The sequence below is a fragment of the Accipiter gentilis genome, chromosome 9, assembly GCF_929443795.1.
Source record: "Accipiter gentilis chromosome 9, bAccGen1.1, whole genome shotgun sequence".
In the NCBI taxonomy this organism is placed as follows: Eukaryota; Metazoa; Chordata; class Aves; order Accipitriformes; family Accipitridae; genus Astur; species Astur gentilis.
This window is the reverse complement of record NC_064888.1, coordinates 40,028,081-40,132,160: the sequence shown is the minus strand read 5'-3', so window position 1 is coordinate 40,132,160 and position 104,080 is coordinate 40,028,081. Positions and strand designations below refer to the sequence as shown.

The window sequence follows — 104,080 nt, the reverse complement described above, 5'->3', positions numbered from 1 at the left end:
AAACTGATGCGGCGGCTGCTCGGCAGGCAAGTGGTGCTGGCTCTGGCACAGGATCAGTCCCGGGGGATGTTCAGTGAGCAAACTGGGTTCGTCCCATTCAGGTGGCTACAGCCATCAGGCAGTAACGTATGCCTGTGTGGTTTTGGTACCCAGGAAAATTGGAGGAAAGTTTAGCAATGACTAGTGAGGAGGAAAGAAAGCGGCTGAACGTTTCCACGTAGTATTTACAAAGCAGAATTTATAGTCGTGGCAGGAGGACTGATGGAGCTGGGGCTTTACTGAGACTGGTTCCCAGTTGGGACTGGAAACTTAAAGCCAGGAGAGCCAGCATTGGCTGGAGCCGAGCTGCCCGTGCTGGCTTTCACGGCAGGGATTTTGCTGGGAAAGGGTAGGAAACCCACGTTACCCTCCTCGGCCATGTCTGCCTGCGAGACCCGCAATGGAGAGAAGGAAAAGCCGGTCGGTCCCATGGCCCTCGCCAGCTTATTCCAGCCAGGGAAAAGCATTGCGGATCCTCTACGCATCCCTGCCAGTGCTGATGAGACTGAACACAATAAACGGGCCAGATCCACAGGACGAGGTTTATTCCCGACAGGACAGCGCGGTTATTCTGTAATGTGTCACACTGTTACTGGATTCCCAAGCCCTAACCCGAGGCAGTGCCGGACAGGGGCTAATTGTGGCAGAAACGCGGTTACCAGCTTGCCAAGGGTGCAGGGGCTGTCCCCCTCCCCAGGGTTTTTGTGCCACCCATAACGAGAGGCACACACAGGACCCTGCAGAATGGGGCTGGGCCGGCGGCGCGCTCCAGGGCTTGGTGGCCTCCATCGCTCCTCAAGGACATCCCCCATCCCATCACAGCCACCCCAAAAGGCACAGTATGGGCAAGTTAAACAGAAAAGCCTGTTCATGAAGGGGTGCTGGGTCCCCCGTTTCCCACCCGGGCACCTCCAGGCTGGGTCCCTGGCGTAAGCGAAGAGTTAAAGGGGGGTACAGCCCCCCGAGCATCGCCCGGAGGAGGCAGAGGCTCCTCACCCACCACCCTCAGGGCTTCCCTCGGGCAGACAAGGCTCAGCCCCAGCTGGGGAAGAGCCTGGCGCTTTTGGGAGAGCTGATTTTGCCTTCACTGGCATGGGCATGGCACCAAGGGGAAGACATTCAAGACGTGCTGGAGGACAGCAGGTTTGGCGTTCCCTTTGATGAGGTCAGTAGATCATTTTAGTACCGTTACGTAGGAAAACGCAGGCGTTGACCGCCGTGGGCGAGGCTGGGTCTGGGTCCGTTAACGTTGGATGGAGGTGGGAGAGGACGAAGCGGCCTCGTGGAGGGGCTGCGTGCGAGGCCTCGTCCCCATTCCTTCCGATCGCCCACGGCACCGTTTTACAGCTGCTGGAGGATAATGTCAACCGCTTCGGCGAGGTTGTTCACGTACGCATCGGGCTTCACGTCGGGGTGGTTTTCATCGCAAGGCCTGCAAAGTAGAGAGAAGGGCACGGCTGAGCACGGACGGGTTCCCGACCAGGTCCCACGTCCCCGGCAGTCCTGCTGCTGCTGCGCCCACAGAGCCCAGGGCAGTGCCGAGGTGGCCCCAGATGGAGCACCCTCGGGTGAGCCGGGGCTTCGCATTCCTCCCTCTTCTGGTTTTTTTCCCCCCTTTTCCTCCTTCTCTCCCTACCTCTCCCATACCCAGGTCTTTCCTGCATGTCCTTGTGCAGCTGGGCTGGGCAAAACTTCGCAAAGCCTTGTATGAAAGACAATCTACACGGTTAACTAACTAATCCAAATTAATGCACTGCGTTTTACATGGCATTTCTTCATTCAGGCAATAGCAGTATCAGACAGGGATCGCCGGGAGGACACTTCGCTGCAAGCCTAGGATCCTACTAAACTTCAAATAATTATTTTCCCATAGTTTTTCTCTAGAAATAGGTAAAGAAAAGAACTCGCTTCTGACCCAGAGACATGAAAGGTCTGTACAAAGCTTCAGCGAATGGGAGGGCTCTGTCAGGGTTTAATTTTGCAGGATGACAGTCGTCTTGTAAATCTAACAGTGGGGGTTTCAGACACTACCACGAAAAGGGTCAGACTCACCCTCCACTGCAAGTCACCAGCCCAAAGCAGAGCGGCTTGAAGCCATTTTTTGCCAATAATTTAATTAGAGGTACTGGCCTAACGAGGCACAGATGCACAATCCTATTTTACTGATTCAGCAGCATTGCTGGGAGGGGGGGGGGCAGATGTGGGAGGCAGAAATTTTCCAGACCTCGTGGTCCTGTTATGGCTCTTAGGCTGAGAAACCCAACAGCTGCTGAAGAGAAAACATATGTATTTTATACGCTTAATGGCTTTCCTTTGGGAAAGAGATGAGAGCCCTAATGTCCACCTCCCATCTCTCTCGCTCCCTGTAAAGGGCAAACCTTTATTTAGCACAGACCGATTTCTCAGTGGGGAAGATGCATTTCCCATCGGATGCATGGGAGTCAGAGAGATTATTATTACTATTATTATTATTATTATTTATGATGTGCAGAATTTGGAGAACACTTGTCTGTACAAGTACCAAATTATTTCTTCACTCCCAGCACTGAAGCTCCGCAGGGCTATTTCCTTTCTGGTCATTTTTCAGCCATGATCTTCACGTCCAAGCACACAAGCTCCTTGCAGAGGCACGGACTCTTTCAGGAGCTCACGCTGCTTGAGATCTTACTTGCTGCAAAGGTACAGTATGCAACAAGGAAAGACAAGACACCGATATTCAGCTTTCCTTGCGTCACCTGCAAAGCTGTGTCTGGCACAAGGACAATGGCTCCAGGAAACGGACTCTACGTTGGTGCTGGCTGTCATAAAAGCATCTTATTTAAAAGGTGGAAAGTTATTCCATGGGTCTTTTTATTTAATTATCCAAGTTCTATCATCTCGTTACAGGGCTAGGGTGCAATAAGAACAGAAATTATGATGGTTTTTAGGTTTTCCTCAACTGAAGAAGAATTTAGATTGCTGAAGGCAGAGCAAGTTATAATACACAATGGAGTAAAGCAAGTAAAACTCCAGTATGTATCCACCCCTTAGGTGGTGATTATTGCTCACCCCCTGATTTAACCAAGTAGCTTTTATGAATACAGAAATACCTTTGGGAGGATGTGGTAAAATACTAATTTCTTGGCAATAACCCTTAATTTGAGTGCAGATTTTTGAAAAGGAATGAACAAAACTTCTTTCTAGTCTACACCCTGAATAATGTTTCTTTCCTAGCTTGTACATTAGGAGAAAAGTTTAAGAACTCCTTGAAACAAACGCTTCTACAAGAAATTTTCAATTACACAGCACTCTGATCTATTAAAAGAATTTTGTGATTGATATCTGTGCTGACTATACAGAAATCCACCTGTAACGCAGCTGCTAAATGCCAGTCATGAAGAAAATGCCCTGTATACACTAAATGTGTGCTGCAGAAGGGCTGGCTGTATAGATATATATACTGCAGTAAAGCAAATTAGGAAATAAGGAATTTTTACCCGTTTGTCCAAATAACGTGTGAAGACAACACACAGGCTGGCCAGCCATCAACTCCTGGCTCCAACGAGGTTAAAACCCCCCTTAGCTCCCGGGGAGTTATGAGTTCACCCCTGCGCGTTGCCCAACCGCCCCCTGCCCCATGGGACCGCTGGGGTGGACATGGGCTTCATTTTTTTTATCTGCTAACCCCCATTATTCATCCGAGCCCGATTATTTCTCTTCTGCTTTGCAGTCTGATACCCTACAGACTTACAGCCGGGAACCCTAAAATACCCTTCTGCTACCGATGCTGCAGCCAGCCTCGCTCACAACGCAAGGGTTCCGATAGTTTTAATAATACTTCACTGCTGTTATCCAGAAGAAAAAACGGGAGGAATATGCAGCCCTTACGCAGCAGATGTGTCCCCTTAAAGCAGATGGGGTGCGGCAGAGCCCAGTGGTTCAGCAGGTGCCTCCCTTGCCTAGCCCGGCTCCAGCCAGGACCCCACTTCTCCGCCGTGGTGGGGACCAGCCTGGGGACACCGCGCCATCCCCACGCCGGTCATCCCTACCCCCGGGCTGGAAAGTGTACTTCATTTCAGCCTGTGGTATATTTTGGAGTTATACTTTTGAGGCATGTCATATGTCTGAGATGATTACCTATACGTTCATCGCTGCTAAGTGTGTGTGTGTGGGAAATGCAATAAATAAAATTATCTGAACTCTGTAGGAAAGCAGAGAACTGGAATAAAACACACTTCCCTGCTCTCTTGCCTTCTCCTACGGCCATGCCAAGGAGCTTTTCCTCCTGTCAGTGCCACCCCAAGAGCTGTTTCATGTGGCCTTTTCCTTTGTCTCGCAGAACGCTTTGTAGCTCACACAACTGCACACAAATAGCCAAGTGATGGCTTTTTTTCCCCTCTTTAGCTCAGTACTGCTCTTCTAAGCATCTGTCGAAAGGAAACTGCAAGCAATAATCCCCCAACGCTAATGCCAAGAAGCAACACTCCAAATGTAGCAGAACAATTCAGGAGCCCGAGTCTGGGTGCCAGAAGCGAGGCAGAAAAGAGAGCTCTGCCATAAAACCTCCGGGCAAACCCAAGATGCTGGAGGATGAGCCCTTCTTCTGCCGTCCGAAGGGAGCGGAGACCGCGGCTCTATGCCAGCCTCTCCCCTGGGGCATTCGGGCTGTTTCCCAGGAGAAACCCCCAGTTACTGAGAGTTTTAAAATACCCTTCAGTGGAGCACTGCTCTGGAGCTCAGCCCCGACGTCCTGGGGGTTGCTTTGGTGCGTCAGAGCCTCCCTGGACAGGACCACCGGGTGCAGGTGGAAACTTCAGCCAAGAGCAGATCTTGCTCTCAGGGTTTTAGCTTGGCTTCTCTTCCAGTCACAGTGACCCTTTTTGCATTGCACGATGGCAGACATCACAGCAGCAGGTCACAAAACTGACAGTGGAGGTTACTTTTTAGAACTTTTCTCTTTCATGTTCCAGAAATAAATAAAAAAAAAAATCTAAAAATATCTTTAATTTGCTAGGTCAGTTGAAGAATAAACTTGCATTGAGCTAACTTTAAGATAAACTCCTTCCGATTTTTTTTTCACGTGGGACGCTGGTTGCAGAGAAGAACATAAATCAAAATGACAGAAAATTATATTCTGTAGCTGAATATTGAGCTGTCAGCAGTCTTGGCCAGTGCACAAACTCACTTGTGAAAAATCAACCACAGCCTTGGGAAACACTCTCTTCGGTAAAGCAGGACTCCTTGGAGGGTCTGAGCACCACAGCCCGGATGCGTACACAAGGAACATTTTCCAGCCCACGTTGGCCATGACGGCTGTGAAATGTGGCCCTTCATTTCTGCATCGCCTCTCCATGGCCACCTTGCTGGTATATGAAGTGGTCAGGGAAAGAAGTGGCTTAGCACAGGGACCCTCTGAAATCCAGGGTGGTCCTTCTTGGTCCCTACAGGGACACATGATCTGTGCCTGCCCTTCTGCACACAGGGCAATGTTAGGAGAATATATTCTTCAAAAGAAAAAAGTCATCCAAAATGATCTGTACTTTGTAACACATTAAAGATATGAAGTGTCTTTAGCATGATGCAACATGGACAGAGGTCTTGAGACTTGGTAGTTACTCACGTCCATCAAATCATCCTCAGGAGATGACTAAACATCCTCCTCTCCCAGGGACCATTTATCACTGTCAGTGCCGCAGAAGCTGAGCAGCTATCTATAGCCCCATGTGTTCTGAGCCAGATCCTCCGCCCATACTAAACTGGTTAGTTCAGATCAATGCTTCAGTCTGAGACATCAAGGAAGCAGCAGGGTGCTGCAGAAAACTGGCTCTGCAATTTTAACTCTTCACTCGGTCACTTGGTAAGAGAAGCTCCAGCATGATATCAGGGCTACCGACTAGCAGAAAGCGATGGCTTCCTCCTGGTGAAGCATAAAACCAAATCCTAGATCATAAGGGGCAGTGAAAAATCAACTTCTGCAAGAATGAGAAGGTTCACTTACTGTCTAGGTCAGATTTCCACTCGGATAGGTCTGTTCTGACAAGCTAAATTCCCTACCTAGACTCAGCTATCAGGAATGGTCTTGAATTGCCCTGACCTGCTATGTAATTTTCTGCGATGGTTCACCCGGATGCAGCTGAATATCCGTGAGGGATGAAGGGATCTACTAGGAGTCTTTAAAGTGAATGAAGCAAATACATGCAGAAGAGACCATTGCTAGGGACAGCGTAAAAAGATGCCTCGAAAAACACAGACTTCGAGTTAACCCTTTTCTTTCCCATACCAGTTGGGATTCGGGGTTTAGTCTGTGGGTCGAGGTGGGCATCGGGAACTTGCTGGCAGTCAGGTCGGAATGGCAGTCTCCTGGGGGACCATTTCTGCAGAGGGAATTGAAGCTGCAGAACGTCTGTGAAGCAAAGCATGTGGCTGGGTGCTGGAGGTGTCCGGCCAAGCTGGGAGCCAGTCGTCCCACTGGGAGCAAGGAGGGGGTGCCTGACCACCAAAACCTCATATCACGCTGTCCTAGGAAACTTCACGTACCACGTGGAATGCCTTTCTCAGCACCTCGCTTGTGCTTATTTCCAATAAAACATATGGAGAACAAAAAGAAACAGCTGGATTACTGCGTGGACAAAATATTGAGTAGATAAAAGTCTAAGTGGAGGTAGCTGACATGGATAGTCATGGCCACAGGAATGGAAACAGCCCCAGAAACCAGATCAACCTGAGACCTGCCGAAACTTGACTTCAGAGAACAAGAGCAGATGGGGATTGATCAACACATGATCAGTATCACGGGTTAAAATTAGCTTTTACATAGTTCTTTAAAAATAGGGGCGGGTAGGAAAAACACCACACAGGGCCAAAGTAAGGCACCGAAGTTAATTTGAAAAAGACAAACGATCTCGCATTCCAGCGTACAGAGCTGCAGTCATTTGGCAAACCTGATCTGTAACGCTGTGTGTCCCACGATCGCTGACCTTTCCAGCAGCACAGCTTTCTGTGAGACAGCAAACCCCATCCCACAAACTCTCCCTTTGTTTGTTCAAGGGATCTCTCTGTGTCACCACACAGACTTCCCACTAACTCCCCAATTAAACAGCATATACTCCTGCTGCATAGAAGTAGATAAAATAGCTTGAAACCATTTCTCCTGACAGTGTATTCTTCGGGGGCTCTTACCACGGCTGTAAAATATGTGAGACAGAGTTTAACAAGATTTTCTTTATGAGGAATGTAAACAGACATTGTGACCTTTGCTAGTTTCTTCGGGCAGATGCAGTAATTTTACTTGGTGCCATGAGTGAAACTCTCTTTTTTGTGAAAGGTGCAATTTAATCAGTTTGGCACCAAAAACCCAAATAAATCACAATGACTGACAGCGCATTGATGGGTAGCTGATGAACAGCTGTAGAACACATTTCCTGACATTACGATGAGAGACAAACCTGCACCAAAGCCACTAGATGCGCCCAGTGTTGGAGCAGGTTCCAGAACTTCCTATACCTGGGCCCCGTATCTTGTGTTACAGACAGATCTCCCTGGAATAGGAAGAGAGACTTTTGTGGTTAAAAAACCAGATTTTGGAGAGCTGCTGTGATGGTGTGTGTGACCAGAGCAGAAGGTTGTCCTCACGGAGCAGCTAGCACCTTCCTTTGCTTTGCTGCCATCATTTGGGAAGTTGTTTTTGCTCGGAGAGGTGGGCACCATCCACAGAAACTCCTCACCACAAGCCACGCAGCCAAGGATGCCTTCTACGTTGCTGCAGAAGTCGGGGGCCTCTAGAGACAACCTTGCCATGCCAATTCCTCCTGGCCAACACACCTGCAAGAGCTCCAGGAAAGCAAACCCGTGACAGAGCAAACCAGCATCCTCCACTGCTCTTCTCTTGCCTCCCAGAACTGCACACACAGCTAATTGTGTTTAATTGCGACTCATTTAAATTCAAGCATCCACAAACAGGTAGAAATTAACAGCCAAATTGTTTGCTAACACCTGAAGGAAGTCTGTGGGCTTGCCTCTTAATCGTTCCCGTTTATGTTAAACTGCTACAGTTTTAACTGAGCGGAATAAACCGGCTTAGGTACAACACTTCTCCAGGCAATATACCTCAACATACAGGAAAATACTAAGATTGAGGGGATAGGGAGTTATCTTCCCGCATAAATTACCTAAAAAAACCAAACAACCTTGGCAAATGCTAGCAAACATTCCCTAGATCTTTGCTTTTCTGCATTTCAAGGTACTTCCTGGGGTGAACACTCGTACTTTTTAAATGTACATGTGCTGAAAATTTAATTTGCAGTGTTGTAGTAATTTGTTCGTTTCTAATCAGTTGGCTGCACGGTGATGCTCTAACTAATGAGCTCAGAGACCCAATTCCAGAAATAACTGCTTAGAAGATGCTGAGAGTGCTGGTAGGGCTAAAATAGGTGTATGGGGGAGTGCTTGGTGTCCCTGCTGCAGTTTGCTCTCCCAGGTCTTCCACCAGATCTTCTACCAGGTCTTTTTAAACTGGCACTTGCGGCACCGAGATCTGATTGAGGACATCACATCAAGGAGCAAGGAGGAGATCAGAAATGGTGATCATAACTGCAGGTTCGGAAAGAGCAAGTGGGGCTTCATCAATATACAGAAGTAAAAGGAGTGGAGGTGACCAGGACAGATCAGAGACTGGAGGCTGGCAGTGGCAAACTTCGGTGGATATTACATGTGAAGCTTGGGAGAGGATCAACACAAGCGTTTGCAATACTTCTCTTCACGGGCATGACCTTTACTCACGCCGGTTGTAAATTATCCCTTGAATAATCCCAATTCCTGCCATTTCTGCAGGATACACCACACCAACCAGCCGTTGAACATACAACGCTGAGGAAGCGGATGACGCAGGCAGTTGTTTTCCTCCACCCATCCCTATTTATTTTCTCTCTCAGGAAATACAGCACATGTGAACACGCCAGATTAAGAGCTTTGGAGATTAAAGGTCCTGAAAGTCTTTGTATGGGCTGTGGATAGGACATATACAGATTCATCTTAAGTAAGAAACGGGCATGAAGAAATGCAGGACAGTGATGGGGAGACATGATGCAAAGAGCTGCCATTGGGACAGAGGGTACTGTTGGCTAAATACTCTCATCATGAGATTTTACCAGAACTAACTTACTTCTACCACCTCCAACACCCCTCATGCAAAAATGCACTGGAAAGTCAAGCTGGTTTGAACAAATATTTAAACAAGCAGAGCACTGGTGTTCAGGCATCTGGGCAGCAATTTTCCTTGTCAAAACTGCAGATCTTGCTCGTCTTGTAAAAAAGCAGTTCACCAGGGGCCAGGCATTAAAAGCGTTTGTACCAGCGTTACAGTGGAGGAGAGGGAGCAGCACGCATGCCTGTTCTGGTTTTGGACGGGTTCCCAGCCGGCTTGTCCCTGAACACACGTGGCCTGGGAACAGCTGGTGTTGCAGGGAGAGCTGGAACCCGGTGGCCATCAGGATGGTGAGACCCTCAACCGGCCCCTTCTGCCACACAGAGCTCTGGTCCTTTCTTCTCTGCCCACGCTGAAGGCATCGTATGGGCGCTGAGCTGGGACCTACTGCGGTCCCATCCACCCCTGAATCCAAAGGTTAAGCCATCACGGCTCAAAAGCCAGTCTTGCTCCGTGCTTGGGATGATGGATACTTGATCGGACTCCTCAGAGAAGCCTCAGGTGGAAGGGGGTTACTGCATTCGTGACTGCCATCCTCAGCCTCGTGGGAACCACTTTAATTCATCTCATGCTGTGAGGGTGTGTACTGGTAATATCTGCGCAACATAACTCTGTTAGGCCAACCGATAAAGCTAGAGGAAACAGATAAACTTTTGAGAATACAAAATGCTTCTGCCTCCGCAGAGGTGCATATTCACCCCTCGGTCACCTGGGTTTCCCCTGTCATGCCGGCCCAGACCCATTTCACCAGCGTTGTCTATCCAGAAGCGAGATGCTGTCCCCAGGCTGGTCACCTGAATCTCTTCAGGAGCCTCCTCCTCAGGACAGACAGATCCCTCTGAGGCGAAAGGGAAGAGTATTCATCCCATGTTCATTCTATCTTCTTAGATAACAAGTCTGGATAGGAAATATCCTCTGGAAGAGATGGTTTTTTTCCTAGCGACTATTTAAAACAGATGATGAGCTCATAGCCCAGAACCAGTTCTTCGACAGCCAGGGTTAGGCATAAAGAATCTGGTCTAACTTTTAGATAAAACGTAGATAAAGTTAACCTAGATAAATGCTACCTCTTGCGTTACTGCAGACAGCGAGCACATGGTAGAAACAAACCATATACGCCAGGCGTGTTTGTGTAAGTGCAACAGCCCCCAGGCTGGATGGGGGTGGACTGGGGGATCAGAAGCTCTGCACCGTACATATGGATGCACCTAGTGCTGCAATGCAAGTAGAGCACAGCTGTTTTCAATAAAAGCAAGTCTCCCTCTCCCCCTCAAAAGTTAAATGCACATTCGCTGTTTGCTGAGAAAACCTGAGAACTGCCCCTGCTTTGCCAAACTATCCAGTCTAACAGGGTGTTTGCAAGCACTGTGAGACCCAACTCTGCCTGCTTGGATTAATTACTGATGACCTGCATGGCTTTGCCAAATGACCTTACTCAATTCAGTAGAAAATAATTTTAAATGCCCCTGAGAAAGAATTTGGACGTAAATATTTTCTTTGTGCATATATACAAACAGATGTGCATCTTAGAAGCAACTGATGCATTAGCTATTAATGGGACTTAATATTACACGAGAGTGGGAAAGATTAATTTCAAGGGCTGAATTTGAAGCTCAGTGGCGCTCAAGCATTTTACTCTGATAGGCACTTTTAAAGACCTTAACCTAAGAGAATATTTCATTGCTTTCCTTTAATACATTGCTTACAAAATCCATATGTGTAAAATGAATGCTGGCTTCTGCATTTGCAAAGCATCACACGGAGATTTAAGTTGCAGAACTCTGGCAGATCCAGATACTAGCAAGAAAGGAGCTTTGCAGATTATAAAAGAAAGAAGGCTTAATTTAAGATTTCAAATGCTGTTTGGAGAAGTTTAATTTAAAAAGTATTAGGCCAAATTTGCACTGATAATGTAACCCTCTAAACAAGACACTCAAAGATACAGTATTAAAAGACTCATTCTCACCAAACAAGAATTGGAGCTGTCCTAAGGAGAATAATAATTGTCTTCCAATGGTGCTCGCTAAATCAGTCTTAATTTTAAATGAGAATGAAACTATGAGATACCTGTGCCACTCCCAGGAAACCCAAGCAGACAGACACGCATGCACCCACCTCTCCTTCCAAAGGGCAGGAACAGCCAATTCATGCACGTGTTGGGAACCAGTACCTCCCTGCTCCAAAACCTTTCTCATGTGAGAAGCCAAAAAAGCACCTACACTGGAAAATTAAGGCACGCTCTACAACTTTGGCTGCAAAGTTGCCCGGCCCAGACAAGGCAATGCCGTGGTCCCACAGCAACCCTGGCACAGCAGGACCCCTCCACGGTGTCTCTGTCTGACTTCTCCTCCCAGACCAGATAGGAATATTAGATCTGACCTCATTACACTCAAGGATGTCAGGAACCCACCTGTTTCTAAACATCCTCATGCTGTTAACTGATACAAGGAAAGGGAATGATGTTGAAGTTCTACTATAACATCATTTTCTTCTTTTAAATAATACATTTCCATGGATTATTCTGAACTCTTTCCAGCCTCTGCCACCGGCTGTTATAAAAGCAGGGATTACAAGAGTAAGGAAAATGGCTCCATGCACATCACCCAGACAGCAGCTCCTTCTGGTCCTCTGGCATATGACTCCCCAAAGGTGGCAGCCCACAGAGCTATTTATTTTTCAGAGCCTGCATCAGCTGCCCGAAGTGATGGAGCTGATCAGCAGCTTTGCTTTTTGTTTTGTTTCAGCGATGAGAAAACCAGGCCTGCCTGGCAGCTGAGCGGGTAATGAAGTAAGCCTTGTGCCAGTGCCTGCAGCCTCTGGGCTACTCTACGGGGCTGCTGGGGAGCGAGCTCCTAAATCCAACAGAAAACAATACAATCTTGTACAGATCAGCAATAGGAAGCCCACATTTGATCCCTTTTCTTTTTTAACTGGCAACGGAGATCTGAGGCTAGGCTACCTCCCTCCAGAGAAATGCAGGATGTCCTCTCTTGGTTACGTTCACAAAGATGGGAAGCTGTTCAAAGAATGATGACATGCTGCATTTATGGACCGTGCTTCATCCAAGTATCTCAAGCTCTTCAGAAGCGTAGCAGGAAATGTGCAGCACCGCTGCCCTGGAAACACGCTTACTGCAGCTGCGCAGGGAGGCAGCAGGGACGGCCGCAGCATCTTCCTTCTCCTCCTGGCTCTCTTCCACCTGGTCCTCTCATCAGGCAGGACACGGGAGGAAGCGCTGGGCTGAGGAAAGCTAGCTAGCACATTTTTCAAGGTGTCAAACCACGTCTATGTTTGTGCTTAAGAACGGATTACGGAAAGTATGCTAAACTAACATTGTTAGTGTAAGGATTAAATCCCCAGCGCTCCTGGCGCTCAGCCCTCTGCTTGGACCAGGAGAATAGCCCAAGGTTTATACCCACTTCCTTCCAGCTTTGAGTTACAGCTCCTCGGATGAAGGTTGCTGGTGTGTCCGACTTGCTGTGTGCTGTACAGCACACGCTTAGTGCAGACTCAGCATGAACCCCTGGCCCTGCTGAAGTCTTCCAAGAGTTTTGTCAAATACCTAGTGCCAGTCAAGTCAACAGGGATTTTGCTCTACGTTGTCAAATAAATAATCCTGAATTTGAAACAACTGACTAATGAATACTGGCGTTTGAGCAGTAAAGCATTCGGGACGCTTGGTTTCAGCTCAGGGTGTTGCACCTCGTAAGCTCTGCACAGTAAGGTCTGCATCCCGTGCTGAACTTGCACGGCCTCCTGCACCATCTTCTCCATTGGTCCCTGGCCGCCACTTTCATAAATGTAGTGGTTAATAAATACTGGGGTCACCTCTAAATAGCTTCTTTCACTTAGGTTGTGTGTGACTGACTAGATACTTCCCATAGCAGTTTATTGCTGACCGGTATTCACACGTGCAAACCACAGCCTAAAACCACAACATCATCCAGACTCCGACATTACGGGTTTGGTACCGCACCTCGCGCGCTCAGAACAACAGCACCAGGCACCACCATCTCTTTGTTTTCAGACCCTGCCACATTCATCCCCGTAAGGCTAAGATGGTTTCCGAGTCAGTTCTTCACGAGCTCCAAGACCTAGAAGCCAACAATCAGGCTGTGCAAGGTGCCCAGAAGAGCTGTGAACAAAAAGGGGGTCCAGGGGGAATGATACCTTCACTTCCAGTGCAACGCAGGATGCAGGATTTTTCCATTGCAGGTATTCGACCTCTCCCAAGGGAACTCTGAAAGAGTCTGCAAGTCATGGGAGAGCACACAACTGCATTTCTAATGATGGTCTCAAAGCACCAGTAAGGCGATTGCAGCAGCTCAGTTTCCACTGCTGTATTACTTGCTTAGGGACAGTACGTAGTATTTCTTAGGATCAGACTGAACTTGGTACATTTCTTAAATATTAAATCGATAAAAAAGACTTAGAGTTTTAAAGCAGAGGAGGAGAACACGCAAATAAACAGGAACAGTAGCATGGAGACTGCTTTACCTTCTTGGTATCTGTAGTATTTGCTTTTATCTGAGCATTTCCATGCAGACTAGTTTCCTCCCTTTGCATCAGCTTCAAGTGAAGAGTAAACCTTTAGACAATGAAAGGCCCATAATACTGGTTTTAGCTGTGGACCAGCTGCTTCTATAACCCAACCTGGCTTGAAATGAAGTTTATTTACATAGCATGCTTGATACCTTTGAGAAAATCTACCACTTAAAATACTTCAAAGGATCACTTTGTACTGGAGGTGGAACAGCCAAGAAGACTGTATTCTCTGCACATATTGCTCAATTTTTGCAAGGCATCTTAAGGTGAAGATATTTGTCTATGAAATTAAAAATAAGCCAACAAACCCAATCCCTTTCAAACTGCATGCAGGACAGCACAGAGCAATCTGTGGAGGGCTAATCAATCCTTTCTGCTGTTTTTTCCCAGCCTACAATGAAGCAGTAGCTTGAAATGTAGGCTTGGTGTGTTTGTGCTATGTGGGTATGTAACCAAGAAATTTTTGAAACAAACCACTCAAGCCTTGTGTGGAAAGGACTTCACTAGATCATAAAGAGAGAGACTTCATCTTCATTAAGTAAAACATTAAAGGAAATGTTCTAACTTACAGCACCATACATTAATGCTCAGCAATGTAAGGGGTTTAATTGCCTGTTGCTTTCCCACCATAAATTACTACCTGCAGCTAGTGGAAAACCTTCCTCCAGACCTGTTTATGCAACTCACTCCCATTTCATACATCAACGCTGGATGAAAATAGCAGGGCAGCCTGGAGTTGTCCAAAGTCCATACAAATGGCCATGTCTTGAGAAAGCAATGAACATTTAAGAATATCGCACATGTTTGGTGTAAGCTGTTCCGAGTTGCTGACTATATATGCAATACTCTGCAGGTTTTATGACTGCGTATATCTGAATTTAATAATTAGCCAGTACAGGTTAAAGATGTCCTGTAGTGACCTAATACATAGTGGGACAGGACGTATCCATCAACCCTCCCCGTTTGCAGCTGAACAATATACACGTCCAAATACACGCACAAAAATTTTTCACTCCCAAACACAAGGCGGTGTCCGCCTTCTACATCCTCTAGGATTTTATAACATCGCTTGAAAAAAATGCCCGAGAAGATGCGCGTGTGCCCCCAGAACAGCTAGAACCTGGTGCCTGTGGGGAGGCACTGGTGGGAGCACGCTTTCCTCCACGTCCCCTCAAAGTCTGAGCCCTGACTCCTAACAAAGTCCAGTGGCCAGCTTCGCTGCTCTGTAAAGTCAGGTGTGAAATCCTCTTATGGGTCACAAGAGCAGGTAAATCCCGAGGAAGAGTGCTAACTCCAACCCAGGCTGAAGAATCTCAGCATGAAGAAAAAGCACTGAAAAAAAGCTACCTAGGCGTCCTTCTCCTGCAAAACCTAACAAAATATTGATTTAGCTTCCAAAGAGGAGGCTAAAACCCGCAGGCTGTGCAAATCCTAAAACCCACAGGTCTGGCAGCTGCCACCCGCATGACCCCTCACTTTGGTTACGCTTCAAGAAGTCATTTTCCAACCTTCCCTTATGGCGATCTACAACACTGAGGAAAAAACAAAGTATAAACATTTGTATCTTAAAATAGCCTTCTGAAGTTACCAGAAGGATAAGCTGAGTTTTCTCCAACATTTAGGAGGTCTCTTGGTTACTTTGGGTATTCTGGTGTAGGAATATTTTCCTGTGGTCTGCATCCGCCTTCATTCTTCTGCTACCAAATCCCCTTTTTTATACTTCTACTTTTTGCCCAATTTAACATCACTAAAACCATCTAGGCGGATGTGCACTTCAGGCTTCCACAAGTACATCGCTTTTAGCGTGGAGACGATATTTGCTTGACACTTCTCCCTTGGGCAGTACTGGGTTGCCATTCTTGGGTGCCCCATGGGTGTGTATTTGCCACATGCCTGCACTCAGAGCCCTGGATTTCTAGATAACGTGCTTTTGATACGGACTCTGATACGGTTTGGTTGGTAGTTACCTATACTTGATGATCCATTAATATTAAGTAAGGTCAGACAAGCTCCCGAGGTACCGCAGGCAAGGACACCCGGGCAGGCACACGCTGTCTCCCACCTGATGGGACCCACAGGATGTAACACCCACAAGGTGAAGAGAGGTTATTTACAGGAGAAAAATTTGGGTGAATGGCAACCAGGTTAGGATGAGCCAGCCCTAAAATCTTACACGAAAAACAAGCAAACAAAAAAAACCAAAGGAAAAAACAAGCATGTGGCTTGGGAGGGCAGCTATCTCTGTTGTGCCGCTGGTTTTAACTCTAGTTACAAACAATGTGGGACATTCTGCAAAATTAAAATTACAAAACATAACTGCAGATAACTGCTAGAGGCAATCCGCAAACTCTGACTTTGAATGGCATCTGCCTGAGTCCTGGCTCCAGCAACTGCACTATATTCCCTAACTCTGGAAGTCACTTGTCCAGCCTTTAGAAGTAAAATGATGTGTTAGTGATGCTCCAGCCAGGTTTGCTGGAAGACTTTTATCTTCTGCCTAGGACTAAGAACTTTGGAAAAGCTTTCCATCCAGCCTGCGACCACTTACAGTTTCTGAAGCTAACTCTGACTACATCACTGTAATCTGATTTCAACTCATTAGCCTTTATGGTAGCTTGTATCCTATAGCAGTCTTTCACATGTCAGCATACTGACTCCAGACAAAGACTTTTTGTGCTTTTGCAGCTAACCCAGCAAATACAGTTCAGAGAATACTGAAGCTCTGGAAACGACAAGAAACCAACTAATATGAAAAAAGGGCATGAAAAATGTTTAATTAAGAATTAAACTGGGGTTCTCAGGTAATTATCAGCAGATCATAGTAAATACTATGGTGAAATCATGCTCTACTGAAAATTATTTGCTGCTGAAGACGAGCCTTAAGTTAATGCCAAACCATGCTGCCATTCACACACATGATTTTAATAACAGCTGTGTCCTCCCCAAGAAAGGACACTGCCTTCTTGGGGGGGGCGGCTGGAAATCAATGGAGCGACCTCTCCATTGCTGTGTAGCTAAAGCAACCCATCCCATTCGCTCTCCAAACCTGGTAGGCTTCCAGAAGACAACGCAAGGGAAACCCACCCACGGGATAAGCCCTAAACGAGGCTGTAAAACGCAAACACGGCTGCGAGCTGGAACCATTGGCGAGCCAGCCCCCAGCCCAAACTCCAGCAGCGTCGCTGCCGGGGTCCCTCCGGAGCGGGGCACCAGGAGGGCTGAGCACCGCAGGGTTGCTGGCACCCGGGTCCCCAACCGCAGCCCCTCAGCAGCCCACCTGCACCCGCTGCCTGCGGGGACTGTGCTACGCAGCGAGCATCTCACTTTCCTGAAGGCTGTCCTCCAGATGCCTGCTGGATCGAGACTGGCAGCGTGATTAAAAACAGGCAGAAAAATGAACGTTTGGTACCTTCCTAAGCTAAATTCAATAGCCCCTGCCAAAAGCAGCCAACACGTGTACAGAGACCTTCTCTTTTCAGTTTACTATAATCTCTTGAGACTTTTATACCAACTACCCGGTAGTCATTACCATGCATTACTTCACAGGAGGAATAAAATTTTGTTTCAGCCGGCCCGCAGATATTCGTAGACTGCTGATGCCCTGGCATACTGGCAGAGGCTTCAGGGGCTGGCCACAAGAACTTCACTTGGGATAATGGCGCAGTTCTCTTGAAGGAGCAAGAAAAATTACCCATCGGAGAGACGCAGAAATGCAAGGTGCCATATGGACCCGAGTGTCGCTACTCTGAATCTGGGAGATGCTATTTAGATACAAACCCAAAACAAGAAGCCAGAATCCCAACCACTTTCCCAAAGGATTAATTAAGGCATCCTCCTCCCAGCCCCCATTCAGAAAAATCTGGCTGGAAGCTACGTAACAGCAACTGTTTACCCCATTAAAGCTATGCAGTAAGAAAGGACAGCCTCCTAGAGCTTCCCACAAATTTGGGCAAGATAAACATCTTTGTTATAAAGCGTGAGCCTCTCGAGTTTTATTGACAGAAAGTGTCAGAGAATGGGAGCTGCTGAATCCAGCCTCCGAGTAGCAATTAAACACTTCGAGAGGGGCAAGCCTCTGGGCAGCAGTGCCCTCCCCATTGATTCATAGAAAACCTTCTCACATAAATTAGCCATCCCCGTGATTTTAATGCTTGGGTATGCCCTTGACAAAAGAGCCCTCGCAGGCTTCTGCGCAGCCATCGGCTCCAGCCTCGCCAGCTTGGAAATCTTGGCGGGGGTCCAGAGGGCTGTAGATATAGATCTGTGCCCCCTCCCTTGCCACGCTCGTCGTGCCCTCCCGTGGGGACAAGCCCTGGGGGTCCTCCGTGCAGCCCCAAACCTCCAGGGAGCCTCCAGGATGCCACATTGCATCGGGTTCCGTCCGTTCGGCTCAAAGTCGCTTAAGGCAAATAGCTAACGGGTCCCGTTTCTGCAAGCACGGGGGGAGACGGGGAAGGCCCGTGCGTGGATGCCGTGGAGCTTCCCGGCTTCCCCGTGCGCTGCGGGCTGGGGTCCAGCCTCGGGCACCCCCCGGGAGAGACACCCACCTCAGCCGGCAACGCCGTGATTTACGCCGGCGGACGGAGGCGAGATCGGAATCGGGTATTTTCTACGTGAAGGGTATAACATAAAACCGAAGGGCTATTCACGTCACCGGCCCATCTCCCTAATTAAAAGCCGCAAGACTCCGAGCTCGGTCTGAGCGAGCGATCAATCCTCCCGACACAATGTGCCCGCAGAGGCGTTTGCAGAACACGTCTGACGCTGCCGAGGGCTTTGTTTCCCCCACACCTCCTTCCCTGAGCATAAAAAGCTGCGATTGAAAAGTCCTGGTCCTCGGAGGGAGCGCTGGTTTTTATCAGATGGTAACGATGAGTACATCATGAAATCATTTAATAGTTCTCATTAAATGCGTTGCTGGAGAGCAGGCCTGATTTATGAACGGCATGCCGTGGGTATAAATAAGCTGCACTTTGCTTGTAACACAGCTGGTCAAGAAAATTAATGTTTTGTTTTCCATAACCTTTGTACTCTCCCTTCCTCTGCTACTATGGCAAAGCTCAAGGCGTGTAACTTGATCGTTCTCGGGAAGAGGACACACGTCCAAATGCCTCACACGGGCTCAACCCAACAGCGGAGAGGCAGGCTCCCCAAACACAGCCCTGCGCTCCAGCTTTCCCAAAGCCACCACCCTTACACGTGGATATACCTCCCTATTTCAAAACAAAACCCCAAAGTGCTTAAAAGCAGACTTGCCTCTTTTGCATTTGTGCTGGAAGTGCTGCTGGAACAGCGTATCCTGGTAAGTCCAGGTCCAAGAAATACTGATATATTTAGCACTACCGCATAACTTTCCATCTTTAAAAGCCTAGTATTCCTTTTTCTTTTTTTTTTTTTTTGTGCCCAGTGAATAGGACAAAAGCCACTCAAACCAGATGAACATCCGTCTTCAGAAGAGAGGAAATACGGGGCCGTTGAGACAGGACAGTGGCCAGAGACACTTTTTAATGCTTATATTAACCACGGCACCTAATCCTGAGCAAACACTTCATCAGCTGCATAATGTTTTTTTCAAAAGACCTTTTAGTCCCAGCACAAGGTGTACACTGTGCATGTGATTGAGCACAGGGAAAACTGCACTTTCGGGGCAGACAGATGTGGAGGAGGCTTAGCAGAAAGTCAATTTAAACAAGGACAGAGAGAAGGGCTTTGCAATCATATGGTTCACATCTGGAATTTACAGGCATGATAATTTTATAACCCTCTCCTTACGGTTTTGAAGCAATGCAATATTCTCCTTCACTTTCCAGTCTAAGCAATGTGTCATCGCCGCTGCAGGGACAGGGCTGCAAGAAACACCCTCGTGCATCTGACAACTTTATGCAACCCCGAGACTACACACCGTGCTGTAAAAAAGGTAGTGGGAAGCTTGCAGAGCCAGTGAGGTGCATACGGGCACTTGTATTTCACAGGTATTAAAACGTGAAGTTTTAAAATCAAAGAGGAAGACCCAGTTTCGGTTTACTTCTGCTCACAGCAAGTCCCTTTATATCTCATTCAGAGACCCTTCTGGTTGCTTTCATGGTTTATATGAGCCTTTCTTCATAAAAGCCACTTTCTAGTGACTTTATATACTTCTCTTCTGGTTGAAACCAAGAAACCTCTTACTCAACCAACCATTTTTCATGTGTACATAATAAATGAGGCTGTAAAATCACTGCAAGGAGAGATTCTCAGGCAGGAGGACTCAAAGCACTGAGACAGCCAAGAACAAAACAATGTGAAAATCACCTCCAACCATAGCAGGAAATGTGAAAAAGATTAATCTCTTTTAAGACTAATATTTTTACATTTCCGCAGACATAGCTCCAGTATGGTCACAGCTGCGTGCGTATTCCAGGCACTAACTTTGTGCGGGGACTCACAATCTGCCTAAAACCAAACCTTAGCTATCATCAAGCTTAGTTTAGCCACATATTTGGAACCTAAACCCAAAGAAATTAGGAGCATTTCCTTGGGAGGCAACACAGATTTTGGCAACTGCTGTTGTGTTTTAAACATTTGAAAGTAATTGCTAACGCACAAAGAAACTGGAATTGAGGAGAATTTTCCCCAGGTTGGAGAGCAGGATTGGTCTCCAGTCCAACGGCTATTGAGAAGTCAATCAGTCTCAGTCTAACACGCCCTACACAGATGACGGCACCGTCCCCAAAATACGGAAACACACTGACACATATATGCATTAGCATTAATGTTACTCATTTTGAATGTCTGTTTCTCTGTAGATGAAGAAAATTCATATTCAATTATCTTCCTTTAAAATGATACATAAAGCAGGAAGACAACTTATTTCAATAGGAACAATTTATTGGACCAATTTATAGGGTATATTTATTCATAAGACAAATTTTTGCTAGGCCTGGTGATGGATTAAGATGAATCTGACCTAAAGACTCTGGCTCTCCTCTCCTACTGGTTTCTGTCTCGATAATTAAGAGGGATTTAATTATTTCTTGGAATTTAGTTATGCAAAAATGTATCAATTTTGCAGAGGTCATTAACTCCAGGGTTTCCACTGAGCCACAGTGATTCCATGGTTGATCCCGAGTTGATGCAGCTCCAAATCTCATTTTTCCTGGTATGAACCTCTGTTTCATTTTATTGCTGTTTGGCTTTATGAGAGAGGCTGGGAGGGAATGAAGGAAATGGAGAACCTGCTCTTGCCTCTGACACTGGCCTGGTGCGTGACCTCGGGTACATCACTTTGCCTTTCCGTGTATTGGTTTCCCCAGCTGAAACATGAGAGTAACGATACTTTGCTCCTTTGTGTGAGCACTTTGAAACTTCATTATGAAAAAGTCAGATATAGAAGAGTGAGGTGGTTCCAGCCCCTTCAAGATTAAGTGGGGATAAGATTCACAGTGATGGATGAATATGCGGCCAAGCCATAAAGCAGGGGCCGGAGGATGGATCAGTCACAAACCGTTTGGGACGATGCCCTGGCCAGCTAGGAGTCATAAATGGGTTTTGGCACCAACTTCAAGAACATCAGAGCTTCATCTTCTATGTCACAAGGCCTCATCTGTAAACCAGAAATAGCAGGATTTCTGTCTTTCCATTCCCTCTCCCCAATACAGATTTTGTGTTCTTCAAGCACAGACTATGTCTTGTCTAAACTGTTAAACTCAGTTTTGGTAGGAGCCTGGAGGAATTACTGAAGGGCAATGAAATAATCCTACAAGTGACAAGACCAGAAATCAGAGGAAGAAGAGTGAGAGAGCAGGAAGAAGCTGTTTGTGAATCAGCACTGAGCCCTTCTGGGCTGGAGCAGTCGTCTGTGGGGCACACAGTGTGGTCACAGCAATTTCAGTGATAAATTTGTCCATAAAATATGGGCCAAATTCTGCTCTCTACCACCCGTGAGCAGCTTCCTTTGACTTGAGCAGGAAACTGTCCCACACAGCCGAGAGCAGGATCTGCCTCTTTGTGTGTAACGTCTTGTATGTAAACAAAAGAAGGAGGAAGAGACCTCTTAGATAATCATCACAGAAATGATCTCGGCCTTTCTAACACCAATACCAAGAATACAACTGATGACAAACCCTAGAGCTGACCTCTGCCTCATGATTGGATTTCTGCCAGCACCAATTTGGAAAATTGGGTTGCTTGCTTGTATGCAAGGATGTCCCCTGCGCAAAGTTTCTACTAAACCTATACAAGAGAGCAATGGCCCTGCCTTCCTTCCAGTGCACCAAGTCTTGGGGCTGCAAAGCCATATCCCACGCAGTAACTGCGTGGCTCCATGCAGCAGTCGTGGCAGCCCTACAATAGACACCAAAGATTTATGTTTGGCACCCACATTCAATGATATCTTTGTGAGCTTGCACAAACCAATTACTCTATATTGCAATTTCAACATGTATAAAGCAGAGCAAAAATACCCAGCCTTCAACCACGGGAGACCTGGGCATGAAAAGCAATGTGCTGAGGAAAGCATGAGTATGACCTAAGCATACTCCAAGTCGCCTTTTCTCACCTAGACATCATTTGCATGTACTCTCAAGGCTCCAACGTGCTTTAGAGACGTCTGAAGTGTTAGGATTACAATCACACAAACGGCTCTTCTTCCTTCTGGTTCACCTACTTCTGTGCAAACCCCTGGACCAGCAACAAATCGGTTAGTCCCCCCTGGACAAGGGGATGGGAGCAGCTACTCCTGAGAGCAAGTACTTGCAGTCCTTGCCTCCAAGGAACTGAGCTGCTGCCAGGAATTTAAGGTAGCCAGCCGTTCCTTGCTTACTGTAAATGTTTTGCAGCCAGTAATTACAGCCTTTTTCAATTCTCCACCCTGGAAAAAGCTGGCTGTTCCTAAGGCAGGGGCAATCAAACTGTTAGTGACTGCTTCTTCCAACACCTCCAGCTTCCCAGCGGAGTCCTTCTGGAGATCTCCTTCCTCCAGCCTCCAGAGGACCATGACCAACAGTTTGACAATCCCTGAGGGAGGTGGTGGCTTTGGCTGACAAGAGATGTCCGACCCATGCTCGCACAGGCCAAGCCTCTTCTTCTGCAGACAAGTGAATCACAACAAGCAGCCGCCTCATAAAGAGTTAAAATGAAGAGTTCTGCTAACACTTAAGCGTTACAAATCTTTTCAGTTAAAATAAATTATTCAGGAGATGTCATCCTCCCATCAGCACCATCTGAGCTACATTTTTAATAGTTCTGTGCGCTGAACACGTTCTGTCATAGTATCAGTGATACCAAGGCTGCGAGATGAAGAAGGGGGAAATGCAAGCGCATTACAGAACATGAAAGACTGAGCTGCTTTCTCTTACTGGCCATGAAACACGTGCCGCCCAAGGCAGTGGTGTCGGTTACGCTGCAGAGGAGTAAATGAAACAGAAATAACGCACTGACTTCAGGAATCGCAGGAGCCTCTTTATTTTCCCTCAAAAACACTATCCTGCCCGACGGATAATTCACCCACCACGTTCCACTGTCTTAGGTCTCATTTCCTGTGAATGAATCCATGCTGACTGCACCAGGTTTTTCCAGACATAAGCTGGAATCAGGATCTAGCCTCAAGGTTGCACAGATACATAACTAAACAACGAAGATTCTTCTGCTCCACGTCTCTAGGAATAATAATAAAAGAAAGGAACATTTCTCTTTGCACCAGATGTTAAAATAATCACCTATCTGCCCACTGACCCATGTATTCATTTATTTGTCCAAATCACATACCACATGCAGAAAACAAATGTAACCATGCACGTTTACAAGCAACTACAGGGAAACGGATCTGAGCAAAACGTATAGGAGAATGTTGCGTCAGTTCAGTGCCTGCGATGCCCAAATTGCCCGCGTGCCTACAGCATGGATAATGACTATGCTGATACCCCATGATGATGAAAGCCTTGCTTGTACTTGTAAATACACTGTCTACTTTGAAAGGCACGCAATACAGGGGATGAGACTGCTTCATCCCCATGGCTTAAATTGTCTTGCACTGTCAAACTTCTCTCCCCTCCCAGTGTTGGTGGAGAAGAGTAGAGGGTCCCTGATGGAGACAACTCGTGATCTTTCCTTCTGACTCTACAGAGCTCCTACACACCCCAGGCACGTCCACCTGGCCAAACCCTCCTGTCCCTCTTTCTGTCCCAGAAGACGGAGGAGAAGAAGAGGACCAGGTTTCCCACAGGGAAGCCGTTTGGTACAAGGTAATCCCAAGAGGAGGGCCTCTCGTCCTACCAGGCAGGGGAGACCGGCCATTGTGGAGTGACCCCAGATTTCCACGCTTCGTGCTTCCGAGTAGGAAAACAATTTTGCCCCTAGTGTTTTCTGCCTGCAGCTTCACCTGGTTTAGGTTTTAACTGAGTGAGAAGGAGACATAATGAGGAACTGCAAGGCTTTTTGCAACCTGAGAGGAAATAAAAGGATAGAAAAGGGATGGGGAGATGGGAGATCCTCAGCCTCCTCCAGCAGCATCGATGTCAGACCTACAAAGGGGCACATCAAAACCCAGCTGCTGAGGAGGAAACTTCGCATGCGTCTTTTCTTGTCTCACAAATGGGAACAGCTGCCGACACAAGGGTAGCGGCAGCTCAGTAGCTCTGTTTTGCTCTTAGGCATAACTCGATAAGATTAATTGAGGGTGTTTTTCTAACTGGTGGTTCTCCTAAAACAGACTAAGAAGTAAGAGATGGCTGTTCGGACCAATAAGGCAGCATATGGAGGACGGAAGAAAGGACCAAGATTTGGCAGGGGTTATGGAAAAAATGCAGGCTCTTGTTCATCGCTCAGAGGTACAGATGAGCACAAGGCGTGAAAGCGCTCTGGATGCCCGCAAACACTCCCACTATTCACCCTGGCATCTCCTCAGGACTCGAAAGAATTCTGTAAAGCAAAAAAATGCTGCGGTCAGTTATGAGTGGGCTCAACGACTGAATAGCTAGCAAAGAAAACCCATACATGCCCAGGCTGGAATGAAGAAAAGTCAAATGCAAATATGCTGAAGTATCACTTTGCAGAAGTCAAGTCCCCTGGGGAGTGGCAGAATGAATGTTTGCCAACACGGTGATTTCTGGGAGTTAAGCATGTGCCCAAAGGAGAACCGAGTGACACCACCAACCCCAGGGAGTGCAGTAAGGGCACCAAAGCCTGAATGTACAATTGAACTAGAAGCTCGGAGACGACAACGCTCTCTACCATGTAAAAAACAGAACAGCAGCACCCTGCAATAAAGCCAGAACTCCATCACTTTTTCCATTTTGCTTTATGCCTGCTTCCTCAGCTGTAAAATAGCTTAACTCCACTCACCTATGGCAGATAGGTTTCACCTGCCACGGATTTGTGTGTCATAAACTTGGATGGAAGGAGGACGAGCTGGCCCTGTGGTCAGCGACACCACACTTTGTAAAGGATGATCAGCATCCTGGAGAGACGCCGTCCAACAGCAATCAATCATCTGGACCGGACCGCAGAGGATACAAGTGTAGGCTGAAAGTCAGCTATTGTGTGGATGCACCTACAGGGGAACATTTGGTAGAATAAGGGTAATGAGGAAAACAGGAAGCCTGAGCTTATTTGCCCAAGGACAGTGATTATAACAGCGCCTATCTTTACAGCATACAATGGACGTTCCTGCAAGACTGTCACGTGCCACGAGGAGGAACATCTGGAGAAATATCTTTCTTTGGATACCTGGGAGAATGAGGAACCCTCATCCCATCAAGTGTGAGGTGAGTGGAGCACCAGGATGGAGAAGCAGAGCAAGGGTGAGGACGGGAGGGAGCGGGGAGAGCCAGCTGCCGGTTTTGGCAGTGGTGCTGCTTGAGGTATTGGGGAGGTCACTTCCCTTCCATGCCTCCCACTCACCCCGTGGAAAAATAGTTTGTTATCTGACATTCAAGAAACAAACACTGATCTTTTCCAGAAGTGCTGAGCGGTGGATCAGTACCGAGATCTACCGTGAAGTATTAATTCTGTGCAGGACCCGGTATTGGTTATGGTTATGATACCTCCAACAGCAGGAGCTGTGCTCTTTTAAATGAATTTTTTTGCTAGGGATAAAGCTAAGCCCGTCCCTGCAGTACTGATCTCCTCGGAAAAAGCACATTTCTGGGTCTCCTCCAGAAAGTTGCTCCTTTGCCTTGTCATATTGTCACCCATCTACTCCAGCAGTCCCACTCCTTCCCTGGAAGGTGGAAGACGGTTCTAGGTATTTTCAGACCTGGTCTGTGTTAACTTGGGCACTGGAACAAAAAAGAAACCCGACCATAGCGCAGCAGCCAGAGGTCCAAAAATGCAGTGACCTTGTGAATACTGAAGGCAGGCCCAACCCAGAGCAATTTGTTTTGTTTAGAGACGCCCTGACAGTGGCTGCATTAAGAATGCATGGCCTCTAATGCGGAACATGTGTTTGGTGAGAATAATAAAGCACCTGAGCAGGAAAGTCGGGCCTGTTGAGCCTTCTTCCCTCTCCCGGCAGCCTCCAAATTGCTTTCTGGTTTATGACTTTGAGGGTAAGAGCACGATCAAACAGGTGGGCTGGGAGGTGTGGGGTTTTTTTTATCTGTCCCCAGAAAGCACATGTCAAAAATAAAAAGGATGGGTGGGAAAATGACTGTCAGCGATGGAAGCAGCAAGATTTGGAAACATCGGCAAAGCTGGGACCAGGTCCAAGCTGGTGCCCGCTCTGGCCAAGAGCTGTTTTTGATTTAAACCCCCACAATCAGTCACTGCTAGCCCCCTGGGTACTCTCTCAGGGCAGCTTTTTGGGTTCTATGGAATGCTTGGATCCACTTCAAGCATCCCGTGTTATGGCTGCAGCGGTGGCTGGGAGCGTCCCCAGCGGAGAGGGCTCCCCACACTCTGCCCAGGGACACCCAGACCTGGGTGACTGCTCTGCAATCCCAGGAGATTTTGGGGTAAAGCCAGCCTGCCTACGCTCCCCTTCTGTCCCTGCCTGGGGAACTAACCTCACACAAAACCCTTCTGCTGGGGAGCAGGAAAAGCAATTCTGCAGTTCAGGTGCCTGCCCTGCGTGTGAGCTACCGACGTGGGAAGGGTTAAGGTAACTGCAGCCGTAGGCTTGTTTACCCTGCGCATTAGAGAGGGATAGTTTGCTGTGAACACGCTGATCAATATCTCCCAGCTGCCAGTTTAATCAGGATTAAGTGAGCAGCTATTAATTTTGCTCTTTTTCCAACAACATTTAGCCACCGTGTGAAAACGTTTCCTCTATCACAAACAAATTAACCTCGATATCATCTATCCAGACATTTTAAAGGGACTTAAAAAAAGAAAACCCCAAACCAAAACACTAACAAGAAGGGCCAAGACGAATAATCTGGCTTTAATTAGAAGTTTTCCAGCGAGCTGCTCACAGGAGAAGGATGAAGCAGCGGCGGGGGTGTTTGCTCAGAGCCAAGGCGTGCTTGCCTGGTGTACAGAGCCGGCTGTCGAGACGAAGGCTAAATGGACACCTCCAAAGCCACCTTCGAAGTCTTCAGGTGTGCAAACACAGCACCGTGCGGGAGCAGGGAGCAGCAACCACGTCCCCAATGTCCCCTTCCCAGCCCACAGAGGCTCCAAGGCCCATGTCAGAGCAGTGCCCGAGAGCAGAGACGCTTCCCCGGTCTGCAAGGATGTGGCCAGACTGCAGAGGTGACACCACGGCAGGAGAGGTTTGACTCCTCAGGCATGCTGATTTACTGCTAACGAGGCAAATCCTGCAGCCCTAGAGCATCCACCCCTCCCAGCAAATTTTGGGAAATATTTTAACATGCCGACTGGCGCAGTTTGCGGCTCACCCACAGGCACCGAATATTTACATACGTGCAAACTGCTTCACTTCTGAAACGCATCCACCTTTGGCGAGGGGTGGCAGGCAGCCACCCGGCACAGCGTGCAGCTACGCATACAAACATGCTGAAGTAATTCAGTTTGGACTGCGCCGGAGCTCTTTGGGATTGAACTCCCCAGGCTAGAGATGACAGATGCTTGCAGATCCACGAACAAATGACCACAGCACAACAGCTCTGAAGAGCCAGCTTCTGCTTTTTTGTCCTCTTTGCCCTAAACAGTCTTTTCTTCTCATCCGTGGGGTGACTCATGGAGGAAGAGGACACATCCTAGGAAGAAGGAAAGCAGGACATACAGAAGCCCAGCTCTGAGCTTTGTAAAAGCCCTTTCTTTCGGCTATTCTGCCTATCGCAAAGGCACCAGAAGTTCTCCAAAGAAAGGACGACAGACGGGGCTGGACTTTCTTTCCAAGCTTCCTCTGAAATCACACTTGGCAGAGCTGCCCCAGCCTGTTGAAAGAGCATGGGAACGTGCGTGGCAAGAACTGCTCTCAGGTTGGAGCTCTCTGGGTTTTTCTAAGCCATCTGGGCTCTGATTTAGCTTGCAGAATAAGGCCCTGTAAGTCCCAAATGAAAAGTCAGCTCCTAACCCAAGGGTTCAGCTTGGGGTCGACGGCAGAGGAGCGGCTGAAGAACTCACTCGTTAAATCCTCCCAGTTCACGGCAGTAGGCAAAGGCCTTTGTCACTGCAAAGGAAAACTCACCTGATCCTTTCCCACTCCCCAGACCCCCCGACTCCACTGCCTCATCTAGCTGGAAAATTCCTGTTACTATTTCCCATCTGCTGGAAAAGGAGTGAGACACCCAGCGCAGGCAGAGCTCAGGCAGCTGATGAGTTTCCCAGCGCTGGGTTATACAACCTTTCTTCTAGCCAGCACAGCAAGGTAGTGTTTGAAACGCTGGTGCCCTCCATCCGACCCTGAACCTGCAATCCCACCTGGATTAAGTTTCCCACCACCATGTCCAAGTGAAAACCACCATGCCCCCCACCATGTCCAAGTGCCACTGGTGAGCAGCCTCAGACCAAACGAGCCCAGTGCAAACACCATCTGCTGAGAATCCCTCATCCTTTACGCAGCTCCAAAGCTTTGTGAGATGCACGAACACCTCTCTCCTTTCTCCCTGTGGATCCAGAGAGGTCCTTGAAAGAGGGAAAAATTTGGACCACGACTCGCCAGCTGGTGCGAATTCTGTCCTCTCCGTTAGGCTATGCAAGCCACAAAGACATGGCCATAGGGTGGGGGAGCACGTCCTGCTCGGTGACAAGCCTTTTCAGAGGAAACCTCAAAAGTCTTTCAGCACAGAGCTCTGCTTCCTTCCACTCCAGTCTGCACAAACCATCTATGAATCGCAAAGCGACATCCGGCTCTGATTAATAGATATGTGGCACTGGGCCTCCACCCTCCCCACTTATGTCAGGAACTATGTTGATATAAATTAAACTGAAGAGCTATTGTTCAAATTGGGCCAAATTAAGCCATATTTAGGCCAGAAGAGCAGTCATTCAAGGGAGGTTGCCATGTAGCAGAGCAGGTTCAGATAGCACTGAAGGCCAAGCCAACTCCACCGTGGAGGTATAAAAGCTTTCGGTGCCAGGTAGAATTGTGGATACAATAATGCTCTCCCAAGACTGGACATAACCCAGGTGCCAGCCGTTACCCACTGCTGCCTCTGGGAATGTTAAAATAAGACTTTGCACTCTTTCTTGAAAGATCTTAAGAGAGTTTTACAAACATTAGGGAACTAAATCTCTTGGCACTCCCAGGGTGCGATATAAGCTGGCTGGGATATCCACTGAGGCAGGTTTAAAAGTCCCAACGACTCTTTCATTTGTTTTACTGAAAGGGAAACTGAGGCCCTGAGGGAGTCGAGCCAACGTTTCCTAATTTGAATGCCTGATGTTAGGCAACTCATCCGCATGAAGAAACCATTTACAATTTTTACTTTTTTTTTTTTTTTTTTATCAGATTAAAGTATTACAAGGTTGATCCCCTTCCAGACAGCTTGGTTGGCTGCATTGTTTCAACACTTGGATTTTTCCCACAAAAAACACCACCAGTATATTGCAGAAATTCAACCATACGCCTGCATATGCTTACACACACAGAGCCTTGAAAATGGCAACCCCAAATAAGTATTTCCCACAAAAACAAAAATTCCCTTTGAATCATTAAAGCTGTTATGTAAAATATATACTTACTACTGCATAATTAAAAAAGCCTCTGCAACTTTAATGCATATTGCCCTTGATCATGTGGTAGCAAGGAAGAACAAAATCATTAGGAGCTAAATTATTCTAGTAGCCTATTATCATAGTGTAATCTTATTAAAGAAAATTCATGCTGGTATAGCCTCTTATCTTCTCCACTTACAGAAGAGCCATGTGGTGTATTTCTGAGTGCACAGAGATAATAAAATTATAGTGAATTATGCAGCCTGCATATGGAAAAAGGAGCATAATTCTGTCCCTTCGAGGAGGGATGCTGATTTTTCTCAGGGAGGCGAAACCAGCACTACCCAGTTACTAAGCATAAAGGGACTATTCATTATTATCTGCAGACAAGCAATTTTGGAGAAGATCTAGGGGCTGCCAGTGCAAAAAGGCACAGCTTGCTGCCATGGCTCGGCCAACAGCCAGTGCCGCTCGCTGGCTTCATCGGCTTCCATCGCATCACTCGGTGTGGGTGTCTGTACCCGCGTGGAGCCCTGCGTCACCGACCCCGGGGCACCGCCGGTATGTCCCCCGATACAGCCACACAGGCTGGCACTCGTGGTGTCCTCCCTCTGCTGATCCCTTCCCGCGCGGCCGGGTCTCAAGCCGATGAAACATTTTGGTGCATCGCTCGGAGAGCTCCCTCTCTGTGAACATCCCTGCAACAGATCTTGGCTTGGCTGACAGCACTAACTGAATTCAGAGCTGTTGTGAACTCACGCTAATTGGCAGGGAGGATAGTGTCCACTGCTCCGGCTTCCCCGTGGCGCTAGCCATGACTGTCCCTGCGAGCTTTGGCTGTGCTACACCAGGATGCTGCACCGAAGCGGGACACAGAAATCCCACCCAGGTCGGCGTAATGATGAGGGCAAAGGATGCCACAAGAGCCCAGGCATAACAGAAGGCCAAAGCAAGCTGTCGGCAGATGGTGGAGGAGCAGACCTGGCCCTACAGCTCCACTTTCCCCCAAAAAACCACTGTGCACATCTGGCCAGAGCTGACCATGCCATCATGGTCTGGACCAGCCCACCACGATCCTCGTACGGTCCCATCCAGTTCAGCCAGCTGTCTGGGGAGAGGATGGGCCACACCATGAAGCCCTCTGAGTTTTGGTGTCTTTGGGCCAGCTGCTGCCTTTCCTAACCAACCTCTACAAATGGAGTTTAGCTAGTCATGAGTTAGGGACACGCAATGCAGAGCTTGTAACCTGATTTAAACAGCAGCGGCGTAAGGGAGAAAGGCCTCTCTTCCCTCATCACCTGCTGTGAAGGACAGGCATGCAATTAAAAGTTTTCTGTAAATGTTAATTACAGTGGACTTACTTAGCTAATGACCAATTGATCTTTTGATTGTATTAAGTTTATAAGTGTAATGAACTTAACTGAAGTATGGATTACAATCTTGTTCTAATTAAAACAAAAAGGTGTAACATACACTAGCCATCGGAAAGAGTTTTAATGGCTGTTTGGGGTCAAATTGTTGAAAATATTAATGTGTTGTCTAAAGCCTGCAGCACTTAATTAGATTCTTCATCCAAGTGGAATTCATGTTACTTCAAACGATGCATCCAGATAAGATTTTCTTGTGCACTCAGAAATAGCTGGAATATAGATCTTGCCCATTACTTCCATGCCACCCCCCTCTGCCCTCCAGTTATAAATCCTGACTTCCTCAGTCCCTCCGATCCAGTGGCTTGGGGTAGAGATGAGAAAGCTTGTATTTCTGAACCACTCGGTGCAAATACATTTTGCATATCACTGCAGTTAGGAGCTGTACCATTTGTTACCCTGCTCTTGGGCACAAAGTGTAGAACAGGGAGGTCATCATTCTTGCAAGAGATTGATAGAGAACAAACAACACATATTGCTACCAGCAGCCATGGGGAAAAGGTGTTTGCATTTGTACGTCAATAGTGGCCAAGCAAAGCTCTGATCAGAAAAGTAAAGCAGGGCTCAAGAGACCACAGGGTTGAAATGCCAGGAGTCCTGGAGGTCAGGACCGAGAGGGGAAGGGCTTGCATCTCTTGTCTGCACCATGCTACAGCTCTGCCTCTCGCCTTTGCAGCCCTGGGAGGAACTGACCTACTTTAATCCAAGTTTTTAACGCCAAATGAAGAGGTGATTGGAAACAGGACGTTCTCCCTGGAAAGCGTTGGATTTAATTTCTTCCACTCCTTTGGCAGCACCTGTTTCTGCAGTTCTTTAAGACAAAACACATAGCGCTCTCCTTTTTTCTGGAGTCCGCCTGAGGCAGAAGAAAGCCATTTGCTGTAGGTGATGTCTCCACCCAGCTCCTACCAGAAGCGACATGTTTGCAAAGTCAAAAAGTCACCGCTCCTGATGCCTCACCAACCACCAAAAAAATATTGTAAAGTAACTGTGATCCCTTTTCTCCCAGTTGTGACCATTGCCTGTCTTCAGTAACCCTTCCCGCAAGAGCTTGTTTCTAAACCACCTGGAGATGCTTGGAAGGGCACAGTGGAAATGCAAACTTACCTCCAAAGGGGAGCAAGGTCCCAAAACCACTGGGCATACTTTGACAGGCTGATGCATCATTTATTTAAATTCGGTGCCAGGGCTTGCTTTATAAGAAACAGCCCAGCTGGTGTCATTGCTCCACGTGCCCCCAGCATCATCAAGCCAGACGCGCTGCCGGACACCCAGTCGCTCGCTCCAGCAGGAGCACGCCGGGCTGGAGAGCAGCTGGTGGAAGGAATCCGCTCTCTAACCTGGCTTCCCCTGGACAGACAGACAAGAGCTGCAGGGAGAATTGGAAATGTGCAGCTCGATTCTGGTCTCCTGGCCGTGAGGAGCGGTGGAGAGGCTCTGTAAGAGCAGCAGTTGCTCAAAGGCAAGGCTGGGGAGGAACACCTGTGAGCTCAGGAAGAGCTTGTGGTTATGAGTCAAGGTGTCACAAAGCAGCATGGGAGGTGACACTTAGACCAGTATGAACCAAAGGCTTCCTGCCGCCAAAATATCGCATTTGGGTCGCACTTGAAGCAAACCGTGCTCAGCACAGCCACGCATCAACACCTCGCCTCCAACACACGACTGAGATGTGCGACTTGTTGCAACAAGTCTGACGGTGCAAACCCTTCTGATCTCGGTGCCACAGCACCTATACCACCACACCCATAACCCTGCCCAGACATCTTCCCCCAGACCGTGATAAAGAAGCTTATTAGTGTTTTTACGGCCACTCTGGTCACCTCTCAAGCCAAACAACTGCCTGAATGGGGAGTCTGAGATCAGCAGAGCCCTGCTCAACCCCTGCTGCCACCACTCTACCGCTGCTGAGCCCTGCCATAGCAGTGTCACAGCATCTGTGAGTTTTTCAGTTCCAGGATAATCTCATTTTAGACGGCCTTAACTGGTCATGTTAACCCAGTTAGTAACTGGTGTTTACCCAGTATATCAAGTCCTCAACTGTGCGCACCTGGGTGTGCCCTGCATTAATAGAGGGAGGAGACTTTGCACTAGAATTTGGAAATTGATTTAAAAATCCTGCTGGCCTGATGTACAAGTCCACGGTACGAGTTTACGAACAAGGCAGAGAAGGTTTGAGCCCAGTGAGGGCTGCATTGCAACCATCGCCTCTGAGAAGAGAGATATCCAACCAACCGAGCAGAGAGGAGATAGCACGGAGGGGAATACTGCAGGGAGTAAATCTAATTACGTGCCTATTAGGTTGCCAAGAGCGGGAGGGACAGAAGATGCTATAAGGTGAACACATTAGCATAAGATAACATCACTCATGCTGGCAGCTCCAGAAAGGAGAGGGCCTGCAGCCAGAAGTAGCCATGTCCAAACAACTGAACACCCTGCAAATTCATTGTGAAATAAAGACGAGGTTAAGGAGAGGATGATTCAATCTAATTCAAGGACAAAGACAGGACTTCAGGACAGCAATGGTCAGAAAGAGAAGTGCCCAGCATCTGTCAGGAAGAACAGACAAAAAATCCAGCTGCTCCATCAGAGGCACAGGTCCCAAGCACCCCATGCAGAGGTGCTTTGACTTTGAAATGCAATCGCCAGGAGCAGAGGGAGAGGCATGGTGGGAAGAAAGCTGTCAACTGGATGCACATCTGGGGACAGGCTGGGAACACCATCGCTGCAGGGATGGGAGGAAGGCTGTGAGTGAGGGTACAAAGCAGAGACCACTCAGCCTTGCCGCGGAGAAAAGAAACACACCAAAGATTTCAAGCAAGAGAAAGCTGCCAGGAGCTTCTACCCAGTAGCTACCACTGTTGCCACCAAAATCAGCCAAACCCAGCAAGGCAGCCCCAAAGCCAGTGGCTGCGTTGAGAAGCTGTACTCATCTACCTGGACTTGTGCAAAGCAGTTGACGCTGTCCCACACGACATCCTTGTCGCTAAATTGGAGAGACATGGATCTGACGGATGGACCGCTCGGTGGATAAGGAATTGGCTGGATGGTCGCACTCAAAGAGTCGCGGTCAATGGCTCAATGTCCAAGGGGAGAGCAGTGATGAGTGGCATTCCTCAGGGGTTGGTACTGGGACCAGCGCTGCTTAACATCTTTGTCGGGGACATGGAGGGTGGGAGTGGGAGCACCCTCAGCAAGTTTGCCGATGACACCAAGCTGTGTGGTGCGGTCGACACGCTGGAGGGGAGGGATGCCGTCCAGAGGGACCCGGACAGGCTTGAGAGGTGGGCTCGTGCCAACCTCATGAAGTGCAACAAGGCCAAGCGCAAGGTCCTGCACGTGTGTTGGGGTAATCCCAAGCACAAATACAGCAGGCACACGATTGCAGGAGCACGCTAAACAACCTGATACGATTTACTGAGAAAACTAAGCTATACGTTCCTCCAAAAGCTGCAGATTTTGCTCCTGAGGTTTCTGTGCAATAAATCCCATTAGCGATAGGATTTACATGTTGAGATGAGGAGAGGTAAAGCAGGGTTAAGAAAAAGATAACATGGATGCTACTTCACCAGCCTCAGCTAATTTTCATGCAATTCTAGTTTTAGATAAAGAGCCTTCCATCGCTTTTTGTATGAGAAGAGTAATGCAGGCTATTCAAAGGGCAGTCATACACCACTGTGTGGCTAAAGCCGCCTGCTTTCTGAACATGCATCCTCAAGGAGCACAGCAGGGGGTGGGGGATGTGTGTTCAACAACTCTGCTACCAGACTCAATCTCTTCCCTCTTTCTCGGATGCAGCTTTGGGGGAGACAATAGGACAAAATGATTTTGAGTGAAGCCCTTACTTGCTAATTGCATTTTGTACTATCAATGGATTATCCTGAGAACGAAGCAGGAGCAGACAAATTTATTCTGCATTATGGCTATTTCAGGGAGTTATGGTGAACACTGAACCCTGCACAGATTCGGTAAGGGACAAGATTAAGGCTTTGTTAAAGCTGAGCAAATGCTTAAGAGCTTCACCGAAAACAGATGAGCTGAAAAATATCTTAAAGTGTTTAACAGAACTGCAGCAACCATGGATGGCTGTTTTCACAGCCCCATAAACCAGATATTTAAAAAAAGGAAAAGAAAAACAAAACAAAGAAAAGGAAATCCACTTTAGCTGAGATAAACTGAACCTGGGCACATGCGCATACCCCAAAAAAGCAACTACAGACCTTGCACAGGCAAAAACGAGCTCCTCTTTCCCAAGAGCATCAAGTGTCTGTGAAACAGGAACGGGAGTTGATGTTTCTTTTATTAAAATTATGAAATTAAATGTTATTTTTGAAAAGTTTATAAAAAGCTAAGTAATAAGGATAATCCCAGCCCCTTACAACAAACCTCTGACTTCTTATAATGCATGCGAGAAGGAAGGTGTAACTTCTCTGAGCATAACTCTGGCATAGCTCTGTCCTTAAGCGTCCTTGTGCTCTTGATGCCCCATCATGAACCGCCTGGCTCTGAACTACTGCCTGCCCCTCACTGCACTGCCCTGGCACAGCTACAGAGGAAACTTTTGTCTAAATCTCTGCAAAACCTGAAACGCAAATGAGGTTGCTCAAATTAGCTTGTAAAGGAGCATCCTCTCAGGCCCCAGTTCTCCAGCCAGGCAATGTGCTGCCTTCACTGAAACAAGTAGGTGAATTTTCTTCCCCAAAACCAACAGCCAAACTTATGAAACACGAGAGGTGAGCCCTGTCAGTCCACGGGATAGCAGCTGAATCTTTTTGTGAGCCAAGTAACAGACTCCCTTGCTGCCCTTACGTAGCCTCAGCACAAAACCAAGCCCTTCTGGCCTTTCTGTTCGTATATATACGAACGATGTGGAAACTAGACAAGGGTAACTCAAAATGGAGCTGCTGTTGGACGGCTTCCCTGTGAGTTTTGCAGAGCACAGGCTCCTTTTAGCTTTTCCCATCAGACAGACTTTGCCCCATGCCTGGGACAAGGCTTCTCCCCCCAGTGATGGAGAGGATCCCCCTCTCCCTGCCCCCAGCCAGCCCCCAGCTCTCTGAAAACCAGAATGCAGGATTTTGTTGCATGACTATAAATGGTGAATTGCATAGGCCGGGAAGGATTATTTATTTATTCGTTCATTCCTCAGCGCATGCAAAGCCAAATTCTGCCTGTCTCCTGGGACTGCATGCGAGAGCTAAGGGCTGCAGACTGGTCACTGGGGTGAAGTCCCCAGGTATTGTTGAGTGGGTTGTTTTATTGTGCACATAAACCTTCCTGAAGCTACAAATGAAGGATACGTTTGGGACAAAGCGTTTACCATTGCACAGCAGCATTCTGAAAGCATGCCCACCCGCCCCTTCTCAACAAAAAATACTAATAGTGACACTTCAGGTGCCTGCCAAATCTTTATGCATCATGTTATAAAATGTCATTTGGAGAGGTCCCTCTTATCTCCCATTTCAAGCACTCTTCTAAACTTTTCAGCTCACGTAACCAAGGTAACAACACCTGAATGGTCCCAGGCACTCTGATCTGTTCTTGGAAAGCATCAGGTTGGTTTTCTTTCAACTTCACTCCTCTATTCCCCCTTCTTCCCACAATGCCTGTTCCTCAAGCTCTGCTCACCTCATTCCCAGGGAACAGGATAACTGCTAACGAAGTGATGGCACCTTTCATCATTTTTCCCTGGGAAGGCAACTCCTCCCCGACACTGCAGCACTGTGTGACACTGGGCAGCACTGTGGTACTATCACACCTGGAGAACACAGTCCAGCTTCACCCTTGTGAAAGGGCTTTAGTTGCTGGTGTTGGTGGACTTGCACCCACTTACATCCTGGGCTAAGTTTGTGCCTTAAAAGTCATGTGCTAAATTTGTAATGATTCTCTCCCTCACCCCTCTGCAGCATGGATGTTTTAAGAGGAGCATCACTGGACTGCTCATCCTGGAGGATGCTGTTTGCTCCCCATACGAGTTGGAGGCCAGGGGCACATCTGGAGGCTCCCAGGTGGTCCTGGTCTTGGTGGGCATCAGCCTGACAGCCCCTTGCAGCCTCGAAGGTCCCCCAAGGCACCAGTACCCACTGAAAGGTGCCACCAGTGCCAAGACCATTTCTAGGAGTGCAGTGTGACCACACCACAGGAGCACCCACTGGCCTGGCTGAGCTTTCTGTCTGCCATCTCAAAGCCCTCAGGAAGGCTTAATCCTGTTTTCAGATCTAATCCATTAAACAAATGCATTATCCCCATGCAGATTTGCTTTTTTTCTGAGCTCCAGCAAAGCTCTGTGTCAAGTCTCTCTGTTAGACAAGATTTTTGCAGTTGCCGTGCTCTGAGCACAGATCCTGGCAAAAAAACAGCCTGGGACAGACAAGCCCTCTCTCCTCCAGCATGCCTGTATGTAAGCTTGGCAACTCACCCCAGGAAACACACCAAAAAATGACATTTTGTGCTTCTCCTGAACCATACAACCATGTTCTCCAAGCCCTGAACGGTGCAGGACACTACGAGCTGCTGCCATGCAGAAGCCTGCTCTCCTGCACAGCCACCAGACCCTCTCGAGGATATGTAGCCCTACCACTTGACTTTCTGTCCTGGAGTGCCTTCTTATCTCCCCAGGGTGAGAAACTCCAACAGAACTCATGGCTATGCAATAGCCTGCTCTTTACCTGTGGCCTGATCAAAATGAAAAGGGAAGACAGTCCACGGAGAGTCTTTTTGTATTTTCTCATAGCAGAAGTCTCCAGGACCCTTGCAAACTAAGGAGTCACCCCAGTCCCTTCCCCGCTGTGCTTCCAGCTCGTGTTCAGCCCTGACTGGAAATGCCCAGTTAGGCCAGGAACAGGCAAGAGTTCGGCAACAGGCAACAGCATCCTCAGCTTCACACCCATTAATGCTGGAACACGTCATGTCATGGTATGAGCGTGATTCCAGCCCCACCGGGCTGAGGGGTATGGCCCCACTTAGGGTGCAGGGGCACCAGGGCTGTGCCTGGGTCACGGGAGGTGCAGGCAGAGGCAGCAAGCCCCCTGCCCACTGCCTTTTCTGGGTGCTGAACCCTTGTGCTATAACTCTCCCCGCTCTCCTTGTGTCTTTCTTGAGAGAGTCAACCAAACTTGTGCACCCTTCCCTGGCAGGTGATGCCTGCCTTTAGCCAAACCGCTATTCTCACCCAGTAACCCATTAAGTATTTCCTTGCCTTCACCTTGGTCCAGGTTCAAATCAGTTGTCAAAATACTGAAGCTTTGGTTCCAGTTCAAGGATGGAAGCCTCAAAGCCCTGGCACCACTTTCCAGACCAAGCTCTGGACCATTCTGCTGTCGGTCCAAGACAAGGTCCTGCACGAAGCTGCTCACTCCCTTCTCCAGTAGCCCGCTTGCAAGAGTTTTTAATAACCTGAGAAAACTGAAATAACACAGAGATGGAGTGACTCTGCACTCAGCAGGATGACAATCCAACACTTCTTAAATAAAAGTCCTCAAGTTAGAAAAGCATCCTGCAGTTTCACAGACTTTTAGAGCAAGACCTCCAGCCACAGAGCAGAATCCCCAATTTCACCTAGAGATCAGACGTAGGCATGGACAGAACCTTTTCTTCCCCTCTGTGCTACTCAACTGAACGGTGCAACTCCCCTGTTTGAGGACTTGGCTGGACATTTATCCTGGCCATCTAGCTGCCACAGGCACTGTAAATTAAATTTCAGTTTCACTAGGCATAGGCTTTGTGCACAAGAGGTAAGGGCACCTTTACTGGGCTGCAGAAAAAAAACCCAAACCTGCATAGGGCTTATTTCATATTTTTTTTTCACGTCATGACCTCAGCTGGGTATATACCAACTTCATGTTAATGGGAACAACATAAAAGCAGCCAGCCAGCGTGTTGAATTGCCATCGTCCCATTCAGTGCGCTCAAGCCAAAGAGCTCCAGTGTTGGATTCAAGGCGCTGGTACAGTTCCTAGTCTCTCCGCACCTGAGCATCTGAGTGACCAACACGGAGGCCTCGGGCAGCGATCCGCAGATAACAGCTATCCTAAATCAGCTCAACTTCTGGAACAGGCCATCTGGCAAAGGAGAACAGAGCTCCACTGCCTCACCCCCACCCTCCTACCACATTTTCAGGTCCCCCAAGCCCCTTCAATATTAAAGAACAAGCTGCACGCTTCTTCCATCTATACTAAACAACTATCTGTGTGACACAGAGACAACCCATCAGGCCTCAGGGCTGTTCAGGGAGCTGTTTCTGGTTTGCAGCTTTATTATATGCATTATATCTTTGTGGACATTTCTACAATCACGTTCAGGATCTTTCCTCTCCGTACATGCACACTCCTGCTGTGAAAGGCAGGCAGGACCTCTGCTGCCTCTGCGCTTGCTCACCAGGCATTCAGTACTGAAGAATGTGATTCTCTGATATTCACTTCCAAAGTAATTGGAACAAAATAATTACAAGAAAGATTTCTTCCGGGGCTATGCAATTCTTCAAAGCCAGGAGCATATGAATAGTCAAGATGAAATTGAGCATGCAGCAGTTTAAACCACCTGAAAGTTAATTTTTCCATATGGCATCAAAGGAAACTTGCTCTCCCTCTCCAATCTTGACTGCTTTTGCAAGGGAATTTCTTGTCCAGGTGAAGGAAGTAACCCTGGCCTGGGCTGTGCACCACAGGAGCCGGGCGCTCAGGGCAGCCACGCTGCCAGGATGGCCGAGCTGCTGGTTGGCCAGGGACCGTGTCCCTCACATGTCACACAACCGGCCAAATCCTGCCTGCCACCAGCTGAAGCCAAGGTTACCTTGAGCCAGTGAGGACTGAAGGGTGAGGCCCAAGGTATATATGGTATCTATGGCCTAGCAAAGAAGGGAAGGCAACTTTTTTTTCTTTGAACTTACAAATAGAGCAGAAGATGAACCCAGCAGGAAGAAATTCCAGCTCTTTCCTTTTAGTTGAAAATAGATCCATAAAATCCTGCTAAGTCTATTGGCTAATGCAAGCACTGGGACGCAGCTTAAATACACTTCCCAAGGGCAGGCTATGTTACAACCATTACATTTAAAAGTCACTGGGGTCTAAGTTTAAAAATAAAAACTATACATACTTTCCCTCCTCCCAAACTTCATCGCGTGCCCACCCGCTCCTCCTGACCTTCTGCTAACGAAGGGAACCCAATTTTGGAGATACTTCAAAAGAGAACAGAAATAATGGTGAGTCAGTGATCCAATTTTGAAATGTGATGTGTCAGTAATCAGATTTTCAAATATGATGTGTCAACGCCAGCGCAGTGGACTCTCCTGGTGTGCTAAACCTGCTGATAGTGGGAATTCCCACAGGTGGGAGTCGAGAAGAGGGATTTCTTCACATCCAGTAGATCAATGACCTCCAACAACTATCAGGACTGTTCACGGTTTATAAAGAAAGAAAGAAAAAGAAGATGAAATGCCTTTAATCTTCCTACTACACAGGGCACTGCATATGCAAAAATTATATATACGTATAAAAAGTAAATAAATTCAGACATCAAAAACTGCACTTGAAGGTCTACAATGATTTTTCATCAACGCATTTTCAATGCATTTTTCAGGTGAGATTACAGCTGAATGGTCAAACGCGAGTGAAAGGCAGGGAGCAGCCGTCACCCGGTCCCCACTGCCAGGTGGAAAACCACGCCCCACATTGGCATATGCCATGGGTCATGTCACTTCACGCTGAAGCAAAAGAAAAGCAACGCGCAGCTTGCTTTTTTTAAGGTTCAGCTGCTTTAAGGAGCTTGCTTTTTTAAAGGAACGTCTGCTCCAGAGCTGTTGGGAAATGGGACTGCAGAGAAACAGCCCTCCCCAGCCGGAGATGGGGAGCCGGATCGGGCAGAGGAACTCGCTGTCTTTGATGCCACCTACTGGAATGGTGGCCTCACGACCTGGGACCTGCTGCTCTGCTGGAGACCAAAAAATGATGGCTTTCTCCGATGGGGAATTGGACTCCTGCAAGTGGGATGCAGTTGCAGAAAGGCTGCGCTGCCCAAGTGATGCTCCGCAGGATCCACGGATGCAGCGGGACTTCCAACAGCACAACCGAGCTTTCCAGAAATGTGGTGTGCTGGTCCTGCGAGCACGCAGATGTCTGGAAAAACCAGGCAGGAAGGCAGAGCCCAAGGAATGAGCACTGCCATGGAAAGGAGGGCAAGAAAGGGAGTTCCTGGCTCTAAGGTTCAATCCACGGGGGATTAGGGTCCTCTTAGGAGCAGAGAGGAGGGACAGAGCAGCCGTTTAAGGGAGGAAAGGCTTCCTTGGCTTCCAGCTACAGCCCAGTGCGGGTACTAGTCTCTGAAATCAAAGCTGGGCTGTTGCCTGTAAATGACAAGAGAAGCAAGATTTGGATGGTATGTCTGAAAGCCCTGAGATCTTCCCATGAGGACGGACCAAACTTTGTCAAGTGACTCCACAGCACCGACTAGGTTTTCCTCCCCACCCACTTGCTTTTCAGTGCACCAGACAGGTTTATCACAGTAAAAGCAAGGGTCATTTATCTGCTTATTTCACATTTCAATTTTTCTGATGCTGATGCTGTTTCTCCCTTAACATGCTAGTCAGATGCCACACTCTACAACGGCTCCGGCACTGTCTGCAGTACCCGAATTATTGGAGGATGCTTTATGGAAAACACTCTGCAAGACAGAGAAACAACACTGGGGTGCTTTTTTGAGTCCTAGCTATTTTAGGAAGGTGTTAAATACCATATTTAAACTCCGGGGTGGGGGGTGGGGGGGGGAAGGGGGGAGGGGAGGGATTATTTGGGGTTTTTGGTGCCTTTTCTTTAAGAATTCCAGCAGATAAGACCAAGACTGGTCCAGGGTTGTTTTTTTTTCTGTCCCAGTAATTACGATTTGCAGATAGGAAATCCCTGCCAAGTGTCCCAACTACATGGCATGTTCTGGCTCTGGATGTGGAGCCAGCATTGACTTGGAAAGCAAGCACAGCAATCTCAATATAAAGGACACTTCTCCCACACTGTCTTCTGAAAAGAGCCTGACAACGTAGCGACAGCCACGTGGCTTTCTGCAGGCAGCGGCCCGTCTTCTCCGTAAGAGTCTGGCCACTCTAGGGAGTATATACCCTGCCCCGAGTTGTCCTGCAGTTTTACAGTCACATAGTGCTGTGCCTTTGGAAAGGTCCTCTTTCCTCTTGCTGGACAAAAGATCCAGAAAATAAAGAGAGGAAAAGAATTAGCTACCCAGAGGAAGCAGTAAAAGCGATGGCAAACAACATGCGGTTGGTTTGCAAACTGCAAACTCACAACAGATAAACCGAGGGAATAAACTTTTGTCACATCTCCTGTAATTACGCAGAACTTCCCTATTATTTGTAAGGACAGCAGGCCGAACAAGACAGAGGAGAAGCCTAAGCTGCCAGCATATCTTCCTATTTCCATGTTGCCTGTATCTTCAGACCAATAAACACACAGTCCAACCAGCTGGCCTGTGCATTACGGTGCCAATAGGTTGTTCTTTTATCACTGTTGCTTGTGCACAGCTTGCACCTATAGCAGAACCAAGAGTTTTCAAAGGGAATAATAAACATGCCTGAGAAAGTCACTTATTTGGAAATAAAAATGCTTAAACCAACACAGATCATTAGGAAGTCATTTGGGATTTGTGTGACTGGTGTACCTCCAAAGCCAGGACCCACCTCCACAGAGGACACCCATTGCTGGTGGGGGGCTCATTCTGCAGCCTGCAGGGGATCTCTCTGCCACGTGCTCCCGAAGGGACATTGCAGGGCACAGCATCCCCGGGGCAGCAGCAGGAGCCCACCAGCATCCCCAGCACGTTCCTCCTGTTCCTGCCCAGTCCAAGGCTTCCGCAGGGACCCACAACGAGCAGGGCTGCAGAACAGCCCTGTCACCTGCAATTGCCTCTTCTTGCCTCCCAGCACAGAATGAAACATAAGAAGCAAGCAAGGCAGACACATAAATAAAGAAACAAATAAATAAAGACAGGAATCTGGGGCAAAGAGACAGAGAAAGAAAAAAAAAATGAGAAAAATGAAAGGATGAGCAAAGACTGAGTGCAGTAAGGGAAGGGTTGACCGAGGGAAAAAAAGGCAAATTTGGTGTATTCTCTTCACAGGGCCACACGTATCTCAGTTTAACAGGTTATGCTGCCTCTGGGCGTCTGCCACAGAGATCTGGGCTGACTCTCCATACAAACAAATGGGATTGATTAAATTCTACCGCACTCTCAAGGGTTTCTATAGGCCTACATCCTATACATTTGCAACGCAGAGATCTGGCCAAATTCCCTGCAGAGTAATTGCTATAGAAAACTGTTGTTTTACTGCCTAGTCAATCTTCTAGGAGTTTCCTATAAAGATAGCAGCTCCTGGATTTACTTGGCAATCAGCCACTTTCCAGATGATGGCCACCTGGGATCAAGTTAGTTTGCTAACCCACCGAGACAGCACTGAATACGGATGCAGTTTGCGCTCGATCCAGTCCCAGCCAAATACGTACCGCAGCCCTCACATCCAATACAGAAATACTCAGGCAAGACAGTAACATTCTCAGTTGCTTTTTGTTTCTTGCCACCTCCTGCCATTTTAGTGGCTGGTCCTGTTAACGTCACCTGCCAGGCTGCCTCGGAGGAGAAGAGGAACGGCTGTTAAACAAGTCAGAGAGCACAGAAGTGAGAAGGACGCTGCCAATTACTCTCGTACATCAGTTGTTTCATGTCTCCACTGTTCACAGTGCCCTTGCAGAGGGCTGCAAGAGAGCGTTTCTCTCCAGCCAGTCTCACAGGATCGTGGACTTTTCCATTCAGAAAACACAGATGCACGTGAGCTGGAACAAGCCCCACAGCTTTTCTGTATGTTTTCCCTTGAGCACGGCTCTCTTGGATAAAACCCACCTGGCCGTGTGTGTGGGTTTTGCTGGGAGTGTGGCGGGGCCCTGGAACACAGGCTGGGCTGGTCCGGCACTCTGCTTTCAGCCCCAAATCCCTCTTCACCCACAGAGCCCAGTGATGATTTGGTTTGCTTTTCCCCCAAAACTTTCCCTACACCTCAAGCTTGCAACACAGCCTCATTCCTTGGATAAAGCCAGGAGGGCCAACACAGCCCATCACCAAGGCACTGGGGGTTACAGCATCCTGCTCAGAAGTGCCTGTCTTTTCCTGGGAAAGGATGCCTGCGAGATGTCCCCACACCATCCGACGGGGACTGCGCGGGAACGGCTCAGCCATCAGCAGCAACGAGGTCCCTGCTCAGCAACTTCAACCCGTGCAGCAGATGATCCAGGAAGGAGGGCAGAAGAAGTGCATGAGTGGGGAGAGTGCCAGCATCAGAGAGGGGACCGAGGGAAGTTTTCAATTGCCCTGGTTTTCCCAGAGCCACCCAGAGGTGATTTCTGCCCCCCGGGACAAGGGTGTAGGATGTTGGGTGCTGCCTAAGAGCAGGCAGCCAGCAGCACGCCGGCGTTGGGAGGCAGCTGGAGCTGCTGGCACTGGCGACGTGCTTGTGTGCACCCTTACTGAACCTGGCAGGAGGAGCACCCACGCTGGGGTAGGGACAGAGGTCTCCGTCTAGACCCCTCAACAACCAGGATTTGGGCTGCTGATGAAACCCCCTCCTTGAGCCTCCTGACAGAGAGTCACCCTGCATGACAGCAGTGACCCACGGCCAGACAGAGACAGTCGCTGGGACAACACCAGGGACCTGAGCTGCAGGAACTGGGAGCTGCAAAGCTGTTTATCCATTCCCATCAGATTCAGTCGCTCCTTTCGATCCAGGAAGCATCTGTCTGGATGAAACGATGCTCTGCATTATTATTCAGCGTGGGTAAGTTTTAAACGTTTATATGGCAAACTCCACTGCTTCCTCTTAATTGTCTTTTTCTTTTGGTAACAGGCTGTGCTTTGGCAGGGACAAAGCCCTTGAGAATGGCCATATTAGTACACAAGTGTGTGGGAGGAGGGTGCCAGAAGAAGCAATTTTGAGCTAAATAATGTACACTGCAGCTGTAACGGAGGGTCCAAGGCACTGACGGAAGACAAGGAGGTTACTCCATCCCCCCCTCTGTGACCATCCTATTTAACATCTCCTGTAACACGCTTTCCAAAACTTTCTAAGAGCCTCTTAGAGCAACTTCTGAGAAACACAACATGAAAACGCTCTCCCGAGACACGGTGCGGAGAATATTGCCGCAGCTTTTTTTGCAGCTGAAAGCAATCCCAGATCGGGATTTCAAGAACGCCTCTGCCTCTTGTGACTGGGGTGTGCAATGTTTTAAAAGTAATAAAAAAAAAACCAAGAAGAAAGCAATACACGTGGGAGTTGCAAGACCTTTTTCAGCTCTTCAGGAGCGATGGGAAAGGCTCCCACCAGCTTCAGCTGGAGAGGAACCAGACCTGCCCATGGCTCTCCAGCCCATCAAGGCTGCCACATACAGATGGCACGCTCCCTACTCCACGGCTGCACCGGAGCTGCTGCACAGCTGGCAGCATGAGCCAGAAGCCACTCCTAAACCTGCTTCCCACTGTCAGATAACCCACTTGTATAATTTTTGCCCACGCTGCAGCAGGAAAGCGGTGAGATACAAAGACCTCAGGAAGTCGCTTTGATTTCCTAACACTTGGAGCGGCTGTTGGCTCTCACGTTCAACAGCCTGCCTACAAAAGGTTGACCGTGGAGCAGAGCTGGCACTAAGGATACTAGCTCTGTTCTGGGGGAGGGTTCATTTTGTGTTGCTGTCCCACCATTTTCTCAAGCACATGCGAAGATTTCTTCCTTTGTTTCGCTTAGGCCAACCGTTTTGCAGCTCCCAGGCTAAAAAGCACTGATGTTCCCTAATAAACCACCAATCCCACACCATTCAACACTTCACCCGAACTCTTCAGGACTTGCGTGTATGCAAAAATGTGAGTCAGCCACCAAGGTAAGGGGCAGGTGGGGATGGCAGCATGGGAGCTGGGAGCATGGGACTGCAAAGATACTGCTTTGGCAACCAGGGCACTGAGGATTCCCCGATACACCCCCAAAAAAATGTTCAAACCCTCTTCCCCTCCTGCTTCCCTGATCACCCAACCCATCTGAAGCTTGTAGCCCTCCCAGTGACGAAGCAGCAGTACCGGTGACAACACACCCCTCCTGCGTGTTCATAGAGGAAGGCGAAGCATGCGAGAGCCACCACACCAGTTCAGACAGGCAGACTGATCTAATTGTGTATTCCACTTTCAACAGTGGCCAGTTTCTGACAGTGGTTTAGGAAAATGTAGGCGATTTTATATTAGAATTTGTGCCCTGAAGGAAAATTGCCTTTTGAATTTTATTAGTGAGAACTTGGCTTGTGTCTTGAAGCACAAAGGCTTACAGTGCTACCAAACCCCTTAGACTAAAACCCTGACTCGGAAGGAGTCAAAGAAAATTTTCCTTCTGTCTTCTTTGTACCATTATTTTCATCTTTCAAGGTTTGTTGTTTGGGGTTTTGTGTGTGCTTATAGCAACTCTACAATCCCACAGTGCTTTAGAATTGAAGGGGAAATCAAGGCTATGTGTTTCAACTCCTGCAAGGCATGCTGGACTGAAAAAGACACTTACTTTCATGGTAAGAAAAGAGTAAATATTCAGCCAAAAGGCAGCACAGCTCATAAACCCACAAATGCAGACAGGCCTTGTAATTACAAACTCGCTACAAAAAAGACCAGCAACAATTATTAAACCCCAGTCCAGGCATTTTCCTCTAATATTAAATGACGGTAGCAAAAGGACTTCCAGGCCCATAGCTCTGCTCCTTTGCCTGCCTCCGTTTTGTCAGAATCTGGATAACCTCTCTTTTTTAACAAAGCCTGTATTGTCCCAAAGGGATTTTCCTTCTTGTGCTGCTATTCCTGCTTCTAACAGAGGTTTTCAGTTTCGATAAGGCTCTAGGATGGATAGATGATAGCCATGGCTTGTCAAAGAGAAACTGCAGTCAGCTCTCCAATTCAAACATAGACTCGCTACTAGGACCTTCCCTGCACGGGGAATTTCTGAATACATATTGCCTCTCTTTACAAGCAGGAAAAAATACACAGATAATGCTGGAAAGAAAAAAAATATGCGGCTCCTGAAGAGGAGATGGAAGGAGCTTTGTTCCTTTCCCTTCCCAACAGCACCGACAGCTAAAGCTGCCTCCAAAGGCCAGGTACTTCTCGCCTGCAAAGCAAGTGGAAGAAGAGTGTTTCGACTGACTCCAGCTGATTTTTGGTCTGTGCCTCCCTGTGCTTCCATCTGCATTCCCGGTTCCCACGGCCTCCAAGCAGTGACAGTGAAAATAACCAGAGCAGCCCACGGGCCATGCAGATGAACTCGTAAGTATAAGTATTTAGATTACCAAACTGCACCTTCATAAATCTATCCGATCCTCTGCCACAGGAAAGGGCCCAGGGTGTTAAATAAATAGACAGTAAATTTCAGAGGATTTGGTAAAATTAGGATTGTCGTTACTTCTCCATTCCAAGAAGACTGATCTTGGTTACAATTATCCAGGCTACATCCAGTCTTTTCAATAGCTCATACACTGATAAATGAAGCGTTCGCTCTCACAAATGCCTCTCCTTCCCCTGATGTATGCAATGTGTTCCAGATGGATGGAGAAACCATTTTTTTCTTTTACACTTGCTAAGCTATTTCCAGGCACCCAGTGGGCCAGAGTACCAGCAGGTGTAAATCAGCAGAGCTCTGCCGATTTACTCCACTCCTTATGTCAGGTGAGAATACAGCCCCCTATTTCTAAACTTAAAATAACATATTACACATAGGTGTTCTTCCCTGAGCAATGTCCCATAAACGAGCGCAGTAAGAAAAAACCCCACCAAACACAAAAGGCGGTAATTGCACAAATCACTTTGGGCAGGCAACTGCAGCCTGCCTGCCAGCTCCTGGAAAAAGCCACTTTAATTAGGCTGATTTAAATGCAGACAGGTTTTTTTTTTTTCCTTTCAGCTGAGGTCTTTGTACCCGCTTTGTACGGATAGGAGTTGGCCCGAGTCCTCAGCCAAAACCTGTCCTTTCACTCCACTAACCACTAACAGGAACCAGGACAGAGGGAAGAGCAACCTCAGCAGAGCCTGTGTGAGCCAGCCCAAAGGAGACCGGCACCTCTAACGCCTGATGAAGGGAGACAGAGATGCTTTTGAGATGAAAGAGGTCAATGCCGCCCTGCGGAGGAGCGTATTTTCCCTCTGCCCAGCCGTGCCGTTCCTCCGTGATGCCCAAGCTTTCCTCTGGGCACTGTGATTTTCTGAGCGCCTGCCCGGGGCCAGCTGGGAGCCCATCTGCAGAAGGGCTGAGCCCACACAGATGCCCCCGCGGCGGCCGCAAACGGCGTTTCCAACATATGTTTACATGTAATGCTCAAGTACTTTCAAACTAAGCATGCGAGCAATTGACCCTTTGGCCAGCGTTAGTTTTAACCTCTCTGCCTCTCTCGTCCCTGCATGCACAGTTAAGGCAGGATCTCAAAGCTCTGCTCCAGAAATAAATGCATTAATGCTTGTATTTAACTGCCAGAAAGACACAATAGAAAAAGCCATGCGGAAACCAGTGACTGGTGAGGGGAAGAAGTTGCTCTGTAAGTCCCGGCACTTTCAAGGCTGTGTCTGCTCTGTGCAATGGGGAGATGAGGATTCGGGACGGGGAGGGGGATGTGAGCACTTCATTAAGGATTGCTTCTCAGAGCAAATGTACAATATCGTTGAATTCATGCTGTAACGGTCTTTTAACAGGTAGTATTTTTATCTGAATGTTATTTGACAACCTGTGCTACGTGCAGCAGCGCTGGTCATCACTGTGTGTCCGCCAGCGCCTCTGGCCACGTCTCACAGCCTCTGAGCCCGCTAGGGACGTGTTTTCAAAGAGATGCAGCTTTAAAAACTTACGTGCATAAAAATACAGCTTTGTGCAAAACTACTGTATCGTGCAGCTCAGGGACTGTTGAGAGAAGGGTGATCAGTCATGCCAAAAACTGCAGGAAGGGACTTTTCAAAGCAAAATCCATTTGCTTTGGTAAAAGCCAACTCCCCACCTCTCTACATAGTTTAAAGATGACAAGGAAGTCGAGTGTTTGCTAGAACATCTCAACCGGCAAGGAAAAATAAAGAGCTCCGTCTGCAAGAATAAAAGCCAGCTCTTCTAGTGTGTGCCTCGCTTTCATTTATGTCAGCTCCATTAATGCTGCGCGAAACGACGGGTCTGTAATGGAAGAGCTGACCTACAGCAGGACTGGCATTCACCGCTGGTGTACATGAGATTTATTCCAGCTGTTTAGGTTTAGGTCACTGCCTTTCACACGGTTAGGCTGTACTTAATAAAAAGTATCAGGAATCAAAAGCTAAGAAGTTTCACAGTCTAGTTGCAAATAGAGATCCATCTCTCAGTCACAAAGGCTGCAAGCTTTCACATAAAAAACGGGTAAAACGTGGGAAAACTGTCCAAGCCCCCTCTGGGCCAAATACTTAACCCTAGTACGGGAAGTCAATTACTGACCCTGCCTTCCATGGGCTCAGTCGATGCCAATGAAACACCTTTGTGACCGCAGCCTGGTCATTTCCCAGCAGACAACCAGAAATATCCTCATGCTTAGTCACACAAATCCTACCCAAAGGCTGATGAAGTGAAAAGCGGCTCGTCTGTGCCTGTTGCTGTGGCAGATGTCTATAAAGCTGCTTGTCTGTAGGAAGAGTTTCACTGCTGTGATGATCTAAGAGCATGAAAACCCCAAGAAGGGCTGGCATGCCCAAACACTCTTCTCAGTCTCCAACCAAATCAATTGGTTTCATATTAGATTAGACATTGATATGGTAAAACTCTTCTCCTCTTTTCACTATCATTGTTGGCTAAAAATGCCCAGCAGTATGCATGAAATCAGCTCTTGACATAGTGTTTACATAGCAACAGCAGTTTTTTCAGCTTCATTTGGGACTCAAAGACCAAACACTGCCCACGGTTGTGCTTTAGGCATGTTTGCTATAACAGCATTATAAATATGTAATGAGAATTTAAAAGGCAGAAAGAAAATAGATAATGGAGACACCCTGTCTAAATATCACACTTAGCTCTCACCATCTGAAAAGAGCTACGAATTCCAGCGTGCACTCATCAACACCAAGGTAAAGGTGTCCTCGTTAGAGGATGAGCACAGGAGTCGCCTGGCAGCATCCAGAGACAAAAGGATGTCAAGTTTCAGAGGAAAACTGCCTACTGCATTTTTTACACACTATCATTTTTAAAGAAGACAAAGAAGCTTAGCACAGAAATACGAGGAACTGGGTTCAAGCAATTTGGATTTAGAACAACAGCAAGGTCATCCATGCTACTCGAGCACAGACTTGGATCAAATCTCTGAAGGTTAGCGTGGGCAAAACTGCTTTCAAGTATCAGAGAGCTGAAACCAGGGGAGGTCATTCAGTACCTGGCCATCTGGGATGCTTCCATGGCCACCATGAGCAGCATCCATGCATTTGCAAATCTAAATCACGCAGACTCAAACCACAACCGTGACTAATATCACCAGATATCACTGGGTGGGCTGATGGTCAGAACTTTGACTGTAGCTTTTAGCACACCTAAAAGGAAACAAAACTGTCATATTTATGGGACAGGCTCTGCCTGAATGGGACCTTTTTTGCTCCTATCATCTCCCCTCGAGTTATACACAGACAACGCTCCCAAACCTCTTTCCCAACATGCAGTGCCAATCCTTCTCCTCTGTCTTCAGGTCTTTTCTTCCCCATTCCCTCCTTCCCCTAATTCACGGCCACAGCGAACGTGCTGCCTGATTATCCGTTGACACACACATTTAGCACTCCTGTGTGGAAAGCTGTGTCTTTGGAAGCTTTTCCAACTTCCCCTCCAGATGATGTCAGCCTGGGCGGGCGCCAGGCTGGGTTACGAGTGAAAATCCTTCACTTCAGGGTCAGACATCCTCCTATTTTTAGGCCTTATTTCAGTGTCATGCAGCCAACAGCCGAGCTGAACAGTTCATGTTATTCAGCTGCAAACGCCTGCTGAGGTTTGAACAAAGCTTGGCTTTGTGGCAGGTGAAGGGGCTCTGCAGCACAGGAGCCCCTTTTAAAGGCAGGCGGCAGCTGCTTTGCTCGGCACGGTGCTCCAGCAGTTCACGCCAAGATGAAAACCACTTCAAGCTCCCTCCCACCCTCCACAAACTGCAACTGTACATCCAAAACCAGGGTCTGAATTCGATCTGGCACTGCGGAGCACTGCTGGCTGCGTCCTCCCCCATGTAGCCCGCTGGAAATTTGCATGGTGAGAAACACGTTCCCTCCAGTACAAACTGGGAACTGGCAGCGTCCCAGGGGATGGGGAGGGGGACGAGGAAGAAGGGCCCAGAGGCTGCAGCACGCAAAGCACAGGGTATTGTGCAGCCCACAGCCTGTGAGCTAACACCCAGCTCTGCTAACTCCATCACCCGGCCGTGCCTCCCCACTCGTCCCCAAATTCTCGTTCACGACGAAATAACTCTTTGCATTAATTCCCTACTCGCAACACACTGATCAGCCAATGCCTATTTTGTGCCTCGGTCATTTAAGCGAGTGATGTGTTGCTGTGGGTAGAGCTGGTCCTAACCAAGCCCAGCCTGGGCAGGGGGCAGAGGAGGCTTCCCAAAGCACATCTAGCCACCCGCGCCCCAGCGAGCTGTCCTTACAGGCCATGCAGAGCAACAGATGCTTCTGGCACATAATCCACCTGACCTGCTTTAGGACAAGAGGACTTAGACCTACAGGTGCCCAGCTCTCTCTGCAAAGGCAACCTGGGGGACGAGCTCGGGTGTTTGCTCTGCTGCTGTCAGAAACAGGGCAGGATGTCTCACAGCCCTTCTTTCTGCAGGAGCGCAGCAACGCTACAGTGACATGCATTGCACGGCCAAGCTTTCCACCTAGGGACAGACTGCGTAACTCTGCTCACGTGTAGACTGACAGCGGTTACCATGGGTTGGGAGTGAGTGGAAGCTGGAAGGGCAAACCTGACACCCTCTCCTCCCCGCACACCTCAGAAGGCACTCAGAGCACGACTGGGAACGGAAAAGCAACCGGAGCTGTGAAATAAAAGCATACGCTGGCATAAGTAACATGCAAGAAACACGGCCAAGATCACGCTCCAGAATGACCGCAGCGAGCCCATGATGTGCCACAGAAATTATATTCACACGGGAATGGGCCTATGGACCGGGAGCAGCATTTAGAAGAGAATTAGACCCAGCTGATCATGCGGGGCCATTTTAGACTCGGTCAGAGGGGAGTTCAGAAGAAAAGGAAAAAGCTTTTGAGATGAGCTGCAGGTTGATACGAAGAGCGACAGCGTGCACAGCGGCTGCAGCTGGTGACCAGCCAGGGCTCCCCAGCCCTGCTCCCCATGGCCCCGAGGCCCACCACTGTTTTTAGGGAGGTCGACGGCTCGAGTTTAAAGACTCGACACAGGACACAGACCCCATGCAACAGCACCGGCCCCGCGTGCTGAATGAGCTCATCTTTCGGCAACCTGTGAGCGCGCAGGGCTGAGGTGTAACCGTATACGGTGTTGACAATGACTGAAAACCACAGGCAAGTAAGAATCGTAATCGTTTCAGGGCAAAGTGTGAACGTGAGTCACGTCCCAGCGCCAGCTGCAAGCCGTCTTCATCCCCAGAGAAGAGCGCTGCCCAGCACTGGCGGCGGCAGGGGAGCACTCCTCTTCACCCAAACCCCTTTTCTCACATTACGCTCTTACTCCTGCTTCAGTACATGAGCACTCACGTATTGAGCCATCAGTTTCCCAGCACTTGCAGAAGACCTAAAGCTGGCACTGCCGGGTACTTTATTTTTAACACCGGGCAAGTCTCATCACGCCTCCCGAAGGGGATGAAAACCAGCCACCAGCCCGCGCCCAGCAGAAGCAGCTGGAAGGGCAGCAGTCCCCGTGTCTTGTGGCTGCTCCCTTGGCCTGAGCAGGCTGGCAGCCCCTCTCCCGTGCACCTCAACAAACACCCATCTCTGTCACCCCTGCAGCTGCTGGAAAAGCCACACGACTACAGCAGGGACCCCAGCATGGCTCTGGGACCAGCCGCAACGGCTGGCGGTCCTCTGAGCACACCCCACCTCTGAGCACCCGGCTCACCCTACAACTGTACGGCTGCGTGCCCAAGCAGACGGCGATACAAACCTAAGGCCCTGCTCTGCATCTTAAGAGCAGAAAACACTGGGGACTAGGCAGCCACTCCGGGTTTGTTGGTTAAACCCATTCTTGGAGGAAAAACCGAATGTCACTAGATAAGTGCTGGAGGTGACCCTCCAGCATCTGCTGGCCACACAGAACAGTGTTGAAGCATGAATACTCGGTTGTTTTGTGCTTGCAGGGTGCCGGCACAAGGTACTGCTCCGGCACCGCAGCTCCCAAGCATGTTTACACTGCGAGCAAGAGCCCAAGCCAGATTAAATTTCAGATACTGAACCATTTGCTCCAAGGGAGTTACATCAGCAGCTGACTTGGCCTGCCTCTCTCTTGTTTGCTTCTCTCTACCTTTGAAAACAACGCCCGGCTTTGGTTTTATCAATCAGAGCAGTCTCCACTTCTGCCACGCTCCCTGTGCTGCTCGCTGAGAGGACTCCACACACCAAGTGAGCTGGGATGACATTTAACTAGGGGAAAAAAAAATGCAGAGAAGAGGAACCTGTGTTTTTAAAAAAAGAAATCTCTAGTGAAACCACAATTGTGCAGCTGTCCCAGCTCTGCCATTTCTGCAGCACATTTCAACATGCTCATTAGCATTTTTACGGAAATAAAGTAGTTAGCAATTGGTATGGTATTCATCATTGCTGTCAAATGTTGAACAAGCTAATACAGCTCAGCATTCTGCAAGTGACAAGTGTTGAGAAACACTGCTGCGCTCGGCCAGCTCCCAGGACTGCTTCGCTGTGGAATTTTTCTACTGCAGCCTTACGCTGGTGCTGAGAAAAGGCCCCTAAAGATAAAAATAAGCACGGACCTGCTCCCTGTCCTGTCTCGTAGACTGCTCATAACAGGGAGGGAGGCTGGGGGTCCCCTCAGACGGCAGCTTGGGGGAGGCCACGGGTGTCTGCAGGGACAGTGGGTGCTGTGCAGGGGTGAACACACTCTATAGAAACCTTGGAAAGTCCCCGAGCTGCCTCCTTTCAGGCAGTCCTGCCGCCACCACCTCAGCTCATGAATTATGTATCTGCGGGAAGGAAAGAAGCGCAAATGCATTAGACAAGCAGCTGCCAAGGGCTCTGGTGTTACTCACACAGATGCGTAAGCGTACATGGCCACGTTGGGTAGAGGATAGCTGCCAGCCCAGGCTGACAGAGCGTGTGCTACCAAGACATGGAGGCACCAGAGCAAAAGAGAATGAAAGCAAAGTGGCCATTATCTTTGGATGCTTTTCTGAGAGGGTCTGGGAGTGGTTTAGCCCCATACATCAAGCCCACCCGAGCCACGTGCCCTCCCAGGTCCCACTGCCTCTTGCTTCTAGTAGCAGATGCTGGTACCGCCTCCTTCTCTTTCAGGCCTTTATTTATCAACTTCAGAAGAGGAGAAATAGAAACCTTTAAGGCAGCTGTCTCTGCTACTGCATGCGTTGTGTGGATGTGAAGCAAGAGGGGAAGCAAAACTGCAGCACAGGCCGATGTGGTCACTACCATCTTGATTTGCAAAATGCTAATCGCTTCCTTTCATAAGAGTTTGAGATGTAACAGCTGATTAGAGTAGGACTGCTAAGGAAAAGTCAGTCATTAGACAGGTAGAAAGCAGAGCTGGCAAGACTGCTGTGTAATATCGCATTTCCTCACTGACCTGATACATTCCTCCCTTATGTATCCTTGCCCCTACTCTCATCACAGACTGATCTCTTTTCTGATATTCAGACTAATTTTTTCAGAACAGCACATGAGCATACATACAACACCTAGCATGGCTACATCCTGAGCACGCTCTGCTTCCTTGAGTTTTATTATGGTACCAACGAATAAATTAACCTGCTAATAAAAAAACCCCCCAAACTCCCATTTCTCTTTTAGACCAAAGATAATTGAATTACACATTAGCTACAATGTAGCAGAACTTTCTGTTCCGCCTTGCTCTTTTCAGGTGTGTTTTAGCTTAGGTATAATCTGCATTTGGAATAGACTAGACTAGAATAGTTCAGTTGAAAGGAACCAACTGGTATTTCTAATATCAAACAGTAACTTTACTGGAAAGTAAACACTTGGCTATGTTCAGTTAAGGAAACAGAAATACTCAACATATACAAAAGATGATTTTTTTATTTTTTTTTCCAGAGGGTAAAATCTTCTGCTTCCCAAGTTCACCACTCGTAATTCAACAATGAAGTATTTCCAATGCAATTTGTTATTTTGCACTGTGATTGGCTATATGCTATGCTGAAAATTGGATATCTAGATAATAACACCATACTACAGTAGCAAGAACTTAAACCTTCTCATAGGCCACTCATTCCTAAAGCCTCAGATACTAAAACTGTAATTTCTGTGTCTGGACACTTGAATGTACTGGGAAAATTTAAGGCTGTCATCAGATGAGTATGCATATGCTGAGGCACTGCAGTATTTACTCTGAACTTCCTCTACAAAGCTTACAGTAACAAAATCGTGGTCAAGAAATTGATAAACACATGTGAAGATCCTCACGTGGACAGAGCAAGCTGTGATTTGAATGTGCAATAAATGGTCAATAGGACTATGCCTTAGGATTGACTGCAATCAGCTATCCTGATAAAACGAAAAATGACTTGCTGACACTAGGTTTTCATAAACATTGCTTAAGACGTTAACTAACATGAATTATAATACAACTTTTTACAGTGTAAATATGGGTTGGAAGTCTTTCCATTTAATACTTGAAACAGACTTAATTATTAGGAGTGTGAGGCCATCAAAACGCCTCTGGTTCTGTTTCAGCACAAAGGGAGTGCCTCTGTCTGTTCGTTCTCATTACGCACTTCTGGTATGCTCCATCAAGACCCAGGAGATGTGAACAAACTAATAAAATTGTTCATCTTGGCTGTGGTTAGTAATGCAGTGAGCAAGCGAGGGTGGAGGGATGCTGCTTCTCTGCAGAGCAGTAAGATGTGACTATTTCTTTGCAAAAGGTGTCATGAGCTTTCATTTACTAATACAGTGACAGCTGTGAATTTATCTATGGGTGGAAATCTTTTTTTTAAGAATAATTTTATAACTTCACTTAGGAGGTTATTGTAATGACCCACCCTGTTTTTCTCAACCCTTAATCAGCTGACAATGGCAGCCTAAAAGACTTTTCCTCTGTTACAACTTTTGTCTTGATCATGTCTGGATTTTTCTTCTGGCAAGCTGATTTCCTACAAATCTGTACAAATTCTGTATGTTTTCTTCCATCTGATAAGAGGAACAGATCACAAGCCACTTTCTTAAGAAAGTCAGGATAATTATTCTCAGAGGATAATTATAAAGTGGGGAAACTGAAGAAGAGCAACATGAAGTAACTTGACCCAGTTCTCCTGGAGAACAGTGGCAGAGCTGGAGAGAGGTGATAGCTCTCACGGGCCTCGATCCTTTCATCCTCCATCCCTGGGGTATCCCTTATGTGTGTAATGAGGCAGCTCAGGTATGTTGCAGTATCAGCCGTGGCCGTGAGATAAATCCCGAATCAAATGAAGAAAACCTCATGTGGGCACTGGGAGGGGATGAACCCATACTGCCAGACTCTGAAACCATTTTGGAGCCCACGGGTGAGCAGGGGCAGTGGGTACCACTGCCATGAATATTCCTGGCTACCACCGTACGCCAGCGATGTAAAGTTCTTTACTTACAAATCCAGACCTGTAAATAACAACAAGGAGAAAGAGATAAGTAATTCTTCCACCCTGCCAAGAACCACCTGCAATTTGACGCATTGACGCACCTGAAAGCTGTTTCCGATTTTACAGGGAAACAGTTGGAAAAGCCTCAAAGTAATCTTTCTCTGCTCTAACTTGCACGCTACAAAGAGGAACGAGGATATTACGCAGCATTGCAGAATCAATAGTTATTGTGGAAATTATTGGTTTGATGTCAAGGCCAATTAGCTGCAAGTGAAATTAGCACATACGCTGTGCGGGAAGACACAAGCACATGTTCTTCCCCAGATGGGAGAGATGTTGGCTATGAAGGGCCTCCATGCAGGTGTGCACAGAAACTTTGTAATTAGCGTCAGATTTCCCAATGCTGAAAAACCTAACACCAGCTTCTTCTCTCAGCACACGAGAGTCTGCAGCAATGACCTCATCTGTCCTGTAGATGGAACAAACTGAGAGTGGACAAACCTGAAGACCGGACTGACCCTTTGCATTTGGATTTTACACCTGAAAAGGCTATACTTGGCCAACTACTCTCCCCATGTCAGAGAACCATGTTGGCTGAGGTCAACTCAAAACACCATCTTATCCCTAAGCCTTCCCACTGTTGCCCAGACTTGCACCAACAGAAATTTTACGCCATGTCGCAGCTAGAATTTACTGCATTTCATAGACTAATCTATGCCATGCCTGGTTTGGCTACTGAGAAAGAGCTCAACACCTAAGACTAAGCCCTACCGGAGGATTAAGTGCTTTAGAGGAGAAGATAACTATAGATGCAGGAGTAAGTAACATGCAAAGCTTGTCATACTAAAGGAAATTGGCTGCACAAATTTTATTAAACTTTAAAGATCCAAAAGAAGCAAGACAAAGGAGCTAGCTTTCAGGACCTCCATTCAAGGTGGTGTAAAACTAAATGTTTTCGCAGCACCGTAATCCACACTTTGAATCTCACCCTGGGAGCAGCCAACACTGAAGAAGACCTTGCAGAGGCCAGGAGGGCAGGAGCCCAGGCAGGAAGGCAGCCCCCGGGCTACGCCGGCTCTCCCCGCGTACCCCTTCCGCTCCTCCTCCGGACTTCGACTCGCCTGCCGAGCCAACCACCCCCACCACCCCACATTCACAAAACCAGTTCCTCAGTTCAGCAGGGAGCTGGCACCCGTCACCACCGTCACTGAGCAACACGGCACAAACACCACCACGGAGAAAGGCTCCTGCAACGCTGCAGGCTGAAGTCAGCTTCCTGCACCCGGCTGGAGGCTGCCCGCCCCGCGGAAAACCCGTCCACCCCTATCTACGGCTGAGACCTCTGCACAGCAGCAGCTCAACCCATTCTTTCCACGAAAGGCTTTCAGGGCCAAAGGGGACTTTTTCTTCTGGCTTATTAAAGCAAGTAAGATGCACCGAGTTGCTCTGCAGCCTGCGATCTGCGTGTGATCGCTGTAGTCCCTTCGAAATACAATAAAATACAGTCGAGCAAGCCTTGGTTCACATGTCGTCTTCTCTGCTACGGTGCGTTACCTTTTGGTGGGCAACAGATCTCAAAGATGTTCACGTGAACTGCATTGACCCCTGAAATAAGGAGAGCTGCCCCGATGCACATTCGTGCACCGGAGGTGACAATGTCTGCCAGTCGGGGACAGCGTTTAGGTGAGGATGGAGGGGTACAACAGAATCCCCTGGACCTCCCGAACATCATGCAAAATGCCTTCACTGGGATAACTTGTGCAAATAATGTAATTTCCATGTATCCAGCAGTATGCTGTGAAATGCACCTGCAACAATTCCTCGGGATAGTTCCTCTGTTATTTTTTATTTTATTCTCGAATCAGCTCTGCTTCCGTTTTGCTGAAGTGAGGCACCACTGTGGTGGTGGAAATGGAAAAAAATACTCACAGCTGTAGAAACACAGAGACAACTCAGCTGGGGTGATCACTTATGTCCTGAGCTGCAAGACTCTCATAACTGAGATCTGTGGAAATCCCACCACGCCAACACTCAGCAGCTACAGCAAAACCCTGATGCCTTTGTGCTTTACACTTTTGCAGAAACAGCCTTAGATTCTGGGGAGGTTCTGAAGCTGTGGCTAATACTGAAGTGAATGTACTAACGGTGCCATCCAGAGGTACTTGGGTGTAGCACACAGCTCTGTGTCAGCAAGGACTACTATACAAGTGAAAGAGAGGACCTACGCCTATCCTTATATATAAGACTTTAAACTAAACCCACCGTAAAATAATTACATTTTCTGTTCTTTTTTATTTATCTTGCCCATCAGCTTTCATGCACTTGTTTTTTTCCATCTCTCTCAATACTCACCATGTGTTTTGATTTTCCATGTATACTAAATCAGTCACTCTTAAAAATATATACATCTCTGACCTCTCTTGGCAAACAAGAGCTATGTCATTTTGTTCGCAATTGCTAACAACAGGACTGGCATCACATGCTCAATTTAGAAAGACACTCATCTGTATTTCACTGCCATACAATAGTACGTGATTTCAGACAACAGCAACCATGCATCAAAACAGGAAATGTAACAATGGAAAACAATCTTTTTTCCCCTATCTAGAACAGCTGATGACTCCCTTTCAGCTGTGAAATCATGACTCAAACTTGATACAAGAAAATGTTTTCCCAGCATAGGATTATACATATTTATGTGTGTGTATATACAGTTTATGTCAGTTGCCTGAACAGTTTGGATGCAGCATCACCTGTGGCATATTTTATGATGGGCAAAGTACGTCACAGGACATACTTGTCAGTAGCAAAGGTACCTCCTTCACTGACACCTGTATCTGTGTGACAATGAAATGTGGATTCACAAAGTGATCCCGTTAATATCAGGGTAAAATCAATCGTTGAATCCTCATTTTCTCCTTTAGGAAATTAATGGGATTAGACAGATTACAGACAAATAATCCCAACAGTATGAACTATATACTTACTTTTTTAATCTTTTGGATTTTTTGAGCTTTATTCTGATAGATAACTGATTTTGAGGTGTACTACCTTAGAGATGCAAAAATACACAAAATACAATACACTTGTCTTTTTTTTCTCAGAAACCATCACTTACTGGTCCATTAGAATTAAGGCACTGGGTATTACTTTCTCACCTTACACAAACTAAAAGGAAAATTGCGAAACAGATTGACTAGAAAACTAACAAAATAACTTTTCAGATAGTTTATGGCAAGAACCATTCTCACTTGCTGCATCCCTCCCAAAGTGGATCCTTCTTTTACAGTCTCAGTATTTGATAAGCAAGAAAAACTGTAAAAATATAAACTATGTCAAATGACAGATGGTCATACTACGAAGAGGCATGGTTATGGTTAAGAGGAGATTTTGAGTGTTATGGAATCCAAACTTTAAATGTAGGGACTGATGTCTGCACTGCATTTGGAGAGTCACCCTGAGCTGACCTCAAACCCAACCTGGCCTGAGCATCACATGATGGCTTCATTTTCTACCAGTCAACCCTGGACCATGCCCTGTTTATAACTCCACTCAGGTCTCCTATCAGCAGCTGCAGGGAGGTAGCTCTTGGGTCAATGAAAGCACAGGATCATGGAGACACCTGCCTGGAGAAGGACTTGAGGGGTCATTTGAAAGACAAGAGTGAGCCTGCAGAAGCCTGCTCTCCGGTAAAACAAGTAGAGAAACAGCTCTTGCATTTCAGACATCTCAGTGCTGAATACATGTCTGGAGGAAATAGCAGACATATGGAGTCCTTCATAAAGCTGTGAGATATGACCCACGGAGATCACGGAGTCGTCAGTCTAATTTTATAATCTTAACCCTGCTAGAAGTTTCAGACACGTCTTATATCAAGTGTACAACACTTTCACGCAGCAGCAAAAAAAATAAGCAAAACCCAAGAAACGCACCAGTTCTATGTACTGTGATGAAAAAATGATAGCAGTAATTTAACAGAAAATATTTCTTTAAAAGATGAAAGACAACACGTCTTCCCCTTCCTGCCACTTTCATACACACAGTGTTTTCCAAAATTGTGTTTTCCAAAATTGTGTTTTGCAAATGAAAATGTCGTCATCCACCCAAGCCTAACTGCTGTACAAGGAGGTGTTTGTTCAGACAACAAATGCAAGTGTATCCTGACAGCAAATTTGTGCCACCAACGGAAAAAGATCTGGGAAAGGCATGGAAAAAATCTGGTCTTGTGCATTCGCTCTGAATGTGTACCAGGTTCCAAACTGTAACTCCTTTTCTTTCAGAAATTAATGTGTTGTAAGGAAATCAGAGTGCAGTGCCATTTGGCAGAAAGGTAAATACAAAACTCATTACCTACAGTTACTTCCCCTCTTTCCATGATTGCCCCCATGGAGCGCAGGGCGTAGAGCGTCCACTGACCTGTACTTCCCTGTCCGCACTTGCAGAGCTCTCATACCGCACCGCTGGGCACCTCCTACATCATTCACAATATCATCTCCAATCATGATGGCCTGTCAAAGCAATGAAATACAGAAAAACTGGCGTCAGGTGAATTTTATTTCCGCCATACGTCACACTCCTTTGACATAACAAACAGCTTGATTTGATGTTTAATACTACCATCAGACAAATTAAACAAGATAATATTGTCATCGTATTGATTAAAAGTCATCCTACCTTGAATGTAATTCATGCTATAGCTCGTCGAGCAATGTACTAGTGCAGTACACATCTCTCCAATTTGTAATCAATCACAAAAATCAAAGTGATTTGGCACAGTTCAAAGAAAATGCTGAATTTTATTGTTAGTCCTATTCTGTTCCTATTGCTGCACTTATGTTATGCTCTATGCCGTTTAAATTAAGCTTAACTTTTTAAGCACTTCCTTAAAATTGGTATTCTAAAAGCCAGTCAAAAGCTTAAGCTTGTGATTGCTGAGATGTGTAACTTCGCAGAGCTTGGTCCCAATCCCTGCTCAGAAATTTGGAAAATCACTGTAAAATCTAATTTATTATTTTTGCACAACTTGATATGATATGTATAGGCCTTGCACAGTTTGCGTTACAGTCAGCTTAAGTACATGCAAATACCAATAAACTCAATTGAGTAGATTACCAAAAAAAAATGTAACTGAGAAAAGACCTTCTGGCTGTGTCTGATGAAAACATGTAGCATACATGCTCACTTCAGAGCTCCTATCTTTAACAAATAAAGATCTTTGTTAAATTGAAGCTTATCAACCAAGGGGTCTTTCTCATTAACAACTGCATCTTCAAAATTTCAAGTGCTTATTACCATCCTGCATTAACAATTATTACATTTATTTTATTCTTCAAATTTAAAACTAGTTGGGGGGGGCTCATTCTATAGTTTCAACAAAACCCAGCATATACACAAACCAGTAATCTTCAATTAATACGCAAAAAATCAGCTTTCAACCTTACAAAGGCATTCTGGATTACTCTGAAGAGAAGAGAGGCAGCACCTAATACTGGAGAAACACACCAGCTTTGAAAATACGTAATCTAGTTTATCTTTCCAATTTTAAAGTGTGCTTTTGCACCTTCTGCATCAAAGTTGAATTTTATCTAAAATACATTAATTAGTTGCATCTTTAGCCACTTGCTCTTCATCTTGTTGACTTAGCCTCCTGCTTCGTAAACATAACTGCCAGGCTTTCCCAAAAGTGGCACCTTGCAACTCTAGAACTTCCTGCCTGAATTCCCATTCCTTCCAAGTACTTTTGATTATTTTCACATCTGCACATCAGATACATGGAGTCCCTATGCAAAGTGTTTCTTTTCTTACTAAAGAAATTGCCCTTATATTTTGTGCGGTTTGAGCTTTTTCTAGGGCCTGTCACGACAGGTCCTTGTCCCACGTGTGGGCTTGGGAGGTTTAAGGCGTATTTGCAAGGGCACCAGGATTGCCTTACATGGTGGCTGGGTTACTGAGAGCAGCACCAAGGGACACTCTGCTGGGCACGGACAGAAAGCCAACCCAGCATTTTTCCATCTGTGGACAACTGATAAATAGGCCCTTATCAGAGAGGTCATGGGAATGAGGTGCACACAGCAGAAGCAGGGATCGGCTTCTCCAGAAGCAGCGATCTACAGGAATGCTGAGTCTTTTCATACAGCTGGCTGCAGCTTTAAGGTCAAAACCATACAGAAAGTCTGTGTTGCAGGAGCCATTCCAGTTACCAGTTCTGCCTAATATAAAATCCTCTTCTTCCTTTGCCTTCACATGGAAGCATGTCTTCTCTACATAGCATGCAACGCTACAAGAGCCAGTTCATCTTCTGCGTCACCCACACTTCGGTTCCCACTCTGTAAGCAGTCTGCTGGGCAGGACTAAATCACACGTATTGAAGAAGTCTAAAAATACTAAAGCTCCAGAGCTATTTTTATTAATAATCTAATTAAAACAGAATATTCTCCCACTTATTACATAGCATGTAAAGGAAATCTCAGGATATACCTAAAGCTGCAAATGAACAGAAGATTTTCCGAGAGCATTCAAAAACCAAACTGAGCTATCAACACGTATATCTGGAACAGCTTCAGCTGATAAAAACTAAATCCTCTTTCAAGTAACACATCAGGTGCGGTGTGCAAGATTATATAGACTAGTTACCAGCCCAGTCTATCTTCCATGTTGTTTTTTAATACTGTTCACGTGAGGGATGATCATCTTCCCTCAGGTGATGGGATGTAATAGGATGCCCTCTCAAGTCAAGGCTCATTTGTCTGGTACCACACTGAAGTAGTTTATTTTGAAACAGTTTAAACATGCCCACCCGTGCTTCATTCTGCCTAGAAGAATCACCGCTGTGGCTAGGCTTTGAGAGCTCCTTTAAGGAGCAGAAAGACATAAGGACTTGCGACAAAAGGGTCAGAGCTGGGGAGAACATGCCCACAGGGAAGGAGCAGCAGCAGGCTTTGGGACAGGTAGCTCTGCCTTTCCAGCTCTCTGCTCACAAACCGCTTCAAAGCCACCAGACGATGGAGGGCTCAGTCTTTTCTACCCCTTCATTATTGGACCGTTTACCTTATCCGCTCTGCTCATGGAAACGCGTGCGATCTTAATAAGATGCCTTTCCTTGTAGATAGTTCACCTTTCCTTACCACTCCTCCAAACAAGCGATCCAGTATGAAATGGGGAGAAAATGATGGGCTAATTTTAAGTAATTAATAAATAAAGCATGTATACACAGATAAGAAAACACAATAATCCCACTGTTAACCTGCAGAGCTCCAAAGAACCTGGCAACACTGCTCCCAGCCAACTACCATTACCAATTTCCTCCCAGGCTGCTTTGAGATATTGAATCATTCTCAACCACTGGCTTTAATAGTTTATAATCCCCTCTTCTTATAAAATTCCTTTCAACGCCTCCCCAAGGCAGACAGGGAACAGCTGCAGGGGGGACCCCAGGAGCAGACCTGCCCTCTGCCACCTGCACACCCTTGCTCAGCCTGAACCCAGACATTCAGGATGAGATTTCTGAATTAAAGCAAATTTCAGTCCTGGGTTCTCAAAACCCTAAAAATGAATTTCCTCTGAAAACAGGAAAGGGCAGAGCAGAACAGCCCAGCAAGCACTCGCTTGTTCTCCAGGGCTGTATTTTCCCCCATCCAGGTAAGTTTTCCTGCAAGATGCCCAGCAGCTCTGCAAGTGCAGCTGCAGATGAGCAGCGATGCCTGTCCGGGCCAGCTTGTAGCATACGCATACAAAAATGTACTCCGGCCCCTGGGGATTTCACAGATTTACTATCGGTGAAGGGCAATAATCACTAAAGGAGGAGCAATTATTCCCAAATCATTTAGGATTTAAAAAATCATTGGCAAGAAGATAGAGGTCAAAAGGTGCACTGTCAAGGGAAATAAAAAAACTCTACCTGTCAAACCTGGGTTTAACTTCCTCTCTGACTGCAATATGGTAAGAACAGAGAGAAAGATATAAAACTGAAAGGTCACATACCCACTGAAAGCAAGAATTAAAAGATCCCCATTCGTGTTCACATTTTACACAGGGATCGCACCATTAATCTGTTCAATAATTCTGCGGAAGTTACTTTTCTTAGATTGGCTAAATATTTACTAAAAAGAAGGGCAAAAATGCAGTGAGTCAGTCTCTCTGGTTTTAAGACAAATCATCAAAGAATTAAGATGGGAGTCATTTATATTTTCTTAAACCATATGGCTGGTGAGAGATGGCGTGTGTGGTTGTACACATGCAGTAAATAAAGCACACGTGTGCCAAAGCAGAGTGAAACCACTGCTCTTGAAGAGCCCCCATCAAACTCAACCCAGATGGGCAGTGATAACGGAGGAGATGAACATGACCTCCACGAATATGGGGGTGGGAAGGCACAATATAATCCCCACTGGACAAATGTCTGTGGCACAGAGATCACCATCACGGTCAGCAATCCTACTGGTGTTGTCGGGGCCACAGACCCAGAGCTGAATGGAGGTGGGGACTGACTCCTCTTACCCACAGAAGCAGCCAACACTAATAAGCTTTCAGAGATGCTGGTAGAGGTGAGAACCTTGTGTGTCTTTTGCCTGCAAACAGAGTTTTAATATTCACTAAAATCACAGAAAAATGTTTTATCAGAAAAAGAATCATGGAGTAAGGAAATGAATGAGGCAGAAAGACAACAATTTCTGTACTGCCTAGCCATGCTTGTGTTGCAATGCAGTGTTTACTAGGACAAGCTCAGGTACAATATTTCAGAGGCTAAAGCCTACGGAAGATGCAGAGAGATGCACAGAAGGAAGCGTGCTAACTTCAACAGAATATTTAACACCATGAATGCTTCTACAGTCAAACATATTTATGCCTAAACAGATTTTTGCTACAGGCTTAATAACCTTAATCAAGCTAAATGTGCCAGGGACAAGAGGAAATAAAGCTTACATACAAAATCTTGATTAATGCATTAAACTTCTTTACACAAGAAATACGATGCATTTACTTTTCTCCCTATTCTCCTTGGCCCATATTATTGTTAATATGATATATTATACGATCCCATATTATCGTTAATTATGTTTCTATCTCGGAACTACTGGCTGTGCAAACATCAAACACACAAAGGGCGTCACATGTGGCCTCTGATCTGGGAGAAAGTGTACAACAAGGCAGGTGAAACAAAGAAATACATTAAACCTCCAGGGGAGATTTCCAAAGGCTGCAGGGCCAGCCAGGTTTCCATAAGCTTTCAGCAGGACTTGAAGCTTCACTTGGGCACTTAACTCTATCTGACACGGAAAACCTTCCCCCGTCGTGGCCGGTGAGCAGGGAGGGGATGCCAGCACGGCACATGGCACTCTCGGGGTGACCTCCCGCTGCTCTCATGCGCCACTAACTCCCACCTGAGACTTGCAGGTGGCAGAAATGGGAATTGGTTAACTACCAGTAGTTTATGCACTCCAGTATGACCTGTCATAACTCCCATTAAAGCAGGACAATTTGCTACAGAGAGAACTTTTTATGATTATATAAAACTACCGGAACCTTAACATTATTTAGGTTTTATTGTAAAGCTGTAAAAATCATCCACTGTTACAGCTGCCTTAAAACACATGAATTAGGCATTTCAGTAACCTTTAAGATGTGTTATTCTTTGTCATATTACTGAATCGTAAGATAGGTCTGGTTACCTCTAAGAGGTTTAAATTTCCAATCTATTAAAGTAATACCGGCAATCTGTTATTTCTAGGCCATTGAGGAAAGGTTAAAATGAAAATTGGACTTTGGGGAGTTCCTCCTTTTCTAAGTGCAGGTTGAAAACATCTCGGCAGCAGAAGGCAAAGTCAGGGTCTCGGTAAGAAGCAGTTATCAAGGGAAACTACTGGTGATAACTTTATTGATTAAAGCAGCCTGAGAAATTTAAGATTTGCCACTGTCTAGAATTACTGTGGTGAGACAGCTTTATTAAAAAGGTATTTTTCATTAAAAGTCAGGTGAAAGAAAATTGTAGTATGTTTTCAAAGGCACAGCTCATCTAAAATGGTTTAATGATGGTATGGATTAAATGCATTCCACAGGTGGAATAAATTATTGGCAAACATTTTATAAAAGTAAAGGCAAGTAAAACCAGTCCTTTTCATGTCATTACAAATGCAGAGAAGTATAGCTCATTCAGGAGGCAGATTAAAATGTAATACAGTGCATTACTAAGGAACTCACTGAACTGCATATAGTGAGTTAATATTATGTATGATGAACTAAAATAACCTACAAATTCTTCTCAAAAGAACATTAAAGTCACAAGGTCAAGCACTCAAAAGTTAAGAAAATATGTCAGAATTAAGGTAGTTTGCTTTGCTGTAATTTGTTCCTCCTACGCATGTGCATCATGATCCAGGTTTTAACTCCAGCAGCATGGACTATTTTTTCCAATCATCGTAGAATCATAGAATGGTTTGGATTGGAAGGGACCTTAAAGATCATCTGGTTCCAGTCCCCCTGCCATGGGCAGGGACACCTTCCACTAGACCAGGTTGCTCAAAGTCCCGTCCAACCTGGCCTAGTCAAAGCACGGAGTGACTGGTGCCATTATGCGGAGGTGTCTACTGTGCTCCTCCTTGGTTAGGCACATACTGCCTTCATCTCGGATATCTCTGAATACAAAAAATTACACCTACAGACTAGACATACGACTACAACAAATCGATGGCATTTAACACTAGAAACTATACAGAAAAAAATCTGTGTCAAAATATAAAGTTAGTCACTAGTAGCACTATGAGTATCTGGCAAACAGCAGAGAGTGAATAAATAGTAGTCTTTGCTGGGGACTGTCACTGCTTTTCCACCCCCAAAACAAATCCTCTTGAAGTCGATTGAAACCACTCACCGAGGCTCACCCTATGCAACCATTTTTGCCAGCTTGGTGATGCTTTATATCAAATTTTGTTCCCTGGAGCAAAGTTTGAGACAGAAGTTCCGGTGTGCTGTCACGTCCCTGTAACGATACACTCCTTTGGTGCCAGGGGCTGACACGGTCTCAGCAGACCGTGAGCTGGGCAAAACAGTGTCTGAGGACAACCGCGCCATCCTGCCTATGGAAAAGGGCAAGCAATGCCACTACACGGGGCCACAAGGATAAAAAAAAACAAAACCCCCTCCTCCCTCCAACTTCTATGTGTCGATCATTTATGACATAAGCAGAAAGGAAACACAAACCATCCCTCTGATTAGACAAACAGTATCCAAGGGCTGAGCTCTGCGGTGTTTTGGGGTTTTTTGCTTTGTTCTTTTTTTCCAGCCACTTCTTCAAATGTCACTCTGTGTCTCAAATGGATTTTTTTGGTTTGTTGGTTGGATGAATGGATTGAATAATTGCCATGGCTGTACCTGGGATATTATGTTCAGGCTGAGCCATCTTGTTACTAGGAAGATATTGACAAACTGAAGGGAGTACAGAAAAGAGCACCACAGCGGGTTAGCATGCAGAGGGACCAAATCACAAGGGAAGCTGCTGAGAACTAAACACAGTTTTAGTAAGAGACAACTACTGCAATGATAACAAGTCTGGAGGTAATTGGAGGGAGAAAATATCCAGGAAGGCAAGCAGTTATTTTGGTTGTTACCTGGAATAAAACTAGAAATAAGGAGATGCAGTTTAAAAAGGAAGTATCCCGATGAATCTCAGAAAAAGCTGCCTGCCCACAAGACCTACTCGCCTGTGAGCGCTGTCCCTAGTGTACTTACAGAAGCCCAGTTGTTTGGCTCACTGAAAACTACTCTGGACAAAACATTAATAAATGTGGAGCAGGGAACACTCCTGCACAGGGAAGGAGATAGATTAGATGGCCTACTAGGTCTTTTCCATCTCTCCACTCTATAATAAAGTAAAACCCAAGCACATACTGAATTACAGGGCCATAATTTCATCTCCAGGCTCTAGGGAACTACAAGCCACCCAAACTTCACTCCTGTTGTTTATAATGTCACCAGAACCTCCTGATGGAATTATTACGTTGTAATTCACTGCTGTCTGTGAGTCATCTCATACTCATCCTTATGTCCTGTGTGACATAACAACAAATCAATAAAGAGGATCTGGCCACAATTACAGAGCAGGGAAAAAAAATGGGCTGTACTAAGTAAGCAGGGAGCATCACACATTCAGCGTGTTTCTGGAAAGCTTGATGAATCCAATAACACAGGAGGAAATTTTGGGATCAGTCAGTGCTTCCCATTCACCTAAATTAGAAAATATTTTATTTCTGCCCTTCCCTTTTATTAAAAAAAGGTAGTCAGTGTGACACCAAAGGAAATAAATAACATTTTGGCTGCAATTCCACCATGCTGCAGCCTCCAGTCACCAAGCAGACTACTATGCATTGGGGCACCTCTCACCTTGTGAGGCATATCATCTTCCATAACTCCTTGGGAAACCTAACTTTTATTCTTTTGTATTGTTTTCTTTAGCCTCAAAGTAAAGGAATTTCACAACAGAAGTGCATGTTCTTTTGAACTATATGGTTTGGGAGGAAGGTGAACAAGAAAGCACAACACAAGAGTACAAGCAGAAGGAGAAACCACAGTAGAGAATGGAGAGATGGAAGACTCTAAATTGGGTAGAGGTATGGAGGGCACAAGTCAGAACAAAGAGGGACACATGGAATGAAAAGGGAAATAGCAGGCAATCAAAAAGAACCCTCAAAAAAGCACAGAAAATAATGTCATGCCTTTCAGGAGGGTAGGAAGTAAGAACAAGGCAGAAGAAATTCAACAAGTCCCCACCTGCTAGCATTTACCCTTTTGGCTGTCAGTTCTCTTTTGTCTACTTCACATTATTTGACAGAATGGGCAAACATGGGTCATCTTCCTTCTAAAGCATTTTTTCAACAATTTTTCTTTTCCTTTTTGAGTAATTCATAGGAAGATCCTGAATACAAATATTTCTCTACACCACGTATAACACACTGGGTTTGGAAAAAATGTTTGTGTATCCACTCCAAGTTTACCATGTCCCCCTGGCCACATTCCCTTCAACCTCTTCTACAACTTTCTGTGAAAGACAGCAAACCAGAAAAAATGCATCAGTGGGCATAACTATATGGCACAGCCAGTGGTCACGGCATCAGAAACCTTACCTGCTGTGGTGGAACTCCCATTTCTGCTAAGGCTGACTCAAAAAACATTTTTGCTGGTTTTCCCACTACCTCAGCTTGAACATCACAAGCATACTGGAAAAAAAAGAAAAGAGACACACACACAAAAAATGCTGATCAGAAAAGCATTTGTTCATCTCCAAGTCCAGTCAATTGTATAAAAAGTATGTGACTATTGATTTTTGCCCTTAAATAACACAATGGATTAGCAGGTGAAGGTGAATATCAGAGCATTTGGATAACAGAAGTGTTTTCTGTCCTCTGGCAGGAGAGAAAGTCCTCCTGAAACATGTCAGGGTACAAATCTCTTACTTTCCCTATCACGAGAGCAGTCTTCAGACTCAGTTCCAGTATTGCTCGTTTTTGTCAGGGCATCACTCTCAAAGAAGTAGCAAATATCCTTCATATGAAATGATGAAAAGTACTGAAATGCCTTAAGAGATGTAGAGGGTTTCTTCAACCATCTGGCATATTTTAATGGTTCAGGTGACCAGCCTGAGCTGAAAAGCTTTATCCTTCTGCAACTAAATACCAGTAGCATGCTGAAAAAAACTGAATAAATAAGGTCTTTCTAGCTTGTTCCTATACAATTAGAAGCCTGAACTTATTTTGGGAGGCAAAAGCTCTCCCCAAAACTCACATGGATACAAACGAACATGCGGCAAGCATACATTATATCTGCTATCTTCTGTGCTTGTATACTCCCCTACTTTGCTTTAGTCTCTGCATTCATTCTGCGTTTTTTTTTTTATATCTCTGCAAGCCTCTAAAAGGGAACATAACGGTTCTCTCCTTCTCTCACCTTTAGGTTGGCTTATCTGTGGGTTCCAGTTCTGCACTGATTTAATCAGGCTTAAAAACAGGATTGCACTTAAGTGTCTTGCTGAATAAAGGCCTTTTGCTGTAAACTGTAAAGGGCAAGGGCTACGTTAACAACGCTACACCAAACATAAAACGGACCTTCAGTTTTTCTTGGATTTCTTGCAGACAACATTCCGTATTTTTCTTTTCTGACTCCTTCTTGCAAGGACCTCACTTCCAATAAAGGTACCACAATGGTAAAAGTACACATTTTAAATAAAATTAAAAAAATGAACGAAGCCAGAAAACAAATGAATCCACCCGTCTTTAGAATGCAGCAAATGAGTTTCAATCTGTGGAAACTTCCTCCACCAAGGTGAGTAATTACAGAAGACGACCCATATTTATACCAGTTACTCTTTTAACAAGGTGCACAGAGCAAGTAAGCATAATGCAAGCTATAAAATACCTCTAATGCCTTCATATACGCTCCAACATCAAGTTTCAGACCATCGGTTTCTTTATAGTAGCGTCTGGAAATGAAAGTGATAAAGTTCCAATGAAATGGCAGTTAAATACAAAGAAACCACATTTTATTATTTCTGTGCCTATATAGATGTCCATATGGCTGCAACAAAAAGTCAAGTCATCATAAACTCTGGAGCCTTAATTTAACACCAGGAATTAAGTAAAAGACAGGCTCAGTATTGTGCAATGCTGGGGAAAAGACCTCAGACCGGATGCCCATCTGGCATCTGGGACGCAACTTCACTGGTTCAAAGGGATTTCAACTAGCTTATATCAAGGATGAACTTAGCCTGTATTTTATTGCACAGAGTACTAGCTGCTTGCAAAGGACAGCAGTTACATTGCTCTTCCTTTAATCAGTGACGGAGACCCCTTGGCAGATACAAGATGAGCGCTGGCACCAACCAGCAGCTGTAACACCTTCTTCAGTACATCTGGAAAGGGACCCCAAACAGTTGACCATCATTGCTTGTCACCAGCCTCCCGCATGAGGAAAGCCAGGGCACTGCTTATCGGGACTAAGAAAGCCGTCCAAGCTAAATTTTGTTCCTTCTAGAAATGTTGCTATTGCCATGAAGCTCATAAGATTAGTTAGGATCTTTACAGTGATTTTCTGGAATAGCAATTCACATTAACGCAGGTCTTCCAAGCTCTCCTGATCAGAGCAAAGACAGGTTTCTATATGACAGGAAAAAAAGGTAGGATGAGCAGCCAGTTAAGATTTTATGCCTTATCCTTCTGCCATTTTCGATTATTCAGCACAGCCTCCCTTTAAAATGACCACTTGACCTTTGCTAGAACAGCCATTAACCTTCTATAGTCTAGCGTAAACAGCTTAATTTTCTGACAGTGGCATGACAGAAGAAATTACAAAGCCAATTCCCACTCTCAGCCCAAAACAGATGCTAAATGTAAATCACTCCATTTTCAGGAGGAGGGCATTCTGCTTCAGTGACTCTGACACTTTCGTTTTCTATGGAATAAACTAAAACTTCAACGAAAATCAACCTACTTGCCCAAGGTAGGCACCTTGTTAAGGTCCACCCAATTACACTGATTCTGCATGTTAAAAACAAAGCGGGCTTGTGGCTGGTTTTTGTATATGGCCCTTTGCGTCAACAAGGCTTTTCTAGTTAGGTAAACAATTAATCCAATTTATAATCTCCCTTCCTCAAGTCAGAGGAACTTACCTACCAGAGCAACTCATTCAGAACTCACGTTCACATTACCTAAATGATCAATCATTAAAAAAAAATATGCTCGTGGTGAAAACTGAGCTCAGAATATCCAAAAAAAAATCTGTATTTTCAATGAAAAACAGCATTTAAAAAACAAAACCAAACCAAACCAGCAAGTCAGTTTTAGAGCTGTCTACATCAATGAACGACCAAATAAATAAATACTTTTATATGCACAGGGTACAAAGGCATTTTTGCATTCATCACGCTGCAAATCTTAAACAAAGGTTGATTCTGTATTTCATTTTGAAAGATGGTATTACATAACACAGAACTTGGTTATTTTACGTACATTAGCCATTCTGCTGTTGGTTCAACATTTCCTCCTTGTCCTTCTAACTGAGAAGCAGTAAGGATTTTTTGCCCATGTTGTAGGATCAGAGCGTGAGTGTCAGGTAAGGCAACACAATGGATTTAACTGCTCCTTCCTGCTGATAAGTTCTACTCAACTGGATCAATAACCAGAAACTAAGAAGGGTTTTCATGCCCATTATGGTCTATTGAACCACTGAAAAAATGTTGTCACTACAGTTTCCTCAAGCTAAACATGCATAGTCTTTTTTAAGCCCATACATCACACAACAGATAAGAATAACTCCTTCAAGGCCGTTGGGATTTGTCATTACTCAGTGCTGGCATTAATAACCTCCTGTTTAAAAACTCAGACTACATCTAACTGAATTGTTTTTAGGAAAACATTCAAAATCCCTGACTGGATTTTACCTGCATGTGAAAGCAGGAGGTTAGAATTTACCTTTAATGTTCAGAAAACAATTAAAAATGTCTTTTGATGTTCAAACTATCAAAAGAATTGATCTGTCACTTCAAAAGCACAGCTGTATTTGCAGGTCTTCGCCATACACACCAGCCCAGCCACTTCTCAGTGTACCCTTGGGTTCTCCCCTTCCGTCTTTTTGGCCACCTCACTTTACTCGCAGCCAGAGGAACATCTACCCCCATCTCCAACATAGTTCGAGTGGAGCTTGTGCATCGCAGCTACTTTGATAAATTGGTGGCGTTTCTATAGTAGCAAATAAAAACTCTCCTGGCTTCTTATTCCTCATGTATAGCAATTCTCAAGCCACCAGCATGAAAGCGTTCCCTTACGTATAACAGTTTCACACATATGAATCAACCTGCAGAGATGCTAATGCCAACTTTCAGAGACGGGATCTTTAAGTACCACTCAAATAGCAAGGAGTCATTTACGTCACACGGGCCATTAGCCACATCCAGTATCGCACCTCAGCCACTACAAATGTGGGCAGGATTCAAACCTGGAAGAAGAAACCTGGCTGACCGTTGGCCGAAACAGGGAATTTTTGGACCACCTGAACCTCCTCACCTTTGGTAACTTGAAGATGCTGGAAGATCAAATTGCATCACAAATCTACACCAACAGCCCTTTATCCAAGCACGGCCTGTTGGATTTTTTTTGTTTGGTTTGCATTTCTTTCACTAGTAAAAATCATTTCTTTACAGTTCAGACAGGAACACATGGCTACACGCAGCAGTTAAACCAACAGTTCTCATCTCTGAGATCTTGCAGGGGCGGAGACAAAAAGACAAGCAGTGCCTGTAATCCTACTGGCCTCTTGCAATACTCAGTCACTTGCGACTTGAACACATCAAAATCCAAATTCTCCATGACTTCCATGGGTTTTTTAAGAGGCTCTCAGACTTGCTCGTAAAGCAACAAAAGTCCTTTTCCTAGTGGCTTACAAAACTACAGCTATTTAACGCTCCCACTGCCACCTGCAAACATGTGGATTGTTTCATCAAGGTCTAGCTCACACTTGAATGCTGACTTTGAAGGGTTGGAGGCTGGCATCTGCTGTGCTTATACACCAGGGTGTCTCCAGGTTCTCTAAAAGCTGCTACAATTCCTCGTCAGAAGAGCAGCTACATCTCTCACCCTCTAGCAATCGATGAAATACATCCACACAACTGCTTACTTTGCACTGTCTACAGAAATAAGATCACCAACAGCTGAAATTCAAGAGATGCCTCACCCAGTGCTGTAGCAGCACAGAGACACTGCTGATGAGTATTTTCAAAGTCAACTGGAAGATTCAGCATGGCAAGTTCAGTGGCTTCCAGTGCCCTTTGCAATCCTGCATCAGCACAGGGCTGAACTGTGGCTCATGGAGAGCATCCATACCACCTTCTTTTAGAGACCTATTTCAGTGTAATCACCTCAGTTTTCCCTTACACCCCTGGAAAGGCTATAAGTGACTCAGGACAGGAGGCCAAGTTAGGTGACTGATTACCCACTGAGGGCTTTTCATTGACAGGTATCTGAGCACATCAGCCTCCCAGTCCAGACACATAGATTAACAGCTTAGAAATTGGTACTGTGAATGCCCACACCAATATCTGGCCTCCATTAAGTACAAAGACACTGGGGGAAATTAAAAAATACAGAGACTTGAAGAAGAAACAGTGCTTAACTCACCCTCTTCCAAGGGAGATCAAAACAGGCTTCTCCATCCCAATCAGAACTCGGAAAGCTTCATTAAGGTTTGCATAGGTGAAGTTTTCTGCTGCATCTCCAATAACCACACAGTTTGGGTTTGCTTTATCAATCTCAGCAAATTCAGGGACGAGATCTACAGAAGGAGGGGAAAAAAAAAAAAAAATCCACAAATCCCTCACCATTTCAAATGCCATTGGAAGTGATGGTTTTCCCCTAGATTTGTGTTTCCTTTCATTCATTCCCTGACACATAAAAAAAAAATTAAAAAGAAATCCAAGTCTCAATCAACTGTTCTTTAGACCCCTTCTAGTCCTGCCCAGATCCTGCTATTCATCTGTCCTACAACAAAGAGCCAAATAAACCATTTCCTACCCTTGCCTTAGCTCCCGTCACCCACGTCTCAGTTCTATCTTAGCTCATTATACCCAAGCACCTCGACCCGAGACAAACTCCTGGGTAGCTGAATGAAAATGTGTAATAGCAAGGGCAGGATCCACCTCCTTTCTCTGTACCCACATCCTACAGAAGAAAACACTTTAAACTTAAAACCTCTGCCATGATAACAACGACAATGCCATGTCTTACAGAAGACCTCGCCTATCTCCTAGTCTCTGTTGTTAGTAGCAGACTCCTCTGTGCACTTGCTGACCCTCAGCACAACTCTGTGCCTTCCCTGTACCACTGCCACAATTGAGATCTCGCTCAGGCCAGACCACTATGATTTATTCCAGAGTCTCATGACTACAGAAAAAGCTTTCCCTGTAGGAAAACAACAGCTGGGAGCTCCTCCCCCCGCAAGCTATGGGAATTCACTGCTCTATCCCAAACACCCGCATGTCTCTGGGGTGTCCCACTATGTCTCCCAGCATCTACTGCAGCGGTGTCCCACCGTTGTGCACAAGCAAGTGCGGCCTCAGGCTGCGCTCCTTCAAAATGCGGCAGGCTGCTGGTGCTGGGGCAGTGACTTCATCCACGGAGATGTCAAAGCCCATGCCCTGGAGCTTCTTCACAAACTTCTCCCGGGTCGCTTGGGTTTCGTTAGTGCAGAACCGCAGCTTCAGCCCAGATGCTTTGATCCTGTTGAATAGCAACACATGGGTTAACCAGACATAGAAAAGGAGCTAAGAGTACCAGCTTTGTTGTCCCACTGAAGCCTGAGCGTGCATCACGACATCACCACCCCCAACTTGGATAATTACAGCAAAAATGCAAAGAGGATATTCCAGAACAGGAGCAGAATCCCTTACTGTGACCAAGACACATGTAAAATATTGATTCTGGGCACTACAGCTGCAATTTTCATGGGTAGACCCCCTGCCGTAGCATGTAACTGCCCTTCTGGAGCAGAGAGCCAAGCTGAATAGAGCAGCACAGGTGATGCCCAGCATCCCCAGAATACCACAGTCTGTCAGGCACACGCTCCTTTACACAACAAAAAACCCCAAATCCAGTTCCTTTTCTTTAAACCGGTCCAGGGATGTAATCACACATGACCTGAAGGCACTGCACAGCCATGAGTACAGTAGCTGGTGTGATACCACTGGCTATTAGCATTTTAACTTGGATTTTCACTTTTCCGCTTCCTGATCACCTGCTGCAGTGATTAGCTGGAGGTAACAGCAAGGCTTTGCACTTCTGCAGACTCCAGGTAAGAAGCCAGCTAGTTGCAGTGATGCTTATATCAACACTGGGGTGGCTTCAGTTACATTCATCATTTAATCTCTCATAAAACACCTGCGCTGTTAGTTTGTGGGTAATCCTGAAAAATATGGTACTTCAACCGATTCATTAATAAATGTTTACAGGCAAATGGCTTCTCAAGGGAAGAAAACATGGTGCCAAGTGCCCAGAGCCAAGGACGTGGTTCCTGTGGATTGGTACTCTGCAATCCCGTGTCAAGTCCTCTGCCTCTGAGCGGCTTTATTTCCTGACCCAAGCTGTGGTGACCTACTGGGGATGTCACAAAAAGACCTCTTCTCCAAGGATGAGCTGTCAGCTATTTGGAGAACCAATGTATTTCAAAGTAGCCATGGAAAATCAGAAGCATTGAAAATGCATCACAATTTTTTTTTAAATATTTGTCAAAGGAAGGGACTGTCACTTAGCTCCTCAAATATATTAAAATGCCTAATTTTTGTCAATTTTAGTGTGAATTTGTACATAATTATCTTTGAGGACCTGAGCTCATACAGGTTTGGATACCTAGGTAGGTTCGGAGCTAGTCTTATAAATTCTTATTAAAATATTATTACTTTTCTTTGTGTTAGGATGAAAAAGGACTTCTCTGTTAGGAAAGCCCCTGCACTGACTCTCAAGACAACAAAACATGCTGGGTTCCTTTTCTAGGGAAGATGATCCCAATCGGTTGGCGCAAACACCAAAACCACCTCGAGGTAATGCATCCGGTGACGAACTTTCCATCAAAGGATTCTTAGAAATCTGGTCCTGACCCAGAAAGCCCCTTCCACTCATTAAAAATGCACGCCACTGTCTTCTTCAGTAACGCTGGTGATTCATTTCTTTCTTATTATTTGTCTTTCCTAATCATAGGTATGTGAATTATCAATTACACTTAGTGGTTAATTGCCCTTCATAAAGATAGCTTTTCTATTTTAAATTAGGCAGTTAATATATTGTAACTAATAGCATCCACTTGTACATTATAAATATATCTTCATTGATTGGAGCAGTGAATGTGAGATTCACTCACAAGTTAATGAAGCAATTGAGTGAAGAAGTGCAGGGTGTACCCAGGGAATAATTATTGTTAATGAATTATGATGTGACCTTCTCAGAACAATGAACAATTGGTGTGACAGTGGGATGACAGTATTCCACATCTGTTATTCGAAACACGGTTTCAGCTGTAGTTAAAAAGCAAAGCAGTGTAATTTGGATACATAACAAACTTTAATAGAGTGTGCCGTGGTTAAAAAAAACTTATTCTAAATGCAAAGCCTATCTGCACACTCTTAGAAAAAAATCCAATGATTCACGACTGCCTGGAAGCAGACATTTGTTGAATAAGAATCTATTCTTTCTCTTCCTAAAGGTCAACGAAATGAATCCAGGAACAACACTAACCACCGACTTGCACAGACAAATAAGCACCCTCATGGGTCAACTCGGTGAAAGCAAAGACTCAGTTTTCCTATACTACAAATTTAACTTCCTTCTCAGAATTTTAGATGATAAACAGTTACATTTCTGAAAGGCTTGACGAAAGCGGAAGCAATATGGACACATCCTGGACTGCTTTACGCCTTCGTGGCCACCAGCAATTACCACCTCAACAAATGGGCTCAGTAAATGCTTAGGATCAGGTGAGGACAGGCCCAGCCAGTCAGAAAATGGGACTCCTCTGGTGAAACATGAAAAGGAGTCTCAGAAATATCCTGGAACACTAAACAAAAGAAAAATTAACAAGAACTCCGGAGAAGACTTATTTCTACAAAATACCTTTTCAATGAAAAGCCACTTTCTCCTTCACAGTTAGCATCTCTAAAAAGACCCTCTGCTAGCTCTCCGCCAAATTCTTGTACAGTACAGTCACACTCACCAGTACGTGCATGATTACACACACACTGGGACGAATCCATCCCTCGATGCTCAGCACGGGGACCGTGAGCGGAGCCTGCAGGCCAGCACACATCAGCAAACAACTATTAACTCAGCTTAAAAAATTAGGGAGAGCTTTTAACAACAGCTCTACATGGGGGAAATCCTGGCTCGGCTCGTGTTTACAGCAAAACTCTCCTTCAGTTTTCATGGTCAGGTTTTGCACCAGGAGAAACTAAGAGAGATGGCCTGAAGGTCTCTGATAGAGGCGAGATGCTTCACACAGTGAGTCTATACTGCACTGGGCGCACGGCTGCTAAGCTGGCCAGCTTAACGGGAAACCTCGAGCTACTGAGCTGACCCAGCCACCAGAGTTCACATTTTAAGAAGCACGTGCAGAGCAAGTTACTGCAATTTCTAGTGCCGGCAAGTGTGAGGATGTTAGGAGAAGAAGAAAGAACAAAATCTGTAATGTGATGCCTTATAAGATAAAGAGCAAGGGATTAGATACCTGCAAGTACAGAAGAATGAGGCAACAGCAGACAAAATACACAACACACATTTTATCAAGATCTCGAGCATATTACAGATTTATCAGCATCTATATTACAGAAGTGCAGGCACACCCAGGAAACCCAGTCAATCAGAGCTTCAGCCGACTTTCATTCATCGTGGCCGTGATAAAGATCCCACTCAAACTCCAGAAGCACCAGAAATCAATCCTGATTAGAGCGCAAGCCGAACGCATGGACAGGCAGCACTGCGCTCCACGCTGCAGGGACTCTGCATGGTCCAGCTAGCTGCAGACATCCCAAGGCTGCCTCTCGCTCCCCGTTCGGGGCCATCAACAGGCTCACCGTCAGACAAATCCACTCTGTTTCCAACATGACTGCTCATACCACTCCTAATGCCCACGAACAGGAACGGGGGAACCTGAACTTTGCCTGCGTGCGGAGAGCTAGGCGTGAAGGGAGAGCAGCTTCTGATTTTTCGGGGCGTCACAAAAGGCAAACTCGGCTAAAAGCATCTCTGCTGAAAAAGAACTTGTCAGAGCCCCTCTAGGGAGGACAACAGAGTGGCAGGGCAGCAGGGAGCAGACAAAAAGTCCAACTGCACCCCTCCAGCTGTGTGCCACACAGGCTCCGCTGCCAGAGCTGGCTGGGCTGGCAGAGCAGGCACCGGCTGCCCGGGGAGCTGCCACGGTATACAGGCACTGAAGCAAAGGAACAAGTCACAAAAGAAACCTCCAAGCCCAAAATTATAAGCGGACAGATGAGCACTGAACTAACACACCAACAGGTGGGTAAGGAGATTTTTTCCTAAGCCTTACTAGAGGAGGCATTTAAACCCAGTCCAGACCAAAACAACCACTCAGTTGCCAAAACAATCCCTAAATCTAGAACCGGGGTATCCACCCGGCTCTGGGCACACCATGAGCACACATATAGGGGAGAGATGGAAATGAGGTTTTTAATTTCAGCCCCGAGCTGCCCCTCACGCTACGCCAGCTCTTTGAACTGACCTTTACCTCATTCTGCCGGAGCAGGACACGACGCTGAGTGACAATGTCCCACAATGCAATTACCGTGCGTCAGATGAGCCGGTCCCTTACAAATCACCTCGAACTTTACACATCTGCTGGCTGTCAGCATCTGCCAGGTTCACTCACCCGAAAATAATGAAAAAACTCTCATTATTGTTCCATAACAGGTAAAGTGTTAGGACAATTATTAGACATCCTGACTGACCTTGTGCAGACTTAACCAACCGCCCTTGCCAACCTTAACGGGCAGCCTTTGGGCATATAAAACACAAAAACTCTTCTTTCAGATGATGTAAAGGTTGTGACACCCGTAGGAAAAGAAATGGCCCCGGAATCTAAGCTGGAAGCCATCACTCCTTCTTAAATTCACACTGTCCTGCACATGGCAGAAGGAACTAAGGACACGGTATAAGGCTAAACTTCAGACTTCCCATCTTTGACCACCTTCTTTTGTAGTGAGGGTTTTTCCTAACAGGGGAGCAGAAGGAGAGTCCTGCCAGCAGGTCCTGCACAGACAGGCAGGGGGGCAGAAAGCAAAATCCTGGAAGAGGCAACAAGCCTGAGCTTGGCAACTGTCCAACGCCAACTTCAAAGGGGTCTGGAAGAGCACTGGTTATGAGATTTCCAGAACTGGCTTTTCATCCTGCTTTTTGGTTTTTCAGAGTCTTTTTTTTTTTTTTTTTTTTTTAATTTAAAAGAAAAGAAAGCATGCTAAGCACTTATGCTATTTGAGTCTTTTGCATCAGCGGACGAATACCAGTGTGCTTCAGTGTAAACTTGTCAGCGCTCTAATACCATCTCTGAAACACAGGGAAATAACAGTACCAGAGAGTTATCTACCTGCAACCAAACAATAAAATAAAACCAGGACTTGTGCAGGAATGTCCTCGCACCTGGGCAGGGCTAATGTTTGCTTACTGCCCTCTGCAAAGGCCAGGGTGCTGGTGCTACAGGTAAAACTTCTCCTGTCAAGAGGAGATGAAACCCAGCCAAGAACAAACTGAGCGTAATGGTCAAAAGTAGAAATGACTTGCCTAGTTTCAAGGTCAATACAGAAGAAAGTGTTTGAAAAGAGCAGAAATTTATACCACTCCTTTAGCCTGCCTGATGGAGAACCACAGCGCATGATGTGGTTTTAGCCAGCATCTAAAAAATTCACTCAAAACAACAAATTAAAATGGGTTTTGCAAGAAAAGATCAGTACTAGTCCTCAACAGCCTGCATAATGGTGGGTAAAATCTCATCCAGACCACAAAATGGTGAGTGATCAGGACAAAGGGAGGCATCAAAACCCTCCATGCCTTCAGACACTGCTAACTAGCAGGCAATGGGATGCCATTCCATTGCCCACAAAAGCCTCCCTGGCTGGCCCTGCCACTGCTGGGGAGTCATGCACCTAGCAAGTCACACACTGCTCTACACAGAAGGCAAAACCCCTCTTCTAGCCCCTGCGATGAACAGGTTACATCTTGAAGTGTCAGACTACGTTACATTTCCGAATTAATGCAAATCCTGGGCCTGATCTTGCAGGCTTTTCCCAGGAGGACCTCCGGCTGCCGGAGCAGCACACACACCTGAGAAGAGGATGCAAAAGGGTTTTCCAGCTCAGCGTTGGCTGAAAGCGATAACCCCTTCTGGGGTCTAGCTGTGGAAATGCCTGTGTGGGGGGAGTACATTCGCTCTGCTTTATGTGCCCTCTGCTTAAAAAGCGTATTTGTGGCAATAATATACTACGCTTTCTCTGCAAATCCGCATTCGTGCTACTTCAGCAGCAAGCATTGTTCATCTTTTAATTTCAGCTTCTGAAAAAACACCAAGCAAAAACATTATTTCAAAAGTCTGAAGGAGGCCAGCCACAAAAGCCTTTCTCCATCCTTAGTTCATTTGGCTAGCTTTTACAACACAAGCCTCCCAATTCCACCAAAACACTGAACTTCCCAGTGTTTTGCTCTCTGGGTGTGATGAGATCAGAGGACTGTGGATGATACCCCATGCGCACTCCTGTGACGCAGCAACGTTCGCTTGTTTTCTGGTTGTTCCTTCTCTATCCCGGTGTCCAAACCTTTCCATTCCTCTGACTTCTGCCATCCTTACAGTATGTCCAAACTACTTAAATCTTGCTGTCGCATTTCTGATGCTACTTTTGTCCCCTGATCTCCTGGTGTTTCCATTCACTGATGTCCTGTCATTGGTCCTGAGTACAGCCGAGCTCATTAAAGCTCCCGTTCTCTGGTGGTCTAGCTTTCTGCTCCATATAGCAAGGCTGGCCTGACAAATCCTTACATACAGCACTTTTTGGCCCCACTCCCCCTTGCATTCTTGCGTCTGAAACTCATCTCCACATCTGCTATCTCACGAGCACAATTTCCTCTCCAGACCCATATGGCTCACCTCACTATATATAGAAGTGGATCATTTGGAGGGAATCCAAAGGAGGGATTGCAAAAGGGATTAAAAAATAGGAGGGCATTACCTTTGAACAGGAATGAAGGCAGATTAATAGGCACATATGAAGGAGCCACAAGAAAAGAGGCCAATGTTATTTAAGGGTGGGCAAGGGTGAAACAAGAAAAGGTACCATTATAAAGCTAAAGACTCTGGAAATACCACTTTGAGACACTGTTTGACAGCAAAAACTGAAAAATCACTAAACTGTAGTTCAAAGTAAACTTTAAAAACCTACCAATGCCTTTATTTAGGTACTTTAATAATTCAGAATTTTTCAGAGGTAGCAATAAATACTGGAAGTTGTACACCAAAACAAACACAAAGTCCATCGTGTCCCGAATTCCCTACAAGGCTGCCTCTCCGACTACCGAATACAGCTGGATACCAGAATTACTGAATAAATTACCCGATACTACAAATCATATTCCACCTGCCTGAACAGAAGAGTAGACAAAAGATTTGTCTACAGATTTGTAGACAACAATATGCCACAACAGTGAAATCTAGAATTAAGCATTTAATAGAAATAATACATGCTTTTGAAGTGAATCTGCAGAAAGGAAGCACAAAGCAGAATATAAGAAGAAATCTTTCTTGTCCATTATGTTTAGCAACAAGATACATTTAATCGCTGCAGGTTTCCAAATTCACTTCAAGTATTACACCTAGCAGTCCCAGACTTTAACCACACTGCAGAAACCGAGTCAGGACTTCTCACTTCGTCTTGTAGTAGCTGGCTGATTGTCATATCGCAGCAACACAAAACCAAGTACAATTCAAACATATTTTGTATTTTGTAACAAAATAAAACTCTGGTATACTTTAAATACTTGGTAATGCTCCACTTTGGAGGTGTCAAGAAAAAAATCTGAACATTGGGGATGCAGTTAGCATGAACAGGTCTGGAATATATCTATTTGCATTAAGCAAAACATTTTTATGGATAATATAATTAATCACACTCCAATAGCTTTCATTCTGTGCTAAAAGCAGTTAGGTGTTTTGCCTCTGAATCTACTAATTATTCCATTAAAATTTCAGTCAAAACCAGGTTATCTTTGTTACGGTTGAATTCTTACTTTGTATACAAACAGCACCTGTTTGTAACTAATGAATTCTCTTTCTCAGAAAAAGAAAGTAAATTGCCAAAAGTTTTCACTTAGCCTATTTTATAAAGAAAGAATTCACTGTCACATGCTCTGCTTACCTACTTTAGAAAATACCCTATTATTTCATTGCAATAGCTCAAAGACCAAATTGCATTCCAAAAAACTTGCAGTGATTTTAATCAGGAAGCAATTGACAACTAATTCCAGTACATCACTTGCAAAGACACCATGGAATCTGAATGGCAATACTGCTGATGATATGCAAAGAATCAGGCTCAGTTCTAAGATTCCAGACTGAGTTCACCAAGCATGAAAGACAGGGAAAAAAATACTACCACAGTGGTAAACTGAGACAAGTCTCAAGCTCTAAATAAAGCACAGAACTAGGTAGAGTGCTGCTCATCCACTTCAGGGATTAATCAGTATCAGGTGGTGGGCAAACAAGTACCATTAGGAAGTAGATATCACTGTAGTAGCTGCTATTATTCTTTATTGGTAAATATTTGTACGGCATGTAAGTAGCCGATGGACAGTAAGTAGCTCAAGACCCTAAAGGTTAATGATGTTTAAATTCCAAATGTGTAAGCACTTACTCATGCAATTTGTGCAAACAGTACTTGGAGTACCCACAACTTCAGGGACACAGATCTTTTTTTAAAAAATAACAAACCTTGTTGATTAGGAAAGGAAATATAGGTTAGGAAGGTCCACTGCCTTCAGAAAACTGAGACCATAGCTGATGTTACAGACTAAAGGGGAGCTGTGACAACTCTGCACCCACTGAGGATCGATTCCTGGATCTCGTTCTGGCTCTGCCAGTGAACAGCTACATGACAATACAGAACTGCTTCGTCTTTTTCTGTCTCTGCTGCTTCAGAAAGGGCAGGTGACACCTACCCTTCTTTGGGATCCACGGATAGAAAGTGCAAAGAGAGTTAACTGCAAAGACAAATGAACAGATATTTACACAAGAGTTTGCATAGTTTATGTGAAAGTCTCTTTCTAGGAGGAACAACTCCTTTGCTATCATATGTCATGAAGGCATAGCAAGCCTTGAAACTTTGAACATCTGCACAGACTGTGCTAAGCCATGCTTCGTTATCTTCCATGACAACAAAGATTTCCTACTCCTTGTCCTACACACACTTTCAGATGGCTCTTTGTAAAACTCACAACTGTCCCACTCGAACCCCCGCATGCTGAATTGCTTTACGGTTCCAGCTTCACTTGTTCTCCTCGCAATCTTCGCCTTGTTAGACTCTCCAGGTATTTTATTTTAACACGACTGTCCAGCTGCTCCACAGCCTCCCTGCTCCCCAGATTTCCGTTGCTCTTTTAAAGAACTCTGTAGAAAGTTGTGCTAACAGATGCGCTATACTGGCCAAACAACAGGATGTTGTAAATGTCCAACTACTGTGTGCTTTTCATATGGATATGCTAATAGGCACACTATCAGCACACAGCTGTAAATGCAAATAACAGAGCACAGGCAAAGCATCTTTTATGGATGTTTAACCACCTTCTGTCTTGTAAGAGACCAGCTCCCTGCTATTTGTAAGATAAAAAGCGAATAGCTCACCTCGTGTCAATGCTGTGTAAATCAATTAAGACAACAACAGCACAGTACAGAGGCACTGTTAAGGTTGGCTCCAGAAGAAGCCTTTAAGTCACAGATGGGCCTTCTGATCTTGTCCGTAGGCTTTCTGATCTGCTCCACAGTGTCTGCCAAGTTAACTGCACGGACTCAGAAGAGATGTGTTTTATTTAATTCTGTTATAAGGGTTTTTTTAAAACAACAACAAACATATACTACAGTAAACTAAACAATCGAGAAATGTTATAGATTAAAAGTTTTAAAGGGCCAAATCATCTTATGAAGCTGCTTTTGGATCTTCTAGTCATCCACCACTCCAATATCCCCACCTAAAGTTAACAATAATAGTGCCCTGTGAATTTAATGACATTCCTGGCACCCTGGCTTCTGGGTTAAACCAGGGGTGCCAATGCCCTTAGGCACAAGGATGCCTGTCTGCCATAGTTGGGCCGAGTAACAATAAGGATCCGGATTCACCTTGTCATTACTGGAGTGCAGAAGGAGGTCTGTACAACAAATACTTCTGTGGTTTATCTTTTCAGCCTCCGATTTACCAGTTCCCTTTCAGTGCATACTGAATCCCAATATATTTCACAGGTAAAATTTATCAGAGATGCAGGTACATTAGCAATAAATAAAGCATTCCCAGTTGTAACACTTGGTGTTTCATCACAAGTTATAACAACTTGGATAGTGACTACTGACGCTTTCCTCAGGAGGGACTTTGCGCCACTGCGAAGTATGTAACTGAAGTGTGTAACTGAATGTCATCTTGGTCAGGATGTTTCAGTATCCATCAGCTTCTTTGGTCATTTTTCTGCTTCATCTGACTGTACTACTAGCTAAAAACAAACAAACAAGAGAGAACCACCCTCCCACCCCCCCAGCCATCATAAACATAAAACGGGCCAAATTCTGCTGGCAGAAATTACATCGCTATTCTCTCAAATACTAACTCAAATAACTGCATAGCAGAATTTGGCTGAAAACAAGAAAAACAATGCAGCAAACTTAAGGAGTTGAAATGGCTTCAGTCATATGAAACCAACCGCAAATGAAAATGTTTACTTATGATTTTTATTGGTGTGTACTATATGTTGTTACACAAAGTTAATTGCTGTAATGGTGTGGGAGATGATGTAGCAAGACAATCTGAAGAGAACACGTCAGCTGTCATATTATGAGACCATATCTGTAGTATGAATTATCAAAATGGTATTTAAGACTCCTATTGGACATATATATGCACTAAAAGATTTTAGACATCTTTCAGCAAAAGACCATATCAATTTGAATTAATTATAAAGTTCCTAGCTATTTGCAATAATGACTTTTTAATTGATACAAAAATGAATTAATTAAAAAAAAGAGCTGCTTTTAGTTTTAATCCATCTGCTTGAAACCACTGAGCTGTACTATGACGCAGACACAAATATTAATGACCAACTGGCAATAGGATAATGAGTCAATAAAGATTTTAAATGGTGTGAGCTAGAACAATTACCAACTTAATAGGCAGATAAATAAGGCTACTTGACTTTACCCAAGGAAAATGATTATTCTTAACCACTTACATTGAATGACCTGAACAAAATGTTTTGGGTTAGGGTTGTTTTTTTTTTTCTTTCCTGGCACTTTTCTATACTCACTTCTGCTGTCCCCAGTTTCCACAGCTATCACTACCACTTCTCCATTGCTTCTTGACATGAAACTGCTCGGAGCCCACACATGCTAAAAACAACCATCATGCTCCCAGCACGCTCCCTTGGAAACAAACCTCGTGCACAGAGCTGCAGAGAAGCCCCACGGCAGCCCACGAAGCGGTGCAGCATGTCACCTCCTCGTGCAGCACGGTGGACACAGCACGGCACGCACCTGCTGACGCTCACCAGATCCTGCCCAAACAAGATCGACTTTCCCAGTGCAGCGTTTGGGAGCCTGTTGTTGGATTGCTTCTCCAAACCCACCGTGAAGACCCCTGCATGCCCCTCCAGGTCAGAGAGGCAGACAGGTCAGATTAGCTACCAAGTCACAGAAATCCCTAAAGAGGAACAGGGGCTTAGACATTTGCAGTATTTCAAACGGAAGCCCGCAATATCTTACATTTAGCCCAAGGCCAGAGTTTTACTGTTATTTCATTAGCATATCTCTGACATTGCTGTAAATTAAACTGCAGTTTACGTTGCCTCTATATGGGAGGTTTCAGCAAATGCAGTGGTAAAAATTATTAAATAACAGCCTGCAACCTGACAGAAAATACCTAGGAGAAAAAAACAATACGTCAAAAGCATCTGGCAAACCACGATGCAGATATTATTGAATATGTCCTGTTTTTTAAAGGAATTATTTGATCTCTGACAGTAATAAAGTAGTTGTTGTTATTTATATTTGTTTTGGCCACGCCTGGAGGATTCGGCTATGACGCGGGCTGTCCAGTGCTACGCACTGCACAAACTCGGTATATGCGATGGTCCCAGCAGAAAGTGCCAGTCAGCAAGAAATGATAAGAGGGTGGTAAGACGCGTTCTCCTGGAAGATGGAGAGCAGAAGACTCTCCTTCAACGACAGACCAGCATCAGCATCAGCGGGAAGCAACATTACCAGGAGGATTTGAGCAAGACGAGAAGGAAAGCCAGGAAAGTTCAATCTTGGCAGAGGCAACCCTGGCAGTGCCTGCCCCTTTGCAGTCAGCAAACAGGCTGCTCTGTACACCCAAGGGGAAACAAATGCTTTCATTTTGCAACAGACCTTTTCTCTTAGGGTCTCTCTTGAATCCTGAGCCTGTAGCATAGCTATGGAAAGGCATAAGAACAGAAATCATGCTGAAATATTACATAAAGGGGACATGGAGGAATGGGAACAGAAGTCATAGGTGATCCCTTGGAAAACTCACGTGCCACGGTATTTCAATACAATGTCTTTATAAAAGCAGCTCTTCCCTCTGCCTAATTTCACCAAATTCCCTCTGAGTGTGGCTTTCCTGTCGGCCGTCCTGGCACCCACAAGCTCCCCCTGGTCAACTGCGGCCAGCTGAGCACCACAAACAGGCCAAGAGCCTCAATAAGCCTAAAACTTGCTTCAAACACTGCTTTCTGACAGTGCTGGAAACTCTGATCCTGTAGACAAAACCAGAAGATTCATCCAATGACACTTTATGTGCCTACTACATGTATTTTAAGCAATATGAACAAAGATATAGTTAAAAAAAAAAGAATTCTTTGCTGCGTTTTTGTTGTTTATTACCAGTACCTTTGGATCTTCTCCAGTTCTGCCTTTTCCACGGTGGTGCCACCAACATTTAGGCACATTTAACTAAACTTGTGTGATTAATTTTAGTGATTTCAATACTTCTTCCTGCAAATTTCCCTGCTTGATAAAGTACTCGCCACAGGTGTGTCTGTGCTGGGTGGTCCCAGAGGACAGAAGCCACAGAGATGCTCATCAAGCAGCCTGTCAACGCTTCACACTGGCTTGTATTTTGACATTTAAAACATTTCAAGTGGGGTACGCGCAGCAGTGCTCGCCGCATGAAATGGATCTGGATTTTCTGCAGGTTATTGAAACATCACGTAGAGCCAAAAGGCTCCTCCAGAAACCCACGACCTCCTCCAGTGGGGCAGACCCACCAATCAATACCTTCCTTTAAACGAAGACAGCCCTGCGGCCATTGCTCTCCCCTGGCCCCATCCTGCTCCTCCAGTCAAGTAGGGCTGATAAAGACATACTGGCAAGTCAACCTAGTTAATAGAAGTTAGTTAAAGAAATGAAATCACTGTCTGCTTAGCAGCAGTTATTTAGCTTGTGTTAACTGGACTGCATTACCCAACTAAACGCAAAGGAGTTCACTACCTGTGGGCACTGGTGAGCAACTTGCCACGGCAATACTTTGCTTTTGAGTCACTTATAAGCTGGGCAATCATTAACTGCAGCACTGCAATTCTCCATTTCTGCTGGGTTGCAGGTTCTCTGCAAGAAGTCCCAGCTAATTTGACAGCAAAGCTCATCAATTTACAGAAGCACCATGCCAGTGTGGGCAATATTTTAAAAATGATTACCGGGGGAACGTGCCAGACCTCTTATATATTGCCTGCTCCTGCTACACGTGCACCGATGACAGCAAATACAAAATCAAGCGGGGCTGTGATCTGTCTGCGCTGCCACGGGCTCCTTTCCCCACCAGCCCAGGAACAGCAGATCCACAAACTCAGTGGACTCCTTCGCAGCTTAAATAAGCCTAAAAAAAAACCACCAAGGCGACCCAAAACGTTCACGTTTGACATCCTGTCCCACTCAACTTTCACACAGACAACCGCGGGGGGGGGGGGGGGGGGGGGGGGGCTGCACAGTCGGGGTGGTTTTAAACCCCGATCCTCGCACGCTGTAGCTCCAAAGCCCAGGGTCAAGCCCACGCTGTATGTTTCGGGCTGCCAAGCCCGCACCGCCATCTTCTGGGGTACCCCCCACCCCGGGCGGCCCCTCACCGGCCTCCTCCTCCTCCTCCTTCTCCCCGGGCTTAGGGAGGGCGGGCCGGGCCGGGTTCCTCCGACTCCCCCCCCCCCCCCCCCCGGCACCCACCTGCGTACCGCCTCCACCGAGCCGGCGATGGGCACCCCGCCATCGCCGCCGCTGTCGTAGAGAACCCCGCTGACGTCCAGCAGCAGCCCCCTCACCGCCCGAGCCCAGGCCGCCATCTCCCACCACCACCACCCTCCCCGTCCCGCCGAGCCGCGGGCGCTGCTGGGAAATGGAGTCCGAGGAAAGGGAGAGACCGGGGTGAACACGGCAGCCTTAATGCATTCCGCCCCCCCCCCGCCCCGCCTCTCAATTAATTTATTAATTAATCATTACTGTTGTTAACACACCTGAGGCAGGTGGCCGCACGGACCAAGCTTGGTTTTCCTCAGGCGATCGCAGGAACGCCTTCTTCGAGAGCGCGGCGAGCGCCCGGCGCCTCCGCTCGCCCGCCAAAACGGCGGCTCCTCTCCACAGGTACGGCAAGCAGCCTCCGCCTCCGGGCTACCTGCCGCCAACAGCCCCGGGAACGGGCCGGCAAACAGCCCCGGCCATTAAAAAGCAGCCAGTCGGAGAGTGCCGGGGCTCGTTCCCTGTTTCATGATAAACTCCCTCAGGTATCGGGTCCCCCCGAGAAGAAACTTCCATCCACTAAAGCACGGACATTGCCCGAGGCGGACGCTGTCAAAAGTAAAGGCAACATAACGTGTTTCCTTAAAAATTTCTCGAAGGGCTCCAGACCCTCAGCAAGAGCACCCCGGGGTCTCGATTTGGGTCAGGCTTTTTGCGAAGCGATGACGAGCTTGCCGTGCTTCCATCTCGCGGTTTCCCTCAGGAGCGGCAGCATGGTGGGATGGCGGATTCCCTCACGGGCCACCCGTGCACCCCGTATCGCACCCTGCACCACCCCGGCTGCCTCTGCGGGTCTGTGGGAACTGAAGCAAGACAGGATTCGGCCCTCGGGGACCAAGGCGCTGATCCACACAGCGGCAGAAGTCTGAGGAGACCCGCGTCAGCTTCGGCCGAAACACTGACAGGGCCGTGCCTCGCCTCGGTGGCATCTTCTTGTACATGCCCAACGCTTCGCATAGACAACCGAGAAAAAACACACTGGCTCGTCATATAAAGAACGGAACCGATCCCCTCCGTTCTACAATCACGGATAAGATTTTATCAACTGTGTTTCAGCTTTACAGATAATACTGTTTTCTCCCTCGATACAGTCCAGATACTTTCCTATTGCTATTACTATCAATAGCATGCCATGACTCCCAGAATATATAAGGAGCTGCGGCGGAATTATAGTCCACTTTGTTTTAAGAAAAGCAGAGGAGCCTTGGCGGCATTGATTTGCATCACTGTTTCTGGAATAGCCTCTGGCTTCTCCTTAAAGATAATATCTAAACTCAGAAATTCATTAAATAGACCCAGAAATGGATCAGGTTATTTAAAACAACATCACTAATGGCGCAATATCTCAGCTGTCTCCACCGATAGCGAACATTGTCTTGGATAGTGTTATCAGTCCAGGACACCCGCTATGAATATTGATCTGCAGCTTGTTACAGCCATCACTTCACTTGCCGTCAGGACAGGTCAGGGTTGAAACCCACCTAGCATCAAAGCAATTTAAAGACAGCACTCGGGCTGAATTTTAATGCTTGAGCTGGGAAACAGACCAACTTCAAACAGACTGCTAAAACTAATCCATGAACGTGTGCTTTTTCATGTGTGCCTTCCTACATGGATGTATGTTTGTAGGTTGGTGTGCATGCATGTGTTCAACCCATCGATGATATTTGAAGATGGCTGCTAGCTCACAAATTAATCTCAATGCTACAATTTACCTTCTCAGCTCCTGCAGACACAACTCAAACAGAAGTATTTGTAGTCTCACATGTATCGGATTAGATATATTTTTTTTCTTTCAAACTTAAAAAAACTCTGGCACTGCCAAGGCTTGCGACCATTCTTAAGATAGTAAGCCATGCACTTATTTACCATATGACAGTACCTATGATTTCTCCCTGTAGTTTGGAACTAATGTTATGCCACAAAAAAAGTCTTGTTTCAAAATCATTAATCAGCTCTGCACCAAGACTTCATATGTGTTTTCTTTATTTGATCTCACTTTTGAAGCAAGCTGTCCAGCACCTGCAACTGCTCCTCTCCCCTTCCTTCTCCTCCTTCTGCACCTCAAGGAACTTCAAATACATAAGCAATACTTAACTAGCACACAGCAGTGTTTTCCAGTTCAGCACCGCCTTCATTTTCACGCTGGGTGCATCCCCAAAACTAAGCTTTATCCATCTGTAGCTTTAGTGTGTGAACTCCTCAGGACAGAGCTCCCTTCTCTTCTGCACGTGTGTGGTATCCCATACCAGAGGCCAGTGCCAAATGGGCTCTCAGATGCCGCCACCACATAATTAACAAAACCAATTACTCATAATCACATCACCCCGCACATCTTCATCTCTTCATCTCGCTCTCCTGTTATTTTAAGGCCTGTGCCTTTGCAACGCTGAAGAGAAAGCCCAATTCTGCTGAGGCTGAGACACCTGTAAAGAGGAGGAGGGCTGTGGTCTGCACCTCTTCCTAGGAACAAAAGCAGGTGGAGTAGCAGATTCCCACCAAGGGCCGCCATCCCCGGCCTCCTCCAGCTGAAGTGTGCCCCTTCCTTCGTCTACACCTCAGCCTGATTCGTGGCACCAACAAACACAGAAACGCCAAGGAGAGGGAAAAGCATCCTCCTGACCAGACACGGATGTACAGAAACGCATTGTTAGCAATTTTTTAATAAGCACGGCTGGCTAGAAGTGGTCATGGTCATGGGACTGGTGCAGGGTGGAGAGGCCTGACCTGCTGCTGCCTACGCTTTCCCAGTTATGGGTATGATCAGACGATGAGGCGTTTCCACTCAAGGCAAGGAGGGTTAGTCAGGGGGCTGCTCAGCGCAGGCATGCCTCAGTTTCCCTGCCTATTAACTGGGAATAGCGTGAACGCCACGGCTGAGCTGCCGGAGTTAGGGCCAGCCCTTGGCCCAGAGCCTGAACCAGACTGACCCTGAGCCGCCCCGAAACGAGCAGCAAGCTCATTTCTCTCCCGAGGACCGCTCAGTAGCTTCACATCTGTAACAGCTGCCGCTGGCAGAGGGAGCGCTTCAAGCCTGGAGCCTTGAAGCCCGGCGCAGCAGAGGGATGCAGGAGCCCTCCCTTCCTCTCTGGATCCCTCTGAGACACGAGGCTCGCCCCACTGGACCGCCACCGACCCCAGGGCAGCTGCAGGTGGGTCAGCGGAGGTGCAGAGGGAGGACGGAGGCAGCTGGTGGTCTCTCCGGACCCCGGGGGACAGCAGCCGCCGGCGGGCCGCCATGTGCGCTCGCATCCCCGTCCCGGCGGAGACCCCGGGTCCGCTGCCAGGGCTCCTGGCCCGCCCCCGGCCCACGTCTCCGCGTATCCCCAGAGCCGACCCGGTGCTGGCGGGGGGGGGGGGGGGGGGGGGGCAGGTAACGGGAAAAGCCCCGTCGCCGGGAGGTTGGGGCTGGAGGGAGGCGTCCGCTGCGCCCCCCGCGGAGCCGGCGCGGCGGGGACGGGGAGGGGGGGACACGACGCGGGGGCGGCGTGCCAATGGCTGCGCTGCCCCCTCCTCTGCCCCCACCCCGCCGCCGGCCCCTCCGCCCTCCCCCCGGCCCGACCCTCCTCCCCGCCGCTCACTCCGCTCTGCGGCTCGGGAGGTGCCCCGGTCTTCCGCGGCCGGCGCAGCCCTCCGCCGGCTCCGCGCTGGGAGCCAGCAGGTCTCCGGCGAAGCGCGGAGGGTGGGGTTTGGGGGGGGGAATGCCGGAATGCCCGGAGCGCGGGGCCAAGGCGGCCCCCATCCATCATAAAATCTCCTTCTCCATCTTAGACATCCTGGATCCCCAGAAATTCAGCAGGAGACGCGAACCGGCCGCGGGGAGCTGGGGCAGCCCCCCCCGCTCGGGCGAGCGGGAGAAAAGTTTGGGAAGAGTTGAAGTAGGAAAGGACGCTGCTGCTCCCGGCAGCGGGAGGAATAAACTAGAGGCACATGGTAGGAACGCGCTCGAGTTTCTCCGGCCGGCGCTGGCGGGGCGAGCAGGTGGAGGCGCCGGCAGACGGGGACCCCCGGCCCCCCGAGCCCGGCGGGGTGCGCTCCCCGTGCGGGGCTCCCGCAGGAAGATGTAACGGGCAGCGCGGGGGAAAGGCGGGGGGTCTGTGTGTGTGGGGGGGTGGATCTGTATTTTAAGCCTGGATGGTGCAAAGGGAAAAGTTCTCGGTGTCACGTCCCCCCCTCCCCGGCTCCCGCCGTGCGGAGCATCCTCCGCCGCCCGAGGAGGACGGGGCATCCCGGCCCCGGGCACGGCCCCGGACGGACCGCGGCTCTTTCCAGGGCTTCGCACGGGGTATTTTTCCCCCAGTACGGCGGCCCCCCGGCGCCCCTTCCCCCGGGGCGGGAGGGGGTCGGGCGCCCCGGCCCCCCGGCTGGCCCTGACCGGCAGCGGGACGGCCGGCTGGGTAATTGCTCAGCCCGTCCCCACCGGAGGGATGCCTTAGCTCCCGTTGATCGATATCCTATTACCGACTCCCGCCTATCTCCTGCCCGCAGCTTGCAGGTGCCCACTTCAAACCTCCTTCCCCCGGCCTGATCCTAATATTGTTCGATTAAAACTTACCTTTAATAGATGACATCTATCGATCTGGCCCTCGCAAATCTGAAACTCCATTAGCGCGGGGATGGGGAGGGAGGGGGGATTTATTTCGCTTCAGAAGGGGACTTTAATAACTTCTTTTTTAATTGGTAAGAAATCCATATCGACGCCTCCCCCCTCCCCGCTGCAGATGCGATGGCACAGCGGGGAGCGTGGAGGGGCTCTCGCACGGCGGGCGGTTTTTTGTTGTGGGTGGTTTTTTTTTTCCTCCCCTTTATTTTATTTCAACGCTTGCCCTTATTTTATCACTCTTGGCGGGGGGGTGGGGTGGGGAGAAGGGAGGGTGATGGAGAAGAAGAGCCGGGTTTCGAGGGGCAGCAGGCGGCTCGGCGCTGGGTGAGGGGCGGGAGGAAGGTGCGCGCCCCCCCCCCCCCCCTCCCCTCGACGCGTCCCCCCCTGACGACCGCCGCCATCTCCCCTTAGATGCGCACTCCCCGGCGGAGAGCGGCGCCGAGGCAGCGGGGCCGGAGCCCGACGAGGAGGGCGCTCCCGGGGCCGGGACCGGGACCGGGACCGGGGCCGGGACCCAGCCCGCCGCCCGCGCGCCCGGTCCGGAGGAGCCGGGCTCGCCGCGGGGCGCCAGGCGGCGGCGGGCCGAGGCGGGATGCGGCAAACCGCGGCGGGCGCGGACGGCCTTCACCTACGAGCAGCTGGTGGCCCTGGAGAACAAGTTTCGGGCCACGCGGTACCTGTCGGTCTGCGAGCGCCTCAGCCTGGCGCTCTCCCTCAGCCTCACCGAGACGCAGGTGAAGATTTGGTTCCAGAACCGACGCACCAAGTGGAAGAAGCAACACCCGGGCGCCGACGGGGCGGCCCCCGCCGCGTCCCCCGCCGCGCCGGCGGGCGGCGGCAGCCCCAGCCCGCCGGGCCCCGCCGCTCTGCCCTTCCAGACTTTCCCTTCCTACGCCGCCGCCAACGTCCTCGTCCCGCCGGCCGCCCCCTTCCCGCTGGGCGGGGGCCCCTTCGCGCCCTTCCTCGGCCCCGCGTACCTCGGCCCCTTCTACGCCCCGCACCTCTGAGTTGGGCAGAGGCGCCGGGAGCCCGGCGGAGGGGCGGCGGGCCGCTCCCGGCCGGCGGGGCCGAGCCCCCGTGCCCGCCCGGGAGCCAGGGAGGGTCCTCGGCCCTTCTGGCCGAGCGGGGCGCCGCGTCTTCGCTTCTGGGGGTTGCATGGCCGTTCGAAGTGTAAGAAAGTCGATTTTTTTTGCTAGGCGTCACAGCAGCATGTTTAAGGTACATACTTTGACAAAGAGAAAAAAACCCACTGTCGCCACTGGATTTTATTAGCACGTTTGAGATGTAATTATAGGCGTTGGAGATGGGAAAAGTAACCCTCTTGACACATGCCTGACACTAATTCCCTCCACATTCTTCTCCAAGTTCGTTTATAAAACACTCCTCGTTGCCGTTTGGCTTGCCAGCACACGTCTCAAACCTCGAGAGTGCGGGAGCTGTGGCGCTCGTTACTACTGCCGTTACCCTGATGATGATGGTGGTGCGCGTGGCCGTTTCAAATCCCAGGGACGCTCGCCAGCGAAGACGTCCCCAGGCTCTGAATTTGCTCCCGGGACTCGGTTGTGCCCTCTTTGACCCACGGTTCATTATCGTTCCTGACTTCTGACCTGAAAACAGCAAGCCGTGTACTTGGTAGCCTACCCGGAAGAGAGTTTTTCTTTTTGTCTGAGAAGGTGTAGGAAACTGCAGCGCCATGTCATCAGGTGACGAGTAGAAAATTTGCCCGGTCAGTGGGAAAGTCTTTGATTGCTGCTCATGTACACGGCCTCTCTCACGTTTCTCTTCAGTTCATTCCCAGTGACTTCAAAGGCTTTGGACGAGATGTCTAAAGATCATTCTTTTTTCAGGGAACAGTTGTTCTTGTAATAACGCAGCATTAGTGCCGAATGAGGCAGAAAAGAAAACATAAATCGGAGAAAATGATTAGATTATTCATTTCTTTAAAAATGGGGCATTTGTGGTAGAAAATAAGTAAAACGCAGAATTTCCAGCATGCCGAGACCTATTTTCCATAACAGAGAAACACATGCTTTTTCTTTTTTGCTTTTTGGAGCACTTGTTAGAAAGGAAAATCACATTTCATCTTCATCGTTACAAGCACCGGGATGAAAAGGAATTTTAGCTGGGGGCTTATCTGTCCCTGAATGGACGGGAAGTAATTGGTTTAAAAAAATGTCTCATGCAGTTTTGCAAATGATTAGAACATGCTGTTCAAGACTGTATCCTCTCGGTCTCTTACGATGCTTTAAAGTACACATTGGCTCTCCAACCAAAAAATTTAGCTCATAAATCCTATCTAGCTCTTCTTGTGTTTGTCTAAATAAAAAGGTTTTTTAAATTATTCCATGTTTAATTGTTTTTAGTTGTACTTGGGCGAAGCAGCGTTTGCTTCGTGGACTGCTTCCCCACTGGGTGTGGATCTCAACAGTGCCCTGTGATGCATGTCAGCGACTGCAGGTGGTACCCCACCTGCTCTGGGCTGGCTGCGAGGGGCTTCACGGGACACTCCTCTCTTGCAGAAATTGCCCTCCTGACTTCCAGCTTTGCAGGGAGCAGAGGTGTGAAACCCGCAAGGCCAGGCTCGGGGAACGGCTGCTGCCTGCGCCTTGCTAGGCTGGCGGGCAGGCTAACTGAAATGGCCTGCAGTTGTCTTTCCGCACCAGCGAGGAGGTACTCAGTGTCTTCTCAATTATTTGCATAGCTATTAACAAAACACAGGGTTCGCCTCGGGTCATGGATTTGGAAGTCATAACTACTGTGTGAATGTATTTACTTGGAGGTTAAAGTAACTTTTTAACTCTTATTTGACTTAAGTTAGAGTTACAAAAGATGGGGTCATTGCAACTGCTCAGCATACACCCAGAGCTGCCTTGTTTTCTGGCCCCTGAATCAGCAGTCCCAGGTGTCTGAGCCATCAGGATGCAACGCTGCTAACAACCCGGCTGTCCACTTCTGCCTGCCTGGACTCAGTTAAGAGCTCAAGCCCCGCAGGAAGAGAAAGGCGTTCTAGCAGGCTTGTCTAGTCCATTTTCCCTACCTCAAGTTAGGACTAACCGGACCCAAATCCTCTTGACTATTTGTGGCCTCCTACTTGTGATTGTCATCACTGTGCTTGCGAAAACTGGTTCTTCATTTCATTTGGCTGTCACTCTAAGACGTTCCCAGAGCATGAAATGGTTGGTCACCTGCAGTGCACTGAAATCTCTGGTGGAAAAAAAGACTTGTGCCCTGTCATTTGTTATATGATTAGTTCTTTTCCTTAAGAAGTGTAAATTGCAGCAAAAAACAGGGAACGTTACAAATCAAAGTAACGCAAATAGTATAAATTGTCTCCTCCTTTGAGATGTGGTTTCGCTGTTCATAAACCTTTTCAAGGCTCTGTGGTTCGCCAACGATTTTGCCTTTGGCAAAACTATGTTAGCTTTATAGGAAATCTGAATACTTGATTTCTATGCAAGAAATGCCAGCCCTTTTCCCCCCCCAGTCTGTTTAGTCACTTCTATAGCCCAGATTCACAAGAACATTTTACCGTTAATTCCAGAGAAGATAGTGGTCACGGTTCCCACTTTGCATGACTTGCACCTCTGCGCAGCATTGGAAGAGTGATGCGTAGCAATGGGACTGCAGATTTTGTGGCACCGATCCCAGGCCACCAAGGCTTTTCTGGGTAAATGCTTCCAAGCCCTTCAGACAGACCCTTCCCCTCCTGCTTTGTCGAGGGGGCAGCTGCTTGGGCGGGTGATCTCTTTGGCTTCTGGTTAGGGATGGGGTGACTGGCCACTTACTACAGCTGTAATTCAAAGCAGTCCTGGAAATAGCAATTGCCGTCAAACACCGCGTTGTCCAGATTATGCTATTCACACTGGTAACACTTTTGGAAATGCCCCACTGAGTATCCATTATCTCTAACAATTCTGAATACAGATTTGTGCAATATTTTCAAGCATAGACAAAAATTGACTTTACTCACAGCTGAATATAGATGTTAAAGGGAATCACAAGTAAGTCCCATGTGTAAAAAGCAAAAAATGCATCTATATTAAATTAAAAGAGTTTTGAATTCAAATGCTCCAGAGACAACCGGAAAGTTAGTAGCTTCTCTCATTCCCACCATATCGTCTGTAATAACTGTGTCTGCAGTGAGCAGGCATCAACCACTGGGTTTCAGACTGCCCAAACTACTGTAACTTCTGGGTCATGCAACCCTAGGTAGAGCTTTGCTTATATACTCTCTTCATTTCTATGCCAGAACGTAACAGGGCAGAGAGGGCACTGGGCCTGAAGTCTCACCTCCAGCAATGGCAAGTACTTGGTGCTTGATAGGACAGCAAGAAAGCATATGCTATGCTTCAGCTGTAGAAAGGGAAAGCCCTCGACTCGTACACTGTTCATCTCTGGACAAAAAACTTAATTCTTGTTTCATACCTTCTCTCTGCACAGGCAATATTAGTGGTCCAAGAACCACAGAAGTGCTTTGGAAATCAACTTCATTTAGCCTGATAATGAAAGAAAGATGTGGGGGAACACCATGACATCACAGTAAGGGAAATGTTAGAAATGTCAATTTAACTAGATCTGTATTTAAGAAAGAAACCAAAACAACTCATACAGTAGGGTTTGCAAAGTCTGAAGAATACACTGAACAATTAAATACATTGAGGTACAAAAGATAAAATATATTTATTGAAATATCAGTGACCAAGCATTTTTCATGAAGAAAACCAATATGATTTCTTGTGTAATACATGACTGGAAAATTAAACTGAAGTCTATTTCTTTCCTAGTGATCTCTCTCTCACTCTCTATTTCCTAGAACATTTGTAATAACCTATGTGCTACCTACACACAGGTTCCAGAGCTGAGGATAGAATGCCCTGGTTTCCACCTGTGGATTTTTCCTTACCGAGATCAAGTAGGACCATGTATAGAGAGCCAGGGATGACCCAAGACAAGGAGCAGGCACAGCACGAGCTCAGAGGCCTTCTACTGCTCTCTGCTTCCAGCACAACAGTTCCTTTGGAAGAGACATGACCACTGATTTTTGTTGTCACTGTGGAACATGTAAGTCCCACCCTGATGGCAGCACAGGTCGTATTGATGTTGAGAGGTATGTAGCAATGTCTTCTGGCAGATGTCCTCTTGGCCATCCACACCCACAAAGACACACCTGTGTTGTGTGGAATGGCTGATGCACAGGGGATGCAAACATGGAGGTTTGCTGTGGCTGTTCCCTTTATCAGCTGCCTAGTGGGCTCCAGATAGCTGTCACTGAACTAAAGTAACTCCTTGCCCTTACTACTGAAGGTGTCGACTAGGAACATCTGCAGTAGGAAATGTACCAAGTATTTCAAAATTAGTCACTGTGGGCTGGATTCCAGCTAGCAGTTTTTCTGTAAGATATACGTGAAGCAGGTTGAGTCCCTTTTAAAGATCTGGGTATCTAATCCTATGTCATTTTCTGTGACACATATTAGAACAACAGGTATGTGCAATCCTAGTCTTAGTATACTTAGTCCAACAGCTACACCCTTGTTACTGTTTACCTCATTTCATACAACACCATAGATACTATCTTTGTCAGTTTGCCAGTTCTATACCACATTCAGAAAAGCAATGAAAGTCAAGGTACCCATGTGTTTATCAAAGGCCTCACAAAATATAACAGCTGATCTATTAAATGCCTCATCAGCCCACTAAGTGGTCAGGTGACTCAGGAATGATTGAGAAGCATTGCTTTGGTCCCATATACCAGTGACACATGAGATCAAAGTCTGATTTTCAGCAGCTTTACAACTCACAGGCAGACTAGACGTCTAGCAAAATATCTGGTGGGCTAGATCCTCCTGAAGAAAAATTGATACTAGGGTTCTTGCATCACTAGGCCTGAACACATTTTTTGTTTTCCTGTATGACCCTGTATCAGCTGAAGTCACCTTGAACAGATCTTTACAGCATGTTATTGACACGGAAAACTCATGTTCCAGGCCCTATTTCTGGTAGTGTACTCAGTAAAAGTTTCTGGGAAGATAATAATGTGTGCAACTAATTTATGAGCTGCAGGTTACAGGTTTGCTTTAGCTTCTTAGTTGGCATCTTTGCCGTTTTATTCACAGGAGCTCTTTTGTGGTTGCTGTGATTTATGTAGCCTGTAGCAACACTACCTTTGCTTACTACTGTAGCACAAATATTAAACTCAATTTCTCTTAGATTTTCCCCTTCAAACACCAAAGAGTTCCCAAGCTAGCTTCTTTCTCAAGTTGATCATCTCATTTTCTATGTTCTGTGTAACGCCACATAAAAAATGTAATTAAGAACGTGGCATTCCCTGGGGCTTAGGCACATTGTAACACTGCAGAGGGATTTCAGTAGTATTCAAGATTCATGCTTTTCCACCAAGGAGCACCAAGCACCCTCTTTCTCAGCCCTATCCAGCTGAGGAGAGGGAGTGATAGAGCAGCTTTGGTGGGCACGTGGCACCCAGCCAGGCTCAACCCACCACACATACTGAAAATACTTTCAAAGATACCAGATCTATGTACAAGATCAATACAAATAAAAGATTTTACTCCTTTCTACACATGCTGATTTGTTATAGTAGCTTTGATCATGGAAGTTATTTTACTGCTATTGTTTAAAGAAAGAAGCCTTAAACATTCATTTTTTAAATAAGGAGAGAATATAAAGAGATACATAGACTTTGCAAAATGGGAACCTTAAAAGGTGTCAAGCTTTGTTTCTGTGGATCTTTAAGCACCTGACATAACAAATTGAGAGTCGGCTCAGTTGAAACCTTGTCCTCTCAGGTGAGGTCAGTTCTATAACGATGTCCCAACATCCAATACCTGTGCTGACACCTCTTGTTTGGTGTTTGTGGGTAGCCATTAGACTGATAGCTTTTCTTATCATTCAGTGCCTTCCACTGAATTACACTGAAAGTCACAGGTATCAGTGAATTCAAGAAATGCTGCATTTCACTGAAATTGCTACAGAAGAGCATTAGTTTGAAGAAATAAGCCACAGAGAACAGAGAATGGATTGAATGCTTTACTAGTTTATTTGTCCCTTCTAAGGAACAGCCATATGATAGTTCAAGAGCAGGTAAATTCTGTCAAGATCTTTCTGCTTTCTGAAGATCTTACTTCCTTTTGGCAATATGCTCTGATATCTCAAGTTGTGTGATTTTTGAAAACAATTATTATGAAATTGTTTTAAAACAATGGACTTTAAAGCAAAGTCTTTTGTCCTAACATGTATCAAGAAAGCCTGTAATTTTCTGAATTGTTCTAGAAAATCTAAGGCTAGTTTAAAGTCCTGAATGGGGAAGTTCAGGACCCGACAGCATGTCATCCCAAGGTAATGACAAGTGACAGACGATGCAATAGGTTACCTCGCTAGACTTTCACTGCAATGATGCCAAGTTAAAGTCTGACTTGATCGAGGCATTATGTAAGTTCTTCAGTTTCAGACTACAGTAGCTCCGACCAGATGAGTGCTTACCATTTAGCACCATTAGCAATCTTTGTTGCAGCAATGTCAAACACTTGAACAGCAGGGCCGGCGGGGATGTGCGGTGGTAGAATTTTGAGAAGAGTTTCCCAGCTCCTGAGATAAAGTGTATCCAGATGTTCAGTGCTCAATCCTGAGATTAACCAATTTGACAAGATATTTATTCTTATTACACAGTTAGATGTATTTATGTTCATTTTCTGTGTGCCCTCATGACAGTTATAGCTGCCATCTGGGTCAGATTTTAAAGTCTGGAGAGCAGGTAAAGTAGTTTGTCTTTTCCAGAAAGCACTGCCCTGATAAAATCCAAGAATGAAGAATGGAAGTTAGAGAGCAGAAGGTCTGCAGGATCCAAATCAAAATACATTTGTACAAGGAAGAAGCAAGCTCATATATGAGGCACTTGAAAGCCTGAGATTCAAACTGACTTAGTCTCACTCTGATTTTCTTTGGATTTTATTTTACCATTTCTGATTTTTATGCTAGAAAATGCTATTTATCAGGGTCCTGTGGATTCTCAGACTCCTGCCCACTTTCTGCTCTCATGGATCTCACACTTGGATCATGTTGCTGCTGGAATTGCAGGTACACTACTGTCAGAATTGCGTGTCAGAACTAGAGAAAAATTTAAAACTAGTCACTAGTGAGCTGAAGATATACAGCTCTTTTAATCTGTCTTGGTACATCTGAAAGTTGTTTTTCCCAAACTCTCTCCAGTTTGTGTCTTCTTAGTAGTGTGATGCCCAAGGAATGTGATGCTGACCAGAAATGTATGCAGAAAGGCTCTTTCATTTAATTAACTACGAGTTCAAGAAATAGAAGAGCTTGTAATTTACCTTTAAGTCTAGGTTTCACATACAAATAAAATGTCTCATCGTATTTGTAGAAGGCTCTGGGCATAGGCATCAATAAGCTGTAAAGGAAAATAACCAAATGTAAGTTCAAACATTGGAAACAATGTCTAACAGAAGAAAATAAATTAAACTATCTTGATTCTATAATTCCGTTATCCATGCCGTCATCTAACAAACAGAGTATCATTGAAATCTTTGTAAAATAAGCCAACATACAAATCGGGTAGGATAAGTATTAACTATAGCTCAAGGTTTATATTGCAATAGGAATATCAGCTCTAAGGGTTGCTTGTGCTGCATTCAGTTGGGTTAACTAATATCCATCCAATAAAACAGCACTATTTTGAGGGGGTTTTGCTATGCTTTGCCAAACTATCTGGAAAGATATGAGTTAAAAAAGAAATCTCTAACTGAACTTGAGAGGCAGATATGCTTTGTAAGCATTACAATTTGTTGCTCCTCTGTTCTGACACACTGCACTATAAAATATTCTAGCTGTGCTGCAGGAAAGACTAAAGTTTCCTGTCCTGCAAGAAATGTCTTAATGTAGAATTCTGCTGCCAGTAAATAACCAGAATAACACAAACATGGGCCATGGAAAGCCATTTTTCTATATAAGGCACTATCAAAAATCTGCATGAACGTCAACTCTCATTGATGAAAATGAAAGATGGAAGTGTACAAGTAGAAAATTCTTGAAATCACACATCTACCCATTGGTATCTTATCACCACAGTAATAAAGCACCCTCGTCTTCTTCTTGGGTCTTTTCCAGACATACACTTTCAATTAGGAGACATCTGCCACAGAGAATTCTTGCCCCTGTGTAGGTTTGGTATTACACCAGATGCTTTCTAACAGCGGGCAAACCAAGAAATGTTACACGGCCTGTGTCCCCACGCTCACACATCACAGGAGTCCCATCATGACATACCGTTACCTTGTCAAGCCTTGTTCAGCTGACACAAACATCTGCAAGGTTGGCC

The 104,080-nt window shown here is 46.6% G+C and overlaps 2 protein-coding genes and 1 long non-coding RNA gene across 3 annotated transcripts in view; 1 reads left to right on the top strand and 2 right to left on the bottom strand.

Moving 5' to 3' along the window:
- Positions 1 to 567: 567 nt before the first annotated feature.
- LHPP (phospholysine phosphohistidine inorganic pyrophosphate phosphatase) lies at positions 568 to 90,190 on the bottom strand. Its single transcript, XM_049809966.1, has 7 exons — positions 90,063 to 90,190; positions 76,125 to 76,312; positions 75,215 to 75,368; positions 71,463 to 71,526; positions 70,175 to 70,267; positions 61,476 to 61,567; positions 568 to 1,471 (listed from the first exon to the last, which is right to left on the bottom strand). The coding sequence occupies exons 1-7, from the start codon at positions 90,176 to 90,178 to the stop codon at positions 1,381 to 1,383; spliced, it is 798 nt and encodes a 265-aa protein (XP_049665923.1). The 5' UTR covers positions 90,179 to 90,190; the 3' UTR covers positions 568 to 1,380.
- Positions 90,191 to 93,832: 3,642 nt separating this feature from the next.
- Positions 93,833 to 95,784, top strand: NKX1-2 (NK1 homeobox 2). Its single transcript, XM_049810586.1, has 2 exons — positions 93,833 to 94,064; positions 95,146 to 95,784. The coding sequence occupies exons 1-2, from the start codon at positions 93,833 to 93,835 to the stop codon at positions 95,739 to 95,741; spliced, it is 828 nt and encodes a 275-aa protein (XP_049666543.1). The 3' UTR covers positions 95,742 to 95,784.
- Positions 95,785 to 101,807: 6,023 nt separating this feature from the next.
- The window catches only part of LOC126042828 (uncharacterized), a 6,161-nt gene continuing 3,888 nt past the window's right edge, over positions 101,808 to 104,080 (bottom strand). Inside the window, exons 3-4 of the long non-coding RNA XR_007507298.1 lie at positions 103,077 to 103,153; positions 101,808 to 102,373 (exon numbers count right to left, since the gene is read on the bottom strand). This is a non-coding gene — a long non-coding RNA (uncharacterized LOC126042828). The remainder of the gene's footprint in view (positions 102,374 to 103,076; positions 103,154 to 104,080) is intronic.

Excerpts from the sequence above, each read along its gene's own strand:
- LHPP (XM_049809966.1), bottom strand. The coding sequence starts at position 90,178 with ATGGCGGCCTGGGCTCGGGCGGTGAGGGGGCTGCTGCTGGACGTCAGC. Across the intron at positions 75,369-76,124 it reads GCACTTGCTTGTGCACAACG|ATCTCGTCCCTGAATTTGCT; the intron begins GTGGGACACCGC and ends CTCCTTCTGTAG. Across the intron at positions 61,568-70,174 it reads TGGGAGTTCCACCACAGCAG|GCCATCATGATTGGAGATGA; the intron begins GTAAGGTTTCTG and ends TTGCTTTGACAG.
- NKX1-2 (XM_049810586.1), top strand. The coding sequence starts at position 93,833 with ATGCCGGAATGCCCGGAGCGCGGGGCCAAGGCGGCCCCCATCCATCAT. Across the intron at positions 94,065-95,145 it reads GAATAAACTAGAGGCACATG|ATGCGCACTCCCCGGCGGAG; the intron begins GTAGGAACGCGC and ends ATCTCCCCTTAG.